Genomic DNA, 122,834 nt, shown 5'->3' on the forward strand with positions numbered 1-122,834 from the left:
AAAGTAACCGAATACCTTTGATAAAAGGCATATTTCAGCCATGCAAATTGAACATAAAGCAAGTACAACATAATCATTCTGTGGTAACTCTCCAGTATGAGTTTGAGAGATTAAGTATGTAATTCCCATTAATCATTTCAAAATAAAGAAAAAAACCCATAGATATAAGGTCTAATCCAAAGCCTTTTGAAGTTTAAAAGCAATCTCTCTGTTCACTTCTATGAGCTATGAATTAGCTCCATATTCATTCCTTGCGATGAGAAAATAATTAATTTGTAATTTGGGCAAAATATCACCCATCCCCAATATTTTGGGGGAAAATACTTTTTTGGAAATACTTTTAGGTAAATGTAGACACTAAATGTTGTTTCAACATTTAAAATGGAAACATTTTATTTTAAAAATATCAAAATGAAAGATTTAGACCTTTTCTATTTTTTTCAAATAAAACCATGTGTTTGTTTTGTTTTTCAGTCCAAAACTAAATCTTTTTTTTTGACTGTGGGTACATCTACATGTGCTATTAATGCACTTAGATAAACTTTGGTGCAACTTGTGCTGGAGTTTATTGATCCTGGGCACAGTGTTTACACATGTACCAAGGAACACAGCATACTGACCCAAGGCAGAGCACCCCGGCTGGCAGGGAATCCCAGGGGTCAGCCTGCCAGCCTGGGGCTACTCCACCCAAGCTCACCAGGCTGCAGAGGGGCTGGCTGGGGCATGAGGGTACCACAGTGAAAGGCTAGCTGGCAGGCAGCCCCTGCACTGTAGCATCCTTATGCCCCAGCCTGCTCCAGTAACTGTCTACATGTGCTTTTGAGTGTCTGTAATTACTGTGCTGCAGGATAGGACTTGTACTATGCTACAGCTGAGTTAATTAGTTTACTGAGCTCTAATACAGACACACATCTAGCCTGTGACGCTTTACTACAGTTAACTAATAAGCTCCATAGTAAAGTGCAAGTGTAGATGCAGCCAGTAACTGCTTTTTTGGAAGCAAATAATTGGTCATATGGCAAACTTCAGCAAATTCTATTAATCTCACTATACTTACATGGCAAATTGGTCCTCTGAGGAGCTCCAGAGAAATGTTTGAGGAAAGACCATTTTCCTCAGATGGTTATTTTCTGTTATAAAAATGTATACATTCTCTATACATCACTTTGAAAGTGGACCCATCAGCAGATCTATTTGTTCTCTTTTCTCCATTCTTTTCAGTAGGGTAGAACTATTTTTCAGCCATTGAGCCCTGATTACCAGCATTTAAGTGTTTCTATAACTCTCAGTACTTATAGTGATATATCCCCTTTGCCTGAGGGCCAAGACTTTCTTTATAGGCCCCTTCTGGAGAGCAGGGCTTTGATCATCAGCAAAAGCATTTTGTCGGGTGAAAACATCCTATTTCCTGTAATATTGTTGGATGATAGATCCTTGTAATTACCAATAAGTCTACCATCTGCAGTTCCACCACAGCCAGTCACATAAACTATGTGATCTCCTTGAATCCAGTTCTTTATCTTCCATTTTTTCTAACAAATCTGTTTATAGGGTGCAAGTCTATGCAGTATATAGGTTCATTGGTTCTTCCATGCAACTACACAATGGGTAAAGACTTGCTACTGTTTAATGTTGATGTAGAAAGGCCAAAATATTACTCCTCAATGCTACTTTGTTCAATTCCTTATTATATTACCCTGTCAGCCCTATGGGAGGGAAAAAACAAACAAGCCATCTTTTTGAGGGAGAGAATGAGAAGAAAATAACATTGCATGATATAAATAAAGCAAGGACTTGGCAACTAAGAAAAAACAACCCTGGCCACTTAATTCAGTTCATCTCAACCTTTTTTGCACCAGAACCCATTTGTAAACATCAATAGCCAGTCTTGACCCAGTGCCCCTCCCAATCCACTGCCTCGTGTCCTCGGGCCCCAGCTCCCCAGTGTATGGGGAGGGGGGAGGAAGCAGCCCCTTGCAGGCTAGAACTCTGCCAGCCTGCAAAGAAAAAGCCACGCTTTCCCACCCATTTCTCATTTTTAAAGTTTGTTTGCAACCCTTCCATATATTCTTGCAACCCACTTTTGGGCCATGACCTATACTCTAGAAACACTGATGTAACTTTTCAATATACCACCATGAATTACATGTTTTAGGTTGCTAGGGCAATGCCTTGGCAAGGTATTGACTTTCCACAGCTTCTATGAACCTTCATTCTCTGGAGGCATTCCGCATTTTCTTACCTAGGCCACAAAAGGTAATAGAATATCACACTCATATTCTGCTTCAGTGTTATGGAGGGGCCAAAATAGCTCTTAAGAAGGTTTCCAAGTAGTGTAGCAGAAAAGCATATGAAGCAATCCCACAGGCAACTGTGAAGAAGCTGTAATACAAAGATTCTCTACCACTGAGATTGAGTCACAAGATAAACCCAGAAGTGGTGTCCAGGTGAGTGTGGCCATGTAGTGTGTGGTACCGCAAATACATCTGTAGTGCCACGTACTGCACTTTTAGATGTTCTCCATGCTGCAAGGGCATGCTGCCTATGTGTGCCCTGCTCCACCTTTTTTCTACTTCTTTTTTTTTTTTTTTTTTTTTTGACTCTGGATATCCCAGCTCTGCTTTGGAGTGGTGCATACAGCCAGTGTGTGTGCTGCTCCACTTCTTGTTTCCATGAGAGTTTTTGACCCCTGGATATTCAGGGATCAATATCCAGAGGTGAGAAAAAAATGAAGCAGTGCATGCATAGGCAGTATGCACCATTCAAAAGCAGAGCCAGACTGCCCAGAGCCATGCTCTGGCTGATGGCCAGGCTCTGTGTAGCAGAATTGCCAATGCTGCAGCCCCAGGAGGCTCCCAGGACTCCAGGTAAGGCTACTGGCCCCAGCCTTCTCCAGTATGCCACCACTACTTGTCCCCACGAACCAAATGCCCACATTCATCTGGACACAGCCAGAGTCTTCAAATAGAAATCCACAGTATTAAAAAAAGAATCTGACCTGTTGTGGGCTTTCTGAGTTCTTCACAGAAAAAAATAACTCTTTTTTCCTGAACTGACATTTCCTGAAGAGTATCTCAAATCTAACAAGACTATTTAAAAAGTCATAAAAGAATCACTTTTTTCTTGATGTTTCTGGTAGGGCCCATTTTTCATGTTTAATTGATGATAACAAACACTTAATAGGAAGACATAATGAAGGAGCTAGATCCTACTTCTGTGCACTCTGCCCCCACATCTTCAGCTGGGTTTTTCACAGATGTGAAGATAAGTGTAACAGGAGTAGGGAGTCCTCCTGTGTGGAGGTAGCCTGTCTCACCCTCACCTGCCACACCTTGATGTATTAATTGTTGGAAAAATATGGCAGGGAAGGCTGCCTTAGGTCTGCAGCCCTCATGTTGGGGTCTAAGTACACAGCTCCACCTTTCCCTACACTGTGTCTATCTCCACCCTCAGATCTTAATAGCACTAATCAGTCACCAGATCTTTTAGTTGGGGCCTGTGAGGATTTTGTTTGCTCTTGGAACTAGATGTTCAGTTAAGGATTACCAGTCTCCATGTCTTGCTCCATGTATTTATTAAGGCACCATGAAGATAGTAAATTAAAGAGTTGTCATCACTCGTTATAATGGGAAAACAAATCAGCAACGCACAATAAGGAGTCAGTATCTTTTCACCAAGCTTCCTCTATCAGGAGTCCCCATTTGCAAGACAGCTTCTGGGGCCCTTCCTGCAGTGTCCTGGCATCCCCTTCTTGCTACAGTCCAGGCTGTTTTAAGCCACGGAATCACTGGTCACACTTGACCACCTGGAGATTCTCCCCCCTTTTGGTCACTGTCTCTTCAGGGGTGCCTTGTCATGCTGTTATTGTTTGCAACGTGGGTGTAACCTTGTCTCCTACCACAATTGAATTAACTCTTTACGTGAGGGCTACTGCCATTAGCCAGGTATAATCTTCCCCCAGCCAAGATTCTTGACTCCTGGGTTGCATCTCACCCTGTGCCCAGGGTTTGGCTTTTTACTTATGGTTTCTCTGCAAAATGGCCACCTTCAGTTTCCTTCTGTCCTGCAGGTCTGGAGAGTCTTGTGCCCTGGGAAGCTCCTGTGAGTCATCCTTGCCCAGTGTCCCCTGCTAAGCCTGCTGCTCTGGTGTTAACCCCCCCCAGTGTCCTTGTGCCAGCACCAGTAGGTATTGTCCCCCATCCAGATTTCTTCCCCAGGGTCCATTCTTCACTCCCTGTGGTTGTGGGTCTTCCCTCCTGCTTCAGAGTCCCAGCATCCCTTTTCAACTTCACACACCACGGACATCATCTTCCTGTATCTTGTTAAAAGGGGCCATGTTTCTGTTTATATTTGTCTTGCTGCTTATTTCCTGGTGTTGGCTCAGCAGACAGGTAAGCGTAGCAGGGGCGGATTCTGCCTCCCTGCTACAATAAGTAAATTCTTAAGTGCTTAACTGGATCAGCAGTGCCTAGTTTTTACCTTTGGGGACTGAACAAACTAATTAACACCCATGATTTTGGAAGTCTGTGTTTAATGCTCTGGCAGAGCTTATATTGAGGCAACTAAACTAAACTAGATTATATGATTAATATGGACATTTTCTCCTTCTGAAGCAATTTAATATATCCTTGGCATGTCTACACAAGACACTACTGCACCATAATAATGAGCTACTGAGCAGTAGCTCATTGCTACCATCCAGTAGTGTTGCCAGGCATTAACCATGTGGTGACAGTACTTTGCAGACATAACCACCAGATAGATTACACGTTATCTTCTTTAATTTCTTCTGTTTTAATTGAATGTTGATGGGATCATAATTACTTGTAATGCTGGTCTACCTTTTGCCTGGACCAAAATTAAAGTGAACTTCATATACAAGAGCAAGAGTAGGTACTGAGAGGGCAAGTCTGCACTGCCTCTGAACTGGATTCTGGGATGGCACAGCATAGCACAATTTCACAATCTTCTCAGTACTTGCCATACCCTGAAATGGATGTGGACACCTTACAGCTGATCTGGGTGCAATCCAATAAGCTTTCTATCTCAGGTATACCTATTGGTATGTGCCCACTGTTGCTCCAATATGGCTGAATTGCATCTTTTAGGATATGCCCATGGTGAGCACTGAGTTCACCAAAGAATTGTTTCAGGTAGAATTCATAGGCAGTTCTCATATATACCCATAGTTGACAAAGGGCACCATGATTATCTGATCTGATTTCCCCATAACAAGGACCAAATATTTTTTTTATCCAGTAAACTAGTACTTGGCAGATGGCATAAATAAACTCTAGCTAATGTGTAGTGACATGTCATTTTCACTAAACACAAGCTCTGCTTTTGTGCTAATGCAGCTAGTGGGAATTGGAAATTGGAGTTAGTAGGTTTGCTGGCTGGTTGGTTTTCAATTCTGCCCTGGGTCAGTAAACTGTTGCAGTATGAGTTTTTTGTTTACAAGTGTAATTTTATTTTCAAAGAAAAATGGTTTGGTGTATGATATATGTATTTCCTTCTTTTGTTTCTTTTTTAATAACATCAGCCTACGAACATCTTGTTTATTGTACATAAGCACATGGAGAAAATGTGCTATTAGCAAATCAAATTATCTTCCATAATGCTCAGTTTAACATACCAGGAAATATTAGAAATATATTTTGAATTCTTAAATGATGCTTGTGTACACAAATAAAGGAAAAGGATATTTAGGTGAGAAAGATAGCCTCTCAGTTCATTTTAAAAAGTTAGGAAACCCACAATTTTAGTGTACCACTGCAGCTGGGTGTTTAAATAGTATTTGTGCCATATCATTAATCAAGTAATATTGGCTTTAAAGTACTACAGATATGTTAATATCACTCTTATTAGCCACATTGAGCATCATCAGTGTCAATTACAGAATTAACACCCTATTTAAAGAGACTGATTGGAGGCAAACTATCATTAAATGCTCACAAATCAATTTCATTTAATTTGTCTTGTTTATTATAGAACATGTTTTTAAGTCTCTGTCTTTATCTTTTGTTCATTAGTAGTATAGAAGTAGATCAGCTACTTTCAAGTGGCATAAGATAAATGAATGTTTTATTTATACAATTAATATTTCTGTTGATTTACAAATTTGTGAAGGATAACTATATCCATAAGACAAATTTAATATGTTCATAAGTGTTTATAGAATCATTGCATTATTCAAGGTAGGAACTTCCTGCAAGCAATCAAAACTTGATGGTCTGACCTTGATGCAAAGAAATTCACATGTTTGCATTTGAATAGTGGATGTGCACTGTAGTAATATATAATGATATTGGAACTGAAGGCAGATTTTATTACTTGTTGTTCTGTTGCCTAAAGAGGCATAAAGAATATTCCTTGCTTTTCTTTTTGTAAGGAAGCCAAATAAGCTGTTAGGTTTCTGCCAGAAGTTGGAAGGAGATTTGTATAGTACTAGAGGGATGCTATAGAGGATCAAAGCAAAATAAGGAGTAATTCTTAATCTTCTTTCCCTAACCAACCCACAAGCTTTATTAAAATCCCTTTATCCCTTATCTCCGGTTTTTCTTATTAAAATGGTTTAATGTTGGCAACAAGCAAAAATCTTTACCCCATAATAATGCCTGAATGTTTGAAAATTTTTCAGGAAGATGCAAAAGAACCACCGAAAAAGAAAAAAAAAAACCTGCCAACCCCACCTGTTAAATAAAGTTTCACTGCTGCACTTCATCTGAGTTTGTTTTGAAGAAGCATCCAAACGTTTAATGGTTTCTCTAAATCAGGGGTTGCAACCGGGTATATGTGTTACTCTCAGGGATACTTGGAAAGGGGCTTGGGGGTACATGCATGATGGCAGAAATGGAGAACCACTACCTACCACCCTATGCCACCGCCTCCTAGGAGCAGAGCTGGGAGGGAGTGGGGGACAAAGATAGGGGATCCCCTCTGCAGGCCACACAGATGCCACCCGGCTGGCCAGACATGGTGGGAGGGAGCTCTCACATGGCAGTCACTGCTGCTATCCACCACCCCACACTGCCAGAAGTGTATCCAGAAGGGGTACACTCCTTTAAAAAGGTTTAAAACCCCTGCTCTAAACCTTACTTTGATCTCTACCAAACTCTGCAACCTACCCAGTCAAAATCACACTTTAAAGAAAAGTGTGATAGGGATAATATGTGACATTTGCCAAGGTTGGAAACAAGTGTTCACTGCTCCTAGTCTAAGTTTAGATGGTTTGGTTTAAGCCACCTAAGTGACCTAAACCTGGGAGCACTGAATTCACTGTTTGCCACTGCTGGGCATGGTACAGGGAGCCTAAGGTAAATAATTTGGAGTTGGGGTGGTAGCAGGACAAGCAGGCCTGGCAGATCTGGTGTAGGGATTGGTGGGTCCACAGGCAAGGGTGTCATGGCACTAAAAATAGCCTGGCCAGGGTCGGGGAAGTGGGGTGTATTTAATAGCAAAACCTCAAGGTTGAGATGAGCAGCTGGACTGTCACAACAGGCTCAACTGTAGCTACTATTCCCATTCTCTCTAAGACAAAATGCAAAGTATCTGTCGTGGGAGATGAGAAGGACTGATGGGGCAATCTGCCACCCCGACCCCTTCCTGGGAGCCCAAATCTGAGACATTGTGGAGAAGATCCCTAATCTCCTCTGGTCCACTGACCACTACCCTATGCTTCTTATCCATGTGAGCAAAAATGATAAAGCTCAGAGCAATCCCAGCCAGGTCATGAAGTGCTACAGTGATTTGGGGGTGGGGTTTAAGGGATTGGGGGTGCTGGTGGTGTTTTCCTCAATTCTCCCAGTTTAAGACTACGGGCTGAGGAGGGAGGGGAGGGTCAAGGTAGTAAACCAAAGACTGTGGCACTGGTGTCATCATGAAGGCTTTGGCTTCCATGACCACAGTCCACTCTTTGGCCACAGAGGCAGTGAGCTGCTGGGAAGGGATGGCCTCCACCTCTCTCTGCTGGGGAGGAGGCTCTTCTCAGCCAGACTGGCTGACCTGCACCACCGGGCTTTAAACTAAGCCCACTGGGGTATGGGGGAACTAGTGCCAGTGCTGGCCTGTGAAGCAACACTTGCAAAGCCAGCAGGCCAAAGCACTTAAGGGAGCCCACCCCTGCCCCAGCCCTGGAATGATCTGTAGGCAAGACAAGGGCTCCCAAGGGGACACTTGCGTTCCTGTACAAAAATGCCAGGAGCTTGGGGAATAAACAGGAGGAACTTGTCCTCCTGCTTAACACAAATAATTATGATGACATAGGAATAACCGAGACCTGGTAGGAATCCACCCATGACTGGGCCACAGGTATAAATGGCTACACCCTGTACAGGAGACACTGAGTGGACAAAAGGGACAGGGGGGGAAGCTCTCTATGTGAAGGAAAGCTACACATCCCTGCAAGCCAACATTGGCACCCAGGGTGGATGACTGAAGACCCTGTGAGTTAAAATCCATGGGAAACACGGCACAGGGGACACAATGGTGGGAGTCTATTACAGACTTCCTAGGCAGGATCAAGAGCTTGATGAGGAGTTCACCAGTGAATTGGCTGAGGCTGCACGCTCCTGGTGCATGGTTGTCATGGGAGACTTCAACTACCCAGACATCTCATGGGAAGAGCGCTCGGCCAAATCCAAATGATCACTAAGCTTTCTCTTGTGTGTGGGTGTGCTCCATCTGATGCAAGAAGTCTATGGGCTGATGAGAGGTAAAGTGCTGCTTGACCTGGTACTAGCAAATGACATTGGAATTTGTTTCTATAGGAATTACTGTCAGTCTTATTGTCTTTACATATATAATATACTTTTTTGTCTTTACATATATAATATCCTTTTTAAGGAAGTTTTTCAAAAGTTTTCATTTAAAGTAATATCAATCTAAAGTAGGGGTATATGTGTAATTTCCTATCAAGTTCTGTGGGATGGTTAACCACCCCCTTCCCCCTTGAGAATAAATTCTCAAAGACCAATAATAAGAAAGCACAAGGGAAGGATCCCTTGACAGGGAATCAAATGTGGGCAGCAGCAGTGAGTGTAGCTGGATCTGACCATTAGATCACTAGGGAGAGGGCTGCCTGCATAGCCCTCACTCCCCTGTGAGACTGACTCATTGTTGACTACACTAAGAAGGTTCTGCCCCAAAGCTCAGGAGCTGTGGCCAGGATTCAGTGCTCTCACCTTCACAGCTCAGGTTTATTTTCCAGTCAGGGAAGCCTGCATCTGCACTCTACTGACATGGGTGTCAGCCTGTAGAGAAAAGTGGTACTGACTTGGGCCTGGCTATTTGGCAAAGTATGGCATCCTTCTCCTACCCCACACACATCCCCCTAGCAGCTGTCTGCAAGATCTTCACATGCAAGACTCTTAAGATCAGCCAACTGGCAGCTGTTGGGACACTACACTGGGTTAGATGGCCAGGTCCAAGTTAGGCCAGAGGACACAACCCCAAAAGCTGGTCTCCACTGGTCCCCATGCAAGGAGGTTCTCTGCAAATATGGTGGAGAGGGCAGCAATGTCCTGAAGCAGGAAGCAAGTATACCCACAGCAATCCTAAGCAGAGAGCACAGGAGGCAGAGGCAAAGGGGAAGAAACATATTGCTGAAAACAGGAGTAGTGGCACCCATCTCCTGATGCTACTGGCCACTTCCGCCAGGATTGGGTCCATGCTCCTCCAAGCCAAGCAAAAGCATTTCCTGACCAGGAATCCAGACTGGGATGCAGCAGTGAAAAGATCAAATTCTGACTGCTAGACCTAGAAGGCAGAGAGGGTCCACCAATCCTCCACCCAGAACAACACGGCTGGCAGGCAAGGCATCACAGAAGGGCTACCTTCCCCACACTTCCCCCAAGGAGGTGAGATAGACAGCAAAAGTCATACCCACCATGTCTTCTCTGGGGATCAAAATTAGGACCTTCAGATTATGAGACAGATGCATGGCTGAAGAAGGCATCACTGTCACACAGCTCAGCAGTATAACTGTCTTGGGGGTGACTTGCACTAGAGCAGGGGTAGGCAATGTTTTTTGGCCAGAGTGCTGAAAAAACACACAACGCCTACCTTGGAAGGTGCTGGAGTGGCAGCATGCCAAAAAAACAAAATAAGGGCACAGTTGTACATGGCAGGATGCCCTGCTTGTGCCCCTGCCTCCCATTCCTGCTGCCCCTTGCCCCCCACCCAAAGCCTTTGCCTACCATCCAAAGCCCCTGCCCCCAGCCTGGGCCCTGTGGCTATCAGCAGCTACCCAGAACCTGAGCCAACTGCAGAAATCTGCTGCCTCTCCACCCTGGCCCTGGCCCTGGGCTCTGGGGAGACAGCAGATACTAGCAATGTTCCCCACTGTGGTGCCCTCGCCACTGCTTCTTCAGAGCAGCATTGGAGCCCGGCACAGCACAACTCTGTGCTGCCCACACTGCTCCCATGTGCACAGGGGAAGTGTGACCCGGACAGCTCAGAGCTTGCAGGAGCAGGCAGCTTCCCTGTGCATCTCCTTTGTGTGCTGCCATTCTGGGTCTCACACACTGTGCTCCAGAGGGCCCAGGGGAGAGCATGAGGGCCAGGAGCGCAGTGTGCATGACCCAGTGGCAGCACACAGAAGGGCCGCACTGGGAAGCTGCCTGCTGCTACAAGCTCTGCACTGTCAGGTCACATTTCCCCTGTGTACACGGAAGCAGCGTGGGCAGCACTTGTGCCCCTTGCTGCTGCCCCCACCAGCAGGAGAAGTGTGGCCAGGGCAGCAGGGAACTCAGAGTAGTCAGATTTCTATGCCCCCCGCTGTACCCTGTTGCGCTGGTTTCCAACGCTGCTCTGCAGAAGCAGTCGCAAGGGCAGCACAGTGGGGAACATTGCCAGTATCGGCTGGGGCTGGGGCTGGGGTGGAGAAGCAGCAGATGTTTGCAGCTGGTCCAGGTTCTGGGTAGCTGCTGATAGCCACAGACTCTGAGCTGCTTGCAGCAGGGCTTTCAACCTCCCAGCCAGCTGCTGGGAGCAGCCCGGGCTCTGTAGCTATCAGCAGCTACCCAGAGCCTGGGCCAGCTGCAGCTGAGATGCTACAAACAACTGATGCCCTCCAGTCCAGGCCCTGGCCAGCCTTGAAAACTGCCAGCCTTTCAGCCTGCAAGGGGATGCTTGGGGCTGGGAGGAGTGGGGGGAGGATTAGTGGATATAGGGGGCACCAAGTTCATGTGCACAGGCACAAACACACAGCTGGCATATAGCCAGGCAGGGTGATGGGAGCAGCCCTGGCAGCTGGATACAGGTAAGGGGGTGGGGAGGTTGGAGAGCCAGGGCTTGGGGAGCTGTCTGGGGTGCTGCGTGCAGAGATTCATATATTGTGAGGCTTGCAGGGACCTCGGAAGATCATCTGGTCCAGCCCCCTGCACCAGGCAGGAAAGGCAACTGTGTTAGGAGACCCCAGTGAGGTGACCATCCAGTCTCCTTTTGATGATTTCCAGGGTAGGTGATTGCATGACTTCTGGAGGCAGTTTATTCCACAGTCTGGACACTCTGACTGTAAAGAAGTTTTTCCTAAAGTTGAGCCTGAAATGGTCTTCCAGGAGTCTGTGACCATTACTCCTGGTTTTCCCCAAGGGTTCCTTTGTGAATAGTTGTTCGCTAAGCCCATGTACTCCACTAATGTAGCAGTAGGCTGCTACCAAGTCCCCTCTCAGCCTTCTCTTTTTCAGGCCTAAGGTCTGTCAGCCTTTCCTTGTATGGCTTGCCTTGCAGGTTTCTGATCATATGAGTGGCTCTTCTCTGGACTCTCTCAAGATTTATCATGTCCTTGTTGAAGTGTGGCACCCAGAACTGGACACAGTACTCCAGCTGTGGTCCCACCAGTGCTGAGCAAAGCATAAGAATCACTTCCTTGGTTTTCTGGAGATGAATCAATTAAAACTTGAGATCCCTGAGGACTGGAAGACGGCCAATGTTGTTCTCATCTTCAAGAAAGGGGAAGAGGGGGAACCTGCGTTAACTGTAGGCCAATTATCCTAATGTCTATCCCAGGGAAAATCCTGGAAAAATTCATTAAGAAGTCTATGTGCAATAGGCATGCAGAGGGTCGAATTCTGAAAAACAGCCAGCATGGTTTTGTTGTGGGCAGGTCTTGTCTTACCAACCTCATCTCCTTTTATGATCAGGTAACTCACCTCGTAGATAAGAGAGAGGAGGTGAAAATTGAACACCTTGACTTCCAAAAAACCTTTGTTCTGGTATCCCACAATGTTCTCACGAGAAAAATGGAGGATTGTGGGTTTAACTGCGAGAGCATTAGGTGGGTATAAAGCTAGCTGCAGGGCAGGACCCAGAGAGTTCTAATGAACAGATCTGTGCTGTGCTGGCAAGAAGTGACCAGTGGTGTCCCATAGGGGTTGGAGCTTGGTCCAGTACTTTTCAACATTTTTATCAATTATTTAGATGTGGGGATGAATTGTATCCAGGTGCTAGGGTTACAGTGGGGCAGGGGGTCTGAGGTACCACTTAGTGCTGCTGGTGCTGCCAGTGAGCCCATCCCTATGCTGTTACCTGCAGGGCCTGCCCACCGGCACTGGTCCCCACAGTGGGGGAAGGAGGTGGGTGGATTGTTTGGGGCTGGTGTGGAGTTGCATGGCTGGGGGTCAGTGCCTAGTGCCTATGTTCTCAGGGACAGGGGTTGAGTGACCAGGAGATGTTGTTCAAGGGGGGCCAGGTCCAGGTGACCTGGCACACCATGGGAACCCCAGCTTGGGAACCTCCTCCTTCCTCCAGTCCAGACTAGGGCTGGACTCACTCTGCCACCATCTGCATGAGCTGGAGCTGTCACAGCCATCATGCTCCAGCCCAGGTGGGACAGAGACTGGCTAGAGCTCCTCACCCTTTTCCTGCTGCCTGAAGCATGGCCGAGACCACAGCTGTACTCCGCTACATGCAGCCGTTGTGGAACATGGCACCGGTTCTCCCTCCTGTGCCGCAGCCCCGGCCCCAGCCAGCCGGCGGGGCAGCATGTGGTGCCTCAGCTACTGCCAGTATTTCCCCATGAGGTGTGTTACATGTGCCTCATGCTGGAGGCTATCCCCACAGACCACCATCCTATGAGTCTTCGTGGGGCTGGGGGGCAGCTGATGGACCCCTCCAAAAGGGCTGGGGGGAGCAAGGGGGCTGTGGGTTGGGAGTGAAAGGCACTGTCAGGGCCAGGGGGCTGTGGATCGGAAATATGGGGCACCGGCAAGGCAGGGGGGGACTGTGGCTTGGGAGTGGGGGGCAACAGCATCGGCAGGGGCAGGGCACCAGCATATGAGGACTGCTAAGCACCACAAAGCAGCTGGGGAGACGGCCACAGCTGAAACTACATCCTTGTGAGCGAAGAGGGTAGAGAGAGCTCTGATTTTCCATGATAAAAATACTAAAATCAGAAGCCAAATTATATAGGTATTTATAATTTATTTTATTATAATGATTGAGAAACTGGTAGGATTCCAAATTGCTTTAAAATTGTGAATATATTAATAATACCTATGTATATACCTATGTATATAGTGACATTTCAATTTGATTGTGGAAGAAAGCAGATTTTGATTTTGATTTTTTTTTTAATCAGATAAATTGGGATTTTTTAATCATAGAATCTGGGAATTTTAAGCAGAGAAAACTGGGGTCCCTGGTAATTAGTGATGGGCTATGTGCTAGGTATTACTGTACATGAAAGAGATCTGAGAGTCATTGTGCACAGTTTGCTGAAAATATCAGCTCAGTGCTCAGCAGCTCTCAAAGAGGCAAAAAAAAAATGTTTAGGGATTTGTAAACAAAACAGAAAGCATCACCTATGTCTGTTTGTAAATCATCAGTCCACACCTTAAATACTGTGCCTAGTTTTGGTCCCCACACGTCAAAAAGGATACAGAAGAACTAGAGACAATATATCACATGCTAAATTTCTGGAACCCTTCTGACTAGCCTAACACTTACCCCTGTGATTTCCAACTAGTATTTGGTATTTAAGGATGTTGTTTCCAAATTTTTAATTGAATTTACTTTTTTTAACTGATGTTTCATTCTTATTTTCAAAAGATGCTTACTTAGTATATGTTTAGTGTTCCTATATCAGTTATAATAATTCAGATTTAGCTTGTTGCAAAGACCGAATGAGGAAAGTTATTTCATTACAGGCCTTTTGTAGCATGGCATTTCTCAACTGCTTAGAATTAAGTTTTTACTTCAGCACTTTCCTATTGTCCAGAATTTGTACTTAGCAACTAGAAGAATCTAGCCCTAAATGAGCACCCTTGATGTGAAAGGCAGTGTATCCCACTTCCCAGTCTTCTGGGACTTGCAGGCTCACAGCGAATCCATTTCTTGTTTATGTACTATCTGGCAAACTGCTATGCATGTGAGCATAGGTTTCCTAATAGATTAACTCTTATGTTTTGAAGTCTGTATTCTAGCTTGTGTCATTTCCATATTAGAGAAGGAGCAAGAGATTTCAGCTATGTGTAATTTGATTAATAGCAGTGATCTAAGGCATTTCGAACCTGATAAATTTGCATGGGGTTTTCAATTACTAGATAAATAGTCATGCAGGAGTTGTTGACACAATTTATCTGGATTTTTCTAGCAGTTTTCAGAATTACAATGCAGAAATATTGAATGTTTGACATATTCTTCCCTTCAGTGAGCAGCTCTCAAGTTGCACAATACCAGCCCTGGGATCTGCTTTGTTCTCAGTAGGGACAGTCTGATGGTTTCCTCCACCTGCAGCAGATACTTTTTTACTTTTCTGCTAGCACAATGTGTCATAAAAATAAAATGTTATCTGTGACTTAATATAGATAGAAGCATTATGATCTGACCAGAGAGATCACTGCTGTGTCACATTTCAGACCAGTACAAGTAAGAGAAACATGAGCACAATTTCATGCACTCAAATTTTGTTTTTATTATTTGCGTTAGTTACAAATTCCCCAAAGGATCACTCACTTCTCTGGCAAAAAGACAGAGATGACAAAGAGGCTACAGCCATAATTCCTAGAGTGGGTGAGCCCCTGGCCCCTTGAAACTAGGCCTCCTGGTGCCTGCATCTCTGGTTTTCCAACCCCCTTCAGAGGGCTACATTGTCTCTTAACACCTGAAGAGATGGTTTATCTATTTAGGGGGCTAGAGTGCACTTATGGTCACATGCTGCAAAGCTGGCAGCTCTTTTTAAACAAAAAAAAGATTTATTAGAATCATAGAAAAGTAGGACAGGAAAGGACCTGAGGAGTTCATTTAGTCCAGCTCCTTGCTTAAGGCAGGATCATGGCTGTCTAAAACATTCCAGACAAGTGTGTGTCTAAACTGCTTTTAAAAAACTTCCAAGGGTGGCTATTCCACAAATTATCTAGGTAATCTCTTCCAATGCTAGACCACCCCTATAACAAGAAAGCTTTTCCTAACACTCAACCTAAATTTCCTTTGCTTCACTCTAAGGTTGTTATTCCTTGTCCTGTCCCCTGTAGCCACAGAGTATAATCTATCACCATCTTCTTTATAACCACCTTTCAGGAATTTGAAGAATGTTAACAAATCCCCTCCTCCATCTTTTCTTTTCTAGAATAAATAATCTCAAATCTTTCAACCTTTCCTCATAAATCATGTTTCCTAGACTTTCAATCATTCTTATTGGTCTCTCCTGGTCTTCTTCTCATTTACCCATGGTTTTATTGATGTATAGTGCCCAAAACTGGACATGGTACTCACCAGTGCCAAATAGAGTATTCAGAATATTCAGTTTATGAGCTGTTGAAAAGATAGTAAGAGAGCTTTTGATTTGTTTAAATTAATTTAAGTCACCAGGACCTGATAAATTTCATCCCAGGACACTGAAGGAACTGAAGGAGGACATCTTGGAACCTTGGCAATAATATTTATGAAGTCGCAGGAGATTGAGGTACTAGAAGACTGAAAAAGGTCAAGATAGGCAAGCAGGCAGAGGTAGGAAATTATAGACCAGGTAGCCTGACTTCAATACCCAGGAAGTTATTGAAGCATATCATAAAAAAGTCTATTTGCAAGACTCAGGAGGAGGAAAGGCTGGTCGTGAACGCCATCATGGATTTGCTAAGAACAAATTGTGCGAACAAATTTGCGCCCTTTCTCTGACAAAGTCAATAGATGGATGGATGAAGGGAATGCAGTCGATATAGTGTATCTAGACTTATTAGGGCCTTCACCAAAGTCCCACGTGAATTTTTCATAAACAAACTGGAGAAATTTGGGCTAGAGAAAACTACTTCTGGATGGAGAGACAACTAAATCAATAGCAATAAAAAAAGGATCCGTGTTGGGATAGCAGGAGGTTTCCAGGAACACTGGACAGCAGCACAATTCAAAAACATCTTGATATATTGAAAAGCTGAGCTAAAGCCAACAGGATGAAATCCAATACTAACAAATGCAAGATGGATGATATTCTCAGGAAGAACACAAGTTGGATGATAATTAGCTTCATGGCTGCACTACAGAGAAGGATCTAGGAGTCTTGGTGAGTCTTTATGTCACAGCTGCAAACACAGCTAATGGAGTTTTGGGCTGCATCAGTAGGATTATGAAATGTAAGGTAATAGTGTTTCTTTACTTGCTGCTGTTTAGGCTTCATCTATAAAACTCTGTTCATTTTGGGATCTATATTTTAAAAAGGATGGGGAAAAGTTATGCAGGGTCCTGGGCAGGCAACAAAAATGGTAAAGGGCTTGGGAAGTCTTTTGAGGGGAGGCTGAAAGAAATAGACACGTTCAGCTTGTGGAAAAGATGATTAAGAGGGGACATGAAAGTCTTCAAATATCTGAAGGGCTGCCATAAAGAAGTAGGAGAACAACTTTTCTTCATTGATGCAGGGAGCAGGATTTGTAATAATAGCTTGAAGTGGCAGCAATATAAGTTTTGATCTTGTTCTTTTCTAGGTGCTTTGAAATTTTTTTATGAGATGCTTCATGATCTTTCCATATATTGAGATCAGAGCACTTCTCTGTAATTCCTTGGACTGGACCTTCCTTCTTCTCTTTTGTAGAGTTGGGCACTACGGTTCCTGACAGATGTGAAAAAAACAAAACAAAACAGCTCTTTACCAGAAGAGGAAGTACATTAGTTCGACCCAGCTCTCCAGTGTTTGTATTGATTACATGCTTCAGATGGGCTTTTTGGCATTTTTATCTAATAGCTGATTCAATCAGCAACAGATGATTCAATCCAGCCCATGGGTGGATGGCTCCAACTCATTAGATCTGGCCCATGAGTGGCCAGTGGCTCCAGCTCTCATGTGAGCAGGTTGGCATGATTGCTTCCACCCAGCAGCATCAGCCCTTAACATGGCAGCATCAGCTGTGAACCTGGGTGGAGTTTCCACCACAGCAGGTGGTGGCATCAGCTGTGGATGCCACTGGCAGGTTCAGGAGCCTTGATGCAGAACCTGCCAGTGGCATCCACTGCTGATGCTGCCACCCTCTTGGTGTCATGGAATCTCCTGCCTGGAGTCCCAACCTGGAACCTGCTGGCAGCATCAGCTGGAGCCAGGCAGGGGCTTCTGCCATGCTGGGCTGGCAGCAGCATTAGTTGTGGATACCAGCAGAAGGTTCCATGTTGGGGCTCCAGGACTTGCTGGCTACAACCACAGCTGATGCTGCCACCTGTCTGGCACAGCAGAAACTCCTGCCTGGGTCCACAGCTAGGTGTCAGGGGATCCTGGCAAACTACAGCTCCAGCTGAGTTTGGAGAGGAGAGGAGATAGAAGGGTGTGGCACTCAGCAAGGTCCCAAAACTCATTAAATGGTTCTCCAGCTGAAACAATTGTCCACCCCTTTCCTAAAGCAACTAACCCAAGGAAAGAAACAGCAAGGGCTTCCAACCCTCTCCTGCCTGCTGCCCCCTGCCCCCCCACACACCTGGTCACCCCCTCTCTGGGTACAACCACAAAGAGTGTGCAACAAATACAGGTGAGACTTACAGAGAAAATGCGCAGGTGAGGCATACAGATAAAATGAGGTATGGGCTGTGGGTTAGGTGGAGAACATCTGTGGCAGCCCAAAAACAGGGGGCAAGAAACATCTGGGGTCTACACCACCCTTCTATTCAACATGGGACCCCACCACCCAGGATCCACAGCAGGGTGGTGAAAATGACAAGGTGGCTTTTCAGAGCAGGGGTTGGATAAGCTGGAGAGTTCTGGTGGGGGTGGGCAGGGTAGAGCCTCCAGCCCCCAGGGAACCACAAGCAGGGGGCACACAGCTTCCCTAGCACCTGACAACCCTCTACTCCAAACTTCTGCCCCAATCTAAGAATCCTGGGAAAACTCTGAGCACTGAGCCCTGGTCTCTGTATTCTGCCACCCCCTGTTGACATTTTGACAGCAGTGCTATCCCTAAAAGGTGATGGAGCCACTTGGATCCACTTAGATGGATCCCCTTAGCAGCGTGTGTGCAGACACACTTCTGTCCAAAGACAGTTGTGAACCATTTCCCAATCGGTGACATTTTTGGAATGGTTCAAATATTACATCTGTCTTCACCCTTCTGACACCCAACTAATGAATTGCTTCTGATTACAAATTGGGCAGTAAGTTTACAGAGGTTTGTGCTTTAGATCCAGTGGTTACAATGGCCCTACTTTTAATTTTGAATTTCCATGACTAAAGGATTTATTAACAAAAGTCAGTCTAAACTGCTTACTACCTGAGAACTGAAACTGGAACAAGCAAAAACAAAAACAAAAACAATGAACAATGTTTGATTGTGATAAAAACTATAACTAGCCCAATTTGTGAAACAGTAACACTTCCTGAACTTGATCTGTTTTTAGTTTTCAACAAAACTTAAAGCCATGAATGATTTTGGTTTCTGTTACAAACATTACTTAGAGCAGTGCTGGAAACCCAATTACTTTTTCCCCCATGCACAGGGGAAACATGGGTTGCTGAAACTGATTTATTCGAATTCTTTTAACCCCAGTTTTCCACTCAACATTCACAAAGGCTGTTGCTCAGACCTATTGACCTAATGCCATTGTTGCATCTTCTTTTCCTTAGTGGATGACTTCCTTGAAGAATGAGCTTCTCTGTTGGCATCTGAGTGTTATGAGCATTACAGAATGTTGGCTAGTTTTCCTTTTTTCCTCATCCAGAAAAAATGCAGATTGTTCTTTGTTTATTAGAGAACAGAATCACTGAAGTAATAAGCTGGTTGTTCTAGAGATTGTGAATGTTATGCAGTACTGGTTAAAGACCTATCTTCTATTTTCTGCCAACTTGAGTATGATAGTAGATGGGCTGTTATCCAGTAACATAAATCAGATTTCTGAAGAGACAATATAGCTTTCTATGTGTTATATGAGAACTGAAGGATTATACTGGATAGTACTTTTTAATAGTAGGTGCTTTATAAATACTAGTATTTACAAGTACTATCCTGTTGTGGAGTGAATTAGTTTTACTCCGGCTTAATAGGGGCACACGTGTAGATGTGAAAAGTTTACTGCATAGCTAATTAGTCTACTGCACAGTAAATGTCTCATGTAGATGCTCCCACAGACTGGTTTAAAAACCTGGTCTAAGATTTACCCTCCTACAAAAGGGCAAATGTGTGTTTTGTTTGCTACCGATTTAAACTACGCCACTCACAAAAAAACACATGACAGATTGATTCCACCATGGGCTTTTTGAATGTCTGTACTTAGCCTGAATGTTCATGATCCTGAAGTTGTTAAATTAATCACAACTGTCATAGACTTTTGCTTTAGTAAGTGTTTAAAAATTTAGGCCATAAACCCAATTAACCTATCATTTCTTTCACTAGAATGATGGTGAAGGCTGAACAGTTAATACAGTGACAGTACTTCAGAACTATTATGTAGTTGCAGAATGATTTAAATGAGCTTCAATGGAGCCGGCAGCCTTCCCCAGTCCCTGCTGCCCAGTACAGCTCCCAGTACTCTGCCAAAAGTGGCAGGAAATTCTGCACAATGGAGCCAGGCCAGCTTGGCCCCACTCCCTGATTCCCAGTGGAGTCCTGGGAGCTCCACATGGTGGCAGTGAGCAGGGCCAGGCAACCAGCTTCATCACTTAGAGCTCCCCACTGCAGCATGTGGTGCTGGCTGGATCCCAGAAGCTGCACATGAGCTGCAGGGAGTCCCACGCTATGAAGGCAGGCTGGCCTGACCCCAATCCCTGCTGCCACATGTAGCTCCCAGGACTGGCCAGAACCATGCACCGGCATGGGCCATAAGCACTGCAAGGGCCCACCGCCTGCTGTTGCTGCTGCCAGTGGCAGGGGCTGTGTGCCATGGGGAGAATTTGGGGAGGCCCACATGCACACCCCACTATGCCTAACCACATACCCCACACCAGCACACCCACACCCTCCCCCACATCCTGCCTACACCCTTCACGCACACTCACCCACAAACTCCACACATCCATCCGCACTCTCCCCCACCCCCACACACAACCAAACCCTCACCCACACACCCCAGACACAGCCCCACCCCTCCAAAAACCCCACACTCACAGCCCCCACACTCCCAATAACCCCCCAACATACACACCCCACACACAATATACAAAAGTAAGACTTTTATTTTGGGCTATTATACAATCACCTCTACATACACTACACAAACACATGTAAATCAGGACAAAAATATTTTTTTAAATAAAATTAAGATAAATAATAGTAGATGTTTGATTTTTAGTACATGATTTGGGGGTTTTTTTTTTCCTGTTTCCAAGATGGCAACCACCTCAAAAAGAAGTACTTTTGGGGACAGGGGGAGGAACTTCCACTGGAAAAGGTCAGGGGTTAGGGGTGAGACTTCTGTTCCCAAGATGACAACTAGGGGGGCAAGGCACCCATCAAGGGGCCCTTGATGGCTCACCAAAACTCCAACCAAAATAATTGCCCACCTCTGTTCTAAACAATATTGAAAGGTTAACAGAAAGAACTATATAATCACAAAGAACAGGATATTAACTGAAATATAGACTTTAATTTAAAAAACTATTAAGAATTTATGTATTTTAAATTTTAGCCATTATCAATCTAAATATAGACCTCTTTCTCATAGCTTAAATGATCTGTTTTAAAGTTTGACCCCGTTGTCAGACCAACTCAATGGCAAAACTCATATAGACTTCATCCAGAGCAGGCCTGAACCCATAAAGTAAAGGATATATATATATTTAATGAAGGAATTGAATAATTATTTCTCTATACATTTTGTCTTTCATGTCCTGGTACAACAGAGTAACAGATCTCTAAAAGGGATATAAAATTTTAATCTGTGATTAATCTATACTAGACTAAATATATTCAGTGAAGTAATTGAGTGATCCTAAATACCCATTAAGGAAATAGATAATTTAACAATAGTTATTTTGTGCAATGAGGCAACTTTTGTAATCATTTATTTTATTTAATGGGAAAAAGAACAGAATTCAAATGAATATGGAGATGTTTTATCCCAAATATCCATCCTGTAAAACCAGACAGGTAGGAATGTATCAGCTGTATCAAGTTAATAAACTGAAAAAAGTTTAATTAAATAAGAGGCAATTGTCTATGTAGAGTTTAAAATGGAAACATGCAAAAATTGAACAACACGCTTATCCTGTCTAACTGTTCCTTCCCTTAGGAGATCTTAGGTACTTGATCCTGATCACATTGAAACTGAGGGGAGCTTGGTAACTAAGTTTTATGCATAAAGTATCTCTCCCTAAAAGTATGTTGCTTCTGATAAATGTCCCTAACCACTATTTTCAGCACTTGATTGGATACTCATTTACCCCTTATCCAAATGTCTTTGGTTTAGTAATCAATCATGACATCTCAAATCTCTCATCTATAAAATTTTGGATTATGTTACATATTCTGGAAAAATAACTTTTTTTTCCAGAATTCTGACACTGATAAAAGTTGTAATAATGCCTGGGCTTTGCAACTTGAGAGGTCAAAACGTTCTGCAAAGATCAGTCAGTATCCTTCGTCCCCCTTTGCAACTAAGGCAAAAAAAGAGTGGGTGATTTGCAGAAGCTCACAAACAACAAACAAAAAAATAACCAACTACTTGTGACTATGACAATTTTTCTCATAATAATTAGATCTCAGAGTGCAATGCTAATCATGCCAGTGAGGAAAAATTAGATAAATTAACTGGCATGCTTATAGACTGGCTCAATTTAGCCTCTCAGGCCTGAGATTGGTAACACTAATATAACTTCAGTGTCTGAAAAAAATATAGCCTAGAGACATATCAGGTACTCCAAGAGTGAACACTTTCCCAGCTGTTCAAGAAGTTGGACGAACTGCTATATGGATTAAATCTGTTATAATTAAAAGTGCAATTTGTTTAAAATTCTCTAGCTTCCAAATGGAATGTTACACTTCATTGGTACACTGATAAACCATGGTCAGGTTTACATTCTGGTGTACAATTCAAATGAAATTTTAAAATAAGGTAAAGTCTTTCAGTCTGGACTTCATAGAAAAATGCATTTATATTGCACACTGCTCAAAGGGGCAAATCCAGCCCCCATCTTTACAATGGTAACACCTGGCAATATCATTCTGCTGTACAAGAGGGACATCTAGGTTCCAGAAGAGCTCAGTGCAGCACTGAACAAGAAACACAAACGGGGTATAAGGCTAAACAGATAAGCATAATCTTCCTTATCTTCTTATGCTTCCTGAGTTGTACGGATTGTTTTCTCATATCTACCATATGGAATTGAGCTCGTATACAAATGTTTATTTTCTCCCATCAGAAACCAAAAGCATGCGGACGTGCAAGTTTTTTCTCCTGGCCTCGACAGGAGAAAAATAATCTGACAAAAAATAGACAGGATTTACTCCAGGAGGAGTGGAACTAGGGTAAAGGCTGTCATGCCTTCTAGAGACTGGGGTCATCCAAGTCTGGGGAAGGCATGGTAGGGACAGCTACTCCCCCCACCCCTGTAGATTGAGAGGGAGTAGCAGCGTATTGCTCCCTGCCTGCTTCTCACACTGGAGTTCATCAAACATTGGGAGCAAAGCTCAGAGAGCAGCACTGCCCTCTGCCTACTTCCCCTTGCCTCCCCCTCAGCTGGGCAATGATTTTAAAGTCAATGGGGCCAGGAGCCAGGCTGAGGGATCCTTTCCCAAACCCAGTTTCTTGCCCAGCCGGCCTCTCTTTGTGCTCAGCTATGCAGTGGGAATGGTGATTTAAAAGGTGGCAGGGCTGGGAATCAGGCTTGAGAAGGCTTTTTCTTAGCCCAACTCCTAGCCCCTCAGCTTTCAAGCCATTGCCCCTGCTGCTTACCTGAGCAACAAGGGGTGGGGGGCAGGGGAAGTTTGCCAAGCCAGGAATCAGGGTCACAGAGGTTTTCCCCAACCTAGTGAGTCAAAGCCCCCTCCCTCTCCTCTCACCAGTCCCAGGTGTATGGAGCAGGTGGGAGCTTTGCTGTGGGGCTTGGTCCACTCAGTGTGTGGACACCAGGACCCAAGCAGCAGGCACAGTGCTGCAAGCCCCTGCCTGCTCCTCACACTGGAGTCTCTAGTGTGAGAAGCTGGCATGGGGCTTTTCCCTGCTGCTCCCGTGCCCCAGGAACAGGAGGTCTGTAGCAACCCATGCTTTCCACAGGTTGGGATCACTTTGGTCTGAGAAAGGCATGAAGAGCAGGGGAGAAGTGTGTGTGTGTGTGTGTGGGGGGGGGGGGTTGCAGACTGAATGCCCATACTGCTCCCTTGCCCGGACATATTTCTAGCAGTGAAAAATTTAGGGATGGGGTTTCTCCTTTTTTTCCCAGTGTTTTCTTTCCAAAACCCAATCCAGCTGAGTAGTCTAGACAAAGCTTTGTTTTTAAATAGGAGGAAACAGAAGGGGCTTGTACGAAGACCTGAGTCTGAGGGAACTCTGCATACAACAGTTAACTATTAAGACTACATCCTCCTAAGATACCATCCTTAGAGCTTGTTGATAACTTTTGCTTAGTCAACTTTAGTGATACTGGGTTTAGGGTATGCCCATCCTACCTCTTCTCTCTTGCACACTGTCCCTATTTAAAAATGTTTTTCTCCCACTTGCACAAGACAGTGGCTTATTGGCAACTGCCAGATTCACAGCATATAGGACCTTTTTATGAGATAAAAGCAACAGCAGAAAACTTTTTGGAACTCTTCCCATTAGTAATGCCCCCTTCTAATATTTTATAGTTTGACTAGAGCTTGGATGTGATTTTGAATCTGTTGTGATGTTATCAACATGCTGAAGAATCGGATGAAAGAGAAGAAAGCATGAGTTGTGATTTCAGTAGTCTCAAAAAATAAATCTAATTTTAAAATGGCAGTCAGGACTCACAGTAGAGATATCTTTTATTACTTAATGCTTATCCTTATTTATTGTGGTGTTAGAGATAAATTTATAGCGAGTTTTATTGGAAATATAAACAGAAAAACTTACTTTCATGGTATTTCTAAATGATTTAAACAGCTGTGATATTAGAACTCGTGTCCACTAGAGGGCAATGAGAGATCACAAACATTTGCACTGCAATCAAGGACGACAAAAACAATTCAGTGCCTTTATTGATGTGAAATCTTCTGTCCTTCAGATAATTTAAATATATTTCAGTTAGGTAACTAGTTCAGAAAAAAATATATGAGAAAACTGTATCCCATACTGTGTAATGGTTCAGTTCTTTTCTAACATGTTTTTACCTCTCTTACTTAAGCTATCTCAGTTCTGCCATTGTGAGAAATAACAGGACAGAAGATATTCTTCATAGATTTCATAGACATTAGGGCTGGAAGGGACCTCAGAAGATCATCAAGTCCAGTCCTCTGCCCAAAGGGCAGGAAGTCAGCTGGGGTCATAGGGTCCCAATTCTTGCATAATTTCCTTTTTCCAGGTTGTCACCTGCTGCTGAAATCCAGGGTCTGGAACCCCACTGGGGTGCTTATTGGCAGTAGAGGGAGAAGCAATGGTTACATTAACCCCTATGGCTCATGGATGTCCTACCACCACTACCACTTATCTGCTGCCAGAGGTGGGTCTGGATATGGCCTGCAAGGGCCCCCCTGGTCCAGATCTGGCTAAGAAGGCCAAACCAGTTTGACATATCTGCACTAGGTGATTAGGAATCTAGGGATTTAGGAATTGTGCAATGCTGTGCTTTGCAGTGCCTAAATACCTCTGACTACCTACCAGTGTTGAGGATGTTGTACCTGCCTCTCTATATTCTCTCAGAAGAAATTCAGGGAATCTCCACCCTGGAAATATTCAAGAGTAGGTTAGACACTTGAGTGAAATAGTTTAGCTGGGGAAGATCCTGCCTTGAGCAGGGGACTGGACTAAATTATCTTCTTATAAGATAATTACCTTCCAGTCCGACTTTCCTTTAACCCCCATAATCTCTCTCTCTCTCTCTCTCTCACTCTCTCTCTCTCCACTCTGCCCTCCCCTGTCATACTGGAATGTAGAAATGGTTAAATATCTAGTGTATTTGTTTGTCTGGTGACAAGATCTGACTGTAGCTTGGTCTGTAGTTGAGTTGAACACCTAGCAGAAGGCAGCAGGTCTTGTATGTATATAGCTGTTTAGTAGTGTCAGGAATGATAGAGATGAAGGTCACTCATAAGATTAAGACTCGCAGGAAGGAAGTAAAGAAAGCATTATTCTGAAGTGCAATAGGGCTAAAACTTTTTTTTATCATACTTTTCTCCGTTTCATACATACTGACTCTTTGTCAAGATAAGCTGAATGAGCAACTAATGATTCTTCTTCTGTGTTAAGCCATACAACAAATCTATGGCTAAATCATGTCAGAAAGCAGATTGCTTAAATCTTAGCAATATCTTCTATTTAACTGTAATCCATATACACATAGTAGCACGTATTTTGCTGTGCTGGCTTTTACTGCATAGGTCTGATGAAAAACGGGCACATCTACATGTGCAATTAATGCACCTGAATTTTCTACACAGAAAATTTAGGTGCATTAAACTGCATTTGAACATGCATCTACCTAGGCATCTGAATCAGGACCAAACTGCATCTGACAGCAGCAGTTTGCTCCAGGGCTGCTCCTGCCTTGGTCTTACCCCCTGCAGAAGCCAGAGGGGCTCCAGAATCTCCCAAGTGCCAGCCCTCGGCTGGCAGGGGCACAGAGGGAAGGAGGGTAACCTCAAGCTCCAAAGGGTTGGGGAGGAGCTGTCCTCACCTCCAGGGGCAGCTCTGAGTGGCAGGAAGCTCAGGGTTGGGTGGTAAAGGCAGGGTAATGACAGCCCAGTGTCCTGGTCTGGTGGTGGGGAGCTCTAGACTTCTTCCCTGTGCCTCTGGGGGTGGGGGGTGGATCTTGCTGTAGTATTGCCCTGGGTGCCTTGGACCATCACAGCAGGGGAAGGAGGTGTTAGAGGGGGAGTGTGCTGCAGGCAACCAGTGTAAAGAGAAGGCAAAGTTTGCCTGTCTTTACTTACTTGATCTCCAGAGGATGGGCAACTGAAGCTGGAAGGGGGCTGCCTCAACCTCTGTCTAGCTGTCTCATCCTGCTCTATGCCCCTGGGGGAACAAGGGTCCAAGCTGGGGAGCACTGATCATCCTGCAGCTGGAGGAGGAGGGAGAGGAGGTGGGGAAGACAAAAGGATCCCAGGGGCCATGCAGACCCAATCTGAGTAACAATCAGTAAAGTTTGAAACACATAAAGGAAAGAACTTAGCTCAGTTCCTTCAAAATGTGGCAAAATTTATCTGAAATCTGGATTTATAACTTTGCATGCAAGATTATTTTTGTCTGCTTCTGAGGTTACTTTAGAATGTTTTGCACCCATCAGGAATATAGGATATTAGTAAACTGTTCAAAGTTCTTTTGTCAACACAGTTTTGTTTCTTAAAAAACTGTTGTAATTCAAGACAAAGGTTTAGTGAAATGAAAAATTCCTTCATTTAACATTCTTCAGTTCAGAAATGTATTGATTTCAGGGGGGAAAAAATCATTTCAAAGTTTGTCATGATTATATTTTTATTTTATATTATTTCATGAGGTTAATGGCAATCATAATATATCTCTATGTAAATTAAATCTCTTATTCTGGAGGCCAAATCTGTCGACCTATGTGCAATTTATAGTGATATAATGATGAAGGCAATCATGGATCCTGACAGGCTGGGGTGAGGGATGTATCCCCATGCAATAGAACCAACTTTGAGGGGATGTACCCCTATGCAATGGAGCTTCCTGGGGTAGGCCGCAGGTTGGCGGGTGCACCCCATCTTCCCCCACAGCTAGAGGCACCCTGACCCATGTGGCCCTGTATGTCACCATCTACATGTGCATTCAGGCATATTAATGTAAAGCACCATTGGCTAGTACCTATATCTGTTGGTATTAGCAAACAGCACTTTACATTAATCTACTGCATAGTAATTGCTGCACACGTGTAGATGGTGAAGACCTACTGTGAGTTAAATTAGTCTAATGTACAGTAAAGTGCACCTGCAGATGTACCCAATGTCTTGCATTTGAAAGCTTGTCTAACTCTATCCCAACCAGAAAAGTGAGCAGTCAATTGTTGTGAAAGAACAGGTTAGGGACTATTTAGAAAAGCTGTGTACATATACAAGTCCATGGGGGCCAGATGGAATGCACCTGAAGCAGCTGAAGGAGTTGGCTGATGGATTGCAAAACTCATGGCAATCAGGAAAGGTCCTGGACAATTGCGAAAGGATAAATATAGTGTCCATATTTAAGAAAGGGAAAAAGGAGGATCCAGGGAACTACAGACCAGCCAGCCTCACCTCATTCACTGGAAATATCATGAAGCAGATCCTCAAGGAATCTCTTTCTAAGCACCTGGTGGAGAAGAAGGTGATAAAGTACAGTCAGCATGGATTCACCAAGGGCAAGTCATGCCTGACCAACCAGATTGCCTTCTATGATGAGATGACTGGCTCTGTGGATGCAAGGAGACCAGTGGATGTGCTTGTACCTTGATTTTAGCAAGGTTTTTGATACAGTCTCCCACAATATTCTCACAGACAAGCTAAGGAAGTATGGGTTTGATGAATGAACTGTAAAGTGGATAGAAAAATGGCTGGATCATTGAGCTCAAAGGGTAGTAGTTAATGCCTCAGTGTCTAGTTGGCAGCCAGTATCAAGTGGAGTGCCCCAGGGATCAGTCCTGGGGCCAGTTTTGTTCAATATCTTCTTCAACAACCTAGAAAATGGCATAGAGTGCACACTCAGCAAGTTTACAGACAAAACCAAGCTGGTGGGGGAGTAGTAGATATGATAGAGGGTAGAGCTAGGATTCAGAATGACCTCAAAAAATTGGAGGATTGGACCAAAAGAAACCTCATGAGGTTCAATAAGGACAACTGCAATATTCTGCATTTAGGATGGAATAATCCCATGCACCAGTACAGTCCGGGGTCTGACTGACTAGGCAGCAGTTCTGCAGAAAAGGACCTGGGGGTTACAGTAGGTTATAAGCTAGATAGGAACAAAAAGTGTGCCCTTGTTGCCAAGAAGGCTAACAGCATAATGGGCTGCCTTGGTAAGAGTGTTGCCAGAAGATCAAAGGAAGTGATTATTCCCCTCTGTTCAGCACTGGTGAGGCCACATCTGGAGTACTGTGTCCAGTTTTGTGTCCCCTACAGAACGGATGTGGACAAAGTCCATAAAGAGTCCAGCAGAAGGCAACAAAAATGGGGAGGGGGCTAAGGCACCTGACTTATGAGGAGATGCTGAGGGAACTAGGCTTATTTACTCTGTTGAAGACAAGACTGATGGGGGGGATTTTATAGCAGCTTTCAACCACCTGAAGGGTGGTTTGAAAGAGAATGGAGCTAACCTATTCTCAGTGGTGGCAGTTAACAGAACAAGGAACAACAGTCTCAAGTTGCAACAAGGAAAGTTTACGTTGGATATTAGGAAAAACTTTCTCACTAGGAGGGTAGTAAAACACTGGAACAGGTTACTCAGAGAGGTTGTGGAATCTCCATCCTTGGAGGTTTTGAAGACCCAGCTAGATAAAGACTTTGCTGGGATGATCTAGTTGGGAGTGGTCCTGCTTTGAACAGGGGTTTGGACTAGATGACTTCCCGAGGTCCCTTCTAACCCAAATTTTCTATGATTCTGTGTTCCAACAAAAGATATCACCCTATGAAATCCTTGCCTCCTTCATAATTCCTGGACTATCATGGCTAAAACATCACTGTAACTACAATATTTTAGGAAGATCCCTAAGAAAAACCCTATCAGAATTTTAAGGACCTGAACCAAGCCCAGAAAACCTGATATGAATTTTCTCATTAACCTCAACAATACACTTTTGGTCAGGCTATTGATGAATTTTGATCACATCATATTATATCTGAATTAGTGATGATAAAAGTTAATGTCAGCTTTGTTTCACCTTCAAGGTCTGTTTCCAAGTTCCATCAAAATATGTCAGATTGCAATGATAAATTAAAGAATTCCAAGGTGGTTTTCATTTCTTAAATTAGGAGAACTGAATGTGTATGTGAAGAGCTGGACATACCTTAATCAGGATGCAAAGAAGTAAAATGAATTAATCTTATAATGAGATGCACCATCACTTGAGCAAAGTTTTTCATCTTTTGCTCCCTGTTTGACAGTGTAAGATTCATACTCAGTTATATAGCCTTTAAGCAAAAGAAAGGTTATATTGCCTGGTTTCTTGCTAAGGAAAAACAATTAGTCGAGAATTTGTTGCAGCTTCCTTCCTTGTTTTTCATGTATGAATTTATATAATTTAAAAACTACAATTAAGCTGAAAAGATTCAGGAACTGTAAGTGAACAAATTCTTTAGGCTAAGTACAGACAGTCAAAAAGCCGGAGGCTGAATAAATTTAATCTTCTCAGGTTAGTCTAAACTGCGTCGATTGAACTGATAAACAAGTGAACAGGCATTCACTTTTGAGTCCAGAAATGTAACTACATGCTTGCTGTGACCCACACCATAAGCCAGGGCGTGGGGGGTGTAATGGCATGCTGTTCCGCTTGGTGGGAGAAGATAGCTTGGGCCAAGGGTAGCCTGTCCAGCCTGCATGTGGGGAGGGAGTCTGTGGGAAGTGCAAAGTATTCTGAGATGCTGGGGGACTGTGAGTTACTTGCATATGGAGGGAACCTGTACCAGAATTTCAATAAATCAATTTAACTGAAATCAGTTAAGTCTGGTACTACATCCATTCAGGTTTATCTTGAATGGGTTTCAGCCATTTTGAAAGCAATTTATGTGCACTGTTGTGTTACAGATCTGAACTGGTTTCAAATCACGTATAGGTTAAGTACAGGTAATCAAAAAGCCCAAGGCTGTATCGATTCAATCTTTGCAGGTTGGTCTAAGCTATTTAGATTGAACCAATAAGCAAGTGAACAGACATTCACTTTTGATTTTGGAAATGCAGCCACATTCCTCCAGTGGCCCAGGTCAGGGGCTGGTGAGTGCTACAGCACATCTCCCTGCTCAGTTGGAGTGAAGAGCTTGGGCTAAGGCTAACCCCCCAACCTGCAAAGGGAGGTTTGCAAGGAAGATGCAATGCTGCAGAACTATGAGTTAATTTGAATCTGAAGGGGGTCAGAGGATCTTCTTGTCTGGATCATAAACCATAAAGTCAAGATGATGATTATGACAAAAGGTTATAAAAAAATTAAAAAATCAAATTGATCTTCTGCAGTGAAGCGTGGGTTCACTAGTATGTTATTATTAGTAATGTTACATATAGCATCAGTCCTTAATATTTTTAAAAAATAAAATAACAACAAATACTTTATTTCTTATTTTTATATTATTTTATGAATTGTCAGTTGTTCTGTATGTATGATCAAACTACAATTTATGCCCTACAACTGCCAATACATCATATTTAAAAAAAAAATCAGTGTCTAAATCTATATATTTTTAATCATTTTTGCAGTAGGTTTATTACCTTTACATGACTTCATGATACATCAGTACTAGCAATATATAATATGTAGGATACTTATACCTACTGTATACCTTATTATCACTATGTAAATTAAAAATAGTATAAAAATTAGAATCCTGTAAAATTTAATTCTAATACTGAACATTGAAAAATATTTTTATATTTGTTTTTATTCTGATTTGAAATGTAAATCATTGAAAACTATCATAGTTTGTGGCAAAGCCATCTGTAGCTCTTAGTGTAAGAAAATAATCATAGATTCATAGATGCTAGGGTCAGAAGGGTCCTCAACAGATCATCAAATCTGACCCCCTGCCTAGGCAGGAAAGAGTGCTGGGGTCAGATGCCCTCAGCCAGATGCCACCCAGACTTCTCTTAAAGACCCCCAAGGTAGGGGAAAGCACCACCTCCCTTGGAAGCCTATTCCAAATTTTGGCCTCCCTTACCATGAAGAAATTTTTCCTGATATCTAGCCTAAATCTGCTCTCTGTCAGTTTGTGACCATTGTTCCTTGTTACCCCAAGAGGCGCCCCGGTGAACAGAGCCTTGCTGTGTCCCCCTAATGAATTTCTAGATGGCCACAAGATCACCTCTCAGCTTTCTCTTGCGGAGGCTGAACAGGTCCAGGTCCCTCAGTCTCTCCTCTTAGGGCTTGTCCTGTAAGCCCCTAACCATACGAGTGGCCCCCCTCTGGACCCTCTTGAGTCTATCAACATCCTTCTTGAAGTACTGCACCCAAAACTGGATGCAGTACTCCAACTGTGGTCTGACCAATGCTGCATAAAGGGGAAGTATCTCCTCCCTGGTTCTATTTGTCATGCATCTGCTGATGCATGATAAAGTGTGGTTAGCTTTGCTGATGATTTTGTCACACTGACGACTCATTTGAGTCCACTATGACTCAGAGATCTTTTTTCAATTCTGTGCTGCTGAGAGGGTCACTTCCCAGTCAGTAGGTATACTAGATACTTTTGTGCCCTAGGTGCAGTACTCTGCGCTTGTCCTTGTTTTAGTGCATCCTATTGTGTACTGCCTACTTTTCTAACCTGTCCATGTCTGCCTGCAATCATTCCCTACCCTCCAGAGTGTGCACTTCACCCCACAATTTAGTATTGTCTGAAAAGTTGGACAGAATACACTTCACACCCACATCCAAGTCATTGATGAAGATATTGAAGAGTACAGGTCCAAGAACCAAACCCTGCGGAATGCCACTACCCACATCCTTTCAGGTTGATACCGACCTATCTATTTCCACTCTCTGGGTGTGACCGCTAAGCCAGTTTTCCACCCACTGGACCATGTAAACATCTATGTCACAGCCTCTTAATTTATTTATGAGAATGGGATGAGATAATGTATCGAAGGCCTTGCTAAAATCCGAAAAAATCACAATGCGTCTAAGCATTTTGTGACCCCATCATAAAATGAAACCAGATTGGTCTGGCATGATCTACCTACTATGAATCCATTCTGGTTTCCCTACTGCATTATTTTTCTCACTGGAATCCAACAAATATGATCCTTCATAATCTTTTCATAGACCTTTCCAAGGATGACTGAGACTCAGGTGAGACTGACTGGCCTATAATTATTTGGACCCTCCTTCATCCCCTTCTTGAAAATAGGGACCACATTGGCCCTTTTCCATTCCTCCATTCCTCCAAGACCTGACCCAAGCACCATGAACACTCAAACAGCTATGCCAGTGGTTCTGCTATGACATAAGCCAAATCCTTCACTACTCTCGAATGCAGCTTGTCCAGGCCTGCTGACTTAAACACGTCCAGTCTATCCAAGTGACTCTGCACCAAGTCAGCACTGACAATTGGTGGGCTGATGTCCCTCCGATGCCCATCTAAGAACCCATTAGGAGACTTATCTTGACCCCTGTTCAGGAACATTGAGGCAAAAAACTCATTGAATAGCTCAGTCTTGTCCCCCCCCGTCTGTCAGTAATTGCTCCTTCTTGTTCAGTAGGGGTCCTATGCTGTCTTGCACCTTCCTTTTACTCCCTACATACCTAGAAAAAGACTTTTTGTTGTCTTTATTTTGTGTTATCAGCCTCAGCTCTATAGTTGTTTTGGTTTTTCTAACTGCCTCCCTGCAAGTGTGCGCCAAGTACGTATACTCCTCCTTGGCAGCTTCCACCTGCTTCCACTGGTTTTTTTTGCTTTCTTTTTTGCCCTTTGGATTTCCCTGTTTAGCCAAGGAAGTTTTTTGGCTCCTTTCCTCCTTTTCCATCATATTGAGATAATCTCCCTCTGTGCCTGAAGGATCACTTCCTTTAGAAATGACCACCCTTCCTGGACTCCCATCTTGCCAATATTCTTATCTTGCAGTGAGTATTGAGAGAATCAGGGAACATAACTTGTGTTTTGGGTTATTTTATCTAATACTTTTTACCTAAATACCAGATGTAAAAGTCAAAATTTAAACAAAAAAGATGACTAAAGATTTTGGGTGCCTCATTCTTTGAATGGCCAAGTCAAGACCCTTAAAAAGGTCTGAGTCTCGGTCATTTGCTCAGCACTTTGTTAGGGACAGATATTACACATACACCAGTTTAAGTGATCAGAAACTGGTTTAAACCTTTAACCAAACAGATGTTCTGTGCACATAAACCAGTTTGAGAATGGCTGAAAATGGTTTGAGATAAACCTAGTTGAACGTAGTATCAGACTTAAGTGATTTGACTCAAACCAGTTTATGCAATGGCTGTCTCAGAACCCTTGCTGGTTTAAGATAAACCGGACACCCCCTGCATCCCAGCATTTTCTCTGGGCTGGGCAGGGCTCTAGGCTCCACAGAAGGGCTGGCTCTTCCCCTCTGCTCAAAGGCTGCAGCTCTGCACCCTACTTCTCACCATTCCCTGCTAAGCCTACACATGTCTGTGTATTAGCTAGTAGACCACATGCTGGCTACTGATGTGCTGAAATAACAGGTAGAATCAACAGGCAGAATCAAGAAAGAACTGGTAATGTCCCTCTTTTGTTTTCTTAATTGGGTGATAAACACTGTTATCAACTCCCTGCTGGGCTAAGCACAGCATCCTACCAGAGCCTGGCCACACCCCCCTCAACTCCAGCACCCACCTGGCTCCTAGCCTGATCCACTACAGACATGTGCCTGCATTTCTGGGATGTCTGTCTGGTTACAAAACTGATTTAATCTAGCCAGGTTACACTAACCTGCAAAGACTGAATCAGTTCAGGCTCAAGCTTTCTGAATATCTGTCCCTAGCCTTTCTGATAACTGGGCAACATTTCAGTATGGGGCACCCAAAAATCAGTAATCACTATGGGGAATATTGTCCTTACTATATAGTGCCCTACTCTGGAATTACTTCCTCTGAAGTTATAAAACTAGGCTCACCTAACTGCCCCTGCCTGCATGAGCGAAGCTGAGTGTCTCTGTGGTTTTACCTGCTGGGCAGGGCAGTTGTATATCTTCCAATCTGTCAACTTTATTTTGATGTCTAACCAGAGTCTCCATAGGAGCACCAATCAGCACATATTATGTGGGGATGCATAATATTAGCACAATCACTAGTTGTGTCCCAGCCTTCAAATCTGTACATCTTGGGGATGAACTAGTCTCAGGCACCCCAGGATAGGGAAGCTTACATCTCTATCATGCAGCAAAAGCGAACCTGCTGAATTTAGTTCCAGGTCATATATTGGATATGTCATTCCCCTCTTGTATTGACTTATATTTATATAAGGGAAATACAGTACAAAATGAATAAATGGTAAGTTTCAACAGATCTCCAAGACACGAGTGGTTAAGCAACCAAAGTAGGTGAAAATGTAATTAAAATGACTTAGGATTCAGATTGCCTTTTTAGCCTGTTTCCTCTGTTTGGAAGCACATCTCTTTCCTGGTTAGAGATATTTTTTTTAAGTTACTCTAAATGAAAGCAGAATTGTGATGCTGTAGACAGAAAACCCCCTCTTTGTTTCTCATTTCTTTGAAGCCTACTCAGAGTAACCCCCCTCTCCAGTAAACAGGAGCAACCTCTGGCTTGACTGTCAGCAGGCTCCTACAGCAGGATCAGATTGCATTTCTCTCCTTGTAACTCCACCCTCCAACCCCAAGCACAAGCTCCAACAAGAATGAAAGAAGAGAATCAAGCACAACACTGTTTTTAACTCTTCCTCAAGAACTGGAATTCATTGGTGAGTACTTTGTAACTTTTTCTTTAATTTTAGAAGAATGACTGTCCGTAGGTAGAGAAAGAGGAAATTCTCTAAAGCATGTCAAGATTTTGTTGATTTTTTTTTTTCTGAGAGTGTATGAGAGATACAGTACACAGATGTCTAAATGCAAAACACTTGGGCACTGCAAAAAAGTAGGCTCATTCTCTCAAGAAGTTAAAGAGATTGCACACTTATAATAGGAGCTCTTTTACTTGATTTTATTTATATATAAATATTTTTTGATAATGAGCACAGCAGGATGTGAGCTTTTTGACAAGCTCCAAGAATAACACAGACTATTTAAAAACAAACCATCAGACAGTGATATTATGCTAACTTTTTATCAGTCATTTGAAATTTCTTATGTGTAATTCCTCATGCTTTTGAAACAATGCTTTCAATAAATTGAATGCAATGGAGGCTTATTCAGCCAGAGCTGCAGGTATGTATGTTTGACTAATCAAGCCCTGTCAGCATATGTGATTAAAAACCATTCTTTTTACTTCAAGAGGTAAAAATATCTTGTATAAATACAAATCAATCTCACAGTGTTTATTGAAATCAGAGGAAATTAAGGTTTTCTAAGGATTTTGAAATAAAAAGCAAGCAACAAAAAATCCCAGTGGTTTTTGCCACATTCTAGTTTTCAGGAGCAATGTGCACTTAAGCTTTGTGTGGTCAAGACAGAATTACCCATAAATGATAGTCAGCTGGATTTAAAAGCAAGCAAATCTCAAAAGTTAATAACTATATTAGCTTTAGCATAAAGAAAATAAGTGAAGTATACCTTCCACTACCAGAAAACAGCAAAAGACAGCAAGTAATACTGCAAGGAAAAACCTCTAGGTACATGAAAGGTCAGTGTGATGCAGTACTCTTGAAATTAGTTATAAACATGCTTAATGCAAAATGTTAAGATATAAAACTTATTTCCTAAATACACAGATATAAAAACAGAAAGTTCAGCTTTCAGGAGAGAGAGGCCCAGTGAAGGAAGGCTTTCTGAGCTGCCAAAAACCAGTACATAAATGATAACATAGGAATGAGATTTGGTCCTTTTCTGTGTTTCTTTTTTTCCCTAGGAAGAATAATTTGCTTGTATTTGTAGTCTTCTCCTTTACTAAAGAAGTTTGCTAAATGTTTGAACTGAACTGAGCACTATCTGATTTTTAAGCAGTTATTTACCCTGCGAATGTCTGTGTGTAATATGTAAACCTTCAGCAACTTTATGAGGGTATAGGTTACTGGAATTGAGTAAACTCCTTTTTTTTTTTACTGTGGCTTATCCCACATATAACTGGAGGAAGGAGGCTGAGAAGATGTCCATTTCGGAAATACCATTTGACAATGCACTTAGAAACCTTGGGAATTTCCATCTAGCTTTTTAAATTGACTGTAAGCAAACCTCCTTCTATCATATTTCCCAAAGTAGGAGGACAGAAGAAAATTAACATCTATACAGGTCTGGAGGTATAGTAAGTCCAGTAGTGTGACCTGCAAATATATAGTTGTGAACTTCACCAGTGATTTTTTTTTTCATTTACAGTCAAGGTATGCTCTGTGCCATACAAGATACTAAGGAAGTACAGTCTCTGTCTCTAATAACTAGTCCTATAACCAATCCTGTAAGTGAGCTCTTGCTTATGAAAACTATGCAGCTCTGATTCATCTAGTCTATAGTGTGCATCTCTAACCTGTCTTCACCTATTCCTATAACCTGATGAGAATCCTAAGTTTTTATTGATAATCAGAAAGCATGTCTACACATTGTTTTATGATAACATTGTTACTGGGCTGTTACTTCCAAAAGCATGGCACAGTAACAACCATCATGGCACATGATTATTTTTAGCTGCTACTTCACCATAGAGGTGCACTATGAGAGGGGAGCATACCACTATGGTGAAGCAGCTGCTGGTCACATGTAGACACCTGCAGATGCTACATTGCCATAGCGCATCACTATAGCAATATAGTATCACATGTAGCCCAGAGGATCAAAGAGCTGATACTGACAAATCCATGTATTTAAAAGTCATGTGTTCAGTCCTTAAAACACAATATTGTTTTACCAAAAAATCCTAAACAAAAACAAAAAGAACTGAACAAATTTAGGTTCATTTGTCCTTGCTTTTTTATTAGGAACTTCAGACTCCCTGTCTTTCTCATTTTCAAAGTCTTCTTCATTAGGATGAGGATATTTATTTTTTAATTATTCCATAACCATATAACCACATGCATCCAGGAGCTGAAGCATTAGAAATCCAAACAAAATAAATTAATAGTGTAACATTTGATTAAATCATGAAGATGGCAACGCTGATGTTGCAGCAGTGTTTTAATCAAGAAATGTAGTGTATTCACCCCATTAAATGTATTTATATGGGCCTTGTTGACAGTCTTTTTAGTATCAACATTTACTTTGTTTTTCAGGTAAATTTAGAATCAACCTCATAAAGTTAGCCTTCCAAATACAAAGTAAATAGGCTACCTTTCTGATTGTTAGAAACAATGGCCCTAGGAGTTTTGAACTTTTAAACCCTCATTTATCTCATGGGGAATTACATGGCTAAAGCATAATGACCCCATTTCATGTCATTATTAACTATTTTATTGCTACCCACGTGATGGGAAGGGAAATAGGAAAAAATATACAAAGTGGGGGTTGGAAATTTTTTCAGGACTCAAAATCCAGAGGGAAGAAAGTGAGAGAAGAGTCTTCTATACAATAAAATTAAGTTGTGAGAGCACCAAGATTATAGCAATGAAGAGATGGGTGTGTGGGTTTACACAATAGACCACAAGAGTATTTAATTGAGGATCCTCAAATTCTCAAATGTGCTCAAATTGCCAGTCTGGGCTGTCTTCATTCTTATCCTTGCTAGCCAGCCTAAAGCTAGGTTGGCTATGACTGACCAGGTTGCAATCCTGCCTTCAGTTTGCTGCATAGAAATTCTCACAGGGTGCAAACAAGCATTTTTGGGACCTAGCTTAAGTTAGGTGGCTTAAGTCACTTTAAAGTTTAGCAGGGAGTGGCAAGTTAAGGTGCTTATTGCTTGCCAGGAAAGGCATAGAGAGCCAGATATAAGTATGTTAGGGCAAGGGCTGGGTGGAGGAGCTGGTGGGTCCATGGGGAATTATCAGGTGCCCAGGGGCTACATGGTCTTGGGGCAGGGTGCTGGGGGGATCTGAAAAAAGTTGAAGGGGTCAGGGTCAGGAGGTAGGAACAGTACAACCCCATGGCTGTGGAGAGTGGCTGGGTTTTCCCAGCCCCAGAGCAGTGCTGTGAATGTTTGAAGACATTCACTAGGCCAGGTTAACCTTCCTAGTCTGAGCTGGGGACAGACATTCAAACAGCTGGAGCCTGAATTGATACAGTCTTTTCAAATTAGGCTAACATACCTAAATTGAACTAATTTGAAAGTAAATAGACATTCAGGAAATGGAGGCATATGCCTGCAGTGGCTCAGACCCCTCAGAAGCCAAGGGGTGCTAGAGTGTGGTCTTGGCTACAAAGAAGCTGGGGAGGCATAGCCAGCCCTGGCAATACCTTCAAACAAACTAGCTGGGGTGGGGGGGTTAATTTCCCATGAGCAAGGACCCAAGCTGGGGTCTGTCTAGCCCTCCCCCCTCTCTGCAGCAGTGGCAGTGGTGGGGGCACAGCCAGCTTGGGAGGAGACATAGCTGGGTGATCACCTTGACTTCTGGCTCTGGTGGGGACTGTGGGCTTCCCTGCAGCTGGAAGCTAGTTGGATCACCCTGTGACATGTTCTCCTTGGCAACCAGGCCAGCTGAGAAAGGAGCGGAGAGGAAAAATGGCAGCCTCCTCCCCTTCCCTCTCTCATCCTCATTGCAGACCCCTGCTGTGTCCCAGGAGTGGCAGTGGAATGAGCATGGCTCCTGGTGATGTCACTTCACCACAGCTGCCTGGGAGAAGTCAGGGCATCGGGGCTGCATGGCATCTCCTAGGCAGAGCTATACCCTGGCACATTATTCCTTCCCCTGCTGGAGAGCCAGACCTACCCCAAGCTCCATGCGGGTTCCAGGAAAGTCCTCCCTCACCATGTGGCTGGAGCCAGTCCTGACTGCCTGTCATCCCTGCCTGGCACAACTTCTGTTCCTGGCCCACTCTGCCCATCAAGCTATGGAAGGGCTGACACTGGAGGAGAGAGGTGGCTCGCATCCCAGGCTGCAGCTCCCCAACCCCAGACAGTCCTGCAGTGCAAACTCCCCAGTACATGCAGCTCACAGCCTGGCAGGTCCTTTGGGCAGCTGAGGAGGGAGATGGGGCGAGAAATGTACCCATCTAGTGCCCAGCAGAGGGAAGAAGTCAGCAGTGGGGGGTTTTCTCCTCTGCCCCAGCTGGGTCAATTCCCCAGCAGAGAAGGGGATGAGGCAGAGAAATATGTCCTGTTCCTGGCTGCTGGGAATGAAAATGTCTCTCTTGGCAGCTGAGGGCGGGACCAGCCCTCCTATATTCGAGCAGAGAGCACATCCCAGGGCAGAGAGGAACTCTGATTTAACTTAAAACAGGAAAGGGTTTATGCAACCAGAAGTTGCATAAGCTGGTTTGACCCAAATCAGTTAAGTTTGATACTACATTCAAACAGGTTTATCTTAAACTAGTTTCAGCCATTCTGAAACTAGTTTATGTGCACTTAACTTAAGTTCTGTTACAGGTTTAAACCAGTTTCTGATCACTTAAACCAGTTTATATGTAACTTCTGCCCCTAACTTTGTTTGGGTCAATCTAAATGTAATGCTTGTATATACCCACAACAGGTGGGAAAAGAGAGAGAGAAATAGAGTAAGTCAACAGGCAAAGGGAAAGAGATCTAAAACAGAAATAATTGTGACTATTTTCCTACTTACTGAGGTTGAAGGTAACTATAGCTAAACATTCTTAGACTGATCCTATTTTACCTTCAAGTTTTCTAAGCAGACCTAGGTGCTTATGTGTCATCTTCCACACTGCTTAAATCCCTGAAAAAGTGTTAATACCAAAGCTAGTGGGATGTCCTTTCCCCTTGCTACATTTTTGTGACTTAGTCTTAAGGCTAAGATGATGGTACAATAAAAATGAACCAAGTTAATGTTTCTTCAGGACTTGATCACTGTGGAATAGAATCACACTTGGATGCCTAATTCATGAAATAGGATATGGCCCTCAATTATTACAAATCAACTCTATTCTATCCTTTATCTTTGTGAATACTTTCTCCAGGGGAATTCCACTGAGACCCAAATTTATATCCCAGCCCACAGAGTATAATTAAAAATAAAATATTTTTTCTTCCCCCTTATCCTAAGCATAACATAAGTCCCTCTACCCTGATTGTATCATGGAAGCCTGATTTTAAATTCTTCCATAGATAATCTTTCAGGGAGATTAAACCTTAATCAGGATGCATCCTGCTGAGTTTCTCTCTCTGTATCCTCAAGAAAGAAGTGTATTGCAGAACTGATTTGTGGAGGAAGGCATAGTCTGGAAACCCCATGAACACTATACACAATGGGAAAGCCCACTCTCTTCCTTGTAGTTCAGGAAGCAAATTGAGTTCAGGGTCTGTTCATATGAGGGGTAATAATGTATGTTTTAAAACATTTCAGCTATTATCTGAAGATGTTTTAAGAATGTGGCTGCCTACAAAAGGTTAGTACCCTTTTAAAATGTGCAGCCAGCTTGTCTGCATAAGTTTCAAAATACGTGAGTTAATGCATTATAAAACATAAACTAAGCCTAGAGCCAAATAGTATTTGGGCACCTGAAAGTTAGCTGTTGCATGCCTAACTTTTAACTTTCAGGTTAAAAGGTAACAGGAGTGGAACTTTTCATTGGATGCATTAACTCTCAAGCTCCCTGCAGAGTGCATAGGGAAAGTTAAGCACTTCAATACAACCAGCATAGTGAACAGGAAGTGGGCTATAGCTAGCCAAATAGGCAACTTTTTCTATATCCTAAGAGCACCCAAACTGTAAGACTATAAGCTACTGGGGGAAAGCACTCTGTTTTGCAGCTGTACCATTGTGCAGAACGGAATTCAAAATTTGCTGGAGCAGAAAGAGAGCACAAGAGGGAGCATGGCTTTGTAGACTAGTGGATGGGGTACTCACCTAGGAGGGAGATGATCTGGCTTTTGATCTTTATTCCAATCACTACATATCTTATTCGGGGACTGTTTCAGGTTGCAGATGTGTAACATGGGGCACTAATAGACATACAGTTCCTTGATCTAGCTCATGGCACTTGACAGAAAATGCTATGAGTTAGATCAAGCTTCCCAGCCCAAGAGACATTCGCTGTTCCATTGGGAGTGTTGGGGATCGGGCTCCACTTTGGACTGGATCCAGCCAAGGAGATGTATGTCTGCAGCTTCTCTCCCGTAGCCCTCTTCCTCCCCCTGTTCCCAGCTCTGGTGCTGTCTGCATGATGGAAGTGGGGGAAAAGGGAGGGGAGGGAGCTTGCATTGGTGTTTGCCCAACCTGTGCTGGAGTCTGAGCAGGTGGATTGGAGTCCATTCCAAGTAGGTATTCTAGTGGTTGGCTTACATTATACAAGCTCTGATGACACCTAAGGGATTGATTCCCTGGGGGAGGGGACAGGCAGGGTTGGGGGGAGGATTTAGGTAGAAAAACCATTAGTTTCTGGATTCCAGCTGAATTAGCATGCGGTAACTACCAATTGGCTCCAGCAAGACTGAGGCAGTTTTGGACATGTGTAACTTCTGGGAAATGGGTTTGGGTACATAAAGTTCTTCCTTCCAACATGGTAAGGAAATATCTGACTACTCTAAAATAGGGTAACTTGTCCAATTCTTTTTGTTTTTTTCTTTCTCATCAAACTGTATTTATATTGCAAAAGGCTTTGAGGCAGACCCCTCTGGGGAGAGGATGAAACAGTTAAAAACAGGCAGGGTAATAAAAAATATGGCAAGAAAACTGTTCTTGTTTTTTCTGTTTCTTTAAACTCAATGGGCACTTTGTTTTCATTGACTTGTCAGAGACCCTTAATTTTCCTTAGCCAAATGTACTTGTTTTTAGTTTTTTTCTTAGAAATCATTTTCCGCAATCACTTAGTCATGTCCTGTTACTCATTTCAAGCCTTTTATGTTGACATCTTTGCTGTTAATTGGACATTGGATGCATAAACTTTAAAGGCATCTGATTAATTTTAAATATTGAAAATAAGGAAATAATACTGAGAGTTTGGAAACGTGCAGATCCAGTATTAGCAAGTCTTATGTTTCTTCCAGATGTGAATATCATCTTAGACCCCAAAAAATGGGTAACCAAAATGGTATATTCTATAAGTAAATGAAGAACCACATTATACTCTATTTACAGTCCTCTAGAAATGAACGGGGACCAGAAAGCTGCAGGAAATAGATATCTGTGAGTGTCCTTGGATTGGGGAAAACAGCAATTGGCATAACACAAGTGTAAGGGTCGTAAAGAGAAGCAAGCCCTCTAGTCAAAGCTCTCTATACTCAAAGAATTCCAGATAATGGAATTTGGGGCTGTTCCAGGTTATATTAGAGGCCAAAGTACACATTATACACCAGCATCTCAGTTTAAGTGGATCCATGATCATGTGGGTGACCCACAAGGTTTTTATGCACTTTTTCCTGTGGTATTCTGACTTAAAATAGGTCTAAATGATTAAGTGCTGACATCTTCATCAAACTGGTGTTACCAGGTGCACAAAATGAATGTAAGTTTACTCCGAAGTTGAAGGTATGGGGTCCTGCAGCAGTAGCAATTGGTTATATAATAAAGCCATGATGGGCAGACACTGGCAATTTGTAGAGGGTGCACGCAGGTACACATGCACCTTCTGAGCATGGCAGTGCATCCCCTGTGAAAGGGCACCACTGACACTATCGGCAGTGCCTGTGGGCAGTCACTGCTCGCCACCCCCCACCTCGCTGCTGACACCACCGGCAGCATCTGTGAGCAGTCCACAATCACCACTGGCCACTGCTGCCAGGGATGTCTGCGGGTAGTTGCTGAATGTTAGTTGCCCACCCACCACCACTACCTATGGGAGCTTCCTGCTTGCTGCCACCATCCTCCTCCCACCAATATCACCAATGCCACCTGCAGGAGCTCTCTGTATTCCCCCTGCCTCCAGGAGGCATGCAGCGTTCATGTGGGCAGGGATACCCTCCTAGTATTGAAGGTTTCTGTTTTGAATGGCCAAGAGTTAAAACTGGAGTTCAAATAATCACATTTTAATTTTATATAGTTGTTTATTGTTCTCGTTTTGATTTATGCACTCCATTGTGATCAATTACAAGTACATAAAAAAGAATTGATTTAACTTAATAGACAGCAGTTAACTATAAAAGCACAGTTATTCAACAAGAATCATACATAAGTTGCTCACAGTGCAACAATATGAAATTCTTCCCACAAAAATTGCTAACAAAGTCCAGATTACACACCTACCATAATGCTAACATTTGTAGCTGCTAATACTGTGATCACTTCCCATAGCTATCCAGTGATCCCATGATTACTTCCCATAGCAATCCAGTTACATCATTAAATGGTGTCTACACATATCTTTTCCTACATCTACATTTTTCTGACTGTTCTGGCTGATAGCTTTCTTATGCCAGAAAAGTACAGTACATTCTCTTGATCCTAATTATATCAGTTTGGATGTATCTTGAGGAAATAGTTTCAAATAATGGCAGTAATTCATTAATGTATAAAATCTAATAGAAACTGGGAAACTTTAAAAGTATTGATGAAAAAAATGTTTAGGTAGGAGGAAATTAGGTATTGTTTTTCAGTATTGAACCTCTGACATAAGTGCTATTTTAGAAGAAAACATGGCTTTCCTATATGAGGTAGAGATTTATCTGACAGTGAGATGCTGCATAATTGATGGTAAACAGAAGGCATGCCTGACTGGATAGTAGGTTTTGATTCCACTGAGTCAGTGTTTCTCTATGGTAATTTGAAGGAAGTCTCTAGGTATTGTTTTGATGTATTTGGGTTTACACAGATGTAGTAGGACAGTTCACATGCAATACAGTCATGTATGGCTATCCGTGTTTGAAAACGATAGGCAAGGAAAGGACGAAGTGTTATGTACAATACAGATGTATGTGTGTTCTGAGGTGCACTACAAAGTAGAAGGTAGGTCTGTTGAAAGCCTCTGAGTATAGGTTAAAGGGGCGAGCAGGAGGAGGGATGTCATGGTTGCTATCTGCTCTAGGCCACCACACCTTATCTAAAAGGTAGATGAGGGCTTCTTTAGACAGCTGATAAAAGCTTTCAAATTGCAGGACCTGGTTCTCATGGAGGTCTTTAATTATCAGGACATCTGCTGGGAGGGAAACACAGAAGTGCACATGCAGTCTAGCAAATTCTTGGAGTGTGGTGGAAATGACTTGTTGATACAAATGGTAAATGGAAAATTAGGGGGGAAGCTCTTCACAAACTGGGAGGAATTGAAGGTGGAAGGTAACTTGGGTGATGGTGGCCGCATCTTCATGAGATGCTGACTGTGCAGTAGCCAGTGACCACTGTGCAGAAGTGTTGTGTGGCAAGAAGCATGATGTGATACTACTGTGCAGTAGTCTTGGGCTACTGTGCAGTCAGTATCACAAGAAAGCCATTCAGTGATGCTACTGCACAGCAACTCCGGTTACCACCAAATGGTAGAGTTCAACATTCTAAAGGGAGAAAAGCAAAGCAGTAGAATAAATACACTGGGCTTCAGAAAAGCAGACATTAAAAAACTCAGGAAACTGGTGGGTAGGATCCCCTGGGCAGGGAGTAGTAGAGGATTCAGGAAGCATTGGCAGTACTTCTATGGAGGCCTTTTTAAGGGTGCAGGAACATGCTATCCTGATGCGACAAAAGAATAGGAAGTACAACAGGAGACCAATCTGGTTAGACAGCACTCTTTCAAGAAGTTGAATCCTACAAAGTGGGAAGTTGGTCATATAGGGAAGGGTATAAGAGTATTGCACAGGTACACAGGAAGAAAATTAGGAAGGCCAAAGCACAATTTAGGATGTAGCTTGCACGGGACATACAAGGCAATATACATAAGTATATCAAATGTAAGAGGAAGATAAAAGAAACCATAAATCCCTTATGGAATGCAAAAGGCAATCTTGTTATGGATGATGAAGAGAAGGCAGAATAGGTCAGGGATTACGTAGAGAAAATTGATGCTTTCACGCTCTAGGTACTGAAGGAATTGGCTGAGGTAATTTCAGAACCATTAGCTATCCTCTTTGAGAACTTGTGGAAGTATGGTGATGTCCTGGTTGATTAGAAAAAGGCAAATATAGTGCCCATCTTTAAGGAAGGGAAGAGGATGATCCAAGGACTTACAGACCAGGTAGTCTGACCTTGGGGCAGGTCCTCAAGAAACTGATTGTGAAGCACCTAAAGGAGAACAAGGGACACTTTTACTTGCATTCTAATTAGAATGTGTCAGAGCAGACTCAATTACTTGATTAATCAATTAATTAAGTCTGCTGGAGCATTCCAATCAGAACACTCCAAAGTGCTGCAGCAGTTTGTGTATTCATTGCCCCTGGATTTCAAAATGAAAGCAAGGGTGCTTTAACTAAAGCTCATCAAGCAAGATTTAATTAAAGTTCCACTACCACCATTTTGAAATGCAGGATGCTGAATACAAGAGACACTGTGGGCATTTTAATTAGATTGGCTCTTAGAAAATTTGCAGATGACGCCAAGTTGGGTGAAGCTGCAGAGACTCTGGAGGGTTGGGCTAGGATCCAAAATATCCTAGATTGATTAGGAAAATGGTTCACAATCAGATTAAATTCAAGAAGGTTATGTGCAAAGTTATGCACTTGGGATGGAATAATTGCATGCACAAATAGAAACTGTGTAATGACCGGTTAGCTGCACTGCAGCAGAGAAGGACCTGAAAGTTACATTAGACTATAAGGTAAATATGAGCCAACAATGTGTTCTTGTTGTTGTAACCCTGGGTGCGACGCTACCCATGCCTTCACCTAAATAGTGGGATCCTGGGGTACCCGGTAGCCAATGACCCTGCTCAGCTCCCTGGGTAGCTGCTGCAGGGTTCCCAAATGCAGAGCCTCTCCTAACAATCAAAACAATCTTTCAGACCATTATAAAACTACTTACAGAATGTAATTATTTACAAGATAATCTATATAATAAATACAATAAAACCAATAATGTTACACAGACATAACTTGGTGATGGTGGCTTAAGGTTAATGTTTCTCTGACACACCTCATACCAGGGGGAGGCATACAAATTACCCACAATAAATAAGAAACCAATAAATAAATAAATTGATGCACCAACTTATAAACTATCTAGAACTTATTTACACAATCAGTCTATAACTTGTATGCTTCAGGGTAACTATAAGAACCCTGTGTCCCTGCTGTTGGTGTCCCTCTCAACAGCTCCAGGGGTCTCAGTGCAGCATGTGGTGGTGGTACCTCCTCCACTGTGATCCTTGCAAGAGAACTTATTCCTGCTCAGACCCTGGTCCCTTGGCACAGCAGGGAGCAGTGTCTGGGCTGCAGGCCATAGCAGTTCCCCAGCCCAGCACACCCTGGCAGCACCTAGCAAATGCAGCCCCTCCCTGGGCCCTGCCTGCCCCTGGGGCTTCTGGTGGCTGGAGCGGTCCCTTCCCCTCTAGCCCAGTGCTCCCCTGGCACACTCAGCCTGCCCCTCCCTGGATGCCTTCTCACTCACAGAGCAAATGAAGGCAGTTTCCTCCTGCTCCTGTGTCCCCTCCTGTTTCCCCTCCCCTCCTGTGCTCACCCATGCCACAGAGGGACTTGTAGCAGGGTCTTCCCAGGCTCAGAGTCTCCTCACAGGCAGCTCCTCTCTTGTACCTTCCCTGCCAGGGCTCCTGTGCATCACTCTCAGTGCAGCCTCTAGCTACCACCTCTGTAGGGCTCCGACAGGGGCTCTCTAAGGGACAGCTTTGGTGAGGTCCTTTTCCTGGTCTCCAGCCTGTCACTCACCCCCTCTGTTCCCCTCCCTGAGAGAAACTGCTCCCCCCCACTTTTAAACAAGCCCTCTCAGCGTACCCCAGGCCAGGACTCTTCCTGGGCTTTTGCTAACATCCCTCTCATTCAAACCTTGCCAGGGCTACATTACCCCTCCCAGTTCAAAGAAGGCTGCCTCCAGAGCAGCTTCACTCATCTTCAGGGCAAACGGTGTTCCTATCGGGACAAACTCTGTCTCATCACACCTGTCCCTCTGCAGGGTAGGGCTGTGTGAAGCAGGCCCTATTCAATTTGGATTCAGCCCGAATCAGAGACAGTGATTTGATTCATTGATTTGGATCACTGTCCCTGATTCAATTCAGCCAAATCCAAATCTGAAGATTTTACGCTGATTTAGAGAATCAATGTTTTGGACATGGACACAGCTTTCAAGCTTTTTCTGCATACCTTGAGGTAGCAGGCATGGCTCATGATCACGGCGATAGAGAGGCACATGGAACATCCCACAGGAGTGGCGGGGGGAGCCCTCCATGTGCTCGGCTGTGAACCCAGAAGTGGACCAGAAGTACTTCCAGTCCACTTCCAGGTGTGCCAGGTAGTGCACCGGGACCCCAGCCCCCAACCCAGGAGGCACCAGTCGCTGAGCTGGGAGGGCATGGGGTCCCCCATGTGCACTCTCCAGCAGACCCAGAAGTGGACCAGAAGTGATTCTAGTCTACTTCCAGGTCTGCTGCCGAGTGTGCTGGGTAGCCCCCCACACTCCTGTGGGACACTCCATGCACCCCAGCATCTCAGCATTCATAAGCCCCTGCTACCTAGAGGTATGTAGAAAAAACATTTAAAGCTGTCTCTATGTCCGATTCTCTGAATCTTGCTGAATCTCTCCAAATGGATTTGGAGGGTTCCAATTCAATTTAGAGAGATAAAAGGGTCCTCTGATTTGATTCAGATTCAGAGATTCAGCCAAATCTCCACCAAATCGAATCAGGGACCAAAGCTTTGCACAGCCTTACTGCAGAGCAGCCCTTCCTATCCCTTCAGACAGGTCCAATTATAATGCTGCTACATTTCAAAAAAAGGCCAGCAGCATACTGGATTGTTTTAACAGGTGTATCATTTGCAAATTCATGGGAGATTCTTTTTCTCTCTTCATCATGGGTGGGGCTCACCTGGAGTACTGTGACACACTTCAGGAAAGATGTGAACAGATTGAAAAGTCCAGTGGAGCGCAACAAAACTTACTGGGGACTTATGAGGAAAAGTTGAAAGAGCTCAGTTTATTCAATCCAGAGAAGGGAAGACTGAAGATAACAGTCTTCAAATACCTGAAGAGTGATTACAGAGAGGTTGGGGATGGGTTTTTCTCTGATCGATGACTTCTAGCTGCAGCAGAGAAAATTTAGGTTGGAGATTAGGAGTCCAACCTCATCTTCCTTATTTGTATCAGCAGTGTCAAAGTGTGGATCACTGTTGGCACTTAATAACCAACTCCTCAGAATATGAGCAGCTGGCTTGATTATCGATGAGGGTGTTTTGTACTTCGCTCTTTTCTAAGCCATTTTCATCCCCATAGTATTAGTTAATTACATGGACCCCCAACTGTGATCTTACCAGGAGGTTCCTCTTTCAATAGCTTCAAAAACACCTATGTTGCAATGTCTTGTTTTCAAGTCTTCCTAAACTTTTGCCTCTCCCTCAAGGATGAGGTAATACAGAACCTCTGCACAGCTCCAGTTGGAAGCATAGCAATAGATCCTTCAGGTCTAGAGTAAAATGTTAGCTATGCAGATTCTAAGAACATGTAATAACAAATGGATGGAACCTGACCGAGTGTCAGCAATTAAAGAGGGAGTAAACTTTCACTTATGGCCCCAAAGGAGAACAAAACACATTTATAAACAGACTGTGAAGTAGTGTGGGAGGGTGGTTGGAGGAACATAGTATGCAGCACGTAAACATTAGCATGCAGTACTTAATTTGAGGTGAATTTACTTATGCTTCACACAGGTGTACATAGGCTAAAATATTTTTCCAGTTTCACCGAATTAAGGAAGTGCATCATGTGGACATGGCACTCTTAAGTGCATGGCAACTCATTTTAATACAAAGTACCATATTACCCAAATCCATGATGACTTTGAATTTAAGACAACCACCCAATAATTAGACTTTGCACATGGAAAATTATTCATCTGTTGTAATGTTCCACATACAGAAACTAATTATTAGAGGGTCATCTTAAATTCATTCCCCCACCCCTGTGGCGGGGAAAGCAGTAGCAGGGACAAAGGGCCAGACCCCCACCACTTGCACACCCTCAGCCTGCGCCTGACCCTTCTGTTTCCCCCCATGTCTGCCCACCCCTTAGACGTTTGCCTGTGCTTGTTCCCCCACCCAATCCTTGGGCCCCCCATGCCTGTGCCAGCCTCCCTGCCACCTGCACCCCCTCCACACTCCCTGTTCCCCTCTACTCCCTGCTTCCCAACTCCCACCAACAGCCCTATCCCTAAAGAACTTGTTCAGTCCTCTTTTGAATCTGATGAAATTGGCAGCCTCTACAAAGAATTCTACAAATTAATTACATGCTATGTGAAAAAGTGTTTTCTTTTGTTAATTTTAAACATGCTTTCTGGGTTCAGACAGAAGTGCAGCTCCCAGCTGTAACTCAGAGCAATTTCTGCAAAGTGTTACATTAACCTAGACCAAATAGAAATTTGCTGTTGGTTCCATGGGGGAGAAGACTCCAGCTGCAGGCTGGGAGCCTGTAGCCAGGTTCTCAGAGCAATGGCCAGGCTCTCTGCCAGTGCTCACTGTTTTCAGAATGGGAGGGGGAAAAGACAGAGGATGCAGTGCATTCTTGGGGCTCCCCAGCTGGTGCTGAAGTGTGGGGTGGGTGTATTGGAGGCCCTCCCCCCAGTACACCCACCCCAGCCTCGGGGGGAAGGGGGGCTGCAAACCCTCCAGACTGAATTATCTCCACTCCCTTTCCCCCACTCCCATACTGAAAATAGCAACAGGCTGGGAGCTTCACAGAGGGATGTTACAAAAGACACTACCTTTTGCAACGCCTTTATCTGATACCTCATTCAATGAGGGGTCAGTCGGCCATATTTGAAGCTGTTTGCAGCTGTGCACTTGTGTTTGGTCACAGCTATAGACTGCTTTCTGTGGCTAGATCAGGTAAAAATTGTCACTTCTGTCTAATAATTTCCCTGAACTGCCCCTCATATACTTAGTCTCTCTTTGTACAGAAGCCTCTCCTTGCCCTTGGTCATCCTTGTTTCTCTCTCTGTATTTTTTCTAGTTGTACTCTATTATTTGGGAAGTGGGAGGGGAGACAGCAGAACTAAATGAAGTACTCAGGGTATCATTGCAGCACAGAGGTATAATTATATTTTCTTTTTTTTTTTCAATCCCCTTCTTAAAAAAAAATTCTTCACCAGCCTATTTAATCCAAAGTCTGTAAAATATCTGTGGCATGTTTTAGAACTGGAGTTAGGCTGTCCTACAGCAAAAGAGAAATTTTCTGAGATGAACCTGAAACAGGAAAAAATGGACATTTTTGTAAAATGGTTTTCAACTTTATTTTAGATACAGAAATACATTTGGAAAGCAAATATTTTACATTATTATTAATATAGCCTTGTCAGAGACAGGATTTCTGGATCATATATACCTTCTTTTTATGTTTTTCATACTTTACTTAATTTGTCTTGTTTTAATAAAACTTTAATTTTCTCTCTGGAGAGAAAAGAAACAAGCGTGTGAGGAGAAATGATATCAGCTTTCAAATATTAACATCACATGAATAGAAATGCCAGGAACAGACTTTGATGGTTTTCTAAGTCAAGCTAAGTTCAGCAAATATTTATCTTTTTCTGACCAATGATTACTATTTCTGTTAAAAGGACACTTGGCTGAAAAGTATTAGGCCTAAATTTTCTTCCTCTTACTCCAGTGTAAATGAGAAAAACTTGGTGCTTCTATTATATATTTTGATATACCTCAGACTGCAAAGCAAAATTGTGGGAATTTAGCTCCCAGCTTCCTGAAGAACGTGGGGAAAGGAAACCTCAGGGGAATGTCCTGGGGCACCGGGGGAGGACTGGATGGCACAGTAAGGAGCACAAGCAGCAATGGAGGAGCAGCAGAAGTGATGGATGCAGCGGCCACCAGGCTTTGGAAGCATGCACTTGCTGTGTATGGGCAGACACACTGCAGCTTCTGGTATAACCAGAAGCCAGGCACCAGCCAGAGTGGAGAACTGGTGTAGTGAGGAGACAGCTGGCAGCAGGAGAGGGGCTGCTGTGAGAACATGAGCCCGGCATCATGTGGGTGCACCCCACTGCCGGTGGAAAGAATACCTGAAGCCCAGGCACTTGGAGGAGTGTCCAGCAGTCAGTGCCCAGAGCTTTGAACAGCTGATAGGGACCCATCAAGGCCACAAGTGGCAGAGGGGGATGCAGACCTGAGTGGGATGGAAGATTCTGCAAGTAATTGATTGGATCACGAATGAGAGTCAAGAAGCCGGGGGCTTCACATGTTTTATGTTGATTATTGTCATTTCTTTATCAAGTTGAGTGAATCATTTGATGACTGTGAAAGCCAATGTTTGGGCTGGACTAAAATACAGTATTGTTGAATGTGATTAAGAGGACAGCAGTGAGCCAAACCCTGAGGCTCTAAAGACCCCACCTGGGGTATTCCAGTGGCCCTGACCAATCAGCAGGTTACCAAAATTTTGCTTTTCTTTTCTTTTGCTTAAGATTAATTTTTGCTTCTGGAACATCTGGTTGGTATGTGAATGAGGAAGCAGGATCCCAGTGAGGAAGACTCGTCACACATATAGTTCCATAAACATTGGGAGCCTTCTGCTTACTTAATAATATCAAGATGTGGCGGGCGAGAACAAAAGGGTGACTCATGGGCATGGATATATGCATAGGCCAAACTGTTGTTTCATAAAGCCAAGTACATAGAGAGCTCTAGCTCTCATGCCTGGAGATATTAGACATATCTCTAGTGTTGGCTACAAAACCTTTGATGAAAGCCAGAGATGCAGTCTGGTTATTTTTTTGTCATAGGAATCCTACTAAATGGAACAAGACTCTATTGGAAAAATAATACTATAAAATGTTTACTACAGTGAACAATATAAAGGCTGACTAAATTAAATACAGATGAATTTATTTAGTTTGATCTACTTTTTCTCAATTTTAAAGCGAAAAACCAAACTTCATAGACTATACACAAATAATTCCATTCCTTATCTCCTAGTCCTCCATTTAGCATATCCTTTGCATTATTTTTTCCTCTTCCATTTCCTCTGCTGTCAGCATGAATGAACCACTTTCATAGTCATCACAATGTTTTATTGTCCTAGGCAAAGCTGCCAGTTTCGTCTAATGCACAAAGTGCTAGCCTTTATTTTGTTTTCTATTGAATCAGATGGAAACAAATATTCATGCCAAAGAAATATTTGCTGCTAAAACTCTATTTACTATAGAAATTAGTCCAGAACATCCTGCAAAGCAAAAATGCATTTAAAGTTCTGCAGGCCATGTAGTGGTCAGAAAACATGCAGACAAATTTTCTATTTAATTTCTTGTCAGTGATAATCCTACATTTTTCTGATATTGCTAGCCTTGGAAAAAGACGTACTAATAAAGAGCCAGATTTTCAGTTCTAGCTAGGTACCTTCTGTGCTACTCTTCTGTTGGGACATCTGAGAATCTCTGCCATGAGAAAATTCCCAGGTGGATTGCAGCTATTCCTACACCATTTACTTTCCCCTATATTCAGGCAGAGGGTCATGGATGCAGCACACTTACTATTCACAAGTGTATGCTAACCAATTCATTTCAACACAGTAGAGATGGATGTTTTATACTTCTCCACAATATGGGACAACTTATATATACCACTCATATTAAAAATATTTTAAGATTGTTACTGGGATTACAGTGGGGATCTCTGTTTTACTGTAAAGACAGATGGTTTGGTTCCCATGAGTTCTCCAGTACCAAGCTCCTGGGGAACCCAGAAAAATATGCTAATACCTTATGTATGCTTAAAAATGTCACAGTTTTAAAGGCAGAGATCTTGTGGGGGGGAAACAGAGTGCACATTCTGTTTGGAAAACTGGAAATATTTCTTCAAGAGTAAAATAACCTTATTCCCAAGACAGAATCTTTACATGAAAATACCTGAATTTAAATAGTTTGATACCCTCACTCTTAGAGAGCAACAGTATTTGACCAAGAATTAGCTATCTGGGATGGATCACTTAGCAGAGAAAACACTTAGCATGAACTCTTCAGATTTACCTAATTCCTTTGTTCTTTTGCATGACTTCTAAGTGCTTTACAGAAAGTGTACATTGCTCAGCTAATTCTAACACACAGAGTGGAGAGTTATAGGAAATATATTTTGAATTGTGCTTCAATCTGTCTGAATCTTAAAAATTCAGTAGAAACAAACAACTGAAAATTAAATAATCATTCATAAATCTGATTTTTTTTTTTAGAGATGCATTTTAAAACAAACAAGCAATGCTCAGTTTGATGTTAGATTCTGGCTTTCTTTTAATTTCGTATGAGAATTTCCTAAGTTACAGAGTCATAAAGTATTAGTGTTGGAGACTTCACCTACTCCCCCAGCATGATACAATATCCAAAAGCATGTGTAACCTTAGTAAGAAAATAAAAGGATTTCTGTATTGACTTGTTCAACTTTGGAATGGGGCAGATGTGCAATTATAACAGGGTAAGTTCCCTCTTGGGAAACTGTCCAAACATTGGCAACCCCACAGGAGAAAACACTCTTTTCAAAGCAGGAGGGAAAAAAACCAGAAAAACAATGCTATCTCATTTACATTTTTGTTCCTTGTACAAATGTAGTACAGAATCACTGAGGTATCATTTTGCAATCTGTATACAGTTTCTTAAGGACATTTGCTAATTTAATAGGTCACTTTCCAACAATAAGTTTGTCAAACTTTTTCTTTTTTAAAAATTATATGATAATACACTTTGTTTTCCCGGGGGGACAAACTTTTTAGTTTTTCAAAAACTGAGCCCAAACTGGTTTGGACATTTTTGAGACCTAAAAGACATATGTTTCAGAGCTCTAGAAAGACAACCAGAATACTAGATCAAAGGTGCACCACTGAAATGCAGATCCAAATGGAATTTTCCCGAAGTAGAAGGCACTCTGTTTGGAAAAGACCCAGCATGGGAGAGGGAGTGAGAGAGAGAATTAAGGTGTGTACCTGGAATAACTGTAGGTTCATCCGGAGATTCCAAGTTTATTTTTAGTTCAATTATTCAGGAATACTGAAAATGGGGAGTTTAGGAAATATTAGACCTCTTCGGGAATTCAACATATTCACAAAGACCTTCACTAACTAGAAATGAAAGTATGGCCTGGAACAGGGATATCATCAAACATATCGTTCACAGGCCAGAACCCCACAACATGAGGCCAGTCCATGGAGAGGATCTGGCCCACAGACCCTCTCTCCTTCCCTTTCCCTGTCTCTCAGTGTACCTGATCCTGAGGCTGCTTCAGCCATTCTGGGAACTACACTGCATGTAACATGGGTCTCAGATTAGCTTGAATGTAGCACGGTCTGGCCAGAGCAGTAGCTGTGCTGCATGCAGTGTCTGCCCTGATCACACTGCACCAAATGCAGTGCCTTTTTTAGGATGTCTGCTGCACATGGCGCCTACTGCAGCTGGTCTGGGACGCCCATGTAGCATGTATGGCACAGTCCTGGAACTACTGAGGCTGGCACCACATGCAGTATAATGCAGTTGGGACAGCCACCGAGTGTAGCATGGCTGCCACTCCAGCAGAACTGTGCTGAATGCAGCACCCGTTCTGGCCACTCTGGGATCCATGGTGTACTCAGGGCAGATCCCAGACTGGCTGGAGCAGCCTCCAGATAAAGTATGTTTTGGAAGGGGGAAAGGGGATGGGGAAAAGGGGAAGAGGGAAGGGGAAGAGGTCTGTGGACCATTCTGTGAACTGGCCCTACGCTACTCATCCAACCCATAGGGCTGGATGAGTTTGGCACCCCTGACCTAGAATCTCCCTGAATTTCCAATTAATCTGAGGGCAGACCGGAGAAGTCTGGGCTCATGTAAAATGGGTAAAAATATGATTTCTCTTCTTATGTAATCCAAATGATGTCAGGACCAATATTATCTTTACTCATTTTAAAACTCTGAGAAATACTTTTTTTCCCATGCTGACTCTAGAAATAACAACTGATTTATCATTTCCCCATATTTATTTCCTTAGTTGCAGGTTTAAAACAGTGCACTAATATGAATCTTAAACCACAGCTCAGACTTACCTTGCAATGGTAGTCCTACATTTTTTAACAGTTCACAACACAGAAGATCTTTATTTTAAGTTAGTGATCTAGACTTTTGACCAAAAAATGAATAGCTCTGATTCACTAAAATTTGCTTCTCAGTCTTCAAATAAAAAAACTTCCTTTCTGAAGCTGAGACCACAAACCTGAGTAAGCAAAGAAATGTACTGTAAAGATAAATGTATCATAATGTATCTATCAAAGGTCATTGGGTTGTAACAGGGAATATGCCACAAAAAGCAAGTTCTACTACCATTACTCACAATGAATAATCTGCATAGTCTGCCTCTCAGGAAAACTTATTGAGAAGTAGAACACTACTTAATGCCATTCTGGACAGCATAGACCTATCCTTAGAGATAAGTACTAAAAAGGATCAGTTTATTATACTTCCTGTTTGACTGACTTAATGGATTTGAGGTTCTAACCTTAATACTATATCATTATTTGCCTCTCAGTATCTCAGTTTGTCTTCCATATGCTTTTAAAGTGTGTTATCAATTGAATACCTTCAAAAGATTATTCATGGACTTGGACAACTTTGTGGTAGGCATTATACAACCATTATTATTCAAAGGCAATTTTTGAATTATACTAGGAAAAGCTTGAGAAAATTCTAGGCAATCTTCCTCAAATGCAGAGCTAATGCTGGAGGGCTTTTCCTCAGAGTTTAATGTACTAAATTAACTTCATTAAGGATAGAAATAGATTATTTGTTCTTCACTAATTAAAATGTAGAGGTTGTCTCAAGCTTTCAGTGACAGGAGAGCATGAGCGGTTCCCAAATCAAATGAGAGTCACTGCCTCTGACCCACAGGGGGAGGGGGAAAGGAGCCTCCTGAGCTGGGGTCTGCCCAGCTGTGGGGTGTCCTGCACCATGGTGGTTCCCCACCCCCCTATCCAGCTGGGCCAGCTCCTTAGCCTCACCCCTTGCAATTCTCTGCCTCTGACCCACAGGAGGAGGGGAAATTATCCCCCTACCCTTGTCCCAGGCTCCCCACAATCTGTGGGCTGCTCATGCTGTGAGGACTTTCCCCCACCCCAGCAGAGGCCAGCCCGCCCACCCACCCACCCTGTGAGGAGGAAGATTTAGTGGGGGACTGCAAAAATTCCTGGGATACTGGGGAACTGTGACCTAAGTTGAGTCAGGAGGGGATCTGGAACAGAAGTTTAATAGACTGGTCTAACCTAAACTGATTCAATCTGATACTACATCCATCTAAGTCTTTCACCATTTTAAAACTGATCTATGTGCACTGAACTTCTATTCTGTTACACATTTAGACAGGTTTCCAATCACTTATACTAGTTTATGTGCAATTTATGTCCCTAGCTTAAGTCTCTAATGAAGCAGACAGAGCTTAGCTCTATTACAGAAATTTGAGATAAAAATAATGGCTCATTATTTCCCATGACTGAGTTTATAATGGGATCAAGATGTTAGGATAAAGTTCTAGCTCACTAATGCCAGCCCATTGCCTAGCTTCAGTTTGTCTAGATTATATGAAGACCACTCTGTTGGCTAGATTACAAATCATGCCAAAGAGGAAACTTTAGGCATTTTTTAAAAATATTCATGTTGTAAAAGTTAACTTCTGTACTCAGAGCTGTTAAGGCTGTCCTGATTCAGTTATGCTGTGCCATGTGTCTGTTTGTATAGAAGGATATTGCCAAGATCTTGGGAACTAGACAGGAAAGTTAGGTGGACATATCAGCATCACAGTAGCCCTGTGCCTGCCAGTTCTGGGTGGTGCATAGTTTCAGCATCTTCAAGCTGAAAAATATAACATAGGCTCAAGACTATTGTAGCAGCTAGTCTAAATGGCTAGTCCCCTAAATGGCTGCAGAACCCTGTCAGTGTTAATTATGATGAAATTTCATTTGAAAGGAGCAGAATGGAAATGATCATGTTAAGAAACACAAATTTCATAGATTTCATAGACATTAGGGCCTGATAAACTTATAGGTGGCCACCAGATTACCCCGAGCCTGCGCTTTTCCAAGCTAAAGAGCCCCATAGCTCTCAGCCTGTCATTGTAAGGTCTGTTTTCCAGACCTCTGATCATGCATGTGGCTCTTCTCTGAACTCTCTCAAGCTTCTCCACATCTTTTTTTGAATTCTGGGGTCCAAAACTGGACGCAGTACTCCAGCTGTGGCCTCACCAAGGCTGAGTACAAGGGGAGAATGACGTCCCAGGATTTGCTCGAGAAGCATCTATGGATGCAAGCCAACATTTTGGTCGCTTTAGTAGCTGCAGCATCGCATTGCAGGCTCATGTTCATCTTGTGGTCAATGATGACCCCCAAGTCTTTTTCTTCCATAGCGCTAGCCAGCATAGCACTGCTGAACCTATAAGGATGCTGCAAGTTTTTCCTCCCAAGGTAGAGAACCTTGCATTTTTCAGTGTTAAACACCATCAGGTTCTTGTCTGCCCATTTGCTGAGCCTGTCCAGGTCAGCCTGGATTGCCCTTCTGTCTTCAGGTGTGGATGCTTTACCCCAAAGTTTGGTGTCATCAGCAAACTTGACCAGTCCGCTTCTGACTTCAATGTCCACATCATTAATGAAGATGTTGAACAATATGGGTCCAAGGACAGAGCCTTGGAGGACCCCACTGGTCACAGGGCACCATGACAATTGACTTCCATCAATTACCACCCTCTGGGTCTGACCACGGAGCCAAATTCCCAGCCAGAAGATCATGGTGTACCCAAGGACTCAATTGGCAATTTTCACCAAGAGGTGATCATGGGATACCAGATCAAAAGCTTTTTTGAAGTCAAGATATATGACATCAATCTCTTCTCCCTTGCCCAGGTGATAGGCCACCTGGTCATAAAAGGAAATGAGTTTGGTCATTGGTCAACAACAAACCCATGTTGGCTATCCCTCAGGATGTTGGTGTCAGCCAGTCCATTAAGGATGGCCTCTTTAATAAACTTTTCTAAGACCTTCCCTTGGATAGAGGTCAGGCTGATGGGCCTGTAGTTTGCAGGATCCACTTTCCTCCCTTTCTTGAAGATAGGCACCACACTGACCTTCTTCCAGTCTTCGGGCACTACACCAGAGTGCCAGGAGTTCTCAAAGATCCGTGCCAGGGGCTGGAGTTTTTGATGGCCTTCTCTATCATACTAAGAACATTCCTTTTATATAACAAATATATGTATATATTGGTATATCAACATTCTCAGAAAAGCAGATTCTTCCTTTAGCTACTTCTAAATGTTTTGCCTTTTGGCTATAAAATCAGTGCATATAGTTCAATAGTGAAAATTATTAACATAAAAGGGAAAATGAAAGGATTGCCATTACTGTTTTAATGTACTTCAAGTCCTCAGTTTATTAGACTGTTACCGTTCTTTATATTACTTCCAACTTTCAATGTTTTGTGCTGTACATGTGTTGAGAGTTGTTTTTTTTCCAAACTCATTATGTTTAACTTAAAATATTTTTCTTGAAGAGCGGTTCATGTCCTGGTGTGTGACTATTTGGTTTGGCACTGGTCTTTCCTGTTTGAAATGACAGGTCTTGGAATATGCTCACCCACCTACCCTTGGGAGGTAATCAGAGAGAAAGAGGCTTAAACAATAAGGAGATCATTAGGCTCAGTAGGGAGATCATGGATCTCCTGAAAACAAAAAGAGAAGCCTATAAAAGATGGAAGCCAGGAATTACCTCCAAGGAGTGCACAGGAATGGCCTGTACCTGTAGGATTCGGATTAGAAAAGCTAAGGCAGAAATGGAATACAGACTGGCAACAGAAACCAAAGACAATAAAAAGCCCTTCTTTAGATACATACGAAGTGGGGGGGAAGGGAAATGTTGCACCCCTGCAGAACATAAATGGGACAGCTGACAACTGACACTCAAGAGAAAACTGAATTCCTAAATGAATACTTTGTGCTGGTATTCCACCAGACAAAGGATATTAATACACCAGACAAAAAGCTGGATGGACAAGGTGGGGACAAGGTGATCACCCACCTATAATCAGTGAAGATCTTGTGAGGGAATACCTAGAGATGCTGGAAATCTAAAAGTGAGCAGGACCTACAGTGAACTATACCCTAGGGTGCTGAAAGAACTGGCTAATATTATCACACAACCAATGATAAAGCTATTTGAGAACTCATGGTGCTTGGGTAACGTCCCAGAAGACTGGTAAAGGGCCAGTGTGGTACCTATCTTCAAAAAAGGAAGGAAGGAGGACCCAGGGAATTATAGGCCAAACAGTCTGACCTTAATCCCTGGAAAAATCCTGGAAAAAAATTATCAAAGAATCCATCATTGATAGGGTAACAGAAGGCAGTATTCTAAATGACAGTCAAGATGACTTTGTTGCAGGCAGGTCCTGCCTGACCAACCTGATCACTTTCTATGATGAGGTAACTCAACACCTTATTAAGTACTTGGATTTCAAAAAGGCCTTTGACTTGATCTCCCATGATGTTCTCATGGTAAAATTGCCAAGTTGCAGCCTCAATGACTTAATGATCCATTGACTAGGAAACTGGCTCTGAGGTCAGACTTTGATGGTGCTAATAGATGGAATTTGAGTTGACCTGGTGAAATATGACCAGTGCTGCCTCAAGGCTCAGCACTCAGACCAGTACTTTTCAACATTTTCTTCAATGATTTGGACACAGGTGTGGAAAGTGTACTGGCAAAGTTCAAAGATGACACCAAGAAATGGGGAAGTGTAGTCATGCTGGAAGACAGGTTGAGGATACAGGATGACCCGGGCAGGCTTGTAATGTGGGAGATCTAAACCTGATGATGTTTAACACCAAGAAATGTAAAGTGTTCTGTCTGGAGAGAAACAACCCACAACATACCTACAGGCTTGGTGGTGCAACATTAGCCAGAAAGAAACCTGAGGGTCACAATCGACCATAAAATGAACATGAGCCACCAGTCCCATGTGATAGCCAGAAAAGTGACCAACACTCTAGGATGCATCAACTGATGCATCACAAGCAAGACTAAGGATTTCATCCTTCCACTTGACTCAGCATTGGTGAAGCTGCAGCTGAAGTACTGCATCCAGTTCTGGGTGCTGAAGTTCAAGAGGGATGTGGAGAAGGTGGAAAGAGTCCAAAGAAGGGCCACATGAATGATTAGAGGTCTGGAGAACAGACCATCTGACAAGAGACTGAGGGACATGAGACTGTTCAGACTGGAGAAGAGAAAACTCAGAGTGGACTTGGTCACAACTTTTTACATATATAAGGGGTAAACATCAGGGGCTAGGAGAACACCTGTTCACCAAGGCACCTCAGGGGAAGACTTTGAATAATGTTCATAAACTGATAGAGGATCACTTCTGATTAGGTGTTAGGAAAAACTTCTTTATGGTTCATGTGTCCAGAGTCTGGAATAGACTCCCCCCAGAGGTGGTACAGTCACTTTCCATGGGGATCTTCAAAAGATGTCTGGATGCAAACCTGGTTGGGGTCATCTGACCTCATCAGTCTTTCCTGCCTTGAGAAGTGGACCTGGACCTGTTGTTCTCTGAGGTCCCTTGCAGCCCCTAACTTCTATAAGGCTATGAACACTTAGTTCACACCGGAATTACTTAAATACGATTTTTCATGAAGAATGGTGTAAATGTGGTCTTCAAGCAGTAAATGTGACAAAGTACCTGGAGGCCAGGGACACTGTAGCCCTTACAATCTTTTGAGACCTGGCCAGCAAGAGCAGGAAGTTTGTTCTCCTCTGGCAAATGGGAAGTCAAAAGGCGCACAATTCGTTCCACTGCTACCACTATCCATTTAGATCAGTTTTTCAAAATGTGTATGCATAACTTTGTATTCTCTATCAAGTGAATATTCAAATACCAATTTTATTGAAGAATGTTGTTTTTTTTGGATGCAAATAAATTTGAACTTAGTTATGAATGCACAATTAGAGGTTGCACTGAAGATCTTCAAATTATCTGACCCTATACTTTCAATAGTCACAAAACTCAGTACTGGAAATAGACCTACAACATCCTGTATTGATAAATAATTTAAACTATTTTTCTCAAAATATATAGGGCTCAAAGTTAAAATAGTTGACTCTTAAATTTTATTAGCATAAGGTATGGAGTTCACACACTCAAAAGTTATCCCATTGGGTTATCCAAAATTCTGGTTCAAATAGAATCCACAGTAGATCCAGTGATGCAATAGATCTAGTTATTTACTTATAAAGAAATTCATTTTAAAGTAACAGAATGGAAGCTGGAAATAAAAAATATAAGCCTTATTTTTAAAAGGATCTGATCTAGAGTGTAAAATAAATGTAACTCTTGGTTGCTTGTTCACAACAGTCCTTTTAATCTACTCCAGAGGTGAGATTTAAGTACTATAGGTCTCCTGCTAAACAAAGCTGAGGATCTAGGTTTATCTCTGTGTACACAATATATCTGTGTATATGTAACATATTTCTTTCTCTCTATACCTCTCTTTGTCTCTCTTACTACAATACATTTAGCTATCCAGGTAAGCATGTTCTGTTCTGAAGCTTTGTACAGAACACGTTTTTTTAATTACCTTCAATTTGAGGTAAACTTTATTAAAAAGGTACTGGATTTTATGTTATTCAGGAAATATGAATGAAATGAAGAGGGGCTGTGTCTTAGTTCCTACTTTATTCCTGTTGCTCAGCTGTATCCCTTGGCAAGTGACTGCAGATCCAGAGGACAGAGAGGATGAGGACATTCCAGGTAAGAATGTACAAATATTATATATATCCAGGAAATGTCTCTAACTGCAATAAACTAACTAATTAAATGTTTTGTGGACCTGAACATACAGCCCTAAAAAATATAATTGGCCATTGCCCTTGCAATAATATGTTAAGAAATTATGTGTACATGTGTGTACATGAGTACAGTAGAATGACTGGAGGAGGGGAACAAGCAGGGAACCAGCCTTGGACACCTGTGAATGGGTGTGAGAATCCTCCTCTCCTCCTCACAACTTTATCACAGGTGCTGCCCAGTTACAGAAGTAGGGGAATGCAGTTCCACACCCAGAGTGCAAATTATGGGAGAGCACTGGGGGAGCATGGGGAAACACCCCCACATAAGTGATGAGAACCCTGCCCCATAAGATTTGAAAATCATAACCTGGGGAGGGTCTCTGATCAGACTGTTCCTTCCAATAAACCAGTTTGATTTTTTTTTGCAGAACATCTCCCCCTGGAGAATGAAAGTGTAATTTGAACCCTGCCCACACCCAGAAGTATATCTAGGGGGTGGGAGGTAGAGGGCAAGTTAAATGATGCTCCTTCTCTCCCAAGGAGTTTTTTCTCACAGTACACATAGCCCTGCACCTGCTATTATATCTTGGATGGGCAGAAATCCACCAGCGGCAGCTTCCAGGGAGCCCATGTCTCAGAGTTGCTGCTTCAGACTCCCTCTAAGACTGTGCAAGTCTTCAGATCATGCTTCAGATCCAGGGCCACTTTGGACGCTTCAGCATCTGAAGCAGCATGCCCAGAGCAAAGCGCGGGCTCAGTTAAGATGTCCAAAGCAGTTTGGAGCTTCCAAAGCACTTCAGAAATGCTTTGGATGCTTCAGACATTGAAAGTGACAGTTAAAAGAGGGAGGGAGGGAGAGGAGGGGGGAAGGAGGAGCGGGGGCGGAGGGAGACTGACATGTGTAGGTGGCCAGTGAGAAGGATTTTTCTTTGGATGCCTTTCCAATGACAGTATCTGGGGGGAGGGACCTAGAAACAGCATAAAAGCCTCTGTGTGGAGGCATGCTGTGCCTTTTCCTAGCTTGTTCCCTCTCAGAAATTGCGTGAGAAAGGAACCCTCAGACTCAAGCATTCCAGCTTGCTTACTTTACTCAGTAGTTGAATTTGCCTGCTCCTTTTTTGTTGTTAGAAAAGACTGGGTAGGATTTAGCTTCTCTTAGCTTAGTTGTTCAATTACTATTACTATTCAATTCATTTCTTTGAATTTATATTTGTTTTTTTTTTTTTTTGGCAACCTTGAAAAAAGAAAGCTGTGTTTTCCCTGCCAGCGTGATCCATCACTGTTCAGGGAGGCACACAGATTGCACGCACACATGCACACACACACACAATATAAAGAAGAAAAAACAGATATTCATAGGAAAAGACAGACAGATAGACAGCACACAATTTTTACATAACTCTTAACACTGAAGCAAACAATCAAAGAAGAGTCCAGTGCATGCATGCAAAAGTGCATGCATGCAAAAGAGAGAATAAAATACACAAAAGGACTGACACACAGAAAGACCTTTTGCAGCACAGGAAAGATCAATACAAAGCATGCTGGAACGGCAGGTTCCAGGTCTTCTGGCAGGGGAGGGAGCCTCCCCCACCCCCCCCAACCAAACACAGATGCATTCTCTTCCCAAGAAGTCATGACATCAGTGCTGCCAGTGGAAGCAAGGAGGTGGGAGCAATGTCTGCACCTGATGTCCCTGCACCTGCACCACCTCTGCTCAGTCCAGAAGTGGACACCAGCAGTGGAATCCCTGTCTCCTCCACCCCGATTTCATCTCTCAGCGTGAGCTTCTCACTGCCAGAGTAGGAGCTGGAGCTGGAACCAGGGATGCTGAGCACACTGGCTCAAGCAATTCTGGGGACTAAGCAGGAATCAGAGTTTGTCTCCACACCCCTCAAATTTCCCCTAGGCCCAGGTCTCCTCTAGAAAGTAGCACCTCAGAGGAGGCTGAGGTTGTGGAGGCAAGTGGCTCAGCTGAGGCAGTTCCTCCTGCTACTGAGTCTCAGCCTGCTGAGGAGTGGGATAAGGCAGGATCTTTGCCCTCAACCTAGACACACAGGAGTAGTGTAGTGTGGGATCATTTTGAGGTGGCAAATGATCCCAGGTTTGCCATCTGCCAACGCTGCTAAAGGCACATGAGACGTAGCAACGATATGAGACACTTTTCCACCATGGTGATGCTGCTACATCTGAGGAGGCAGCACCCCCTTGCCCTTCTCCCTGCTCAGCCTGGCACCAGTGCAAGTGTGCTGAAAGGGAAGTCCCCCCCTCACTCCAAAGTCCCCTTCCCCCCAAAGAAAAGGCAGACCACCTTTAGAGCACAGGTAAGCGAGATCACCCAGAACATTGGGGAGATGCTTGCTCTGGATAGCCAGCCCTTCTCCCTAGTTGAGTGTCAAGGGTTCGGGCAGTTCGTAGCACTTCTGGCCCCATTTTACAAAGTGCCCGCATGCACTACCTTTAGCAGGATGGTGGTGCCCTCCCTGTATGAGGCATGCAGGGAGTACTTGAGGGAGGAGCTGCACAAGGAAGGGCCACAGATAGCCCTGCACTTCACCTCCGACATCTGGAGCAGCTGAGGTGGCAATCATGCCTACCTCTCCCTCACAGGGCACTGGTGCAATCAGTCAGGCCATCAGTGGGCTCTACTGCAAGCTGAGGTGCTGGATGGCAAGGTCCCACATGGCAAGGGAGATCATGGGGGCCATGAACCGCATGGCGCAGGGGTAGTTCATTGGGCAGGCCGAGGTCACCCTCAGGTTCATGGTCACCAACAATGGGGCCAATATGGTGAAAGCTGTCCACGATGCCAACTTTGTTGGCATTCACTGTGTGGCACACAGACTGCACCTAATAGTAAGGGATGCCTTGGAGTGGGACAGGGCTGCCGGTGACGGCACCACCGCTAATACAGCTGATTTTGAAATGCAAGAAGGTGGCAGGCTACTTCCACTGCAGCATCAAAGGGAGCAAGATGCTGCAGGAGAAACAGGCAAAGCTGAGCATCCCACAGCACAAAATCATGCAGCATGTGTAGACTTAGTGGAACTCCACATACCTGATGCTTCAAAGGTTGGTGGAGCAACAAAAGGCCAACCATGAGATGGCCTTGATTATGGAGATTGGGATCAGCAGCCCCAGATTTTGGCGGTCCTCCAGGCCTTCCTCGAGGCCACCAAGACCCTTAGTGCTAGTGATGCTTTCCTCAGCCAGTTGATCCCCCTAGTGAGGGAACTGAAGAACCAAATGGAGAAGTTCCAGGGGATCAATGTTTCTGGCTGGGACAGGCCACTGTCACCAGATGTGCAGGCACTGGTGAGGCGGCTGAAGGAGGGCATCAGGAGATGACTGGATCCCTTATGGTCCAGCACGGTCCACATGATGGCAGGTATGTGTGACCCGAGGGTGAAGGGGAGCATGTGCACTGGCAGCCCCAAAACCCTCAATCACTGGATGCAGGTGCTAGTCAACAAAGTCAGGGAGGCTGAAGTGCAGAGGTGAGGGGGTGTGGAAGAAAGGGATCCACTTTCCCATGCCAGCATTACCACCAGCAGCGCCAGCACCATGCCAGCCACTGACAATGTGGGCCATGAGCATAGCTTCAATGCTGGGGTCCAAACCCACCAGACCCCAGCCTCGGGCAGGTAGTGCTGAGGCTTCAGTGGCTAACTATCTTGCTGAGGATGTAGAGCCACAGGACTGTGACCCCCTGGCCTACTGGACAAACTGCAGCCTGATGTGGCCACAGTTACCCAGCAACACCTGTCCTGTCCGCCAACCAGTGTTTCAAGTGAGAAGGTGTTTAGCATTGCTGGGGATGTTGTCACACCCCATCGCATCTGCTTGGATCCTGGTTTGATGAGTTCATGAGTTTCTGTACCTACTACCTAGGAGGCTGATGAAGTGCAGTTCATAGGCCAAGCTCTGAAAAGTGGTTTGCATTGTAATTTGTTCCCTCTCAGGATCAGGCCTGAGAGACTGGAGGCAGAGTGGTTTTCTGGTGAGGAATGTCCCCCCACGGGTAGTTGGGTTTTATTGTCTTTGATAGATTGTGGTGTGCAGTTTGTGGGGTACTAGAGATAGTCGGCAGGTTTTCTGTTTCGAGCTGTAGGAAGATGGCTTCAGTTTTGGTGATGAGGGTAGGTGCTTGTTTGAATGTACAAACCACTTTTCAGAGCTGGACCTATGAACTGCACTCCAGCAGCCTGCAAGGTAGTAGGTACAGAAGCTTATGAACATAATATAGATTAGACAGCGGAATAGTAGACACACTGCAACCTGACGGACATCGGACTCCAGAGGTACCTCTGAACTTTTACATGAGCTACTACATCCCCCTTTCCCCGCTACCCCCACTCCAGCCTGCCCCTCACCCTTGATGCCTCCATTTCCATTTTCACTGACTGGCTTTCTTGCCTGCATTGCAGGCCAGGCCAGTCTCTGGCTTCTTTACTATTCCTTCCAGCGAGGACCAACTGCAGGTGCAGTTCCCACCAAACCTCTGCACCTATCATCTTGAAACTTGTCAGGCTTCAAGCTCTCAGCAGAGGCTACCATCCCTGCAAGTTTCACCCAAATCAGAGACAAAACAACAAAGTTATAGATATTTCATTGATCCCCCATTATACCCTATGGCCGGATCTCCAAGGCGGCTCCGAAGCTTCGGAGCCGCTTCAGCCGGATTGAAACAGCAAACCTATCCACAGCTCTGGATAGGGTCGCTGACATCCGAAGTGGCCAGATCTGAAGCCAGACCGAATACCTGCCTACTCTCACAGGCCTAACTCCTTGTCTCTTTGTCTCTACTGCATGGCTTTGAACAGGGAAAGCAGCAGTTGTTACTTCTCTTGCTGCTGCTGCTGCTGCTGCTGTTGCTGCTGTAGCAATGTTGGAAACTATAACTGTGGTAGCACCAGTAGCAGCAGCCTTCCTTGTATCCTAAGCAGCTGTGCAGGAAATTAAAGAGCAAATTTCAAAACAGATAAAAGTTACTTTAAGAGGTGAAAGTTAGATTCTGTTCTTGAAGCTGTTGAAGATAGATATCTGTGTTATGCAGAAGTCAGTAGATATGTACCTAACAGCACTTTTGTACAAGTAGGATTATTTCTGGTTTTCTGACCCAGTTCAAACTTTTCAACTAAATTATTCCCTTTTGGAATTCTTCTGGTTTTCTTAAATATGGAATGAAGTCAACTGAGGTTTGGAGTTTCACCCGTAGTGTTTACTCTTTGTCCTAAATTATTGTCTTACAAAGCCACTGTTTTATCCCAGTCCTATCTTATTTATATAAATCCAATACAACTTTGAATATAAGACAACCCCTCAGTGATTAGATTTTCTACATGGAAAAGTATATATTTTTTATAATTTCCATGTAGAAAATCTAATTCTTGGGAGAGCATCTTAAATTCATACCCCCATTACTACAATGGGAAAAGCAAACCCCACCTCTTGCTCTATCCCACTGCTTGTCCCCCTCATCGCACCAGTGCCTGCCCCTCTGCCACCTTCCCCCACCCCCACTCCCAATGTAATCTGCAGTGTGCAGTGACTCTAGCTCTGCCCAAGCAGGCACCAGCAAGACCAAGCAGGGTCCTCTGCTGCAGCACAATCTCCCCCACAGTTCCCCACCACTCATCCCCTCCTCCATAATCCACCCTGGGCCACACACCATGTGGTCTCCCCTATGCTTCTCTGCACTCCCCACACCATCACCACAGTCTCCCCCATACTCCCTATTGCTACATGAACCACCCAAGCCCCATGTTGGGGCAAGAAGCACCTCCAACTCTGGCTCTAGAAAACTGTCTTGGGTTTAAACACAGTAGTTAGATTTCAGTGTTGCTAGATGAAATGACTTCAGAACTTGTTTGAATGCAGGATTGCTTATTAATAGAAAATAAAGCAGTTATCACAGCTATGAGCCATCTCGGGTACAGGGCATTCCAATATATTTTGCTTATTTTAAATAATAATGACATAAAAAGATACTGAACATAAGTGTCTCATAGAGGCATTTGTCATTGTGTGACCCTTATGTAAGTTAAAGACAATGAGTCATAGCAATTGAAATGCGCTTTTTATTGTAATGTGGAAATTTAGCAAGAATTAATGTGACTGCTTGAGGATCAAGAAATACTGATAGCAAAGGTCCTAGACATGTGTGGGTGGCAAATTGTCAAATGAAACTGATGAAGAAAGAAGGAAAAAAACATTTACTCAGTAGTGACAGTGTGCTTAATATTGATAGTAGGCATTTACAAGAAAGTGTATAATAATGACAGTGTATCTAAAGATAAGAATAACCACAGGGGTAAAAAAACCCAAAAAACCTAAGCAAATAAAAGACAAAATACTCTATGTAAGAGCTCTGAAAGATTCCTATTTAAGTTCTGGCTAGTTTGGATAACTGGGTTTAAGTTTTATTTTCTAAGGTGAATTAATATACTTCTAGTCTGAAGTGTGCTTTTATTTGCATGTATTTGTAATTATGCTGTTATGGGTTTTATACTTATTGGACCATAGGTTTGATAAAGAAAACCAGCCATTTTTTAATTTTCAATTTTATTCATTTAACATTACTGGAAAGCTCCATTAACATAAATTAGACAGTTTACCTAAATTAAACCTGTGTAGCCTACCAGTGAAGTTTTATCAATACTTCTGTTCAGATAGGTTTCCTGGGGACAGATCCTAATCAGTCTCTAAGGTTGTAAACAGGTGTCTCATTTGAAACGGTCCTGACTCTCCCAAGTTTTTGACCTGGATCAAAAGAGGAACGCTTCACACATGTAGCCCTTTCAAACTACATTGCTTCTACATCTGGTAGAAAATGACTAAGGAGAGCACAGTCCAACAGGCTTGTCCTTGAAATGATTGGCAGTTAATTTGGATACGCTACAATACACAAATATACACAGCATTGTCCCAGGAAGAAGTGTTAGCATATTTTCTCTCACCTAATTCACAGATACTTAAAGCAGGACAGTGGATTTAACTGGTACATATGTAGATTCCAAGGACAAAAGTTTTTCTCTCAGGAGAAATACTACATCTGTTTACACCCTATGGCATTGCAGTGCCTGCATTTTAGGTGTTTTACTCTTGAAGAGTGATCCTCATCTACAGGTTTAGGCACCTAAGCGTCTTACAGATTAAACTGAGAAACTGAATGCAGCCAAAAATGGATCCAGGTGATTAAGTCACTCAAGAAGGTGATTACAAGCAACTAACAGGAATATTAGGCACAGAGATGTATATGAAGTCCTGCTTCTCTGCAGAGCTTAGGCATCTGACTCATGACTATTAAGGACATACTTCCATCTTTATGGGATCCAGATTCTTTACAGACAGACACTTAATTTAACCAGAACACATGAATGATGAGAACATTGCATTCAGTATAAAGCACATTGCCCCTTTCACTCTTGAAAAGATTGGTGATGGCGCCCATCATTTCCCAGGAGCATTAGTACTTGCTCCTGGGAAGTGGGAGACCTGGATTCTTGTCCCTGCTGGCAAGATTGGAACCCAGGTCTCTCCCCTCCCAAAGAAATGCCCTCCTTAGCCACAGAATCACAAACTCCCTTCCTCATTTCCTTCTGGCTCTATGAATCTTGCATTTGGGCACGCTTCACTAGGAGGGGTTTCAGATTAGTACAGCCAATAGCTGTAGTGGTGGAACTTTACTGGAGAGTAGTTGAAATAGGTTTGAATCCCCTCCAGTGTGAGGAGGACCTACAATGTAGGTCTCCCACTTCCTTTGGGACACTGCCACCAGTTGTCATGTCAGCATCAGGTCCATGTTGTATTTTGGACATATGTGCCATATGTTTTTTGTTGTTGGTTTATAATCTTTCCTTCTGATAACTTCTGAGTCAACAGTATGATGCTTATTAGACAGCTTTTACTCAGAGCACCATGGGTCAAACATAGGAAGTACTTTTTCTTCCCCTTTTGACATTGGTGGAGTTATAGTTAGGGTCCTACCAAAACTGTGTTTGACAATATTCTCAGAAACCATGATTTCAGGTGGGCTCTGCAAAAAAGCACAGGCTCCCTGAAAAAAACAACTTACCAAAAATAAAATGCTGGCTCCCCCTGGGGAGTCACCAGTCCTTGTGGCCATCACAGCCTGGCTGCTCAGCCCACCAGGGGGGCTGCTGACACAGCAACATGGCTGCTGCTTTTTCCCCTTACTGCTGAATGGCTGTGAGGGTTCTCCATCATCTGGCCTCACCCCTCTCCACCAATCAGGGATTAGGGGCAGGGCTGCATGACTGACAGCCCTTGCAGCCAATCAGCAGTGATGGGCCAGGTAATCAGGGCCCCTCACCAATCAGAGATTTCATAGATTTCATAGACATTAGGGCTGGAAGGGACCTCGGGAGATCATCGAGTCCAGCCCCCTGCCCAAAGGGCAGGAAGTCAGCTGGGGTCATAGGATCCCAGCAAGATAAGCATCCAATTTACTCTTGAAGGTGTTCAATGTAGGTGCTTGAACCACCTCCGCTGGCAGACCGTTCCAGACCTTGGGGGCTCGGACAGTAAAGAAATTCTTCCTTATGTCCAGCCTGAAACGGTCTTGCAGGAGTTTGTGACCATTCGACCTCGTCATCCCTTGGGGCGCTCTGGTGAACAGACGTTCCCCCAGATCCTGGTGATCACCCCTGATAAACTTATAGGTGGCCATCAGAGCACCCCTGAGCCTGCGCTTTTCCAGGCTAAAGAGTCCCATGGCTCTCAGCCTGTCATCGTAAGATCTGTTTTCCTGACCTGTGATCATGCGTGTGGCTCTCCTCTGGACTCTCTCAAGCTTCTCCACATCCTTTTTGAATTGTGGAGCCCAAAACTGGACGCAGTACTCCAGCTGCGGCCTCACCAAGGCCGAGTACAAGGGGAGAATGACGTCCCGGGATTTGCTCGAGAAGCATCTATGGATGCACACCAGCATTTTGGTCACTTTACTAGCCGCAGCATCGCATTGGAGGCTCATGTTCATCTTGTGGTCAATGATGACCCCCAAGTCTTTTTCTTCTGTAGTGCTAACCAACGTAGCACTGCCAAGCCTATAAGGGTGCTGCAGGTTTTTCCTCCCAAGGTGGAGAACCTTGCATTTTTCAGTGTTAAACACCATGAGGTTCTCGTCTGCCCATTTGCTGAGCTTGTCCAGGTCCGCCTGGATCACCCGCCTATCTTCTGGCGTGGATGCTTTGCCCCAAAATTTGGTGTCATCGGTGAACTTGGCCAGTCCACTCCTGACTCCAATGTCCACGTCATTAATGAAGATGTTGAACAGTATGGGTCCCAGGACAGAGCCTTGAGGGACCCCACTGGTCACAGGGCACCGTGATGAGTGACTGCCATCAATCACAACCCTCTGGGTCCGACCACGAAGCCAATTTCCCAGCCAGTGGATCGTGGTGGAGCCAAGGCCACAACTGGGCAGTTTGGCCAAGAGGTGATCATGGGATACCAGATCAAAAGCTTTTTTGAAGTCAAGATATATGACATCAATCTCTTCTCCCTTGTCCAGGTGATAGGTCACCTGGTCATAGAAGGAAATGAGATTGGTCAAACAAGACTTACCTGCAACAAACTCGTGCTGGCTGTCCCTTACAATGTTAGCCTGGGCCAGTCCCTCAAGGATGGCCTCCTTAATAAATTTTTCTAAGATCTTCCCCAGGATAGAAGTCAGGCTAATGGGCCTGTAGTTAGCCGGATCCACTCTCCTCCCTTTCTTGAAGATCAGCACCACATTGGCCTTCTTCCAGTCTTCGGGCACTACACCAGAGCGCCAGGAGTTTTCAAAGATCCGTGCCAGGGGCTGGGCTATGACGCTCGCCAGCTCCTTGAGTACCCTGGGGTGCAGATTGTCAGGGCCAGCTGACTTGAAGGTATCCAGCTTCTCAAGGTGTTCCTTCATGAGGTCAGCATTGATGGAGGGTAGGGGATCCCCCTCACCCAGATTTCCCTGTCCCATAGCAGGCATGGGCATCCCATGTGACTGATGAAAGACTGACACAAAGTACCTATTTAATAAGTTGGCTCTTTCCTGGGCGTCAGTTGTCAGTTGCCCCTTCTGGTTTAGGAGGGGTCCAACATTGCCCTTGCTTTTCCTCCGGCTCCCCCCATATCTGAAAAAGGACTTTTTGTTGTCCTTGATGCCTGAAGCTAGTTGGAGTTCGGTTGCAGCCTTGCCTTTCCTGGTTTGGTCCCTGCAGGACCAGACCAGCGCGGAGTAATCCTCCTTGGAGGTGAATCCCATCCTCCATCCTTTGTAGGCTTTCCTTTTTAGCCACAGGAGGTCCGCTAGGTCTCTGGAGAGCCAGGGGGGCTGCTGTGCCTTCTTGCTGCCTTTCCTCCGTGTTGGAATAGATTTAGCTTGTGCACTGAGGATCGCTTCCTTGAGAACAACCACTCTTCTTGAACTCCCATCTCCCTGGGGTCATGGTCCCTGAGGGCCTGACCGACTAGCCTCTTGAGCTTGTCAAAGTCGGCTTTTCTGAAGTCAAGGACTTCTGTGTTGCTGACTGACTTGCCAGCTTTACGGCAGATGGTGAAGGTGATCAGCTCATGGTTGCTGTCACCCAACTTCCCATCAATCACTAGGTCGCTGATTAGGTCATCCCCCATAGCCAGTACCATGTGGGGACACCGTGCTCAGTCCATGTAGATGAGGGAAGATTGAGAGAGCGAAAGAAAAGACTCTGTAGCCCCTGCCCAAGGGACAGCTTGTAAGTCCTGTAATCAGCTTAGCAGTGCTTTTCACAAGTTCTGTCCTGCAAGTATAAAATAGACAAAGGTGGATCCATACCTATTCAGATGCACTGGACAAACTTTCCTAAAGTTTAAGACTCTTCATTTCTACTTACTCTTCATTACTACTGGATAGAAAGATGAGAAATATAAGTAATTCCAAATCAGCTGCAGGAAATGAGGTCTGCTGAGTTTATAGCATCATGGGGCAGCTCCTTCAGTACAGCAGGGCTCAGTGAAATTTTTGGTCCCTGTGGATCCCCTGGAAAACCCTTTCATTAGGCTTATTTACTTAGTCTTTGTAAAAAAGATAGGACTTGGCTTTTTGTGACTTCAGGGGATCCAAATTTTCTGCTAGAAGACATATGTAATCTTAAGAAAATTCACCTGCAGCTTCAGGCAGTGTAGGAAATGTTTTCAGTACATTTTCAGTCTTAGCAGCATTATGACGGTGGGTCTAGTGGGTCACTCAGTTTGCACACAGAGAAAAGGCTTTGGGAGGTTAAGCAAAACAATGATTCAGTTTTGTGGCTTTACTGGGAAACTGGCTAGTAGCTGAGACAGATTGTCCTTTGGGATAGCTTCCCGTTAAGCAACGAAATACCAGTAGTCCTTTGCTCATCCTCCTTATGTCATTCTACAATTACATTTACAGACTCATTCTATACTATAGTTTGGAGACAATATTATAATTATATGGCATAGATGTGGCACAGCGTACAATGCAATGTGTTGGCATAGCCCTGTATCTGGACCTATAGATGGGAAATACTAGAGATTTCATATCCAGTGACTGAGTTGAGTTATTGTTCCAAGTTATTCAGAAGGCTTGGGTTTTTTTACATTCTCAGGAGACGCACATAATCACAGATTGCAACATGCTATTCAAATAGTATTTAAGTGGCCTGCACTAGACCAAATAAAGTTGGTAAATATCCACAGCTGGAGGAAAACTGGAATGTCTTTTGATGGGAGGTTGCAAAGCTTCAAAAGAAGCTTTGTAGACCAGAACAAAAAAAAAGTTTCCTAGTAGAAGGGCAATTGAGGATTAATTTTAAAGGCCACAATAGTTACAAGATTAATATAGAAACTAGTCCTTGTACAGAAATGTCATAATTAGGGCCAGATGTATATATTAGCAGAAGTGTATAGTTATGTTGGCTTCTCTTGGCTCTTGGTTTTATATAGTCTAAAATTTTAAATAAAAAATTATAAAATTAAAAATTAAAGATTAATTCCCTTAGAACACTTTCAGATTATCCAACAGCAAACCATATTTCTTATTGTTATGTTCAAACCCTGACTTGCAGAGTCTATACCTATTTACTTTTTTGGTCCCTTAATCAAGAATAAAAACTCAAATTCCAATTAGTGTCAAATTTAGATTAGTGTCAAATGTAGACTTGAGGTAGATTCTTGTTCCATTTTTTTCCTTCTTCTTGGGCCATTGCAACTGGAATTGATTGGCACCCTTGGGAACAGTCTTGAGAGACATCAGTGTTTTAATTAGGGGAGGAAGAATAAGTTAGATCCTCCTAACTAATTTTGCTTAGGAAAATCTTAGAATAATGTTATATGTTTTGTGCTATTCTGAAGATAAGTAGAAGACTGCAGTTTACAGTGCCATAAGTATAATGGCAAATGCAAACCCTCTAGGATTTTTTTTCTAAATAAAGGGTACAGGGAAATGAAAACAGTGAAAATCTTCATTTGCAAGGGGACTAATTAGAACACCAGCTACTTAACGTCCATATAGAGTGTCAGCTGTATAGTCCTGCTAGCAAGATATTTTTACTATAGTTAAATGTCAGTGTTTTCACAAGCTATTAAAAAGTGTAGCATGACTTGCATTGAAAAGCTGCAGTTTACTTTTAACCTAATTTTCTAAAATTTTTGCTCTGCTTTGTAATAAATAGGAGAATTGGAGAAAATAGGAAATGTCGAAGAAAATAAGCCTTTAAACTGTACTGAATAGACTGAGTGTACGTACTAGTGTGCTTGATCAAAAAGAGTGATGCTGCCACCTAGAGGACCCAATGGTCTGTTTCAGTGCTATGCTCTCTAACAATGTCAGTGTGTTTCCACTATTATGGTCTATATACTTGTCTGGTATAAGGGGCCATGTCTACACATCTGCTTTATTGTACAGTAGAATAATTAGCTGCAGAATAAAGTATCACCATCTATATGTGAAGTGGTATTAGGTCATGGTAAACTAAGTAATACCACGGTAAGATAGTACTGTCAGAGACAGGTAAATACTCAACTTAGGTGTAAATTGTACCCAGTCAACCTAGCCAGTCAGGGGGCAAACTCCTGCCTGCTGCCTAGCCATGCAGCTCCATACTTTGAGCATTCTTGTGTCCCATCCAGCCTCTCCACCACCCAATGCTGCCATCTGGGGCCCAGGACTTATCCCCGTGCCCCCTGGCAGCTCAGGCCTCTTCTGCCACAGCTCAAGTTGCTGCCATCTTGGGTACACATGTAGATGCTGTGCCGGGGAGTAGTTTCCTCTGGGTCAGACTCCTCTAGAGTTCATTACTTTGCATTAATTACATGTGTATATGCACCCAGTAACACACAGAAAGTAAAACAAAACAACTGTGTCCAGTTTTATCCGAATGGAAAAGGACTTCAGGAGCTTTCTTCTTTCCTTGCACATCTGCAGAGATAGTCACTGTCCTTTAGGCCCACTGTTACTGCTCTATGCTAGTTTAATTTTAAAGGAGAGGTGAATAGAAGAGCTCACTTAGTCTTGGATGGAGGCATATATTTCACCCCTTGTACCTGTGTGTCTTGTGCAGAAGCCAGAATTCTTGCAGTGTTTTCAAAGTTGAGCTCCATTATCATGTCATCAGTGACTAAGAAAGTATATGGTCCAAGTCTCAACACAGTAAAATTCTTACTTATTAATAAACTATAATCCAACCCAAATTTCCTACTTTCTTTTTAAATGCTAAATCATGTGGTGCACAGTGACAGATTTTTTTAAAACTTTTACCTTTATCCTAAACAGCAGGAATAAGCTTTTATCTAGTGAACACAGTGGATACATCTAGAAATGCTAATGCCATTAGCTAGTAAGCTTACTGAGTTGTAAAATACTGTCCAGTAAGCTTTCCCTGGCAGAGCATCTACACATGCTCTCATCAGCAGCAAATTTGCTCCCAAGAAAAGCAGTTCAGTGAAGAGCTACTCCAGCCCTGCTGTCCCTCATGAGCCAGCCCTGATCTGGCAGAAGACACTGGGGCCAGGGCCTGGTCTCCAGTGGGTGGAGAAAGCTGTGCTACCTCCATGGCAGCTGCCTCCCAGCCCCATGCCCCAATCTCCAGACTGGGGCGTGTGGCTGGGAAAATATCCCTTCCCCTAGCTATTGTTTCCTACCCCTGTGCCCCAATCTGTGGATTAGGGCATGGGGCTTGGAAGCAACAGCTGGAGGAGGAGAGATTTTTCTCGCCCTGTGCTCTGATCTGCCAATTGGACACAGGACTGGGAGAAGGAAGTTTCCCCAGCTCCTGCTGCCTGGGTTGACCAGGAGCAATTTGCTTCCAGTCAGCAGTTTACACATATGCTACTGTGCAGTAGTTACTGGGTGTGTCTATACATGCATTTGATGCAGCAGCAGTTTACTTGCAAGGAAACACTCCTGGGAAGGCATCTACATGTGCAGGGAAGCAAGAGCAGATTTGCTTCTGATAACAGCAAACTGCTCCCAGTTCCTGGGGCCCTGCAGTAATCCTGTGCCATTAGCAGGGGGAGGTGGAGGCTCTGTCTACATCTGCCTGTGGCTGAAGGCCATCTTTAAAAGTCAGCCCTACTCCCAGGCCAGCTGTGTTTCTGGCCATAACCAGTGCAGGGGCAGCATGTGGCCCACCACACCAACCATCTGGCCCACAGCTAGCTGGGTCCTGCTGGCTCTCCCACAAGTAGTAACTGCCTGCCTGGCCCCACTCTGCCATCCCAAGCCCCCTGCTGCCATGCACCTGCTGCCTGGACCCTGTCCAAGTCAGCGGGCCCCAATGACCTTCATCTGTGGGTGCTGAGGGAATTGGCTGGTGTCATTGCGGAGCCATTTCCACGGCTGTTCAAGGACTCCTGGTGCTCAGGTCAAGTCCCTGAGGACTGGAAAAGGGCCAATGTGGTCCCTATTTTGAAGCAGGGGAGGAAGGAGGAGCCTGGCAACTACAGATCAGTCAGCCTCACTTCTATCCTGGGGAAGGTCTTTGAAAAAATTATCAAGGGCCATATTTGTGAGAGTCCTGCAGGGGAAGTGATGTTGAGGGGTAACTAACATGGGTTTGTGCCAGGCCAATCCTGCCTGACTAACCTGGTCTGTTTCTATGACCAGGTAACAAAGAGCTTAGATATGAAGGAGGAAGTCAATGTCATCTTCTTGGACTTCCAGAAGGCCTTTGACATAGTGTTCCACCCAATTCTGGTAGGCAAGCTGAGGGACTGTGGCATTGAGGAATGCACAGTCACATGGGTGGCAAACTGGCTCCAGGGGTGCACCCAGAGGGTGGTGGTGGACGGGTCGATGTCAATCTGGGAGGGTGTGGGCAATGGAGTCCCCCAGGGCTTGGTCATAGGGCTGGTGTGCTACATCTTCATTAGCGACCTGGACGAGGGTGTGGAGAGCATACTGTTCAAGTTTCCTGATGACACCAAGCTGTGGGGTAAAGTGAATACACCGGCAGGTAGGGACTGCATCCAGGCAGACCTGGATAAGTTAGAGAAGTGGGCAGATCTGAACAGGATGCAGTTCAACAAAGACAAGTGCAGGGTGCTGCACCTGGGGAGAGGGAACCAGCATTACCGTTATAGGTTAGGGGCTGACCATCTCAGCAGCAAAGAGGCAGAGAGGGATCTTGGAGTCAGGATTGACTCCAGGATGAATATGAGTCACCAATGCGATGAAGCAATAGGCAGAGCCAACCACACCCTGTCCTGCATCAACAGGGGCATCACTAACAGGTCCAGAGAGGTCTTGCTCCCCCTCTATGCAGCGCTGGTCAGGCCGCAACTGGAGTACTGTGTCCAGTTCTGGGTGCCGCACTTCAAGAGGGACATGGAGAACCTGGAGAGGGTCCAGAGGAGGGTCACTCGTATGGTTGAGGGCCTCTGTGGCCAGCCCTATGAGGAGAGGCTGAGGGACCTGAATCTCTTCAGTGTCCACAAGAGGAGACTGAGGGGAGATCTTGTGGCTGCCTACAACCTTATCAGGGGCCAGCAGCAGGGACTCGGGGAAAGTCTGTTCACCAGGGCCCCTCTTGGAGTCACTAGAAACAATGGCCACAAGCTGAGGGAGGATAGGTTTAGGTTAGATATCAGAAAGAACTGTAAGGGTGGCCAGAGCCTGGAATAGGCTTCCCAGAGAGGTGGTGCTCTCATCTTCCCTGGAAATCTTCAAGAGGAGACTGGATAGGCACCTGGGTGGGGTATTATGGCCCCTGCCACTGCCAGTGCTCCTTCCTGCCCATGGCGGGAGGGGTTGGACTCGATGATCTGTCTAGGTCCCTTCCGACTCATGATTCTATGATTCTATGATTGCTGACCAGACCCTGGCAGGGATGCCAACAATAAACTCCTGGACACTGTGATTGGGGCCATCCATGCCTTCCTGGGCCTCCAGCCTTGCCACCTGTAGGCCTATCTGGCCAGACAGGACTGGAACTGCACATCATCCAGGCCACCTGGGATGATAAGCAGTGGCTGGAGGTGTTCTGAATGATCCAGGCCACCTTTCTGGACCTCCTGGAGCAGCTCCACCCACACCTGAAACAGCAGGACACCACCATGCAGCAGACCCTCCCCAAAGACACCCAGCTGGCCATCTCCCTGCTTGAGCTGGCTATGCCCACCAGCCTCCACTAGATCAGTCATCTCTTTGGCATAGGTAAGGCCACCACTGGGAAGACCACCCTAAAGGTGTGCACCACACTCCAGGATGTGCTGGGCGACACTGCGCTCCATATGCATGACCCCCTGGCAGTGGTGGTGGGGTTCCATACCCTGGGATTCCCCTAGTGCATCAGAGCCCTGAACAAGACCCACATTTCCATCACCTGTTCACCCCATGGTGACCATCCCTACAACAACTGGTGATGCTTCCACTCCATTGCGCTGCAGGCCATCATCAACCACCACAGTGCCTTCACTAATGTGAGTGCCAGCTGGGTGAGCTGTGCCCATGATGCCCACTTCTTCAGGAATTCTTCTCTGCCAGCCCTGGTGCAGAGTGACTGGTTTGTGCTGGGGGTGCCAGACCTCCAGCTGGGAGCCATAGTGGTCCTATCTCTTCTCATTGGGGAACCTGTCTACCCACTCCTCCCACATCTCATGCAACCCTACAGCAGTCAGCTGGACCTCTGCCTAGCCCACTTCAACGAATACCTGGCCCAGAGGCCTGGGTCGAGTGTGTGTACCTTTGGGTGCTGGGTAGCTTCTGGGGCCAGGTGGGGCTAAGGTTAGGGGCAGGGTAGCAGGCAGCATAAAAGTGACCACCAGGGCCAGAATGGTATCTAGCACCTGGTGGTCCACCTCCATGGCCTCCACTACCCTAGCCATGAGCAGAGCCTGCTGCTGCAGGATCTCTATGTGCTGCACCTCCAGAGCCAGGAGCTATGCCCTAAACTCCCAGTCCACCCAGCCCCATATGTCCTTATGGGTGATGTCCTCTACCCATCACCTGTGCTGGTGGGTGATGTCCTCTGTTTGCCATGCCCATGTGTCTGCAGGAGGTCCAGTCCTGGGTCCTCTTCCTGCAAAGCTGGTGCATCTTTGGGGTCCCAGAAGGCAGTGACCCTGAGGGCGCATCCCAGCTGCCAACTACAGCTTCTCCTCTGTGTGGAGCTGCAGCACCTGCAGAGTCTAGTAGCAGGACTGACTAGGAGAATATTTGCTTCCGGTTGGCATCTAAAAGTGTGTTACTGTGCAGTAACTACCCATAAGTAAATTCGATACTTGCATTTGCAGGTAACAAATTTACTCATGGATAGTGTAATTTTCTGCACAGTAAGCATGCACATGTATACACACACATGCTTACTGTGCAATAAACTGCACAGTAAAGCATCTCATGTAGATGCATTCACTGTGCAGCTAACCTACTACCTGTATTTACAGGTAGTAGGCAATCATGCAATAGACTAATCTATTGCACAGTAAATATTGCGTACATGTAGAAAGTGACACTTTATTGCCCAGTAGATTCGTCTACTGTGTAGTAAGATGTCTCGTGTAGACACTCCCAGTTTATGTTAAATCCAAGATTTACCAAAAAAGTGTTCACTCTAGTTTCTTGAAGTGAACGGAGGCCCACAAATTCATTTAAATAATGAGTGATCAAATTATACACTTAGAGAGAACTAAGCATTGTCATGATCTTGCTTTTCTTTCAATTTGTTAAAAATGTATTATTTTAAGCTACTAATTCCATAACTCTACAGAAAGTAGAACTAATAGCATTTCAAATAGATGTGATGTAGCTTAATTGTTAGAGTTGGGTTTATCTTTTATCTATACATTTTAGACATGCTGTTGTTTTAAATTATTAACTACTTTCTGTGAATAGTATTTTGTTTATTTTTTATTCCAAGAGTTGCTGGTGAGTATTTAATTTATTATGGGGATTACAGGTCTTGGTACTAGCTCCCTGATGAAATGAGTATAACTTCTGGAATTTGCACTCCAATAAATTATTTTATTTTATTTTTACAGGCATATATTAAAATTATACACAATTTCAAAAGCTAAATACCGTGCTGTAAATTTTCAAAAAATGGGGCAGAGCAAAAATCAGCTACTTCAGGGGTCAGTGCCATATACTGTTTAAATCTCTAAAATGACAAAAATTATGCTACTATATTAACCAAACTAATTTCATAACATTTAGTATCTTGCTTCCTTTTTTCCCACTCATAGTTGCTGTATCATCACCACTGAAACTTGGACATTCAATTTGTGCAATGAAGCTAGATGAAGGCCCATGCAAAGCAATACTTGTGAGGTATTACTTCAACATTCAAAACCGCAAGTGTGAAACATTTGAATACGGTGGATGCAAAGGCAATGAAAACAACTTTCTAACATTAGAAGAATGCAAAGAGAAGTGTGTGGTTACAGGTCAGTTCCTTTTCTCCCATCATCCTCACTGTCTTTTGTATCTATTTATTGTCTCCACTTAGATTGTAAGTTCTTGGTGAGCAGGGCCATCTCTCTCTTATTTTTTTTTTGTCTGTGCAGTGCCCAGTGCAATGGGACCTTCACATCTAGGTTATACTGTAATAATAATGTTATAGCAGGTGTCACTTTTACTATCACCAAGTCCTTCTTGTTTGTGTGTGAGCAAATATTGAGACTTGGAAAGACTAGTCTGTATGGCTGCCTATACACATACATGAGGAGGGGAAGGACGGCTTTTTAACTACAGCTGTTTCCAGAGAGCCGCTCTAATTAAAACACCACAGTGTCACATGTATTAAGCCCTCACACATTTAAAAATGACTGTGGGATAGTTTAACTAAAGCTCATGGGCATTTTTACACATACAAGTGCCACACCACCGGGTGCATTGAAAAATGTCTGGCACTGTGGTGCTTGCAGTTGTATAAGCGGCGAGATGCACATCAGCACTGAGAAGATGGCAGTGGTGCACTTTAGATATAAATACATTGTAGGTGCTTTAGTTCAAAAATGCGCGGCTGCCATTTTCTGCATGCTAACACGCATTTCGCTGCTTATGCAACTGCATGCAGTGCAGCACATTTCACCTCAGCTCTCAGATGAAGCAGACTTGATCAACCAAGTCTGCTCTGAAGCAGCAGATTTCCAGCATGTCACAGGACAGAAAAGTATGTGTATAAATGCCCCATTTGATTAGCTTCAGTTAAAGTGCCCCAGCACTTCTAGTTAGAACATGTCAGAGCACATGTATAGGCACTCTATGATAGTGTGGGGGGTGCTGTTTGTTTTGTTTTTTAATTCAAGAATCTCAATGGAAGGAGGTATATGAGGGCCCTGGCACATGTTGCATTTTAACACCACAATAGGATTTTATTGCACCATAAATAGTAACAGGTTAAAGCCAAATTATGGCTGATAATATTGCAAACAAGCTAGAAAGATATTCCACATATAGTGTGTAACCACAACCTTGTGGCTTGTTTGTATCACACCCAAAACTGAATGTATGGCATGTCCAGGCTGACCCATGACAGATCCTGATGCTCAGCAGAGCATTGGATCTAGCATGCTGCAGCCTCCTGAACATATGAGGACACAACATCCTAAGCCCAGCATCAATGAGCATCTCCCTGATCTCAGGATCACTATGCCCCATTAGGCTGAGGCTACATGAGAAAGCCCACTTTTTAAAGTTCTCAGGACACCTGTAGGAGCACTTGCTGGGGAGCTAGGAGCTCTCTGCTCTCCAGCTGCAGGCACCATTTCACATAGACACGGGAAGCTGGACAGCCAGAAGCTTTCAGCTTTCCAGTTGCCTGTGTCTTGCACTATAAGTCCCAGTCCCCAGGGAACTTTAAGGAGCTCACGGAGGCATCTGTGCTCTTTAAAGCTTCCCAGGTGCTGGAACCTAGGGTGCCTGTACATGTGTGAGATGCCAGCTCTGGCGCATTCTAATGAATCCCCCTCCTTTCCCCAAATGCAAAAGCAACAGCTGGTGAGTGGGAAGCTGCTGTTTCCACAGAAGCCCAGCTCCCAGCTGCAGCCTGCTTTTTAAAGGTGTAGGTAGCCTGACATTAGGAAGATGTTCTCCAGTGCTGGACTCACAGCACCCTGGACCTTTAGGTCTGGGACAGGCATTGCATAAGCCAGTTTGACCCAAATCAGTTAAGTCTGATACTACATTCAGCCAGGTTTATCTCATACCAGTTTCAGCCATTTTCAAACTGGTTTATGTCCACTGAACATCTGTTCTGTTACAGGTTTAAACCAGTTTCTGAACACTTAAACTGGTAGATGTGTAATGCCTGTCACTAGCCTTAAAAAGCAGGTATGCAGCTGGGAGCCCCAATTAAATGCTTAGGTGTGCATGAATGTCCCAGAGGAAGTAGCAGCTGGCGTGCTCCCCATCCTCTGTTATTATGCAGCTTCAAGCCACTTTGCTCTGAAGCTTGTGCAGGGGCTATAGAGCAAGTTAGGAATCCTGTCTATGTGTGGAGACCCTGTGGGCTCCCAGTGTGGGGCTCCCCAAATGCTGGCAGCTGGCAGTCAAGTAATTGGGTTTTGAGGAATTTTATGCTCCATCCCTTATACACGCCTGGCCTGGCAGTTCATGCAAGTTGGGAGATGGGAAACAAACTTCTTCAAACCCCAGTTGGGCTGTTGTCTTAATGTCTGCCAGTAGCTTGAGTAACAGAACAATTCATTCCTTACCTGGGTCTCTAACTAAAGCACAATTTACTTATGGGTACTGGTGCTGGGCTGAGATTTCTGAAGGAAGAGATTGTCAGAATGCTTATTAATTCCTCAGGTCTAGGACTGCTGTAAATATAGTAATTTTTAATACATATGCATACTCCATATCCATGATTTTTCCTGCACTGATAAGCTGATCTGCAAGACCTCAGATGTTTGCTACCATTCCATTGTGGAGCACAAAGTGGTATAATTACATAACATATATTATATTAGTGGGCTCACCTGACATACCAGCAGCATCGCTATAGCAAGAGAAGCTCTGAGGTGTAGATATGCTCAGTTGCTAAATATTATATTAAATATTAATAGGTCACACAAATGAGACTGACACAGGGGAAAAGGTTATTCATAGCTGTCTTGTCTTATTGGATAGTACCAAGAAAACAGCTCTTGCAGAATTATGGACACATGAACAATTGTCATTTTATTTGTCCTCCCTGTTGTCAGAGCATACCCCTACAACTGGCCTCATTATCACTGCTGTTGTCTCATAGTCATCAGACCAGTGTTTCAGGATAAAACTTGATCTCCTGAGAACAGTATGTATCATCCTCAGCAAACTTTGTCAGAGATAATTCTCTGGAAAGTAGCTTAGTAAATCTAAAGAGTTTACATTCAAGTTTGCCCAGCTTTACAAAGAGCCATTTTAAGTTGTCGTCTTCTCCCCACCTCCCACATCATTTAATTTCAGCTATTAATTCAGTCATTTCCTTCAGTTCAATAGGCAGACCATATATCGGTCTCAGGGCAGTTCCACAAAATATCTATGTTCCATGTCACTAAACAAATCCCAAACACCACTTTCTAGCATTTATTGAAATGCAAGGGAATGTGGAATAGTGAAGATGCAAAGAAACAGTATGTATGTTAGCTCAATGTAATAATGTTTTTCTTAATAAAACTCAGCAGGGTTGTGATAGAGAATTTTTAGGCTGACACCGATGGCCATTTTTTAACAAGCCATATCAGCCAATACCGATCTGATTCTGATATGCAACTGGACAGCATGGAGAGTGACACCGGAATGGTAAGTCTGTTGTGGGGGAAGGAGGGAGGGGGTAGGAAGGGGCATGGGGAGGAAGATGGAGGCCCCTGGGCTGAAGGAGGGAGTGGGGCAGGGGCAGGCACTGCACAGCCAGGGTGGAACAGAGCTGCAAGTAGCTCATCCAGAGGGGCACAGGGGGGCAGCTTCCACCACTGCTCGCACCCCAGAAGGACATGGACAGGTGCATGGCCCCAGATCTGCATGTGGGGTGACAGTGGGCTGCCACAGCGGACTGAAGCCTGGACAAAACCAAGCTCTTCTCAGTGGGGTGGGCCAGGGCTGCACTTGGGATGGGCAGCAGCAGCGTTGGGAGAGGGCTACAGGAGGTGGGGCTGCAGCCACCCCAAAATTTACCATAGCCCCCCTCCCAGCTCCACCACCACCTGTTCTGAGCATGGTCCTGGCCCAAATCCACCATCAGGAAGAGCCCAGTGCTGCTGCGGCCCCAGCCCACAGTGGTAGCCTGACCCTGCCCCACATGTAGATCCGGGGCTATGTGCTCCCCCTGCTCTCCTGGGGGTATGCATATGGGCAGGAGCTGCCCCCCCACACCTTCCAGGTGAGCCGCTCATGGCTCCATCACCTGCTCCATCCCAGCTGTGCAGTGCCTGCCTCAGCCCCAGCCCCACTCCCTCCCTCACCGCTGGTGCGTTGATCTCCCGCCCACACCCCTTCCCTCACAACAGACTTATTATCTGGACCCAGGTGCTCTCCACACTGCCAAGCTATGCAGCTGTGTGCATGCACAGGCCATTTATCAGTGACGTTATTGGCCACATCAGCCAAAAAAGTTGATTGGTAATACAGTCAATTTTCCTTATACTGGTGCGAATTTGATATGGGAGTGATGTATTGGTGCACTTCTAATACTCAGTACTTATTGTATATAGAATGTCTCATTACCAAAGCTTTCTAATAGTAACCAGTCCTACTAATGCTCCTGAGAGCCAGGTGCTATAAGTAAATATTCAGTTATTACCTTATTACAGGCAAGAAAAAAAAAGACATAAATTTAAGATATCAACTAGTGAATTGTGAAATATTTGTGTTGAATTGAGCTTAACACTTAAACTATTAGTTTAAGCCTCTTCTCTCTGTACAAACCATACAACCTGATACATATAATACTTAAAACATGCACAGCATTACATCTTTAGAAGGAAGATCAGGTTCTGCATAACAAAGCACTATTGTCCCTATATGCAATTTACTGGCAAAATCCCTCTCTTGTTTTGTTTTTTGTTTTCATTAAAGGATTAAATGTGCTAAGAGCACTTCCTCAGGGTCAAAGTTTTCCTTGATGACTTTCAATTACAGCAGGTTGTATATAAATTAGGATAAAGCCCCTTGATCTGTAACTTCAGCTCAATGTGCAACAGTAACCAAAAAAGCAAATAAAATGTTGGGCATCATTAAGAATGGAATTAGAAACTAAATGGAGAACATCATCATGCTAAATTACAAATCCATGGTGTGCCCACATTTTGAACATACTGTGTGCAGTTCTGGTTAGTGCATCTCAAAAAGGATAAAGTAGAATTAGAAAAGGTATGGAGAAGGGTAACCAAAATGATCAGGAGTATAGAGCAGCTGCCATAAAAGAAGAGACTAAAAAGACTAGGACTCTCTAATTTAGAAAGGAGAAAGCTGAGGGGAGTTATGATAGAAGTCTATAAAATCATGAGGGATGTGGACAAAGTTAATAGGTAACTGTTATTCACCAAGGTCCAGAACACTACGGCTATGTACAGATAGTCAAAAAGCCTGAGGCTGAATCAATTCAATCTTTACACGTTAGTTGAAAGTGCGTAGATTGAACCAACAAGCAAGTGAATAGACATTCACTTTTGATTCCAGAAAAGCAGGCACATTCCTACAGTGGCCCAGGCCTCCCTTCTCAGCTGAAGCAGACAGCTTGGGCCAAGGCTAGTGCAGCACTCTGTGCGGGGGGAGTTTGTAGGGGAGGTGAAAAGCATCCTGGGATGCTGGAGGATTGTGAGTTCTTATATCTGTAGGGAATCTGGGACAGAAGTTCAATGAACTGATTTAACCTAAGTCAGTTAAGTCTGATACAACATCCATTCAGGTGCATCTTAAACTGGTTTGGGCTATTTTGGAAGTGGTTTATGTGCACTAAACTTCTGTTGTGTTACAGATTTGAACCAATTTCTGATTACGTATACCAGATTAACTTCTGTCTCTAGCATAGAAATAGGAAGCAACCACTGAAATTAGTAAGAAACGAGTTTAAAACTAACAAGAGAAAATACTTTTTTATGCAATGTCTTGTTAATTTATGGAATTCATTACCACAGAAGGTTGTAGAGGCAGACAGCATAGCCAGTTTCAAAAAGGGAATGGATAAATTCATGGAGGATAGATCAATTAATAGCTGTTGAGCAGAATGTTTGGAAATGTTTTCTTTGGCATCTTTACACTAATAATGGTGGATGCAAGGGAGAATAATGAGTAGGGGAAAGACCATTCTAGATTAAGGGCATAGAGCTGGATCAGACCCACAGACCATCCCCAGGCATCAGAGCCAAATCTCAAGGTTTATGTAGTGTGGGCACATCATGCAGTGCAGTCCCAAGACCAAATGTCCCAAGACCACTGTACACTGTATGCAGTGTGCACTGGTTTAATCCAGGCTTGCTTGCAGAGCCAGCATACAGCAAGCACTGAATCAGGTCTGTGGGCCCAATCTGGATTCACCATAGACACAGTGTGCCTTGATGATCTGGTGGGACACTGCATGAAGTGTGCACCACAGATTGGCTCCCAGTGCTATGTGTCCAACCCCATGTGCTGCATGTAGAATGCGTTGGCCTTGGTCCAGGTGTCAAACTGCATGAGGTGCACAGGTTCAGTCCTGAGCATGTGCTGCTTGTGGCCCCTGCATTAGCTCCAGCATGCAGGGACAGTCTATGGGCCTGAACTGTAGTGGCCCTGGAGCCAGCACACAGGGCCATTCTGATACTGGCACCACATCCAGCTCACTGGCTCTCTGACACCTCTATACTCTACATATATCTGATTCAATACTCTCCCTCTGTGGCATCCATTCCTGCCACTGTCAGAGACAGGGTACTGGACTAAATGGACCATTTGTCTAACCCAATATGGCAATTATTTCTTATGTAACTGTATTTGTGATGGAGTAAAGTACTTGAAAGTAATATGACTCTGGAAGGAGTTGTGTGAAGGATAAAAAAGGAAAAAGAAATTAAAACCCTGTTGTTCATTGATGATGGAATATTGAACTATACTAAAGAAGCAAAAAATCATTTTGATGTGGGGCCTGAGTACAGAACTTGGGTTGAGGATAACACTGAAACAGCAGTTACCTTGAGGACAAGGTACCACACAACCGAAAGAGTTACCTTTAGGGAGGAAGCATTAAATGTAGCTGATGGATTTTTACATATCATGGCTCAGCGGCCATCAGTGATGGGAAGGATTTGAAAAGAGCTGAAAAGAAGATTGCAATCTGCAAAGAAATTTTTACAGTCATTAAGAGATTGGTGCAAGATAGAAACATCCCTAGAGTCGTAATCAATGATGTACAAGGCTTACCAAATCCTTATTGGTATGGTTCATACATTTAGGCTATAAGAAGGAGGGATTTCAGTCAGTCATAAGCTACAAAAATTTGTTTTTTAATGATAATTTTTTAAAAGAATAAGGTAGTAATGTTTGCTAAAGAAGCATGATAAATCAGGGGAGCTGAAAGATGGATGCTTTAGTCACATGAAAGAAATGCAAAAGAATAGAATATTTAATAGAAAAGAAGAGAATACTGCCCAAGATGTTGAGAGTGAATGAAGGCTAGTGCCATAAGAAAAGACCATGAAGCAGATGGGGAGACAAGGTGACTGTAGGGAGCAAATCTTGGCAGAAACAAGATGTAACCTAGAAGAAAAGTGGGAGAGAGAGGGAGGGCAGCATGGGCAACCTGAGGGGAGTGGTGGCAGCAGTGGTGGCCAGGCCATGGCAGGGGGGCACAGCTGCAACCTGGCGTGTGAGTGGCTAGTGGCAGGAGGAGGTAAGGACAGCACAGTCCCCTCCCCAGTCTGTTACTCCTTGTACTGCTGGTGGCATGGCTGGAATGAGGGTCCTGGCAGCAGTTACAATGAGTCTTGTTGCCCCACTCTGCCAACCCGCACTGGATCCCACACACTGGGCTGTGAAGGAGGGTCCTGCTCATGCCAGTGTGGCCAGGCTGCACCCCCATGCCCTGTTGTGGGTGCAGAAATCTGGGGGAACATGTGCCCACGATGTGTGGCCTATGCCCCCCACCCCCTCCTGATGTGTCGCCTAGGCCCCCCCATAGACTTACCTGTGGGAGCTGCTCTCCACCATGCTGCTTGGCTGCCACATAGATGTGTGTGCCCGCACATGTACGTGATGCCCTCTGCCACTGATCACCTTCCTCCCGCTCCCCCCCCACAGCCTCAAGCTGGACCTCTGCCAGCCTGCAAGGAGAAACCCACAGTTTCCTGTGTTTCTGTTCTTTAAAGGATAAAATCTGTGTTATTCTGAAGCAAACAGAAAACTCAGATCCCTGGTAGTAAGTTATGCCAGTATAGAGCTAGACATCATATGTCCACTTCTTGTTTATAGCTGTATAATAGTAGGTTACATATATCTGTCATATGTTCTGGCCCAAAAATAAGTGCGTCACTACAATCCTTTTTCAGCCTTTCTATGCACCTTACCAGGCAATTAACTCAATAAATGGAGGCCCACTATGTGGCAGATGTGCCACAAATTAGCTCAGGCAAGTTTCTTTGAGTAGATGTGATATCTTTTATTAAACCAACTGAGTAGTTGGGAAAAAGTTCTTAGCAAGCTTTCGGGCACAGTCACCTTTCTTCAGGCATAGGAAGTCTCTGCTGCTCTGCACTCTTCCTGAATGCCACTCCAATCCCTTTCCTCTGCCTAATCTGCTCTTTTTTCTTCTCCGTACTCTGTACTCACTGACCAATTTCCTATTATGATTTCTGCTTCCAACCCTATCTGCTGCTGTTCTCAGCCTGTTCTCTCCGTGATCACTGATCAGCCACATGCCATATGCAATGCTTGTGCCGCTTATGACACTTGTGCCACAGGTTGACCACCCCTTGGTTGCATGCTCACACACGCCCCTATTGGATTCTTTTTTTCCCCTACCCACTAGCTTGGATTTTCATTGTAGTTGGGTTGAAGGGTTGTAGCTATAATTGTCCAGAAAATATGCAAGAAACAAATTTTATTAGCATACAAATAAAATATACAAATCAAGTGGTTCTTAGCTTTGCTCTTTATGATAATCATTTTAAGAATCTCCTGGATGTGGGAATGAAACTATTCTTGGCAGGAAAATCTACCGCAGGGCAGGAGTTCAACTCAGATGAACATGAAGCCTGGACTCTCTTGATCCAGTATGCACAGCCAACATGAATCATCATACCCCAGTCCATTCCCACATCTAATGTTTCCTTCCTACACTGATGCAGCTTGCTCTGTCAATCTTTCCAGATATTTGCTCTGTTCAGAGTTGAAACTTGCAGCATGTAAAGAGGAATCCTTTGTTTGTGCTGCTATACAAAAAGAAAATGAAAGGGAACAATTGTTATTGGCTCAGAGCAAAGCATCTGCTTAAATACTTTGCTGCATCAAGGTGTAAAAGTTAGCATTTTAATCTGAAAAGGGTTTTGTGCATTGTAACAGGGGACCTGCTCAGGGCCAATCTCGCCATGGCCCGCCCACCCGTTCCTGGGCTAACCGCCCATGTTCTCACCCACCACGCCTTGATGTTAATTGATTAATTAGAAGCTGTTAATTAAGTGTGAGGCTGTTCATTTACTGCCCCCATGCCAGTGGGCACAATCTGGGGCTCCGTTCCTCCCCTACACCTCAGCCCAAGCCTCGCAGATGGTATCTTGATGTTCTCGTCATCACCGGCCCCACACTGGACCTCTCCAAGATCCCTCCATTCGGGCAGCCTACCCCACCTTCATTCAGGCTATCCAGCTCCCTGAAACTATTTTCACCTCTCAGGTGTGGTCCCCCCAGGACCTTTGGCTACCAGCCCTGGCCCACCTCCAGGCCAGTCGGAACCCCAGGCCCTCAGTTCTTGGCATCCCCCTCAGTGGGCCCCTGGCCCTTTTGACTGTCCTGGTCCTGGCCATTGAGGGTACTCGCTCAGTCAGGTCCAAGTCTCTAGTCCCTCTGTCTCTCTCTCTCTCTCAGGGTCTGCCCTCAGGGCCTTACAAACAAAGGGGTTACCCACCCATTAGTGGGGGCTAGGGGTTAAGGTGCCCTGACCTGCCTTCTACCAAGGTGATCACTGGCCTGGCATTTCCTGGGGGGTCCCATGCCATTGGGAGCCCCACGAGGCCACCCACTCCCAGCAGGGTGCAGTATTAGGTCAAGCCCAGGACCAGGAGCCTCCTGACCATCCCCTATAGCTCCTCCCTTACCCAGATGGTATCAGCAGCCCTCCAGCCAGGCAATGTTGTTGTCTGGCCTCTAGCAGCCAAACTGCACTGTTTATATAGGCACTCCCTGGTCCCAAAATGGCTGCCCTAATCAGGCACTTGGCAACTGCCAGGTCCAGGGTCTTAAAACGGCAGGCACAAAAAGTGCCCTGCCACATGCATCAAAAAGCAGAATCCCCCCCGCCCCCAACCAGTGTAAACTACTTGTCTAAGATATTTTTTCATAGGATGATACTATTCTGCATGATCAGTCATACAGTGTTAACAGAAATTTTAAAGAGAAAGGAGTCAAATTATAGCATTAATTTGGCATGGCTATTGTACGTTTAAAAAGTATTGGTATTTCTAGACCAATTTTTTTCTTTTGCGGTCACATTATGAAACTAAACAGGGTTTGTATCAGGGACTTAAATTGATATTTTTCATGTAGAAAATCAACCCAAAAATACCTTCCGCAGTTATTAAATGTTCATTAAAATAAAAGAAAATTGCAGTTTAAATTGGAACACTTTAAAACCAAATGCCATGCTATGAATTATCAAAAAAATGTATAAATATTCTTTGTTCTTCAGCAAAATAATTTGAAGAGGAAAGCCTTCCTTAAAAGAAATCTTTCTTATTGGTAAAATGCTATTTTTCTTTTTAATTAGAAAATTAAGATTTTTTTTGTTATTTGTAGGAATTTATACTCATATAGGTACATATAATGGACCCATCAGGATAGAGAGGTAGAAAGTGGGCAAAACTCCTTCTTTGCTGTGATGCTGACTACAGAAAAGTCAGGGTTTTGGAGTGTGAGGATTAGCTCCTCATTTCCTGCTCACCAGACTGACACTGGCACAATTTGACTGGTATCTAGTTTAGGTTTCAGTTTAGACCGCCAAAGTGTTTTCTCCCTTCTGTTTTCAGATCATGCTCGGGGTGGATTGCTTCTTGCAGCTGTCAGTACTGCATGCAAGCACGCAATCCTCTCATTATTTTGGAACAGTTGGTTGGTTTTCAACTTCAGGTTTGTAAATTAAACCATAGGACAGACGGGATAAATTAAGGAGAGGCTGATACATTCCAGCTCAGGGAAGACAATTTTTAGTGATAATGAACAAATTCCATTGGTAAGGAGCTGTAGGGATTTTCCTTTCATTTTGCACAAGGAGGTTGTTATCAAGGTATTCGGCAAGAAAATAGTGGCCTTCCGCCTAAATTCCATGGGGTAAAGCTGTTGGGCCAGATCCTGAGACAGCTTTGAAAGGTGACAAAATTAATCTTTGCACTTTCCTGATTCCAGACCCACTGGGCCAGATTCCCAGCTGGCATAACTTGACATAGATCAGTTGACTGAAATGGAGCTAAACTCATTTTTACCAGCTGCAAATTTGGCTCATTGTGTGCCCAGCTGGTCCCCAGGTCTAATCAGAGCAGCTGTTAGTTGCCTATGGAAGATGCCCTAAACAGACTGAACTTGCAGCCTGGTATTGCACAGCATAGGGCATTTTTTCCACTTTTTTATTGCCTTATTTTCTACACTAGCATAAGGGACTGTAGTAGGTAGCATATAAGCTGAATAAAGTGGTTCTGGCCAAAGTTTACCATTGATGCCAATCAGTCATAAACATGGGGTCTCTGATTAATTTAATCTAATTTTGCAAGTATAATTTAATCAAGATGAATCTCATTGCTGAATCTAGCACCTTAGCTGAAATATCTCATGGCATTATTTAATTACAAAATGTGTAATTTTACCAGTTTTTCTTAGTCTATAAATCAACTGGTTTCTGAATTAATGAGAAATCACAAAGGAACTTAAAATAAATTGTGAAATTCAAAAAAGAGTGTTTGAGACCTGTGTGTGCATGCTCGCGCGCGCGCACACACACACACACATATGTGTGTATATATGCACACGTGTACTTATAAAACCCTGACATGAAATTGTATCTTTTGACGAACATCTTTGAATCATCATATAAAACATTATAGGAGGGATATAACGAACTACTCAGTTTAAAAAGGATGATTAAAAATCTTTTAGAGAGGGCATTTTTTCTATTAAATTATTACTTAAGTCTTCAATTAAGCTTTTTTTCAATATTACTGGTGTGCTTTTCTGTATAGTCATATTCCCAATCAGAATATTTTTAAGTTTAGACAACTTATCAAAGATAAAACAAAGAACAAAGTTAAGACTCTAGCATGTAGCAGCAAGTGCTTTCTCTGTTACAGTTTGTAGTAGTCTACTTCTGATTATGACAGTTGTACTGTGCAGACAGCAGACTCCAAAAAGAGTCCATAATATTGTGGAGGACCCTGGGATGCTGGGCACTGTGGTTTTGTTCAGAAGGGTAACTTGTACATTCTTTCCCCCAGGCCAGACTTTCCCAGGAGTGATTAATCCTAGTTGTTCCCAAGTTATTTTCTTCTCCTAGAGCACTAATTTTTGCTTTGGGAAAAAAAATCCTAAAGATCTATACACTCACACAGAAACTTTCCTGGTAGAAAATGAATTTCTGCATACGGTCAAAGACGAGTCATTGCTTATCTGGTATCAAAGATGTGTCTGGCATGTCACAGATCAAATAAAAACTAGTCCTTTCCTCACTGGGCTTGCCTACATGTCCCTCTAAGGCGCTATTGTTACTGTGCCATCATTTCGTATTTCTCTTTGGAAGTACTAATTGACAGCACAGTAGCAGCCCATACTGGGCCATGCTGGTGGAGCACTTTTATTTTTAGCTGCTGCATCACTGTAGCAATACTCTATAGCAACGGAATACATTGCTATGGCGATGTAGTGTCTTGTGTAGTAGTAACCACTGTTATAGGCCTCAAATCTGCAGTTTGTTACCTGGCTGTGGAATCCTGTACTGGGGAAGAACCCCACTGATGCAGTCTACCTCCACAAAGAGACTTCAGGATATCTGTTAGGGACTGAAGAAGTTTACAAGTCAGGGGACCAGGGAATAGGTGGAAGTTGAGTATGAAAGGACTAAGTTACAATGCATGTCTTACACAGAATATCTGCAATATTATTTTACTTCATTAAAATGAATTGGTTATGTTTATTAGATACTTTTAATTGATATATTATTAATATAGTTTGTTTGGCATCCGTCAATCCTTCTGGATCATGGTGCATGCATGAGAGGTCACACAGACATTTGATGCATATTCGTAGGCAGGATTTTTGGAGGAATGGAGACTGCCCAGACCTTCCATCCCCCATTTAAGCCAGAGACAGAATCCAGACATTTGGTGCCTCCATGGCTGCATTTGTGTAAGCATCCAGGAATTGAACCCAGGTCTCCTGTGTGGCAGGCAAGTATTCTACACTGAACCATAGGGAACTAATTTATATTGTTAATAATAAAGATATGGTATAATACAATAATGTATTATATATAATATATAATATTAAAACAATTATAATAGTGTTAGTTATAAACAGTATTTAAAGGATATCTTATAAAAGAATTTAAAGGAGAAGACTTGCAGGTAGAGTCAAGAAAGGAATTTCAGGCATAGATAAGTACAGGTGAAAGAAAGGTCAAGGAAACATTTAGACAAGTGATTTCTTAGTTTGTGTTGCCCCCTTTCAGTGGGGCTGGTCTACCTAGGTGCTAAAACCTTACATCTGCCAGCTGCTAATAAGCCATAGACAATTCATACTCACTGTGTGAACCAATCAACATTTTATTTATTATTCATAATTGTCTGAAAAGCAGTTTGTATAAATGAATGTGTGCCTATTACTTCATACACTTTTCACCGAGTCACACAGTACAATTTTTTATACTTAATCATATGAACTAGGGGATCATCCTGAGGCAATGCCTGTTTGTGCATGACTACAAATTAAATCCTCTGTTGACATGCAAAAGATGTTTGCATTAATGTTCCTGGATTAGATCATTTTAGTTCAATCCTATCAAATCATTCTGATTTAGTGAATGTGTTTATGAGTACTCTTCCTGGTTCTCACAGGCCTAATTCTGACTTGCACAATGACTCAAAACTATACCATTTTTGGAGAACTGTGTTGAAAAGTGTCCCTGGCTAGAAAGAATATTCATGTGTTTCAGATCTTGAAGCAGAAAATTGCTGATGTTGTAACACAGTTGCATAAAGTTTTTATAACAGTGGTTTGCCTTCTGTGTTTTCTGGCCAAGGAAACAAATACTTCCCACCTAGCAATGTTTAAATGTCCTTAAAATGGACTAAGGACTAAATGGACATCTTGTTTTCTGAAAAATTACCACCAAACTTTCACTAAAATTAATGGGAGTTATGTACCTAGATGCCCTTAAAATTCTGGCCCTCAGTTAGACAAGGAACTTAAGCCCTTTTCAAAGTGACTCCAGCTCATAATTGTAAAGGTAATTTAAGTAGGATTTAGTTGTTATTCTGTTCAGCATTGTGACATCTATCTGCATTAGTAAGCTAAGATCGTTGCCATATAGCAAACTTATCATGCCTGGCGTTGGGGCACTCAAGCACAGAAGAGAGAGAAATTGGCATGAGGATGGAATAATTGTACTGTCTCTCAGCAGTGCTACTTAGCTTGCCTGGAGTACTGCCCATACTTGGCTATAGTGCTTCCAGAGTAGGAGGCATTCTGCATGGAGCAGTGCAGTGTCCTGGAGGGGTACCACTGCTGGGCATAGAAAATTTACTTGTAAGTATAACCAAAGTGTGAAATGCCTAACAAATTTTGTTATAGCTTATGCTCCTAGGTGAGTTTCAAAAGATGTTGTTGGAAGGCTTATCTAGAGTCAAAAGCTAAGATTTTTCTAGTGTCTCACCTCTGAACTTTCTCGGAAATACACATGCTTTCCTTTATATTTCTTTATTTTCACTTTGTTGGGCATGAGGTTCTGAAGCATGTAAATTACATGGGTAATGTAACAAATGCAAATCACCACCTTCCTTATGTCCCAGGACATCATCATAAAATTACCATAGCAATAGGGCCTGTTCAGCCTTTATACAAAATATCTCCAAGTATTTTGTTTTGTGGCACTGAAAACTTTCGGCCTGCAGCTTTTGCTGATTGTTACAAATGTGTTAGAATTAGAAGCAGAATACAGAAAATCATATGTTAGAAGTGACAGACTTCTATATTTTTTTGCCAACAGCCACAGTTTATGATCTTGCCAAAACATATGATGGCAGTATACAGCATGGTGGAGTTGGCTGTGTGAAGAGAAGAGCACATGTCAGAACTCTAAAGCCTTGATTTGTTAAATCTGGCTGAGCTCCACTTCTAGCAACAATGTTTGTAGCTTGCAATATGATCACTGATGTCAATGACATTTCAGCATCCTGTTTATAAAACCTGTACTGGGCAAAGTTAAATGACTTGACAGAATCCTGGTTCCATGATCACTTTCATCCTTGACATCAGCTGAGTTAGAATTTTATTATCTCTGGTATTTAAATGTCACAAGTGACTCAACTATCACAAGCCTTCCCACATCAGTGAAGCTGAACCAGTAGCCGCATCTAGATAACCGTGGCTGTGCAGTATATGGTGCCACAGACACATCTGTGGTGCCACATACTACACATTCAGTTGTTCTCTGCACTGCAAGGGAGCAGCACAGAGGGGTTTTTTGACCCCTGGAGAAAAAATCCCATGGAGAGAAAAAGCAAAGCAGCACGCACACAGGCAGCATGACCACTCAAAAGCAAAGCTGGGCCTCCCAAAGCCATGATGTGGCTGCCAGCCAGGTTCTGTGCAGCAGAATCACCAGTGCTGCAGTCCCAGGAGGGCCCCAGGTAAGGCTGCTGGGGCCAGCCCAGTGCTGCCCCGGCCTTCCCTACTACCCTATGGTAACTTGCTGTGCACCAGACGGCACATGGCACAGGCATTCCCTGGGAACAAGTAGTTGTTCCTGGGGAACCAAACATTCACACCATGTGTGGACACGGCTAGTGTTAGCAAATTTCCCTAATAAAGAGAAGATGGAAGAGTGTTAGTTATACGCTTCTCACTTTGCCCCCAGGGCAGCACTTTAATCATCTCAGAGCCTTACACTGAATATGGTTCGTCTGATAGTCAGCTTTTGTTAACTTTTTTTTCTGGTTTGTTTTTATTGTAGATCACCCGATGAAGAAAAAGAAAGGAAAATTTAACACAGGTAATTTTTATATTTGAGAACAAGTCTGAGACAAAGAGAATCACACTTTTTGGTAGGTCATTTGTAATGCTCCAGAATCTCTCCTGGTCTGAGCAATAACCTCAGGCTGAAGGAGTGTAGTCACTAGACTTCTTTCACTATTACTCTTTCAGAGGATCTAGTACAAGCATGGTTGCCAAACCCAGTAGTCATTTTGGCAATTTTCTCACTTATAAATTAAATGTATTAACAATTGTTTATTCTGCTTCTTCAAGAATTGCAAGGATATCAGACTCAGAAGGGAGTCTGAGATAATGTATCTGACCAGTGTATTTTTAACATGCTTTCAGTATCACACAAATACTTCTGCTGCCAGGATGTTGGAATGTGAGGCAACAATAGTTGTTTTTTTAATCTTGTGATGGGGATTAATGCTTATGTAGCCAGGATTATAGAAGATTTTGTGTCTAATGGTTCAGAGTATTGAGCTTTCAGCTAAGACATAATAAATGTTAGGAACTAGTGGCTTAATGATGCCGTTTCATCAAGCTGTCTAACATCTTACAGCTCAAGATCCTAAAATCAAGCATGCTTTCTGCCAGTGGTCCAGAATTGCAAGTCTCCTTCATTGTGAGCCTGAATATACCCAGAAGCAAGGATTTTTTAGGGTAATATATTTTATTGGACTGACTTGGAATGAATACTTTGCATCGGTTTTTCATTAGCCCGTAGGAACCACCCTGCCTAACATTATGTGGGATGGCCAGGGCAGGGTAAATATACACCCATCATGGGCATTGGCCTAGTGAAGGAATCCCTTGAGAGGCTGGACACCCACAAATCAGTTGGTCCAGACAGATTGCACCCAAGAGTGCTTAATGAACAGGCAGGCATCATAATGCAGCCACTGGCAAGGACATTCAACAACTTGTGGCACTCGGGCAAAGTACCTGAAGATTGGAAGATGGCCAACGTGGTGCCTATCTTCAAGAAAAGGAGGAAGGAAGACCTGGAGAATTACAGGCCAATCAGTTTGACCTCAATCCCTGGAAAAATCTTGGAAAAAATTATCAAAGAAACCACTCTCAGTAGGCTAGCTGGAGGCAACATTCTAAGGTGATATATCACCTGGACAAAGAGGAAGGGGTTGATATCATGTATCTGGACTTTAAAAAAGCCTTTGATCTGGTGTCCCATGATGTCCTCATGGAAAAATTGGCCAACTGCGGCCTTGGCTACACTACTGTCTGATGGCTGAGGAACTGGCTCCGAGGTCAAACCCAGAGAGTGGTAATTGACAGAACTGAATCAACATGGCATTTCGTGACCAGTGGTGTCCCCAAGGCTCTGTTCTTGCACCTGTACTCTTTAACGTCTTTATAAATTATCTGGATTCTGCTGTTTCCAAACTTTGGGAAGAGTGTCCACCCTTGAGGATATGTTGGTTATCCAGGCCACCCTTGGTAGGCTTGCAAGGTGGGCGTATGAAAACCTGATGGCATTCAGTACGGAGAAATGCAAGGTGCTCCACCTCGCGGGGGGGGCGGGGCAGGAACCAACATCACACTTATAGGCTTGACAGTGCTACACTTGCTAGCACTATGGCTGAAAGAGACTTGAGGGACATGACTGACCACAAGATGAACATGAGCCTCCAGTGTGATACCATAGCTAGTAAAGTGAATAGAACTCTGGCTTGCATCCATTGATTTCATAGATTTCACAGACATTAGGGCTGGAAGGGACCTCGGGAGATCATTGAGTCCAGCCCCCTGCCCAAAGGGCAGGAAGTCAGCTGGGGTCATAGGATCCCAGCAAGATAAGCATCCAATTTGCTCTTGAAGGTGTTCAATGTAGGTGCTTGAACCACCTCCGCTGGCAGACTGTTCCAGACCTTGGGGGCTCGGACAGTAAAGAAATTTTTCCTAATGTCCAGCCTGAAACGGTCTTGCAGGAGTTTGTGACCGTTTGACCTCGTCATCCCTTGGGGCGCTCTGGTGAACAGACGTTCCCCCAGATCCTGGTGGTCACCCCTGATAAACTTATAGGTGGCCATCAGATCACCCCTGAGCCTATGCTTTTCCAGGCTAAAGAGTCCCATGGCTCTCAGCCTGTCATCATAAGATCTGTTTTCCTGACCTCTGATCATGTGCGTGGCTCTCCTCTGGACTCTCTCAAGCTTCTCCACATCCTTTTTTCAATTGTGGAGCCCAAAACTGGACGCAGTACTCCAGCTGTGGCCTCAACAAGGCCGAGTACAAGGGGACAATGACATCCCGGGATTTGCTCGAGAAGCATCTATGGATGCAAGCCAGCGTTTTGGTCGCTTTACTAGCCGCAGCATCGCACTGCAGGCTCATGTTCATCTTGTGGTCAATGATGACCCCCAAGTCTTTTTCTTTTGTAGTGCTAACCAACGTAGCACTGCCGAGCCTATAAGGATGCTGCAGGTTTTTCCTCCCAAGGTGGAGAACCTTGCATTTTTCGGTGTTAAACACCATCAGGTTCTCGTCTGCCCATTTGCTGAGCTTGTCCAGGTCGGCCTGGATCGCCCGCCTATCTTCTGGCGTGGATGCTTTGCCCCAAAGTTTGGTGTCATCGGCGAACTTGGCCAGTCCACTCCTGACTCCAATGTCCACATCGTTAATGAAGATGTTGAACAGTATGGGTCCCAGGACAGAGCCTTGAGGGACCCCACTGGTCACAGGGCACCACGATGAGTGACTGCCATCAATCACAACCCTCTGGGTCCGACCACGAAGCCAATTTCCCAGTCAGCGGATCGTGGTGGAGCCAAGGCCACAACTGGGCAGTTTGGCCAAGAGGTGATCATGGGATACCAGATCAAAAGCTTTTTTGAAGTCAAGATATATGACATCAATCTCTTCTCCCTTGTCCAGGTGATAGGTCACCTGGTCATAGAAGGAAATGAGATTGGTCAAACAAGACCTACCCGCAACAGACCCGTGCTGGCTGTCCCTTAGCATGTTAGCCTGGGCCAGTCCCTCAAGGATGGCCTCTTTAATAAACTTTTCTAAGATCTTCCCCAGGATAGAAGTCAGGCTAATGGGCCCGTAGTTAGCCAGATCCACTCTCCTCCCTTTCTTGAAGATCAGCACCACATTGGCCTTCTTTCAGTCTTCGGGCACTACACCAGAGCACCAGGAGTTTTCAAAGATCCATGCCAGGGGCTGGGCTATGATGCTTGCCAGCTCCTTGAGTACCCTGGGGTGCAGATTGTCAGGGCCGGCTGACTTGAAGGTATCCAGCTTCTCAAGGTGTTCCTTCACAAGGTCAGCATTGATGGAGGGCAGGGGATCCCCCTCACCCAAATTTCCCTGTCCCATAGCAGGCATGGGCATCCCGTGTGACTGATGAAAGACTGACGCAAAGTACCTATTTAATAAGTTGGCTTTTTCCTGGGCGTCAGTTGTCAGTTGCCCCATCTGGTTTAGCAGGGGTCCAACATTGCCCTTGCTTTTCCTCCGGCTCCCCCCATATCTGAAAAAGGACTTTTTGTTGTCCTTGATGCCTGAAGCTAGTTGGAGTTCAGTTGCAGCCTTGGCTTTCCTGGTTTGGTCCCTGCAGGACTGGACCAGCGCGGAGTAATCCTCCTTGGAGGTGAATCCCGTCCTCCATCCTTTGTAGGCTTTCCTTTTTAGCCACAGGAGGTCCGCTAGGTCTCTGGAGAGCCAGGGGGGCTGCTGTGCCTTCTTGCTGCCTTTCCTCCGTGTTGGAATAGATTTAGCTTGTGCACTGAGGATCGCGTCCTTGAGAAGCAACCACTCTTCTTGAACTCCCATCTCCCTGGGGTCATGGTCCCTGAGGGCCTGACCGACTAGCCTCTTGAGCTTGTCAAAGTCGGCTTTTCTGAAGTCAAGGACTTCTGTGTTGCTGACTGACTTGCCAGCTTTACGGTGGATGGTGAAGGTGATCAGCTCGTCGTCGCTGTCACCCAACTTCCCATCAATCACTAGGTCACCGATTAGGTCGTCCCCCTAGCCAGTACCAGGTCAAGCAGCGCTTTGCCTCTCGTTGGCCCATAGACTTCTTGAGTCAGGTAGAGGTCATCCACGCACGAGAGAAAGCTTTGCGCCCGCTCAGATTTAGCTGAGTGATCTTCCCACAAGATGTCCGGGTAATTGAAGTCACCCATGACAACCAAAGTCCTGGAGCAAGCGGCCTCAGTCAGTTCCCAGGCGAACTCCTGGTCAAGCTCGGGACTTTGAGTGGGAGGTCTGTAGTAGACTCCCACCGTTGTGTCCCCTGTGCCGAATTCCCCATGAATTTTTACACAGAGGGTCTCTAGCTGTCCATGCCGGTCGCCAACATCAGCTTGCAGGGACATGTAGCTTTCCTTCACATAGAGAGCTACACCCCCGCCCCTTTTGTCAACACGATCCCTCCTGTATCGGGTATAGCCCTCTATACCTGTGGTCCAGTCATGGGTGGAGTCCCACCAGGTCTCCGTTATTCCAATGACATCATATTTCTTTGCACTGAGCAGGAGGACGAGCTCGTCCTGCTTGTTGCCCGGGCTCCTGGCATTAGTGTACAGGCAGGCAAGTGTGCCCTTGGGGGCTCTTGCCTTGCCCACAGATTGTGCCAAGGCTGGGGCAGGGGTGGGCTCCCTTAAGTGCCCCCTTAAGTGCCTTGGTCCGCTGGCTTTGAAAGGGCGTTCAGTGGGCCAGCAGGGGCAGTAGTCCCCCCATCCCCCAGCGGGCTTAGTTTAAAGCCCGGTGGAGCAGGTCAGCCAGCCTCCCCAGGGGAAGAGAGGTGGAGGCCATCTCTTCCCAGCAGCTCGCTGCCTCTCTCTTCAAAGAGCGGGCTGTGGTCATGGAAGCCGAAGCCTTCCCGATAACACCAGCGCCGCAGTCTTTGGTTCACCGTGTGGATCCTCTTCTCCCTCCTCAGCCCATAGCCTGAGACTGGGAGGATCGACAAAAACACCACCTGAGCTCCCAGACCCCTAAGCCCCACTCCCAACTCCCTGTAGCGCCTCATGACCTGGCTGGGGGTGCTCCGAGCCGTGTCATTGGTGCCCACATGAATAAGGAGCCATGGGGTAGTGGTCTGTGGGCCAGAGGAGCTGCAGGATCCTCTCTGCAATGTCTCGGATGCGGGCTCCCGGGAAGCAGCAGACTTTCTGGGCTAAGGGGTTGGGGCGGCAGATTGCTCCCTCAGTGCCCCGCAGGATAGAGTCTCCCACAACAAACACCTTATGCTTTGTCTTGGGGAGAGCGGGGCCAGTAGCTGCGGTCGAGCCTGGGTTGCCTGTGGGAGCTGGCAACTGCGTGGGCTCTGCTGGGGCTGCAAGAGGTGCGAACCTGTTGCTAAGCTCTGGCGGGGCAGGGGCCTTGGTGCAGTGGGCCTTGAGGCCCTTGACCACCTTGGTCCATGCCCCTGACTGGGCAGAGCAGGAGGTCCCAGAGTCCTCCTTAGTCATGGAGGGAGATGGAGCTCTCCCCTGTGGCTCACGGGGGAGAAGGGCCTGGCAGTAGGAGTCTATCTCCTGCTCACAGTCCCTGATGGCACGCAGTCTCTGGACTGTGGCCTGGAGCTCCTCCAGCTGGCGCACCAGAGACCCCAGTAGGGAGCAGACCCCGCAAGGGGAGGTGGCCATGCTCCCGGGCCCCAGAGCCTGAAAAAGGGACAGGCAGCCCCCGCAGCCAAGAGCCAGGGGCTCCGTCTGTGAGGAGCCTGGAACCATGGGCTCCGTCTGGGTGGCCGTCTCTGAGGTGCCCAGTGGAGGGGCCGCAGAGCCCGAGGGGACCCTCGGGGTGCGGCGCGTGCCCATCCGTGTCATGCCTCTGGTAGGCTGGCTATGGCTGGGGCTGGCTATGGCTGGGGGGGGTCGCAGGCAGGGTCTCGTGCCCTCCCACGCCCTCCCCTGCGTGAACTCTGCGCTAACTCGAGCGCCTGTTTACGCAGTGTGTTCACGCGGCTCCGGTCGCCTGGCTCCCTGGGGGGGCTGGGCCAAGTAGGGGCCTGGGCAGGGGTTTGACCCAGCCTGGCACCAGGCAGCGGCCTCCTCCCAGCAAGCGAGGAGTTAACCCCTTCCCACCATGAGCCCGCTCACCTCCGGCTGTGCTGGGGGTTGGCAGGGGGCTCGGCGGCTGCTGAGGGGGTGTCTAGGGGGCTTTGGGGGAGTGGGGGCGCAGCGGGCTTCACCCGTGCATCTCTCACCACTCCAGAGCCTACCTGTGTTTTTTTTTTTTTTCCCCCTGTTTGGCGGGCCCTTTTAAACTACGCGCATGCGCAGTGGGCCTGCCGTTGGGGAACGCTGGCTTCTCAGGCCAGGGAGGCCCTGCCCAGGATTTGGGGGGCCCTGCCCTACAGGAGGGGGACTGGTGAGTACTCCCTCCTTCACTCCTCTCTCCCTGGGGGGCTGGGCCAAGTAGGGGCCTGGGCGGGGGCTTGACCCGGCCCGGCACCAGGCAGCGGCCTCCTCCCAGCAAGCGAGGAGTTAACCCCTTCCCACCATGAGCCCACTCACCTCCGGCTGTGCTGAGGGGGTGTCTAGGGGGCTTCGGGGGAGTGGGGCGCAGCGGGCTTCACCCACGCGTCTCTCACCACTCCAGAGCCTACCTGAGTGTGTTTTTTTTTTGATGTTTCTCAAGCGAGTCTCAGGATGTCTTCCTCTCATTGTACTCAGCCTTGGTGAAACTGCAGTGGAGTATTGCATCCAATTATGGGCTCCACAATTCAAAAAGGACATGGAGAAGCTTGAGAGGGTCCAGGGGAGAGTCATGTGCATGATCAGAGGGCAAGAGAACAGGCCCTACGAGAAGAGGCTGAGATCCATGGGACGCTTCAGCCTAGAGAAACAAAGGCTCAGGTGTGACTTGGTGGCAACCTATAAGTACTTAAGGAGTGTGCATCGGGATGTGGGGGAACACCTGTTCACCAGAGCACCCCAAGGGATGATGAGTTCCAATGGTCACAGACTCCTCCAAGACCATTTTAGGCTGGACATAAGGAAAAACTTCTTTACTGCCCAAGACTCCAAGGCCTAAAATAGGCTACCCCCAGAGATGGTACAAGCACCTACTCTGGATTCTTTTAAGAAACTTTTGGATGCTTATCTTGCTGGGATCCTTTGACCCTAGCTGACTTCCTACCCCTTGGGCAAGGGGATGGACCTGATGATGGTCCCTTCCAGCCCTCATGTCTATGAAATCTGACTATGTGATTTGGACAGAGCTAGACAAAATTTCAAAAGTCTGTCTAACTCTATCCCAACTACATAGTCAGTCCAATAAAAGATATCATCCTAAAAAATCCTTGCCTGTCTTATAATTTCTGGGCCAGCATGGCTACATTACTCTTGCACTGAATATACACTGAATTAATTTGTTACGGAGAAACATCTAATACAATCTGATGAACCATCATATTAGACAGGTGGGAAAAACCATAACATTTTTGCACTGTATAGGGGGACAGGTTTTTTTCTTCCTACATAATTAATACCCAGTGTTTTAGTGCACTGAAGGGCTTTTTGGGACAGTTATAATAGACAACATTTTCCTAAAGATCATAAAAGTCAGTATTTTACTTCACTAGTAAGACCTACTCCTACTAGTAAGTGCCTGTACACTTTTATTCCTTTTCCCTCCACCTGAACACACAATTTGGGATGAAAATGGGAAGATATTTTAGAGTGCTCATATACAGGTAGGATATTATTTTGTACTAATCCACTCTGATATCATATGTTTTCTAATTGACATTGTGGTAAAGTTTAAGCCAATCTTGTGACTTTTATTTCTTTCTTTAAAAATATCTAAAAATAAGAATATGAAATAATGAATTAAAATGTCAAGTTGATTTTCTGCAAATCCTACAGAAATTTTGCAATATTTCCTTTAAGATCTAGAAAATAACCTGAAAAACTCAGCTTTTGCGGCTAATAATCAACAGCATTACATGTTTACTGTATCTCTGGTAACACATTCTTAATCACTGGATCTCAAGCAAGAACAATGGCTCCTTAAGTGTATAATGCTGGCATGTGTACATACCATTATAGTTAAGGTACTGTGACCCTATCCTTCATAACCCTAGTCTTTAAAAGCTTATGAAAGCCAGTTATAAAAAGAAAAAAGCTGTGAGCCAAACTCTATATACTAGGTTCCATTTTGTAACAAGAGCACATTTTAATATAAAATTTCAAGTGTTTTTCTAAAATGCATCGCAGCTGTTTTAAGTTACATACATAATTCTACAATCTGCCCCATATAGTTCACCTATCCTCCTTGATGCAGACTGCTTTGAAATATTCTGTACCATTTGTTTGAAGAACCTTCTCTGAGGCTTCCGTTACTGCAGAAAAAAATACAGAATGATTTATCTGAGTGACTGTCTGTCTCTTCGGTTCTCAGTAGATCAGATGGATCCAATCTCATTGTTCTCATTCACACACAAGGTTTTATATGATTGACTAATTAATGAGGTATGTAACTCACAATTCAGAAGAGCTGCCAAAATGCACATGTACCTGAGAACACCAGGAACACAAGTATGGACTGCTGTAATTTTGTTTCTTTTTTTATTTAAAGAAAGGTAAATGATCTGAAAATCTACAGTTTTGCCATGACTTTCATTTCTGTTGTCCATGATAAGGTGTTTTTAGGTCTCTATATCAAACTACACTATGGGCCAGATCTTATTTTGCTAATGCCTAACCAGCCTACATACATGCCACTTTAACAGCATGTAAGTTTTTGGCATAAGTACAGACTTTAGGATTTTAGTTCCTCCTTTGGAGAAATAGAATCGCCATGTGTCTACATCTCCTGAGGGGGAGGATGTTCCTCCTGCCAACATCTTAGTTGAATGGGCATTTGCCCAAGGAGTAGGATAGCCAAGTTCTATGCACTTTCCTCACCCAGTAGGGGTTTAAACCTATATCTCCTTCTTGCTAGCTGTAACCAACAGACCACAGGCCATGTATTGCCCATGTCACTCTTGAAGCTGGCCCACAGCACCTTGGGAAACCAGAGCAGGGAATTTTTGAGCTAGGACTTAGGGTCTTCTTCCTTCCAGGGCAGCATCTTACCCTCTGGCTTGTATATGTCCTTCTAACCTCACTTATCTTCCTTGTTTGGAAGGAAGTGGGTCAGCTTCTAAAGGAGGATTGGATAGGGTTCTGGACAATGTCAGGTCTGTAGTCTGATGGTTTGCTCCAAAACTGGAGATGTAGATTCAATCTTCCTCTGGCTGAAGGGAGCCTAGTTGCCTGTGTCTCCAACTCCCAAAGTGAGTATACCAGCCTAGTAGTACTACTAAACTTCACCCCAGCTACTTGTAATTTTTGTCCAGTCTCAAGCAGTTATCTGCGTGATTCTGTTTCCCCAGGCCAGACCCCTAGTGAACATGCTCATTGCCATACTATAGCCAGTGCTGATTTGCAAGCTGTACTAGGTGCCAAAAACTGTAGTTATGTGCTGCTTATGCACCACTGAGGTTTAGGCATGCGAGGTGAAATAGGATCTGGCCCGCTGTGAATTTCTTAGCTTGTCTTGGTTTGTTTTGCACACACAATCAAGTATCACTCACTAGGAACTGAAACCAAACACTGATACTTAAAATAAGTGTTCCACTTTCTGATTTCCTGCCCCCTTGTATACTAGATGAACTTGCAAGATGAGATACAGTCTTAGAATTTTTTTCTCTTTGTTTTGCCTTTCTTATAACCCCTCCTTGAGTCTATAACTCCCACATTAAATGAGGTAACACTGATATCAAAAAGTAATTTGTAATTAATACAAATACAATGAAGCTACTATTCTTTATTTTAAAGGAAGAGTCAATTCTATTCTTAATAAGAACTTCTGCTATAGGTTAACAATTAAAGAGGCTATTCATTCTCAAGCTTCCAATCATAGAGATAAAGTACATACATCTTCATGGCAAGAGAGGAACAAGCAACAGGAACAATTTGCCTATTTTGTGCCAATGTGATTTCTTTGTGTCAGACTGTTTTCTCTAGCCTGAAGATACAGACTTCTTTTTAAAAGTTCTTTCTGTTTTGATACAGTTTTGATCCACTTCATCAATTATTACTTTTCAGCAGAAAAACCCACGTACTGTTTCATGGAGCAAGATGTTGGAATCTGCCGAGGGTATATTCCCAGGTTTTTCTATAACAAAGATTCAAGACTGTGTGAAAAATTCTGGTATGGTGGGTGCCTAGGAAATCAGAACAACTTTCGGTCCTTAAACGATTGCCAGAGGACCTGCCAGGACAGCTGTAAGTTTCTTTGTTTTGTAATTTAATTTCTGTTTTACGAATATATGTTTGGGATGTATTTGCAGAAATGTAAGACAACTCAAATAAATCACCCCATTTAGATATCAGAAATTTAAATGAAAACAGACAAACGTATTGCTAGTCATTTGGAACTTCTAAGTGGCAGTGAATATAACAGAAATCTTGATGCTGTCATCTATCATATATTAATTAATTGCTTGCATTTTTTCTTTTTAAATATTCTAGTAAATACTTATTAAAGATATGCAATGTACCTGTTTTTGGTTAGAAACTGTAATTTAAAAATGATTGGTTTATCTCTTAAATGCATTTAAAGAAAATATGGCTTACTGCTAAGAGTCAAAGCCTCATACTGCAACTTACAGACTGAGGACTTAATCCTATTTTAATTTATAAATTTAAAAGGCTCAGACACAGATTTGAAGCTGCAACTCTTGGCACATAGGCACAGATTTGGATTCTATTTTGTCCTGTGTGCATACCTGCTGGAAGTGAGGAAGAAGACAGTCTTCCCAACTTCTAGTTGAATAGTTGAGGTTGTTAGGGTACTGGCCTAGAGAACAGGTGACCAAGGTTCTAAGCCCCTCTCACCTAGCAAAGGTTTAAACATCTATCTCTGGCTACCTGGCAAAGTGCTCTAACCACCAGGTCATATTTCTCCAGACCCCTTTTGAAGCTGGCCCACTACACCTTGCATTTAATATTTGTTGGAAGTTGGAAAGTTTCTGCCCCCGAGGCAGGATAGAAGTCAGGGCTCTGCTCCCATCTAGGCCAGTAGCTAACTTAGTGAGCCATATACCTCTGTCTGGCTTCTTCTTATCCATGTGGGCCTTCTTTGGGCTGACTGATGGTCTGGTTAATAATAATAGACTGAGTTGTGTTGCTAAATTAGTGGTCAGTAATATATTTTTGAAAGGAGTGGTAGATCTGTACTGACTAGAATGTTACCAATACAAAAGCTAAATGCTCAGTTCCAGTGTTACTAATATTTTGAAAGTCAATCACTTTTTTTTTCCTTTCAGTTATTTCAGTGCAAGATGACCAGGACATAGCACTTCCCAGAAAGTCCCCAGAGTTAAAGCCCAATAACTTTCCTAGGTCTCCTGGTAAGAATGTCCTTTTGAGTTTGCATTGGTAAAAATAGATGGAGATGACAGCTTGTGTGCAAGTGATACATGGGTATCAGCCTTCTGCATATGCAGAGTTCTTGGCTTTGCCTTTTCCTGTCCAGTCTCTCAGATAATGATTCTCTGCTACACTGGAGAGAGCTCCGCAGAAAAGGCAGAGGAAACTTAGAGATAGATGCTTTCAGGAAGCTCTGAGATTCCACTTCGCTAATCCTCTATCTCCATGGGTTTTTTTTCCTTTCAACATGCTACTGACATACAAAGGATGAGGGAGCCCAAAGGCACAGGGTCCCCTTGTAATTCTCGTATTCCCAAGGAGTTCTCGTTGGTAATTTGACTTGCAGCTGAATTACAGCTCTTTTCAGTCATCAAATCATCCAAAAGGGCCATAACTGGAATCTGTGCCATTTTGTTCATTAGATTGAAGTTTTATTTACACTATAGCCACTTTGCACCAAGCAGTGGCAGTGAGAGTCAGTTAACTGGGTGTGAATTACATGTGCATCCACTTAAACGCATTTTTACATTGTGAATGGTATAAAATAAATGTAATGCAAATGAAAATCAGGATCTTCATCTCTGACGTTAGAGCTTGACTCATTTCCACAGCTGGAAATGAGCACTAGAGGGTCTCTGAGAATATTTGTTTAGGCTTTGAAAGATAAATAAAGTCCAGACATAGCATTTTTTGAGCCACTGTTGTTCGAGAGAAAACACCTAACAATTGGAAATCTTCCTGATGACCTTCTGCCCTTGCAGTCAAATGTACTTACTGGAGTTGGGTGATGGCTAATGAATTTATTAAACTTCTGTGTTTGACATTTACTGTAAAATGATGGATGGAATACTGCCCCAACCAATGATCTCAGCCTGTTAAGATTTATTAATGCAATTTGGTTATGCAATGTTATCGCTGTGTTGATTTTAACTGGTGGTTGGAGAGTCAGCTTTTATGATATTATTTTGGCTACTAGCTCATAGCATTAGATGGCACCTCAGTTGCTAAAAATATTAAGGGGTGCACAAGCCTTTACTTCAGAATTTTTTTTCCAGGAATTGTAACATGTATAGCCCGTTCTGCCTAATTACTCCAAAGGAGATTATGATTGTTACTTGGCCCCAGGTAGATATCACTTGAGCAGGTATAGCAGTGTGACCTGTGGCTGTCCTTACCCAGAACCTTCAGAATATGTACTGTAGTGTGCTCTGAGAGTTTGAGGCCAAGCAGTTTCATACTCTGAGCCCATTACTTCCACCAGTTAGCAGCCTGTTGGAAGTTATTGACAAGACTTCCCTTGATTCAGTGGTTCAGAGCAGTGGTTGTCAACTGTGGTATGCATATCCCTAGGGGTACTTAAAAAGGTGGTAGGGAGTACCAGGGGTCTCCCACTGCTATGCACACCCTGGCAGAGGCCTGGAAGGCACCTGCCCCCCTGATCTGTGCATGGGTGTAGGCAGCTGCCATTGCAGACTGGGCTTTGCACGCCACTGCAGCTGCCCCAGAAGTGGTGCGATGCCACATGCCTGCCACCACGGGGCTGCACCGCGCCCCCTGCCTCCCCAGTGGTGGGACGCACATGGCGTCGCATTGTTCCTGGGGCAGCTGCAGTGGCGCTCAAAGTCCAGAGCATAGCTGCAACTGCCTCTGCCCTACACATAGATAAGCAGGGCATGTGCCCCTCAAGCCATTGCCAGGGTGTGTGCAGCAGCAGGAGCACCCCCCATGCCCCTGGATGAACCACCCAGGCTCCAACTGTCCCACAATCCAGTCTGGCCAGGGCCCTATTCACCCCCTGTCCTTGTCTGTGCTCCACTCCCTCCCTCACCACAGGGGCCTCAATCTGTACACACCCCCATGGCCCTTTCCCTTCCCCCACAGACTTACCTAAGGTAAGGCAGGGGGGTGCACATATGGGTACACATGCTCAGCATCCCTAAATAATTTTAATATAAAGGGGTACATGAGCTGCAACTTTGAGACAGAGGGAGTACACTTGTTAAAAAAGGTCAAAAACCCCTTCCTAGAGAATCAATGGCACAGAGAACAATGACAACAGTCTCCTTCAGGCACTGTGCATGTAGCACCACCATGGGCTCTCTTATAGTTCTTTCATGTCTTGCTGTTACAACTCTACTGGAACTTTTCCTATGTCAACCACATGACTGTTTTTCAGTGCAAGCTTTTTTAATGGGCTGGAGTCAGACAATCGACAATCATGAAACAATCTCTGAGAAGGCACAGGCCTCATCTCTCAGAACTTTGGGTGCCTTTTCCTCCATGCAAGTCACCATGTATCTGAATATATAAGAAAAAGGACTGCTTCTCCATTTACACTATGTGGCATGGATGTCCAAGAGAATTTATCCCCACCTGTAGATGGCATGGAAATGTGCATCAGGGTTATAAGGACTCTTGAGCCTGTTCACCATGATGAAGAGTAGGAAGTGACTTCCGCTGAAATAAATGGGGTGAGCATCACCTCTTATCATAGAATCAAAGAAAGTTAGGGTTGGAAGGGACCTCAGGAGGTCATCTAATCCAACCCCCAGCTCAAAGCAGGGCCATCCATCCCCAACTAGATTATCCCAGTCAAAGTTTTGTCTAGCTGGGTCTTGAAAGCCTCCAAGGATGGAGATTGTACCACCTCTCTGGGTAACCTGATCCAGTGTTTTACTAGCCTCCTAGTGAGAAAGCTTTTCTTAATATCTAACCTAAATGTCACCTCCTGCAACTTCAGACCATTGCTCCTTGTTCCGTCATCTGCCACCACTGAGCACCTTGCATACCACTACTGCCTTGGTTGGTGAAACTGCACATAGGACCCCTGTAAGGAGCTGTTTAATGAGCTGTTAAAGGCTTAGTAGCTGGTGTATGGATGTGGAATCTAAAAGCCAGATAGTGCGCAGGCTGTCACAACATGGTAATGATTTTATATATCCTGGAGAATATTTAAGGCACATTAGGGTGGACGGGTTATTGAGCCAGAGCAGCCCACACAGACATCTGAGGAAACAGTCACTTCTGTGGACACCTACAGCTGTCATGAGAAAAATATGAAGGAAGCCTTGGCAGACTACTTTGGACAGGGGTATTTAATAGGGTTGTGTGAAATTTTGCCAATTGTTTCGTTTGACGCTGTTTTGACTCTTTTAAAGCTAGAAACAGCAAAATCAAAATGAAACGAAGGGTTTTGAAACAGCCTCAGAATGAAACAAGGGCAGTCAAAAAGTTTCAGAAGTTTCAAAACATTTCAAGTTTCGAAGCTCAAACTGGGCTTGCCTGCAGGGAAACAGAAACTAAAGTAAGGTGAAGGAGGGGGAGGAGGGGGGAAGGGGTGCTCTCATTATTGATTGTGTAGCTGGCCAGTGACTGTAATCCTTCCCTGAGGTCCTTTCCAATCCCAGTACTCTGGGAGAAGGATGGAAAAACAACATAAAAGGAAACATTGTTTGAACTGGACTGCTTTCTGTCATCCATGTCACAAGTTTTGCTTGTTAGCAACCTGAGGAGCAGTTTCCCAGAAACCATGGCACCTATTTCCTTGAAACTAGGCAGGCCTCATGGCCTCATCAGGGGCTACCATCCCTTCAGTTTTCACCCTGCTTCACCTTAACACACACACAGTGTCACCCATGTCACAGGCTTTACTTGTCAGCAGCCTGAGGTGCAGTTTCCCTGAAACCCCTGCACCTATCTCCTTGAAACTTGGCAGATTTCAGGGTCTCAGAAGGGGCTACCATTTCTGCAAATTTAATCTTAATCAGGCAAGAAATGACAAAGTTATAGGTAGTTTTGTGCTTCTCATTATAGCCTATGGGCAAAATGTCAAAACAGCAAAACAGTTTCGACAAAACAAAACAGAACAGTGGTTTTGAAATTAAATGAAACTTGAATAAAACCCTGTCCCATCAAAGCATTGAAACAGAAGTCAAAACAAAATGGCGCTGTTTCTCACAGCCCTAGTATTTAAGGATATTATGAGTGAAGCTCTCCTACACCAACATGTGTTTTTCACTACCAATAAAGGTTCCAGACACCAATATATAATATGGTTTCCTTCCTTAATTTATAGGGTTGGTGAAAAGCCCTCAGGTAAACAGCAGCAGATTTTGAACATACAGGAAAAAAAAGTGCAACATTTTAAAACTACTGAGGAGTTTGCCAACTCTACTTTTACTTCCTATTAGAGCCGTGGGTGGTGAGGTGGTGAAACACCTCTCCTGCTATAACTTGCCATAGCTAATGAACCTGTGCCAATAACCACCCACCAATATAGGAATTTAGCTTCAAACCTTAAGATTCTTAAGGAAGCAATATAATAGTAAAGATGAAGAGCCAAATAGCAAGCAGCTGCAGAGTTGGGAGGATGTCCCAGGTCCTAGGCCTAGCAACAAATGGGCTGCCAAGGTCTGGTTTCTTTCAAAACTTTTGATAGAATTGACATGGTCTGACAGAATGTTTTTATTTCATTGAATCAGATTTTCCAGCAGAAAAAGTTCCTCTATAACAATCTCAATTAGCTCTCCACAAAACTTTCATTTCTGTACCTTCCAATAGATTCCTTCAGTTCCTGTTCATGATCCCACAATGCTAAGCTAAATGAAACATATTTTGCCAAAAAAAATGTAGATTTAGAAAATCCAGTTTATGAAATTGTCACATGAAATCTATAACTCACATGAAGTTAGAAGCTGGAATAAACAAGAGAGGACAAGTACAAGTGAGGAAGCCAAAAGTCTTAGGCCCATTGCAGTCAACAGAAAGACTCACTGAAACCCAGAGATTTCAGCAAGCCTTGCATTAAAATCCTGGGATCTTATGTATCTGTCCTAAAAGCTAGGGTAATAATGATGTAGTTCAATGTGTATTTTTTTTCAGATGGTTTGCTTAGGGGTTTTCACAGCAGTTTGTGCATTACCATTTTCCCCGTTTCCCTACTTGCATCTGTTTTGTGTTTTGTGTAATTATTTTTTCAAGCAGAAAGAAAAGGAGAAACATATTTTGAATTCCTAGGAAAATGTGTCTGTAAATCCACAAAATTTGGTGGAGAATCTTGGGAACAGATGTAGTACCAAACATTACAAATAATTAAATAACTCATGGTAGTCTGTCATTAGCTAGGATTGAACTTCTGACCCCTGAATCTGGGTTTAAAAAAACTGCTTCATTTGTGCTAAAAGATCCAGCATGATTGGCCTGGCCCAAGGGTTGCAACCTTCCAAAAAAAAGTACTAAATGGTGGTGAAGTAACAACAGTGCCATGGAGGCACACGTACATGTGCCCACTGTGTAGCATAATTCTGCATAGGTCATTTAAAAATTAACTCTATTTCAAGTGAATCAATTGATTATTTTCATAATTCAGCGATTCTCAACCAGGGCACCACAGCACTCTGGGGTACTGTGAGTTTTTTTTAAGGTTTCCACAGGGTAGCATACAATATTAGCACTGGTAGGTTGTGCAAACAATACATGGGATGTAGCTACACTTTCAAATAACACGGAGCAATAAAGTCCAATGTAGTTCACAGTGGAGTCAGCTGCTCCCTGGTTCAGAGTCTCATGTGCATCCACGACACCAGCAGTTTGAGCCAAAGCAGAGTGGCCCCAAGCTGGCAGCAGGCTCACGGGCTAGGAACAGATTGACTTTTATTAGTAAATGTTTAGGATTGGGAATCCAGAAAAAAGATGACAAATCCTGTAGGGAAATACAAATTGCCCAAGCAAGGAACTAACAATAGAGGGATGGGGGTGAGGAGGGGAGTGCAACTAGGTTACAGAAGATACGTTAGCCAACTAAGCCCAGGGGCAGGGGGTGGGGGAAGGGGGGAGGGGAGGGAGGGGGTTCGCAATGCTGAGAGAGAAAGGAGATAGATACACCCAAACCCGTTACAATGGTCCGCAATGGTGGAGGAAGTGGTTCGGAGGAAGTGTCTCAGTCCATATAGTCTCATCGCGGGGGTCTTCTTCAGGGTCGTCCATGGTCGAAGAATCCTCTCAGAGTGAAGTGGGGGGGGGCATTTCAGGCAGTGCCCTCCAGGTCTTACACATAAACTGGTTTAAGTGATCAGAAACTGGTTTCAATCTGTAACAGAACAGATATTCAGTGCACATAAACCAATCTCAAAATGGCTAAAACCAATATGAGATACATGTGGTTGAATGTAGTATCAGACTTAACTGATTTGGGTCAAACTAATTTATACAATGTCTGTCCCAGACCCCTTGCTGGTTTAAGTTCAACCAGACTCCCCCAGCATCCCAGCATGCTCTCTGGGTTGGGCAGGGATCTCTGCTCCACAGCAGGGCTGGTCCCTCCCCTCTGATACTTGGCTGGAGCTCTGGCAGAGACTGCAGGCTGCTCCCCTACCCTGCCCCTCCCATCCACTCCTTGCTCAGCAGGAATTTTCCCCTCCCCTCTGCCTTGCTGAGAGGTGTCTGTGTATTAGGTAGCAGAGCACATGCTGGCGACGGTCTGTACTGTGGCAGACAGGACAAAAACAGAATCAGCAAGTAGCTGGTAATATCCCTCTGCTGTTTTCTTAATGGGGTAGTAGACACTGAGATAGGGGTGATAAAAACTGTTATCAATTCTCTGCTGGGATAATCAGAGCACCCTGCCTGGCCATGCCCCACTTCAGCTCAGTACTGTAGAAAGTGAGGGAGGGCTGCTCTAGTGACCCCCCAGCTTCTATCCTGAGCCACTGCAGGCATGTTTCTGTATGTCTGGGATGTCTGTACAGTTACAAAGTGATTTAGCCTAGCCAGGTTAGCCTAACCTACAAAGATTGAATCAATTTAGGCTCAGGCTTTTTGAATGTCTGTCCATAGTCTGTGTGATTAAAGCCCCATTTCAACTTTACCATGAGTGTCTGGGTTTCTTTCATTGGTTTTATTTATTTAGTTTGGTATATAGATATATTTTAATAAACTGCAGTTTGGCAATGAGTATAAGAAATTAGGTTCAGTGTTGTCTCTGACCATGCTTATTTTTCATCTTCTTAGAACAATCACCCCTCCCTTCTTTCTGCATGAGTCCTATGGACAGAGGCCTTTGCAGAGCCAATGAGTTAAGATTTTTCTTTAACCCCTTAACTGGAAAATGCCGTCCATTTGGCTACAGCGGATGTGGTGGGAATGAAAATAACTTCGTCTCCAGAAAGTCTTGTATAAGGACCTGTATGACAGGTATGGAAATAAATAATGCTAATTGCTTTTATTAGTAAAATAATAAGTTTACACTGGGATGGAAGGGTAAAGGCTAAGAGACTTAAAAAAAAAAAAAAAAAAAAAAGAAATCATGCAATTATTAGAAAACAACAGTAGTCTGCTAAATAGAATAATGAAAGCATAAGAAGAATGTGATACAATTCTAGAAAATAATTCCATAATGGATAATTGTTTTAATCCAAGCAAAATAGTCAGACCAGTATAATGATTATTTAATCTGTTGCTGGATGGACTCCTCAGCAAATGAGCCTTGATGAAAGGAGAATATATTTTTCATTCCGATATCTTTGTAATATTCACCTTATACAAAACACAGTCCCCTAGCTCCACTGAATTCTTGCCGGAGCCCTTCAAATGTGACTTAAACTTAAGTCATGCAAGGCCTTGTTCTGACTCTCTAAACAGAAGAATTGATCCACTTGCTTCATTAGGTGTTGTTGTGTGGACTGGAGAATATGTAGAATTTATACTTTTCAATGTTGAACCAATATTGATATACACGAGGGGTGGGCAAAGTCCAGCCCGCAGGCTGGGTCAGGCTTACAGCGGACTCCAGTTCGCAGCAGCCCCTGCCCATGTTACTGTGACCAGTTTAATGGAGACTCCAGGAGTGATGGGGCCAAAACAGTGTGGGGCCAGGGTTTCCATGGAGACCAGCCCAAGCAGCGCTGGCAGACACATGGCTGGGCGGGGAGCTGCTCCACAGCCAGGGCCAGGACCAGGACCGGGGCCAGGGCTGGGTTTTTGCAGCAGTGACAGTACAGGCTGGAACCAGGCAGAGCTACAACCCGCTGCCCACATGTCGCAGGCAGGGGCATACAGGCAGTGGATCATAACTGCCCCGGCTCCAGATGATACTGCCACTGCTGTTACTGTAAAATCTGGACCCCAGAGCAGCTTCTCATCCAGCTTCATGCCCTGCTAGGGCTGCTTGGGCACGTCTCCATTGAAACCCTGGCCCTGCACTGTCATGGCTCTGCTGCCCCTGGGGTCTCCATGGAAACCAGCCATAGTGATGTAGGCAGGGGCTGATAGGAAATGTAGTCTGGCTGCCAGCCAGATCCACCTTTTTGCCCACTCCTGAATATACCATAGCTTCAAAATATTGTAGATCTTTCTTAAAATGAGTCATTAAGATATTAGAGTCAACTGTTTGGTCTGATTTAGGTGTGGCCTGATTTATCTCCCACTGGAACAACAGCATGAATTTTAACAGAAAGTCCCATTGATTCTAATGGGAGATGGGTCAGGCCATGATTCCATAATCATGGAAGATAATCATGCTAGACTGCAAGGGACTGCCAAAGAAGGGTCAGGCCATTGACATTATGAATAATACATGCATTTAATCTCATTTAAATTAGTGGACTGCCTAATTAAAATCAGTGGCACTCTTGCTATTCAGTTTAATGTCCTATTTCAGTGTTGTAAATAAGACTTTGCAATAATTGGCAGCATGTCACTACAAATCATTTACACTGTGACAGCTGAATCGGGCCTCTGATCACTATTCTCACCTACACATTCATAAATCTATAGCAACTTTTGTGAAGGATGTGAGAAAAGTCTGTTTTATTTTATGAATGTTACATCTTTTCATCACTCTGTTAGGTTATGTTTCTGTTTATTCTAATTTCTAATTAGAAAATGATTAATTCCAGCCAGGGCTGACTGGCACATAGACAGGAAAGTGGAAAAACAATTGTGATAGCCACCCACCACAAGTAATTAAAGGACAATGCAGAGAGACAAAAGTGGGATGCCTGAACCGGTTGACCAAGTTTAGGAAGGGCTAGTGCCTGTAAAGGAATGTTGAGAGAGATAAAAAGGGCAATCCTTGTACTGCAGGGTGGGGGGAGGGAAGAGAGAATGTGCAGAAGTATAGCCTGCCCTGAGATCAAGAAGCTGGATACCTAAGTTTAGGTAAGACACAAGCATGTATTGGTTTCACTTAAATTCTTGTATCTTTGCACTGAAGTGTAATCAAGAACAAAATTTCCTCTATTATGTTGTGTGATTCAGTCATGATATACTTAATCTAGTATAACATACAAAGATGTCTCACTCTTCCTTCTTGCATTTGTGTTTTGCTGTTATACTTTGATTTCTTGCCTCCTTAATACGTTGGTTTAACATGGCTGTTTTAGGCAACCTTATTCTCCAGCTGGTCACATGTACTGAAGGGCAGTCTTGCAAGGCAACTAAATGTCATGAACTGCTGATTGCTCATCCACCCTTAGGAACAAAGTCTAAAGTAGGGCTGTCAAAGATACAGCCCAAGGGGCTGATTCAGCCCACAGAGCCATATCATTCAGCCCCCAGTGCTGCTCATGGGTCTCAGTGACCCACAGCAGCAGGTAGGGTATGCCGGATGGCCCTGTGCAATAGCAATGGAGCAGCCACCTGGAGCAGCCATGCTGCATGTATCAGGGGCTTCAGAGTGGTGTGGCCCAGCCCTGTGGGGTGGGATCCGGGGCCATGCAGCACAGCCCTATGGCAGCAGGATCAGGATGGGAATGTGGAGTTAGTCTTGCTCATGGATCAGCTCTGCACCACTCATCTCCCTGGTCTAAAGAGTGGGAGAGTGTAGGATTCAGCTGCAGGCAGGGCTGGACACAGGCATGGGCAAACTGGGTGGCTGCCTGGGCCCCACACAGAAAGGAGCCTGAAAATGGTAATTTAAAAATTATTATTATCATTATCTCTGGTGAAGGGGGCCCAATACTAAAAGTTTATCCCGGGCCACCAGGAGTCTAGGTACAGCGTGGGCCCCCGGACAGACGAAGGCTTGTCACCCTGCAGCAGGAGAAGGGGTGCAGTCAGAGAGACTAAGAGGGATCAAGGGATCAAACTGTGAAAACCGAAAACCATGTTATGGATTGTGAAAGCAGAATATGGCCCTTCCCTGTTTCATATTATGCTGGATCTCTCAACACTACACTGTGTAAAACTGCTTTTTTCTGCCTTTAGGTTTCAGCAAAAAGCAAGGAAAAAGAGGCTTAATAAAAATCAAGAGGAAAAGAAAGAAACAGCCAGAGAAGGTGGTGAGAGATGAAATCATCATTGAAAGGATATAATCTGCACTCTCAGAAAAAATATAAAGTATTCCACATTTCACCTGTGAATGAAAATCTTGACTATATGCCATTTTTAAATGTTTACTATACTGAATGTTTTTATTATACATTATTAACCTACTCAGATTTTTTATAAGATTCCTTATTAGAATTATTGCTTATTCATGTTTGCATTAGCTTTTTTCCTTGGTAAATGTAGTTAAAATGCAATTTGGAAACTGAGCTGATAAAGGACAGAACATGTGTGTCGGAGTCATAATAATTCCGAAGTGAGGGTTCATCAAGATTTTTTATTGACCTCTTAGCCATTTCCTGGCAACTGCTCTTTCTCAAAACTATAATGCTGTCACACAGAAGCACTAATATTTTAATCAAAGATTAAGAGATATAGGGTTACGACTAAATGGAAGAAACTGTCACTGAATCTTGTACGTATCAACTTTATTGATGTTCATGGTATTAGACTGCTGGAAACCAGCTGTGAAATCAGTTATCTTCATGGAGATCACAAAGGATAATATGCACATTATAAATGTGTAGAAGAATATCACCAGGAATCTCCACAATGCTTAATGCATATTGTATACAATAGATGCTTAATGAATATCTCTGCAGCCAAAGTCACTAAGCCTATTCTTGCTAGGACTGATATATTAATAGTTTCCAGAAATGTATATTTCTGTGAAGTTAAAAACAAAATAAATTCCCTTCATAGGTCCAGATATAAGTCAAATTAGTCACTTTGAAGGTCACATTACACTTTCTCTTCATTTGAAATATAGTAGATGCTAGTTAGGTGTGGGGGTTTTCAAAATGCATTCATCATTTCCAGGAATGTATTTGCTAGCCATGTTGGTCTGAGACAAAAAGAAATGCAAAACTCTAGAACTCTTGGTTCAGAGATGATACCTTGTATTAAACCAACTAAGAAATCACCAAAAAAAATTTTTTTCCATAAGCTTCTTCAGGCTAAGGAAGGGTACATGTGCCTGAAAGCTTGCAGAAAAAAATTTTTAGTGTGTGTGATTTCTTAATTGGTCTAATAAAAGGTATAATCTCTGAACCAAGAGTTTTAGAGTTTTGCATTTCATTGTTGCCATGTGTTTGAGCTTGAATACAATACTGTCTACAGCTGACATGATATCAAATGCTTTACAGAATTTTTCAGATTATACTTATTTTAAATTAGTGCCCCACAGCCTCCACTTGCCAAAAAATCTGAGTCCTTCTCACTTTTTAACACTGGTCCTCAACACCTTTGGGAGGCAGAGAAGTGCTGCTATATTTACTTCACTAAAGGGGAGGTAAAGCATAGAAAGACATTGGGATATATTGATAAAGTAAATTTAGGCTCCTAAAGATGTAGATGGTTGCCTGATGGGATTTTCAGAAGCACATAAGAACCTACTGTATGACTTGTCTGAGTGGTTTCAGAAGCCTGTGCTCTCTGTGTTCTCTGTTGTACTCTGGGAAAAGGGACATAGGGTTTTGGTTACCAAAGTTAAGCACACATGCTCCCAATACAGTGGCTGGAGAGATTGTGACACCTCACAGTGAGATTCATAACAGCCAGCACACTGAGCACACTTAATGTGGATGATAAGGGCTGAAGGGGTTCATAAGAAAATATGGTGGGTAATCATATGAGTAATGGAGAGCCATGATATGAAAAGTGCATGATTGAGACAAATTGAGCCCTGCAAATTCAGAGCTACTGCAGAGTGCAGGAAGGAATCACAGTGACTTTTTCTGCATATATTTAAAAATCTGTTTTAGTGGCTTAATAAGCCTGATACTAAGATCTTCTTCTATGGTAGTGAGAGTACAGCTCTCAGACTAATGACATGTCTGCTATGGATTTGCATTGACTACTCCAGGTTTTTGTTTGGTATTTTGCATCAAGCTTGAATAAGATGGTTATATTAGAGCTGCTTTTGGGGGAATGTCATCCAGCAATGTTCCATGACTGCTATTCAGTAGTAGACTTGCCACCATTTGCAATGTTGAGATGGAAAGGTATCACCTTAATTAGCTTTTAAATTTCATGAGCATTTAAGTGTCAGCTATTATTTCATGTATTAAGAAAACATATTACAAGTGGATTAATCTTTTATATTGCCTTATTTATGCAAAGCATTGGTACTACAGAGTGAAAGAGTTTTAAATGTCTGGTTTCAGCTCACTATCATCATACTTGTGTTGTTTCTTTAAAAATATGTAAATCTTTTAAATATTACCTGCACTGGTTTTATTTCTGTTTATATTTTTTAAATGATAGTAACCATGAGTTTAATACAATATTTTTCTTTTCTTACATCTGTGATTTATTTTTTACATGGTGGATTTGTTTTAATCTTGGCAATAAATTGCTTTCTTCTTTGATAGAATATCAGTTTGATTAATTCCTATCACTAGAACTGATACAAGATATATTTATGATTTGTTTCAATTCCACTTCAGTGTAATGAGAGCATCTATTCACTTGGGAAACCAATTCATATAGAGTTTCTGTTCTTATGTTGCTCAGTTCCTATAACTGTACAAAATCCAAGTGTCATCTTAGGTTTGGAGAGCCATAAGAGATGGGTGGGTGGCAGAGGGCAGCCCAGGGAAGCACTTTTAGGCCCTTTCTACCTTGATTTCCTTGATTTTCCAGGGTACAGAACATAGTCTTTACTATGGTGATCTGAAGTCAACCCTAATTCTATGTGGTATATAACATAATAACAAACAGAAATGCAAGATTCAGAGAATGACTTGGAATGGCATTAAAAATAAAGCAGGGAAAGGAAATTAGTATTTTAAAATGGGTCCTGTTTTCTGAAAAGCTTGATTTACCAATCTGACATGGATTTGGATACAAACTTGCTAATGATAACTACTATGAAGGTCTAATGTTTCCTTGTCACTCTAGCAATAGGGCTCTTCAGTCAAATACAGCCTCTTCCCCTGGAGAAAGCAAATGCCTCCTTGACTGAAATACCACCACCACATTTCCTTCTCCACATCTTCTCACCCAGTGCAGTCATGGCACCAGACTTCCCCAGCTGCTGATGGTCTCCTAGGTTAGAGACAGACATTCAAAAAGCCTGAGCCTGAATTGATTTAATCTTTGCAGGTTTCTCTAACCTGGCTAGGCTGAACTGGTTTGTAACTGTATAGACATCCCCGCTGGACTGAAGAAATGCAGGCCCATGCCTGCAGTGGCTCAGGCTAGAAGCCAGGGGGCACTAGACCAGCCCCCCTTTCCCTTCCACAGTGCTAAGTTGAGGGGGCGTGGCCAGGCCCAGGCAGGATACTCTGATTAGGGAGGGATTCCCCCCTTGCCCCTTCCCCCCCACACTGCTCCTGACCAGCCTAGCAGGCAGTTGATAACAGAACATTTATTACCCCATCAGAAAACAAATGCCTCCCTCATTAGTTAAAGCTCTTCTTAAACAACTTTTTTCAAGGAAAGAACAGAGGGATGTTACCAGCTGACCTGTTGATTAGCTCCAAAAAGCCTTAAGTGGACACTGTTCTATCTGCCTTTGTCCTGTCTGCCTTATACAGACACCTCTCAGCATTAGCTAGCATACCACATGCTGGCTAGGGTCTGTGCAGTGGGAGATGGGAGGGAGGAATCCCTGCTTGGTGACAGGGGGTGGAGCAGGAGTAAGCCAGGCAGATGCTGCTGTGTCTTCAGTCTCTGCCAGAGCTCCAACCAGGGAGCAGAGGGATGGGGCCAGCCCTGCTGTGGAGCAGAGAGCCCTGACCAGGACTGCAAAGGAGCTGAGATCCTAGGGGACTCTAGTTTAAGTTAAACCAGGAAGGGGTCTGGGACAGACATTGCATAAACCAGTTTGACCCAAATCAGTTAAGTCTGCTACTACATTCAACCAGGTTTATCTCAAACTAGTTTCAGCCATTTTGAAATTGATTTATGTGCACTGAACATCTGTTCTGTTACAGGTTTAAACCAGTTTCTGATGACTTAAACCAGTTTATGTGTAATGCCTGTCCCTAGACCTAAAGCCTACTTAACATAGAGAATTCCCTCCAGGGC

The 122,834-nt window shown here is 43.9% G+C and overlaps 1 protein-coding gene across 3 annotated transcripts; it reads left to right on the top strand.

Moving 5' to 3' along the window:
• The first annotated feature begins 34,950 nt into the window (after positions 1-34,950).
• On the top strand, positions 34,951-121,103 carry TFPI (tissue factor pathway inhibitor). 3 transcript variants are annotated; one of them, XM_090045274.1, is made up of 9 exons: positions 35,023-35,102; positions 40,734-40,776; positions 62,083-62,202; positions 80,922-81,122; positions 97,061-97,099; positions 107,157-107,333; positions 108,377-108,460; positions 115,488-115,670; positions 118,683-121,103. In XM_090045274.1, the coding sequence occupies exons 2-9, from the start codon at positions 40,758-40,760 to the stop codon at positions 118,787-118,789; spliced, it is 930 nt and encodes a 309-aa protein (XP_089901400.1). In that variant the 5' UTR covers positions 35,023-35,102; positions 40,734-40,757; the 3' UTR covers positions 118,790-121,103. The 3 variants fall into 3 exon arrangements, with proteins under 3 accessions (XP_089901401.1, XP_089901400.1, XP_089901399.1); XM_090045273.1 differs by having other exon boundaries at positions 35,024-35,102; positions 107,154-107,333; XM_090045275.1 differs by lacking the exon at positions 40,734-40,776 and having other exon boundaries at positions 34,951-35,102; positions 107,154-107,333.
• Positions 121,104-122,834: the final 1,731 nt, after the last annotated feature.

The sequence above is a fragment of the Crocodylus siamensis genome, chromosome 4 (assembly GCF_052110815.1).
Source record: "Crocodylus siamensis isolate JL-2025a chromosome 4, ASM5211081v1, whole genome shotgun sequence".
Lineage (NCBI taxonomy): Eukaryota > Metazoa > Chordata > Crocodylia > Crocodylidae > Crocodylus > Crocodylus siamensis.

Coding starts and splice junctions, on each gene's coding strand:
- TFPI (XM_090045273.1), top strand. Junction 62,203..80,921: donor AGAGGATGAGGACATTCCAG/GTAAGAATGTAC, acceptor TCCCACTCATAG/TTGCTGTATCATCACCACTG. Junction 107,334..108,376: donor GAGGACCTGCCAGGACAGCT/GTAAGTTTCTTT, acceptor TTTTCCTTTCAG/TTATTTCAGTGCAAGATGAC.